Consider the following 137,974-nt stretch of genomic DNA (forward strand, 5'->3'; position numbering starts at 1 on the left):
AGACGTGGGGGCCATAGTACCTGTGGGAACTGTTAGTGAGGGCTTGGGAGAGAGTGTCACTCAGCAGTCACAGGCTCAAACATGTAAGATGCTCCTGGAGGCCCCCAGAAATGCAGAGGACCAGGACTGGAGTTTCCATACATGGGAACCAGGCTTGCTTGGTGGGGTGATAGGAAGGCTAAGGGGCAGCATACAGAGTGGGTGGGACAGCTGGAACCAGGGCTGGACAGGAGCAGGAGCCAGGCCAGCTGGAGTAGGTAGCTTCAACAGGGCACTGGGCTGTCTGTTCTCTCCTTAAACCCACAGGATTCAAAAAAAAGAAAGAAAGAAAACCCACAAGATTCACAGCTCAGGAGGGCTGCTCCGATTGGCCATGTCTGCCTGGCCCTTGCTCCTCCAGGCCATGGCAGGCTAGGCCCAGGATCAAAGGTGCCACTAAGACCCATGGGGCATGGTGATTTCCCAAGTGAAAGGGGAGTTCCATGACTTGAAGCAGGAGGAATTGACACTGGGGCACCTGTACTTCATTATGTCCACTTTACAGATGGCACTGAGAGGGGGAGACATTTACCAAAGTTTGCTGTCTTATTTGGTTTCCCAGAAACAGACTCTGAGACAAGGATTTGTGTACAAGTGTTAATAGTTAACTGAGTGCTGCAGTAGGTTATTTGGGTGCAAGTTTGTGGGAAGCACTCTGAGGGAGTGGGGAAGGGAGAAACACCCATAAACAGAGTGTTAATGAGCACGCTACTGCGGGGGCTCAGTCCCCTGGGGACCTTCCAGAGACTTGGAGGCACACTCTTTGAGAGGTCCCACTGAGCAGCAAGGAGGCTGGGACACTGACACCCCCACTCTCATCCTGGGGGGTTACTTCCTCAACACCTCAGGCCTGCCCTACCCAGAGGCAGAGATATGTCTGGAATAATCAAATGACCTCAGAGACCGAGACCTGGGGGTGTCATGTGACCTTAGGATAGGCCTTGGCTGTGGACAGGGCACCCACTGGCAGTGTCTGTACAGTTCCATTCCTGGAAAGGGGCGGACCAGAGGATGCAAGCGACAGCAATCAGCCTTACTCCGTTATCATGCCCTACTTCCCGCCTCATATTGAAGTATTTTAGACAGATCATGTGGTTGCTGGAGGGGGGGCCAGTTGGCACTTCCTCTCTGCAGGGCAGTTTAGCAATGGGCCACTTTAGATGTGAGGAACAGATGTCCCCCCACAAGACTCAAACCACAGCAGTGAACGGAAACCAAATTTCAGTGTCAAAGCTGTCAGAGGGCCTGCGAAGCTGCTGAGCGCCTGGGCTCCCTCTTCTCTTTTAATTTGCAGCATCATTTGGTCAGTTAGTCCTGCCCCAGCCTTCCAGAGCCACAGGAGCACCCACTCCAAGCTGCGGTCCAGGGTCCAGAGCATGACTCAGGAGGGAAGATGCCTTCCTGTGAGGGAGGAAACCTCTCCCCAAGCTCTGCCTCCAACGAGTGTCCCTGAGGCCAGATCTGGGTCTGTTCTGATCAAGGTGGTGGTGTTGGCTTGTGGTTGGTAGCACCTCCTTACACCCTGGCCACAACCTCGAGGGGCTCTGGACCTGGAGGAGAGACCCTAGACCGGGCCTGTGGCAGCCAATGCACCAGTGTCCCCAGCCCAGGGTCAGAGTCACCTCGAGACTTCTCCATGGCGCAGGTGGACTGGGGAACCCTTCCCAGCACACACCCAGCCAGAGTCTAGACCCCTCAGTCCCCAGTGTCCTTACCCTTGGGAGGAAAGCCAGGGAGGAAAGGCCTAGGGCAAGGGCCCCAGCCACTGTGCAGGAGGGCCTGCTGCAGGCCTGGACAGGTGTTGGGAGCCTAGCACGTGTCCTTGCTTGCATTTCCCAGTGCTTGAGGCGGTAACCAGGGTCTGGGATCCAGGGAGCTGTCCATCCTGGTTTCCTCTACCCCTGGAGCATCCCTAGTCCTAGCAGCCTCTATGCTGAGGAAACAGCAGCTGCCACGAAATCTCTGAGCAACTTGGTGTTTATATTGTTAAATTAATTTTAAATACTCAGGTAATACATGAATATATTTTTCGTATGCAAATGAAATTATTTCAGTAAAGCCAAGACTCCTTGACCACTTGCCCCTTGCTGAATTTCAGGCCCCAGGTAACACTGTTTGGATTTGCTGACTCTCCTTGCAGATCTTCCCTATGCATTTACAGACACGTGCATCCACCTGTAGCATATGCAAGCATCTCTGTGTGTATGTTATAAATAGCATAATCTGTCCCTATTTTTCTGCAGTTTGATTTTTTCAACATCAACCGTCTTGTTGAGTGGAGTATATGTTAGTGCATGCTTCTCTGCCATTCATCTAATGGCTGCTGTACTCCCCAGTATGGCCGACTGGCTGGTGGAGTGTTTCGCCTACTGATGGATATTTGGGGTCTGGGTAAGATTCTGCAGTTCCCTTCCTTGGGTTAGATGGCTTCTCCTCCATTATTGTAGGGCATCTCCAAGCCCCTTTGGCTTCTTCTTCTCTACCTGCTCCTTCACTGCCTTGCCTCAGCTTTTATCTCTGTGCCAGCGAGCCCACATCTCCACCTCCAGTGGGAACCTTATCTGGCCACCTCTACTGGACTGCCTCTGGGCATAGCTGCCAACACACTACCTCTACGTTTCATAAGGGACAGTGGCCAATAAACAATTGTCGAGCCAGACACTGTTGGTCATGCCGTGTCCTTCTAGAAGAAATTTTTAAGGGCCGCCTTAGGGGGGCATGTTTACACACCGAAGGTTTCCTCGATCGCCACTGTGGAGGGCAGCCAATGCCAGGGCCAGCTGTGATACATGACCCAGCCTGCACCTCAAGGAGGAGCCTTGCAGAAGGCAAGAAACCTGGGTCACATCCTACCCTGCCTCTTCCCAGCTCTGGGCCCCCTTGCCAGTCAGGACCATATCTGAGCCTTGAGGGGGAGATAAAGATTCCAGTTAAATGACACTGCAAGGCAGCCCAGACAAATTGGGAAGGAGGGGACACTGTAGAGGATGACTGATATGGCTCATGAAGTAAATCAAAGGCAAGAAAAGCAAAAGGGTCAGGAGCACTATAGATTAAAAGAAATTAAGAATTATAACATCCAAATATCCTGTATGGTCTTTCTGTGAGATCTTTTCTTCCCAAAGGAAAAGAGACTTTATTTCTGAGGCAACAGGGAAATATGATCATGGATCGGGCGTTAAATGACACCAAAGACTTCTTGATTACTTAGTGTCATAATGGTATTTATGTAGGAAAATGTCCTTATGAGGTACATAGGGGATTTTAGGATTTTAGTTATTTTCTGTAAGTTGTCTAATTACCAGTGGCCTCTTTATTCGTCCATAGTGTAAGAATATTATAAGAAGCAATTTTTATTTCTAAAAATGGAAGAATAAAGCTGTTTGCAAAAAATTTGAAAAATTAAATAAGAATCAAAGTCAAAGTAGTGAAACCAAGTATATTCATTTACTGATAGTGAGAGTGTACAAGCATATGGGAAGATAATTTGGCAATAAGCAGCAAGAGCCGTAAAAATGTTTGTTCATATCCTCTAGCCCAAGAATCTCACTGCTGGGAATTTACTCTGATGAAATAATCCGAAAGAGGAGGAACCTCTCACAGCAAGGCGTGGCTGTTTGACTTCCATACTTTGGCTTGATAGTGTTGGAAAGCAAAGTGCTAAGAGCTGTGTCGCAACTTGGAGGCCTGAGCAATGCACTGTGATTACAACCACGCGAAGGCACGTGTGCCTGGGGTCCACGCCAGCAGAGAGCCAGAAGAGTGAGAATGCTGCCACGTCTGGGGAAGGGGCAGCCCTGCTGGGAAGCAGGCGCTGGAGGTTTTTCCAAGCTGGTACCACGCTGTCTTGGCCACAAATATAACTTCCTTGGAAATGGATTGTGAGCCTGGAGTGACTTGTGATTATTCACTTGTTGAGAATCCAGCACAGCGACTTTCAATAGGGCAAAGCTGGGCTTTCAGGGGGTACTGGGAAGCCCTGTCCTTGCCCCATTTCTCCCAAGAGCCCCTCTCCGCCAGTCTTGGGACTCTGTGCTTACACACGGACAGGCCTTCCCCACTAGGGTGAGACTGTCAGACCCTCTCCTGAAATCTTGGGTGGAGAAGGAGGGGAGGAAGGAGGGCCCATAGAGGGGAGAGGGAACAGAATAAAGTAGACTTACTGGTTTAGGTCCTTGGCACAAGTTATCCTGGTACCACAAAACCTTGGAATGAGGCACTGCATAAAATCTCTCTTCACCATTTCTTCACCATAGTCCACGGTAGATATTATTATCCCCATGTCAGATGGGAAACAGATGAGGAAACTGAAGCTCCAAGAGATTGGTAATTTCACTAAGTTTACTGGTTTCATGTGTAAAGCTGAGATGCTAACCCAGATCTGTGTCTTTGGGGTCAGGCTCTGGGGAGCAGGCACTGAAGATAAACAGACATGAAGAACCAGCCCTCACCAGGTTGTCTCTCTCTACGGTGTCCTCTGGGACTTCTAGAACAGGAAACTGAGGCCAAACCCTTACAGGCTTGCACAGGTGACTGCACTTCCAGTTTCCTCGATTCTTACCCCATAATCTGATTTCAAACCCTACTGTCAGGGTTCTGGGCCCTCATGTCCCATTTAAGTATGGCTTTAAGGCTTACAGAGCTTTCTGTGATCACGCTTGTCATCTCTGAGGGTCTCAGAGAGGAGACTTAAGAGATGGGTCATGTACAGGGTCTTCCACAAGGAAGTGGGGGAACAAGGACTTGAGCCCTGACTACTGATCATGGAAGGGACGCATCATAAGATAGATTCGTATTTTACTTTTTTAAAAATGTTGGTAAAATACACAAAAATTTACCATTTAAGCCATTTTAAAGCATACATTTCAGTAGCAGTAAGTACATTTATAAGGTTCACTCATCATTACTATCTAGTTCCAGAACTTTTTCATCATCTCAAATGAAAACCCCGCACCCATTAACAGTCACTTCCCATTCTTCCCTGGCCCCAGCCACTGGAAACCATTAATCACTTTCACCTGACAACCACTAATCTGCTTTCTATCTCTATGGATTTGCCTATTGTGGATTTTTCATAAAAATGGAATACAATATGTTATCCTTTGTATCTGGCTTCTTGCAGTTAGCATAATGTTTTTTAGGTTCATCCAAGTTGTAGCAAATGTCAGCAATTCATTCTTTTTTTAGATGAATAATATTCCATTGTATTCATAAACTGCCTTTTGTTTATCCATTCATCTGTTGGCAGACGTTAGGTTATTTACCCATTTGGGCCATATTGAATAATGCTGCTATAAACATTAGTGTACAAGTATTTATCTGAGTACCTGTTTTCAACTTTTTTGGGTATATACATAGGAGTGGAATTGCTGGGCCATATTACTGTATGACGTTTAACTTTTTGAAGAACCACCAAACTGTTTTCCACAGTGACTGCATCATTTTCCAATTTCTCCACATACTCGCCAGCACTTGTTATTTTCTGTTGTTATTATTATTATTATTGCCATCCTAGTGGGTGTGAAGTGCATCTCATTGTGGTTTTGATTTGCATTTTCCTAATGATTAGGGATGTTGAGCATATTTTCATGTGTTTCTTGGCCATTTGTATATCTTCTTCTTCTTTGGAGAAATGTCTATTCAAGAACTTTGTTCATTTTTTTTTTTTTTGCGGTACACGGGCCTCTCACCATTGTGGCCTCTCCCGTTGCGGAGCACAGACTCCGGACGTACAGGCTCAGCGGCCATGGCTCATGGGCCCAGCCGCTCCACGGCACGTGGGATCTTCCCGGACCGGGGCACGAACCTGTATCCCCAGCATCAGCAGGCAGACTCTCAACCACTGCGCCAACAGGGAAGCCCCTTTGTTCATCTGTTAAATTGGATTGTTTGTCCTTTTTGTTGAGCTATAAGAGTGCTTTATATATTCTGGATATTAGACCTTTATCAGATATATGAATTGTAATATTTTCTTCTGTTCTGTGGGTTGTCTTTTCACTCTCTTTTTAAAAAATTAATGTCTAAATTGAGGTTTAATTGAAAATTAAGAATTTTCTATACTTAAGATGATTAATTTAGGTACAATTTGATGATTTGATATACACTGGGAAATAATCACCACATTCAAGCTAACATATCCATCTCTTCAGATAGTTAGCATTGTGTGTATGTGTGTGTGTCTGTGTGTGTGTCTGTGTCTGTGTGTGGTGAGAACACTTAAGATCTACCCTCTTAGCAAATTTTAAGTATACAATCAAGTGTTGTTAATATGGTCACATTGTTATACTTTAGAACTTTAGTACTTATTCATCATAACTAACGTTTTGTACTCCTTGACCAACCATCTCCCCATTTCCTCATCCCCCCATCTCCTGACAACTACCATTTTATTCTCTGCTTCTATGAGTTCAACTATTTTAGATTCTACATGTAAGTGAGATCATGCAGTATTTGTCTTTGTATCTGGATTATTGCACTTAGAGTAATATCCTCCAGGTTCATTCATGTTTCCATGTTGTCACAAATCACAAGATTTCCTTCTTTTTTAAGGCATGAATAATATTCCATGTGAGACATATATATATATATATATATATATATATGTATCTGCATGTGTGCATATATATATATATATATATATATATATATATATATATCACATTTTCTTTATCCATTCACTTGTTGATGGACATTTAGGTTGTTTCCATAACTTGGCTTCTGTGAATAATACTGAAATGGACATGGCAGTGCAGATATCTCTTTGAAATTCTGATTTCATTTCTTTTGCATATATACCCAAAAGTGAAAGATTGCTGGATCATAAGGTAGTTCTATTTTTAATTTTTTGAGGGACTTCGTAATGTTTTCTATTAAGGCCATACCAACTTACGTTCCCACCAAAAGTGCACAGGGGTTCCCTTTTCTCCACATCCTCATCAACACTCGTTATCTTTCATCTCTCTGATAATAGCCATTCAACAGATATAAGGTGATACCTCACTGTGGTTTTGATTTGCATTTCTCTAATGACTAGTGAAGCGCAACATCTTTTCATATACCTGTTGGCCATTTTTATGTCTTATTTTGAGAAGTGTCTATTCACATCCTTTGTCCATCTTTCAACTGAGTTATTTGGTTTTTTGCTATTGAGTTGTTCATGTTCCTTTTTTATTTTGGGTATTAACCCCTTATTAGAAATATGATTTGCAAATATTTTCTCCCATTCCATGGATTGCTTTTTCATTCTGTTGATTGTTTCCTTTGCTGGGCAGAAGCTTTCTGGTTTGATGAAATCACACTTTCTTTTTGGTTTGGTTGCCTGTGTTTTTGGTGTCATTTTCCAAAAAGTCATTGCCTAGACCAATGTCAAGAAGCTTTTCCTCTATGTTTTCTTCTAGTAGTTTTATGGTTTCGGGTCTTACGTTTAAGTTTTTAATCCATTTCGGCTTGACTTTTTGTGTATGGTGTGATATAACTATCCAACTTCATTATTCTGCATGTGGATATCCAGTTTTCCCAACACTACTTATTTAAGAAATTATCATTTTCCTATTTTGCATTCTTGGTACCCTAGTCAAAGATCAATTGACTGTAGATGTTTAGACTTATTTCTGGGCTCTCTATTCTTTTCGTGGTCTATATGTCTGTTTTTAATGCCAGCATCATACTGTTTTGATTATTGTAGCTTTATCACATATTTTGAAATGGGGAATTGTGATGCCTCCAGCTTTGTTCTTCTTGCTCAAGATAGCTTTGGCTATTCAGGGTCTTTTGTGGTTCCATATGAATTTTAGGATTTTTTTTCTATTTCTGTAAAGAATGCCATTAGGATTTTGATAGGGATTGCATTGAATCTCTAGATTGCTTTCGGTAGTATTACAATCTTAACAATATTAAGTCTTCTAACCCATGAACACAAGTTGTCTTTCCATTTATTTATGTCTTCTTTAACTTCTTTCAGCAATGTTTAGTAGTTTTCAGTGTGCAAGTCTTAAACCTCCTTGATTAAATTTATTCATAAATATTTTATTCTTTTTGATGCTATTGTAAACAAAATTATTTTTCTTAATTTCCTTCTCAGATTGTTGAGGCTAGTATACAGACATGCCACTAGTCTTTGTATGTTTTTGTTTTGGGGTGTTTTGTATCCTGCAACTTTACTGAGGTTTTTTTTTTCTTTAGTCCTAGCAGGGTTTTTTTTTTTTCTTGATTCTTCAGGATTTTCTACACTTAAGATCGTGTTATCTGTGAATAGAGAGAGTTTTACTTCTTTTCCAACTGCATATCTTTTTTTCTTTTCCTTGCCTCATTTCTCTTGCTAGAACTTCTAGTATAATGTTGACTAAGGCAGCAAAAACAAGTATCTTGGTCTTGTTCCAGATCTTTGGGATCAGTTCTCCATTGAATATGTTGTTAGCTGTTGGGCCTCCATGTATCGCTTTTATCCATTTGAGAAAGTTCCTTTCTCTTCCTAGTCTTTTGTATTACTGTATGGTCAGCATTTTTTGTCATGAAAAGGTGTTACATTTTATCAAACACCTTTTCTGCATCAATAGAGATGGTCATTTTATCCTTCATCCTATTAATATGGTGTATTGTATTGATTTTCATACAGAACCATTCCTGGGACAAATCCTGCTTGATCATGGTGTAAAACCCTCTTAATAGCTGCTGAATTTGGTTTACTAGTACTTTGTTGAGGATTTTTGCATCTGTTTTTATGAGAAATATAGGTGTGTACTTTTCTTTTCTTGTTATATCTTTATCTGGCTTTGGTATCAGTGTAATGCTGCCCTTATATAATGAGTTCTAAGTGTTCCCCTCTCTTCTATTTTTTGGGAAGAGTTTGAGAAGTGGTGTTAATTCTTCTCTAAATGATCAGTGGAATTTACCAGTGAAGACACCTGGTCCTGAACTTTTCTTTGCTGGGTGGTTTTTAAGTATTAATTCAATCTCTTTACTTGTTATAGGTCTATTCAGATTTTTAATTTCTTCTTTAGTCAGTTCTTTGTGTTTCTAGGAATTTGTCCATTTCATCTAATTTGTTGGCATACGTAGTATTCATGGTACGTAGTATTCTTCTATAATCTCTTAAATTTCTGTAATGTTGGTAGTAATGTTCTCAATTTTATTTCTGATTTTAATAATCAGCGTCTTTGTTTTTCTTAGCTAATTTAGCTACAGGTTTGACAATTTTGTTAAACTTTTCAAAGAACCAACTTTTGGTTTTGTTGATTTTCTATGTTGTTTTTGTATCTTCTGTTTCATTTCACTTCACCCTAATCTTTATTATTTCCTTCCTTCCACTATCTATAGTTTTACTTTGTTTCTTTTCTCACTTCCTAAGGTTGATTTGAGACCTTCTTTTTCTAATGTAGGTTTTTTGTCAGCTGTAAATTTCCCTCTGAGCAGTGCTTTTACTGCATCTCATAAGTTTTGGTATTTTGTGTTTTCATTTTTATTTATCTCAAAGTATTTTCTAATCTCCTTGGTAATGTCTTCTTTAACTTATCGCTTAAGAGCATATTGTTTAATTTCCACATATTTGTGAATTTTCCTTCTGTTATAGATTTCTAGTTTCATTTCATGTGGTCAAATAAAGTACTTTGTATGACCTTAATCATTTGAAATTATTTGAGACTTATTCTGTGGCTTAATATATGATCTGTCCTAAAGAATGTTCCATGTACACTTGAGAATACTGTATTCTGCTGTCATTATATGGACTGTTACATATATTTTCTCTTTGGTCTAGTTGGTTAACACTATTGTTTAAGTACAGTTGACCCTTGAACAATACAGGGGTTAGGGCACCAACCTTCCACACAGTTGAAAATCCACATATAATTTTACAGCCATCCCTTTGTATCTGCAGTTCCACATCGTGGATTCAACCAACTGCTGATCATGTAGTACTGCAGTATGCATTTAGTGAAAAAAAATCCACATATAAGTGGACCCATGCAGTTCAAACTGAGGTTGTTCAAGGGTTAACTGTATTCTATTTATTTATTGATCTTCTGTCTCATGTTTCTATCATTATTGAAAGAGGTATATTGAGGTCTCCAACTATTATTGTAGAACTATCTATTTTCCCTTCAATTCTGTCAATTTTTGTTTGGTATATTTGGGGGCTTTATTGTTAGATGCATATGTGTTTATAACTGTTATATCTTTTTATTTTTACAATTTTTATTGGAGTATAGTTGATCCACAATGCTGTGTTAGTTTCAGGTGTAGAGCAAAGTGAATCAGTTATACATATACATATATCCACTCTTTTTTTTTTTTTTTTTTTTTTTCTTTTTTCTTTTTGTGGTATGCGGGCCTCTCACTGTTGTGGCCTCTCCCGTTGCGGAGCACAGGCTCCGGATGCGCAGGCACAGCGGCCACGGCTCACGGGCCCAGCCGCTCCGCGGCATATGGGATCCTCCCAGACCGGGGCACGAACCCGTATCCCCTGCATCGGCAGGCGGACTCTCAACCACTGCGCCACCAGGGAGGCCCTATCCACTCTTTTTTTTAGATCCTTTTCCCATATAGGCCATTACAGAGTATTGAGTAGAGTTCCCTGTGCTATACTATAGGTTCTTATTAGTTACCTATTTTATATATAGTAGTGTATATATGTCAATGTCAATCTCCCAATTTATCCGCCCACCCTTATCCTCTAGTAACCATAAGTTTGTTTTCTACATCTGTGACTACTTCTGTTTTGTAACTAAGTTCATTTTTACCCTCTTTTTAGATTCCTAATACAAGTGATATCATATGATATTTGTCTTTCTGTGTCTTACTTAACTAAGTATGACGATTTCTAGGTCCAACCATATTGCTGCAAATGGCATTATTTTGTTCTATTTTGTGGTTGAGTAATATTCCATTGTACCCACCTTCTTTACCCATTTTTCTGTTGATGGACATTTAGGTTGTTTCCATGTTCTGGTTATTGTAAATAGTGATGCAGTGAACATTGGGGTACATGTATCTCTTTGAATTATGGTTTTCCCTGGGAATATACTTACGGGTGGTATTGCTGGGTCATATGGTAGTCCTATTTTTAGTTTTTTAAGGAACCTCCATACTGTTCTCCATAGTGGCTGTACCAATTTACATTCCCACCAACAGTGTAGGAGGGTTCCCTTTTCTCCACACCCTCTCCAGCATTTCTTGTTTGTAGGATTTTTGATGATGGCCATATTGACCAGTGTGAGGTGAGACCTCATTGAAGTTTTGATTTGCATTTCTCTAATAATTAGAGATGTTGAGCATCTTGTCATGTGCTTTTTGGCAACGTATGTCTTCTTTGGCGACATGTTTATTTAGAGCTTCTGTTCATTTTTTGATTGAGTTTTTTTTTACAACTTTATTGGACTATAATTACTTCACAATGGTGTATTAGTTTCTGCTTTATAACAAAGTGAATCAGTTATACATATACATCTGTTCCCATATCCCTTCCCTGTTGCAGCTCCCTCCCTCCCACCCTCCCTATCCCACCCCTCCGGCGGTCACAAAGCACCGAGGTGATCTCCCTGTGCTGTGCAGCTGCTTCCCACTAGCTATCTACCTTAAGTTTGGTAGTGTATATATGTCCATGCCTCTCTCTCACTTTGTCACAGCTTACCCTTACCCCTCCCCATATCCTCAAGTCCATTATCAAGTAGGTCTGTGTCTTTATTCCTGTTTTACCCCAGGTTCTGCATGACATTTTTTTTTCTTAAATTCCATATATATGTGTTAGCATACGGTATTTGTCTTTCTCTTTCTGACTTACTTTACTCTGTATGACAGACTCTAGGTATATCCACCTCATTACAGATAGCTCAATTTCGTTTCTTTTTATGGCTGAGTAATATTCCATTGTATATATGTGTCACATCTTCTTTACCCATTCATGTGTCGATGGACACTTAGGTTATTTCCATCTCCCGGCTATTGTAAATAGAGCTGCAATGAACAATTTGGTACATGCCTCTTTTTGAATTATGGTTTTCTCAGGGTATATGCCCAGTAGAGGGATTGCTGGGTCATATGGTAGTTCTATTTGTAGTTTTTTAAGGAACCTCCATACTGCTCTCCATAGTGGCTATATCAATTCACATTCCCACCAACAGTGCAAGAGTGTTCCCTTTTCTCCACACCCTCTCTAGCATTTATTTTTTGTAGAATTTTTCATGATGGCCATTCTGATTGGTGTGAGATGATATCTCATTGTAGTTTTGATTTGCATTTCTCTAATGATTAATGATGTTGAGCATTCTTTCATGTGTTTGCTGGCAGTCTGTATATCTTCTTTGGAGAAGTGTCTATTTAGGTCTTCTGCCCATTTTTGGATTGGGTTGGTTTTTTTTGTTTGTTTGTTTTGTTTTTTTGTGGTATGTGGACCTCGCACTGTTGTGGCCTCTCCTGTTGCGGAGCACAGGCTCCGGACGTGCAGGCTCAGCGGCCATGGCTCACGGGCCCAGCCGCTCCACGGCATGTGGGATCCTCCCCGGACTGGGGCACGAACCCGTATCCCCTGCATCGGCAGGCGGACTCTCAACCAATGCGCCACCAGGGAAGCCCTGTTTGTTTTTTTGTTATTGAGCTGCATGAGCTGCTTATAAATTTTAGGAGATTAATCCTTTGTCAGTTGCTTCATTTGCAAATGAAGGTTGTCTTTTGGTCTTGTTTGTGGTTTCTGAGGGTTGTCTTTTGGTCTTCTTTATGGTTTCCTTTGCTGTGCAAAAGCTTTGAAGTTTCATTAGGTCCCATTTGTGTATTTTTGTTTTTATTTCCATTTCTCTAGGAGGTGGGTAAAAAGGATCTGCTGTGACTTACGTCATAGAGTGTTCTGTCTGTTTTCCTGTAAGAGTTTGATAGTGTCTAGCCTTACATTGAGGTCTTTAATCCATTTTGAGCTTATTTTTGTGTATGGTGTTAGGGAGTGATCTAATCTCATACTTTTACATGTCCCTGTCCAGTTTTCCCAGTACCACTTATTGAACAGGCTGTCCTTTCTCCACTGTACATTCCTGCCTCCTTTATCAAAGATAAGGTGACCATATGTGCATGGGTTTATCTCTGGGCTTCCTATCTTGTTCCATTGATCTATCTTCCTGTTTTTGTGCCAGTACCACACTGTCTTGATTACTGTAGCTTTGTAGTATAGTCTGAAGTCAGGGAGCCTGATTCCTCCAGCTCCATTTTTCGTTCTCAAGATTGCTTTGGCTATTTGGGGTCTTTTGTGTTTCCATACAAATTGTGAAATTTTTTGTTCTAGTTCTGTGAAAAATGCCAGTGGTAGTTTGATAGGGATTGCATTGAATCTGTAGATTGCTTTGGGTAGTAGAGTCATTTTCACAATGTTGATTCTTCCAATCCAAGAACATGGTACATCTCTCCATCTATTTGTATCATCTTTAATTTCTTTCATCAGTGTCTTATACTTTTCTGCATACAGGTCTTCTGTCTCCTTAGGTAGGTTTATTCCTGGATATTTTATTCTTTTTGTTGCAGTGGTAAATGGGAGTGTTTTATAGATTTCACTTTCAGATTTTTCATCATTAGTGTATAGGAATGCCAGAGATTTCTGTGCATTAATGTTGTATCCTGCTACTTTACCAAATTCATTGATTAGCTCTAGTAGTTTTCTGATAGCATCTTTAGGATTCTCTATGTATAGTATCATGTCATCTGCAAACAGTGACAGCTTTACTTCTTCTTTTCTGATTTGGATTCCTTTTATTTCCTTTTCTTCTCTGATTGCTGTGGCTAAAACTTCCAAAACTATGTTGAATAAGAGTGGTGAGAGTGGGCAACCTTGTCTTGTTCCTGATCTTAGTGGAAATGCTTTCAGTTTTTCACCATTGAGGACAATGTTGGCTGTGGGTTTGTCATATATGGCCTTTATTATGTTGAGGAAAGTTCCCCCTATGCCTACTTTCTGCAGGGTTTTTATCATAAATGGGTGTTGAATTTTGTTGAAAGCTTTCTCTGCATCTATTGAGATGATCATATGGTTTTTCTCCTTCAATTTATTAATATGGTGTATCACGTTGATTGATTTGCATATATTGAAGAATCCTTGCATTCCTGGAATAAACCCCACTTGATCATGGTGTATGATCCTTTTAATGTACTGTTGGATTCTGTTTGCTAGTATCTTGTTGAGGATTTTTGCATCTATGTTCATCAGTGATATTGGCCTGTAGTTTTTTTCTTTGTGACATCCTTGTCTGGCTTTGGTATCAAGGTGATGGTGGCCTCGTAGAATGAGTTTGGGAGTGTTCCTCCCTCTGCTATATTTTGGAAGAGTTTGAGAAGGATAGGTGTTAGCTCTTCTCTAAATGTTTGATAGAATTTGCCTGTGAAGCCATCTGGTCCTGGGCTTTTGTTTGTTGGAAGATTTTTAATCACAGTTTCAATTTCAGTGCTTGTGATTGGTCTGTTCATATTTTCTATTTCTTCCTGATTCAGCCTTGGCAGGTTGTGCATTTCTAAGAATTTGTCCATTTCTTCCAGGTTGTCCATTTTATTGGCATAGAGTTGCTTGTAGTAATCTCTCATGATCTTTTGTATGTCTGCAGTGTCAGTTGTTACTTCTCCTTTTTCTTTTCTAATTCTATTGATTTGAGTCTTCTCCCTTTTTTTCTTGATGAGTCTGGCTAATGGTTTATCAATTTTGTTTATCTTCTCAAAGAACCAGCTTTTAGTTTTATTGATCTTTGCTATCATTTCATTTCTTTTTCATTTATTTCTGATCTGATTTTTATGATTTCTTTCCTTCTGCTAACTTTGGGGTTTTTTTGTTCTTCTTTCTCTAACTGCTTTAGGTGCAAGGTCAGGTTGTTTATTCGAGATGTTTCCTCTTTCTTAAGGTGGGATTGTATTGCTATAAACTTCCCTCTTAGAAGTGCTTTTGCTGCATCCCATAGGTTTTCGGCCATCGTGTCTCCATTGTCATTTGTTTCTACGTATTTCTTGATTTCCTCTTTGATTTCTTCAGTGATCACTTCGTTATTAAGTAGTGTATTGTTTAGCCTCCATGTGTTTGTAGTTTTTACAGATCTTTTCCTGTAATTGATATCTAGTCTCATAGCATTGTGGTCGGAAAAGATACTTGATACAATTTCTATTTCCTTAAATTTACCAAGGCTTGATTTGTGACCCAAGATATGATTATCCTGGAGAATGTTCCATGAGCACTTGAGAAAAATGTGTATTCTGTTGTTTTTGGATGGAATGTCCTATAAATATCAATTAAGTCCATCTTGTTTAATGTATCATTTAAAGCTTGTGTTTCCTTATTTATTTTCATTTTGGATGATCTGTCCATTGGTGAAAGTGGGGTGTTAAAGTCCCCTATTATGAATGTATTACTGTTGATTTCCCCTTTTATGGCTGTTAGTATTTGCCTTATGTATTGAGGTGCTCCTATGTTGGGTGCATAAATATTTACAATTGTTATATCTTCTTCTTGGAATGATCCCTTGATCATTATGTAGTGTCCTTCTTTGTCTCTTCTAATAGTCTTTATTTTAAAGTCTATATTGTCTGATATGAGAATTGAAACTCCAGCTTTCTTTTGGTTTCCATTTGCATGGAATATCTTTTTCCATCCCCTTACTTTCAGTCTGTATGTGTCTCTGGGTCTGAAGTGGGTCTCTTGTAGACAGCATATATATGGGTCTTGTTTTTGTATCCATTCAGCCAATCTGTGTCTTTTGGTGGGAGCATTTAGTCCATTTACATTTAAGGTAATTATCGATATGTATGTTCCTATTCCCATTTCCTTAATTGTTTTGGGTTCGTTATTGTAGGTCTTTTCCTTGTGTTGTGTTTCTTGCCTAGAGAAGTTCGTTTAGCATTTGTTGTAAAGCTGGTTTGGTGGTGCTGAACTCTCTCAGCTTTTGCTTGTCTGTAAAGGTTTTAATTTCTCCATCAAATCTGAATGACATTCTTGCTGGGTAGAGTAATCTTCGTTGCAGGCTTTTCTCCTTCATCACTTTAAATATGTCCTGCCAGTCCCTTCTGGCTTGCAGAGTTTCTGCTGAAAGATCAGCTGTTAACCTTATGGGGATTCCCTTGTGTGTTATTTGTTGTTTTTCCTTTGCTGCTTTTAATATGTTTTCTTTGTAGTTAATTTTTGACAGTTTGATTAATATGTGCCTTGGCGTATTTCTCCTTGGATTTATTCTATATGGGACTCTCTGTGCCTCCTGGACTTGATTAACTATTTCCTTTCCCATATTAGGGAATTTTTCAAGTATAATCTCTTCAAATATTTTCTCAATCCCTTTCTTTTTCTCTTCTTCTTCTGGAACCCCTATAATTTGAATGTTGGTGCGTTTAATGTTGTCCCAGAGGTCTCCGAGACTGTCCTCAGTTCTTTTCATTCTTTTTTCTTTATTCTGCTCTGCAGTAGTCATTTCCACTATTTTATCTTCCACGTTAGTTATCCATTCTTCTGCCTCAGTTATTCTGCTATTGATCCTATCTAGAGTATTTTTCATTTCATTTATTGTGTTGTTCATCATTGCTTGTTTTATCTTTAGTTCTTCTAGCTCCTTGTTAAATGTTTCCTGCATTTTGTCTATTCTATTTCCAAGATTTTGGATCATCTTTACTATCATTATTCTGAATTCTTTTTCAGGTAGACTGCTTATTTCCTCTTCATTTGTTAGGTCTGGTGGGTTTTTATCTTGCTCCTTCACCTGCTGTATGTTTTTCTCTCTTCTCATTTTGCTTATCTTACTGTGTTTGGGGTCTCCTTTTTGCAGGCTGCAGGTTCGTGGTTCCCGTTGTTTTTGGTGTCTGTCCCCAGTGGCTAAGTTTGGTTCAGTGGGTTGTGTAGGCTTCCTGGTGGAGGGGACTAGTGCCTGTGTTCTGGTGGATGAGCCTGGATCTTGTCTTTCTGGTGGGCAGGTCCACCTCTGGTGGTTTGTTTTAGGGTGTCTGTGGACTTATTATGATTTTAGGCAGCCTCTCTGCTAATGGGTGGGGTTGTGTTCCTGTCTTGCTAGTTGTTTGCCATAGGGTGTCCTTCACTGTAGCTTGCTGGTCGTTGAGTGAAGCTGGGTGTTGTTGTTGAGATGGAGATCTCTGGGAGATTTTCGCCATTTGATATTATGTGGAGCTGGGAGGTCTCTTGTGGACCAGTGTCCTGAAGTTGGCTCTCCCACCTCAGTGGCACAGCACTGATTCCTGGGTGCAGCACCAAGAGCCTTTCATCCACACAGCTCCTCAATTTGGGATGATTCGTTGTCTATTCATGTATTCCACAGATGCAGTGTACATCAAGTTGATTGTGGAGTTTTAATCCGCTGCTTCTGAGGCTGCTGGGAGAGATTTCCCTTTCTCTTCTTTGTTCTCACAGCTCCCGGGTCTCAGCTTTGGATGTGGCCCCGCCTCTGCGTGTAGGTCGCTGGAGGGCGTCTGATCTTCGCTCAGACAGGATGGAGTTAAAGGAGCAGCCGGTTAGGGGACTCTGGCTCACTCAGGCCGAGGGGAGGGAGGGGCACGGAGTGCGGGGCGAGCGTGCGGCGGCAGAGGCCGGCGTGACGTCGCACCAGCCCGAGGCGCGCCGTGCGCTCTCCTGGGGAAGCCGTCCCTGGCTCCCGGGACCCCCGCAGTGGCGGGCTGCACAGGCTCCCCGGAGAGGGGGCATGGACAGTGACCTGCGCTCGCACACAGGCCTCTTGGCGGTGGCAGCAGCAGCCCCAGCGTCCCACGCCCGTCTCCGGGGTCCGAGCCTTTAGCCGTGGCTCGCGCCCGTCTTTGGGGCTCCTTTAAGCAGCGCTCTTAATCCCCTCTCCTCGCGCACAGGAAACAAAGAGGGAAGAAAAAGTCTCTTGCCTCTTCGGCAGCTCCAGACTTTTTCCCGGACTCCCTCCCGGCCAGCCGTGGCGCACTAACCCCCTTCAGGCTGTGTTCACGCCGCCAACCCCAGCCCTCTCCCTGCGCTCTGACCGAAGCCGGAGCCTCAGCTCCCAGCCCCGCCCGCCCCGGCGGCGATCAGACAAGCCTCTCGGGCTGGTGAGTGCCGGTCGGCCCCGATCCTCTGTGCGGAAATCTCTGCGCTTTGCCCTACCCAGGTACGTGGGAGTTTCTTGCCTTTTGGGAGGTCTGAGGTCTTCTGCCAGCGTTCAGTAGGCGTTCTGTAGGAGGTGTTCCACGTGTAGATGTATTTCTGGTGTATCTGTGGGGAGGAAGGTGATCTCCGCGTCTTACTCTTCCGCTATCTTCCCCGGAAGTCCGAGTTGTTTGTTTTTTTGATATTGAGCTGCATGAGTTGTTTGCATATTTTGGTGATTAATCCCTTGCAAATATTTTCTCCCATTCTGAGGATTGTCTTTTTGTTTTGCTTACATTCCTATCATTATTGAAAATAGTGTATTGAAATCTCCAACTATTATTGTATTGTATTTTTATTTATACAGTATATCTGAGAGCTTTATTGTTAGGTGCATAGGTGTTTATAATTGTTATATATTTTTGGATAGATTTAAACTTTTAGCAGTATATAATGCCATTCTTTGTCTCCTGTAAAATTTTTTTACTTAAAGTCTATTTTTTCTGATATTAGTAGAGTCACTTCAGTTTTCCTTTGGTTATTATTTGCATGGAATATCTCTTTCTGTTCTTTCACTTTCAATTTTTGTGTGTGTCTTTGGACCTAAAGTGAGTCTTTTGTTGCCAGCATATAGATAGATCACTTTTTAAAAAAATCCATTCTGCTACCTCTACCTTTTAATTTGAGTTTAATTCATTTACATTTAAAGTAATAACGATAAGGAAGAACTTAATGTTGCCATTTTTCTGTTTATTTCCTTATGTCATAACTTTTTTGTTTCTCAGTTCCTCCAATACTGCCTTCTCTTGTGTTTAATTGATGTTTTGTAGTGTACTATTGATTCCCTTTTTATTCCTTTTCTGTACACTTTGTAGTTAATTTTCTTAGTGGCTGCTTTGGGGATTACAATTAACATGTTAAAGTTATAACAACCTAGTTTGAATTAATACCAACTTCTCTTCAACTGAATACAGAAACTCTGTTCCTGTATATGTCCATCCCTCCCCTTTTATTATTTATTTATTGTCACAAATTGCATCTCTATACATGTGTGCTCACTTACATAGGTTTATAACCATTGTTTTATGTATTTGTATTTTGAATCATATAGGGGAAAAAGAGGAGTTGCAAACAAAAAGTACAAATATACTACCTTTTATATTTACCTATGTAGTTACCTTTACCAGTGTTTTTTATTTCTTCATATGACTTTGACTTACTGCTTATGTCTTTTCATTTCAGCTAGAAGAATTCCATTTAGCATTTCTTGTAGGGCAGTTCTACTACCAATGGACTCCCTCAGCTTTCATTTATCTAGGAATGTTTTAATTTTTCTTTCATTTTTAAACTATATTTTTCTAGATAAAAAATTCTTGGTTGACAGTTTTTTTTTCTTTCAGCATTTTAAATATGTCAACCTTCGGGTCTCCATGGTTTCTAATGGGAAATAACCTATTAATCTTATTGAGGTTCCATTATATGTGACAAGTCACTTCTGTCTTGCTGCTTTCAAGAGTCTCTCTTTGTCTTTGTTTTTCAACATTTTCATTATGTGTGTCAGTGTGGATCTCTGAGTTTATCCCACCTGGAATTTGTTGAGTTTCACAGATGTGTAGATTTACGTATTTTTATTAAATTTGGTAAGTTTCTATCCATTATTTTCTCAAATATTCTTTTTGCTCCTTGCTCTCTCTTCTTCTGAGACTTCTATGATGCATATGTTGGTATGCTTTATGGTATCCCATAGTTCTCTTAGCATCTGTTAATTTTTCTTCATTCTGTTTTTTTTCTAATTGTAAGACATTTAGTTTACTTGAACTATTTTTAAGTTCTCATATTATTCTTCTGTTAGCTCAGATTTGCTTTGGTCCCCACTAGTGAATTTTTCATTTTAGGTTTTGCGCTTTTCATCTCTAAGTCCATTTGGGCTGCCATAACAGAATATCATAGACTGGATGGCTTTTAAACAAAAAAAATTAGGAGGAATTCCCTGGCAGTCCAGTGGGTAGGACTCCGTACTTCCACTGCAGGGGGTACGGGTTCGATCTCTGGTGGGGGAACTAAGATCCCACAAGCCACGCAGCACAGCCAAAAACAAATGAACAAACAAAATTTACTTCTCACAGTTCTGGAGGGTGGAAGTCTGAGAGCAAGGTGTCAGCAGATTTGGTGTCTGATGAGAGCCCACTTTTTGTTTTACAGACTACCATCTTTTCACTATACCCTCACATGGTGGAAGGGGCAAGCAAGCTCTCCAAGGTCTCTTATATAAAGGCAGTAATCCCATTCATGAGGGCACTCCTTTTCCTCAAAAGTTCCACCTCACATTGGAGATTAGGTTTCAACATGAATTTTGGGGGGACAAAAACATTCAGTCTAAAGCAATCTCTAAAATTTCTATTTGGTTCCTTTTTATATTTTCTATTTCTTTATCAATATTCTCTATTTGTTGAGACATCCTTCTCCTGGTTTCCATTCACTCTTTGTCCATAGTTTCCTTCTTTTTTTTTTTTCCTTTGAGTCTAGTTATGACAGTTAAATTAGTATTTTTCTAGTAATTCCAATATGTATGCTTACTCAGGGACACTTTCTGTTAATTTTTTTTCTTGTGAATAGGCCATAGTTTTTGGTTTTTTGAATGACTCATTTTTTTTGTTGTTGTTAAAAAAAAAGTGGGCATTTTAAATACTATGCTGTGGTAATCTGGAAATCAGATTCTACCTCTTCATCAGGATTTTTTGTTGTTGCTTGCTGTGAGTTTCAGCTGCTTGTTTGTTTAGTGACTTTTTAAAACTACTTTTGTAAAGGCTGTATTCTTTGTTATGTGTGGCCTCTCAAGTCTCTGTTTCTTTAGGTTAGGCATCAGCTAGTGGTTCAGTAGAAATTTTTTCAGATGCCTTGAGCTGAGAGAGAGAGAGAGAGAGAGAGAGAGAGAGAGAGAGAGAGAAAGAGACAGAGAGAAGAAAAAGGAACAAAATACTGTTCAGGTCTTTTCAGATTGTCTCTGTGTTGAGGCACCCTGTCAATGCTTAGCAAGGTCATTTACAACTTCACTTTGGCCTTCACTTCATGCTTTTGTGGAGCCTAAGGTCATCAAGAGGTAAAAGCTTAGGGTCTTCTCAGGAATTTTCTAAGCACAAATCTTTCCTTGGGTATGCACAAGGATTTTTAGGTCCCTCATTATATGTGGGAGCTTTTCAAAGCCCTTATTCTTCAGAGCATCTCATCCTCTAGCTTTTCTTCCCAGGTTTCTGGCATGTCTATTGTTTGCCCCAATTGTTATTTTCCTCCTCAGGTGGTAGCAACTTTGTTCATTTGTCTTTCAATGTTTTTGATGAATATCCTCAGTGCAGCCACTTCTCCACCCAGAGGGAGTTTGAAGTTGGCAAAACAAAGGCAAGCCCCTTGCATTGGTCCTTCAGGGAACCTCATACATATGTCAAAACAGGCAAACACACATCCTTGGGAACAGGGTTCACTCTGTTCCTGGGTATTACACTGGGAATGTGGACTGCTGTTTTCAACTACTGCCACTCCAAGGAGGGAATTGGGAAAGGGTATGTTAAACTGCCACAAAGCTCTCCCATCATTTTTCAGTGGCCTTTCTTCTGGTTAGGCTTTTTCTTGGTTGCTGTAAATATTTGACAATTTTCTAGAGTTCTGATAAGGTTGCTTCTAGAAATTTTTGCCAAGTTCTTTCAGTGTTTTGGGGGAAAAGTAGGCCCCCAGAATTTCCTACTCTACCATTTTCTGTAATGCCACCCATATCTTACTTTTTAAGAAACTGCCAAACTTATTTCCATTATTACACCATTTGACATTCCTACCAACAGTTTTGAGAGTTCTAGTGTGTCCATATCTCAGCCAACACTTGGTATGGTCAGTCTTTTTCATTCTAGCCATTTGTTCAGATTGTCTCCTATTCACCTGTTGGCAAGGGATGGAGCCCCACCTTAAATAGCATGAGATGGCCAAACACATGACACCTAACACTGGACAGACGAGATAGACAACAGTTTATTAGTCACATATACTCATAGCCCAGGGGAAGAGGACGTCATATGCCATGGAGGGCCACATGGAGCCTGCACTCATGAGCAGAGTGAACCAGCAGGGGCTGTGGGACACAGGATTTGTAGTGACAAGAGGGTGGACTGACCCTTTGTTCCTGTGGGAGGCTGTGATTGGCTTGTTTGAATAACTTCATGGGCCAAGAGATGGAACCGCTTAGGCTGTGGACTGGGTGGGGTGTAGCTGGTCTAGCTGATAGAGGACCTAGCTGGGTGGGGAGGTTTTCCCTCTGGATGGGGGCATGTCTGACAAGAGCAGGGAATTCACAGTTAGGCCTTTTGGGCCCCATGAGGCTCAAAGATGTCAAGTCCTTATAATACACCATTCAGTTAGGTGAGTGTTGGCATCACATCATAACTTTTTTATAAATAAAAATCATATATATTTAAGGTATACAATATGATGTTTTGATATACAAATCATAGTGAAGTGATTACTACAGTTAAGCTAATTAACATATTCTTCTCCTCACATGGTTACCCGTGTGTGTGTGTGTGTGTGTGTGTGTGTGTGTGTGTGTGTGGTGAGAGCACCTGAAATCTACTCTCTTAGCAATTTTTCAGTATTCAATACAGTATGATTAACTATAACGTGCATACTTGATTTATTCATCTTACTTAACTGTAACTTTGTACTCTTTGACCAACATCTCATTTCCCCCACCACCACCCTGCTTCTGGTAACTACTGTTCTCTCTGCTTCTATGTATTCAACATTTTAAGATGCCACATGTCAGTGATGTCATGCAATATTTGTCTTCCTGTGTCTGCCTTATTTCACTTAGCATAATGTCCTCCAGGTTCATCCACATTGTCACAAATGGCAGGATCTCATATTCCTTAGACATTAAAAATATCATAAGATGTTATGTAAAACTTTACGACAATAAATTTGAAAATCTAGACACAATAGATTCCTGAAAAAAGCACAACTGAAAATAAGTTGTGCTAAGCACAACTTAGCAAAATGGAAAGAAGAATAAATAGAAAATATGAAGAGTTTAAATATTAAAGTGATTTAATCTATAATTTAAGACCTTCCTACAAAACATTGCAGGCGTAGTTGGCTTTGCTGGTGAATTGTCCCACACATTTAAGGAAGAAATTGCAATCATCTCACTTAACTCTTCCAGAGAAAAAGAGGGAACACTTTCATAAGAAAAGGTTACAGCAGGTCTGGACCCTTTCTTCAGAGAAGTAAGCCTGCCTGGGAAAATGGCCTCGGTTGCCTTCCTCAGAGCATTGTTTCCTTGAAAGCATATGGAGTATAGATACAGATAGAATGCTGCTGTGCACCAAGAATTGATGACGGGCCCTGATTACTGCGGATCTTCAGTCTGTGTGACTGTGTCCGGATCAGGAGACCTGTGAATTGGCATGGAGGCCAGGGGCCCAAGTGAGTGGAGGGAAACCAAGGCAGTGGCTTCTCTGTGTTGAAGTGTGATATACATTTGTATCGTGTCAAGTTGGCCAAACTAAAACTGTTTCCCAGAATTTCCATCCCTGCATAGTTCCAGGTTATCATGGGTCTTGTCTTGTTCTTCATGCACCGGCCACAGCTTGGAAGCCCTGGGGCGGTACCCATGGGCAGCTGGAACACTCTGCTTTTGGCAGAGATGGAGGTAGGCTGCAAGGACTAACAGGAGGGAGGAGAACCTGGGGCCCTGAGCCAAGGCCCTGCCCTGCACTCAAGATAAGAATCGACGGAGCTAAGGGGAGAGGGTGACAAACCGGCCACCCCATCCAGCTGTTGTGCAAGAAGAAAGGAATGTCTCTGGTCAAATTTCAGGGCTAATGGGAACTGTTTTCTGGTCCTGGCTCAGGCCCAGCAGGCCCCCTCCTCACTGGCCCAGAAGATCTGAAGTATGGAAGGTAGAGAAGCACTTCTCATTGTCAGGGAGAAGACATTCTCACCCCGGTTTACAGGCAAGAAAACTGGAACTCAAGGAGTAGGTAAAGCAGCCGAAGGGCCAGGCAGGTGGGAGCAGGCTGGAAGCAGCCCAGGGTTGCTATCTGCTGACACTGGGCTGTGGAAGGAGGAGCTGGATGGGCTCATGCTGGGAAAGGGCAAACCTCTGCGGCAGTTGTAATTACTGACCTGGAGAACGGGAGGTCTGAGAGTCGGGAAGGCCGACAGGAGTCAGGGGCACAGAAGCCAAGGTGAGCTTGGGCCAGCAGGGTCAGAGCTGTGCTGTGGACTGACCCAAAGGGCAGGGTCAGGTCAGGAGTCAGGGCATCAGGAGTGGCCCAGGAGTATTACCTGGATCCCACTCAGAGGCCTCTGGGGCTTCCTGGGCCCGACGTGGTAACCCAGTGTTTGAGGCCCTCTGTGTCCACATCCCTGAACCCCTCCAGTCATTCCCACGATTCTGCCTTTATAGGTCAGTCTTTTCTCTCTCCATAAGCACAGTTCCGTCTCCGCTCACAATTGACTCCGCCTGAAATAGTCTGTACTTACAAAGGACAGCTTACTAAAACCCTGAGCTCCTGTTCCCTCCTTCCAGCTTTATCTCAGGAAGGCCTTCCAGGAATCATTTCCTGACCACTCCTACCACAGGAACCTGGAATTTCTCTGGATCCTGGAACATGTCAGTGAATCACTCAACACTGGCAGAAAAACTAGTGTATGCTGGGCACTCATGGAGAAGAGAGCACCCACCATCCTCACTTCTTGGAGCTGACAGTCGTGGGGGAGACAGGCAAGCAGGGGAAGGAGCAAATACACCATGGCAACTTTGACATGGTGATGAAGGGAATGATCGGTGTGCTGAGAATGGAGATGAGAGCTGGGGCCTCTCTGAGGTGGGGAGGTGGGGAAGGAGCCTGCTACAGAAATCTGCTGGTATTCCTGAGTGGGCCTGAGATGCAGCAGGAAGGCAGGAGGCTGGTGATGCTTGTGGCGGGGGGAGAGGTCCAGGCAGAGTGGGACAGGTTGCATGTGCTGAGGACCTGGTAGCAGGTTTGGGCTTTGTTCTTAGATCAATAGGAAGCCACGGGTAGACTCCTGGGAAATGTGTAGGAACCATTTGCATTTGGAAACTTACTCTGGCTGCTGTGGGTGGGAAGAATGGGAGACGTAAGACTGGATCCTGGGACATACCTGAGGCCATGGCAGTCGTCTGGTGAAGATGACGTTCTTGGACCAGGGTGGTGGCAGTGGGAATAAGAAGTAAATGGATTTGGGGAAATCCTTCAGTGCTCCCCACCCTTCCAGAGGGATTTCATCTGCACTCGGGACTTAGCCATCGCAGGTCTGCTCCCAGTTCCCACACCTTGCACCTCTTGCCAGATCCGGACCTACCCCCAGCATCCTCCCAGACACTGCACCCAGGCATCCTCACACACCCCCAAATCCCATAGGGCCAAATGAAACTTACATAATCTTCCCCCACTCCCAAACCCCTGCTCACTGCTGGCTCCTGCTTCTCCTCTTGCATCCTCTATCAGGGTGATGTCACAAAAGCCAGAAAAGTAGTCAGCACTCTAGACCAGGGCTTTCAGACTTTAAGGCACACATAAATCACCTAAATACAGGTTCTGATTCAGCAGTTCTGGGAGGCCCCAAATTCTGCATTTCTGACAAACCCCCACTGCTGTTGGTCCTTGGAGCCCAGTTGGAAGAGGGTGGCTTTTGGTCTTCCCTCTCCCTCATCTCCCCCTCCACATCCTGAATACTTCCTGAATCTGACCCCTCTCCCCTTCTCCTACAACACCTGCGTTCAGGTCCCATGGTCTTTAACCTGGATTGTTTCAGCACCTCCTGACCAGTCTTCCTTTGGTTCATGTTGCTAAGTGGTGTTCCTAGGAGAAATCAAATGTTCCATGAGAAGTATTACTTATCCAGGCGCCTTGGCCACAGTTGCCAACAGGGTTATGACCAAGGGCAGGCTGCTATCCAAGATGTTCCTTACCACTCATGCTGTACAAAGCTGGAGGATGTGCACAGAGCGGAGTCCTAGAGGGACTATCAAGATCAAAGCCAGGAAATGGACTCTAATGGGGTCATCCCATCAACCCTCTGACAGTGGGCCTGAAGGTCCTGGGCCAAAGCAAGAGAGAGGCTTTTTTGTTTTTTCTGTTTTTTGGTTTTTTTCAGTGTGGAAATTTTATTTATTTCCCTCCCAAGTAGCCAGAATATACATACCCTCTTAGCTCTGAGAAACGTGGTAATGAAAATACCAACAGGATCGATCGTACATAAAAAAAAAGAAAGAAAAGCACATACTGTACAGGAAACATCCCTAAGTCCACCTTAACCTAGTAGTGCAAGTTAATGGTATGTTTCTGGCATTGTCACCTTTCACTTGATTTATAATAATTTTACAGGACATATTTAAAGCAAAGATTTTTATTTTATTTTTTAACCCTAACAGATTTTTTTTAAAAAGAGGTTATATTAAATGACAATACATTCTGGGTTTTTTCTTTTTTTATTAATTTTTATTGGCGTATAGTTTCTTTACAATGTTGTGTTAGTTTCTGCTGTGCAGCAAAGTGAATCAGTTATACATATACATATATCCACTCTTTTTAAAATTCCCTTCCCATTTAGGTCACCACAGAGCACTGAGTAGAGTTCCCTGTGCTATACAGTAGGTTATCATTAGTTATCCATTTTGTATATAGTAGTGTATATATGTCAATCCCAATCTCCCTATTCATCCCCACCCCTTCCCCCCCGGTAACCATAAATTTGTTTTCTACATCTGTGACTCTATTTCTGCTTTGCAAATAAGTTCATCTGTACCATTTTTCTAGATTCCAAATATAAGCAATATTATACAATATTTATCTTTCTCTTTCTGACTTACTTCACTCCATATGACAATCTCTAGGTCCATCCACATCGCTACAAATGGCATTATTTCTTTCCTTTTTTTTTTTTTCGGTACGTGGGCCTGTCACCGCTGTGGCCTCTCCCGCTGCAGAGCACAGGCTCCAGATGCACAGGCTCAGCGGCCATGGCTCACGGGCCCAGTCGCTCCACGGCACGTGGGATTCTCCTGGACTGTGACACGAACACATGTCCCCTGCATCGGCAGGTGGACTCTCAACTTCTGCGCCACCAGGGAAGCCCTATTTCTTTCCTTTTTATGGCTGAGTAATATTCCATTGTATATATGTACCACATCTTCTTTATCCATTCCTCTGTAAATGACAATACATTTTGAATCGGGGAAAGAAAAAAATTAAAAACTGCAAACTTCTATCAGTTTACTCAAAATAAAAATACACATAGAATTAGGGAAATATAGGTTGACTATTTCCACTATGTAAATTTTGAAAGGCTTGCAAATTATTTTTCAAGTTTTTTTTTTTTTACATCTTTATCGGAGTATAATTGCTTTACAATGGTGTGTTAGATTCTGCTTTATAACAAAGTGAATCAGCTCTACATATACATATATCCCCATCTCTCCTCCCTCTTGCATCTCCCTCCCACCCTCCCTAATTTTTCAAGTTTTTAAAGTACATCTTAATCTCTCAATAAAGTATACCTATATTCGCTGGGTGCTAGTTTCTAGGAGGGAAACCACCCCATGTGCTCAATCAGTGGGTTTCAGATTTTTGTAGTGTGGACTAAAATCACTTGTTAAAATACAGATGCCCCAGCCCCCAAAAAGATTCTGATTCTGTCTCCCTTGGGGAGTTAGTATTTTAAAAGAAAAAAATAACAAAACAAAAGCAATTCAGGAGATGCAGATGCCCACCCAACTTTGGTGCTGGCTGCCCTTCTTCACTGATGCCAGTGGCCCCACCTGGCGGTCTTAGGGTGAGTTACATGCGCTCCTAAAGGGAGGTTACCGGTGAGTCCCGTTCTTGGACATGGGATAGGCTCGTTACACACAGTATCTCTTCTAATTTTCCCCAAAACTCCTTACAGAGATATCCTCATCCTGTTTCACTGATGGGGAAACTGAGACTCAGAGAGTAGAGGTGACTAGCCTTATTGTGATGATCCTTTTGCACTATCTACAAATATCATTATATTGTACACCTGAAACTAATATAATGTTATTTGTTAATTATACCTCAATAAAAGAAAAGGGAGAAAAAAGAAAGGGAGTGTTGACAGTTAAAGGTTTCCACAGAGGAATCGGGAGTGCGTGAATTGGGCTGCAGCAGAACCTCCTGGGACCCTCAAGCCCACCCAACCTAGGGGGAGTTGGGGAGCTTAGCTGTCTGTGGGGCCCAATAGTACCAGGCTGGCCAAGGCCGGGGCACCTGCCCTCTCCCAGGACAAAGTCAGCTCTGTGGAGGCAGCTGCCAGCCAGCAAGCCCTGTGCACAATATACTGGTTGTTTCTTCTCTGTACATGCAAACGGAAGAACAGGAACCACCTGGCACTTGAGGAAAAACTAATTAGAATCCTCATATTGCATTTTTTATCCTCACCTAAAAGATGTCCACAACTTGCTTTTTTCTCTCGATGTGGTTTTTCAGATTTACTCATTGTAAATAAATCAAGTAATTAAGTTTTTCAAAATGCCTTTGTATGCATGTTTCACAATTTATTGAATGACATTTAGGTTGATTTGGTTTTGCTTCGTTTTGGTTTCTGCAATTACAAATAATGCTTAATAGCCCTGTGACTTTGGAAAGTTACTTTGAACCTCTCTGGTCTTCTGTTTACAGAAGCTAGGCTTATAGATACTTACCTGTAAAATGTGGGTAGCAGTAGGTTTGTGATTAGGATCAAATGAATTCATAAATGTAAATAATGTGTCTCAATCAAGGGCAATTTTGTACCCAGGGAAAATTTGGCAATGTCTGGAGACATTTTTGGTTATCACAACTTGGGGAAGGAGGCTGCAGCTGTTACTGGAATCTGGTAGGTAGAGGCCAAGGATGCTGCTAAACATCCTACATTGCACAAGATAGCTCCCATGCACAAAGAATTATCCAGCGCAAAATGTCAGTATCACCAAAGTTGAGAAACCCTGGAATAGTGCATGGTGCAAAATAAGCACTCGGTGAATATTAGTTATTTTTCAAGAGTGGCAGTGAAAATTCTTTTTCTTATTTTCTATATACGAGCATGAGACTCTCTCACAGAAACAATCACTGCCTACAAAAATACTCACGGAACACTTACCAAAATTGTTTTACTCAGCCATAAGGAGCACCTCAGTAAAATTTAAAACGTAGCAATTGGGCAGAGTACTTTCTTAGCAAGAAGCAATAATTGAGAATATAATTACAAAAAGAGAGCTTCTTCTTGCCCCACCCTTATTCTCCCATACCTACTAGAATTCCAAAGCCACCAGAATTTTAAAATTTAGCAAGTAACTATTTTTTAAAAGGAGTAACATAGAGTGAAATATTAATTTATAAAGTAATATTAATAATAATATTATATATTAAAAGATATAGAGTACAACCAAAGGAAAACACAGGAAAAAAACCCACCACAATCTTTTGAAATTTTATAAAATACAGAAAATTTAAAACAAATGAGGTAAGCATTCACTCTAGAAAGAAAATAAATAATAAAATAAATACCAAGAGTAAGAGGAGGAAATTAATAAAAATTAAAAAAGAAATCAATGAAATAAGAAAAAAAATAGCCTCAATAAATAACTATTTTTTGAATGTCAGTAAAATAGACAAAACTCTGACAAATGCATCTTTAAGGGGGAAAAAGCTGGAAACAGAAATGAACAATATTGGGAAAGAATATGACCTTAGATTTATAGGAGATTAGAATTGTAAGAATTCTGTTTGGATAGAGTACTGTCTGTATGTATTTGATTTCACTACTGTGAAAACCACAATAAAGGGATGAAAAGAGGTAAATAAATCCACAAAACAAAAATGGGGAGAATTGAGAGGGGAAAACATCAATAAAAATTTGGAAGCTAGAAAGCAGATATTTGAATCATAATTGACTTAGACTCCAGATAATCAAAACAATAAGCCAGGAGTGAGGAAAGCTGAGAAACTTGATTAAAACCACAAACTGGATTAAAACCCTGTACCACAACATGGACCATGTGATCCACCAGCAGCTGCAGATCAGCAAAGTCCCTGGTTACACCAGCTCTCACTCCACAACCAGTGCACAGTTGATGGTGATATCTGCTTACAGCAGCAGCAAAGTCTTGGTGTGTCCTGGATCACACTCTACAACCAGGGACTAGTGGGCCCTGCAATGGCACCACCAGGAAAAAAGCTATGTCTCCCTGCCCTTCACCTGGTGGCCTAAGGTGACCCAGGCCCAGTATCTTCTGCTGTGGACACCCAGAAATAGCAGGTAAACCCAGTAAGTGCCTCCTGCCCCCACAGACGGCACCAGCCAGTGCTGAACAGGAGCCCAGCAGTACCAGAAGAACAAAGCTGACCAGAATGCATGGAAGGGCTCAGAAAACTAAACTGTCATTGGAACTAAAGTCTACAAAAGTAGACAGAACCCACAGACTAACCTGGTGACTACCTGATAACATGGAAGATTGAATGGGACTGAGAGTTCCCTCACATATAAATCCAAATGGAAGGGTGCTATAGAAAATCACTTGTCATACGAAGATGCAGGAAAACCACTATCCAAATGAGAAAAGATAATCAAGTGAGGCCAATACTGAGATGAATCAGATGTTGGAATTATCTGACAAGGATTTGAAAGCAGCTGGCATAAAAAAATGCTTCAACAATCAATCACAAATTGTCTGGAAACACATGAAAAAATAGAAAGTTTCAGCAAAGAAAAAAGTTATAAAAAAAGAATCAAATGAAAATTGTAGAACTGAAAAATGTAACATCCAATATTTAAAAACTCACTGAATAGACAACAACAGTAGAGTTGAGATGACAGAAGATAGAATTAGTGAACTTGAAGACAATCTGAACAACAGAGAATAGACTGAAAAAATAATGAACAGAGACTCAGGGACCTGTGGGTCTATATTAAAGGATCCATATAATCAGGGTCCCAGAGGAGAGGAGGAAGATGTGGGACCAAAAAGGCATTCAAAGAAACAATGGCTGAAAATTTCCCAAACTTTGTGAAAGACATAAACCTCCAGATTCAAGAATCAGAGAGAATCCCAAATATGAGAAACCCAAAGAAATCCACACCAAGACACATCATAATTATACTTCTGAAAACTAAAAACAGAGGAAAAAGTCTTGAAAACAGCTAAAGTGAAATAATGTGCTACCTACAAAGGAATAGCAATTCAAATGACAGTGGATTTCTCCTCTGAAACCATGGGGGCCAGAAGGAAGTGGCACAAAATTTTTCAAGTGCTGAATGAAAAACTGTCAGCTCTGAAGCATAAATTTGGTGATACTGTCCTTCAGAAAGTAGGAGGAAATAAAGACATTCTCATATAAAGAACATCTAACAGAATTTATTGCCAGCAGACCTATCCTTAAAGAATGGCTAAAAAGAGCTCTCCAGAAAGAAAGGAAATGATGACAGAAGAGAGCCCTCAGAAAGGAAAGAAGAACAATAAAGAACAATAAAATTAGTAAACAGAAGTAAGCACAATAGATTATCCTTCACCTCATGAGCTTCCTTTATTATATTTTATGGATGAAGCAAAAGTTATAGCACCACCGGGTGCTATAACTTTTAGTATATCAACAGTTGCTTTAAATGTAAATAGTCTAAATACACCAATTAAAAGATAGAGATTTGGGGAAAAAGATATTTGGAAGAGTGGATTAAAAAATAATAATGTTGTTTATATGAAATTCACTTCAAACATGATGACAGAGGTAGGTTCAAAGAAAAAGAATGGAAAAAATAGTATCTCCAAGCCCAGACATTCTCTCATTGGAGTATTTTACTAAACATTCAAAGAATTAATAACTGATTTTAATCTATTTCAGAAAATAGGAGATGAAAGACACTTCCCAGCTAATTTTATGAGCCTGTATTATTCTGATCCCAAAATCAGAAAAGATAGCACAACAAAGAAAACTACAGACCAATATCTCTCATGAATTTAGATGCAAAAGTCCTCAAGAAAAATTTAACAAATTAAATACAAGAACATATAAAAAGATGATACACCACAACCAAGTGGGATTTTTTTTCCAGTTATAAAGGTTGGTTAAATATTCAAAAATCAAGGATGAAGGTCATATGATTATTCCAATTTATGCAGAAAGAACATTTGACTAAATTCAACTACCTAACCATTCATGATAAAAATTCTCTGGAATAAAAGGGGACTTAACCTCACAAAGAGCATCTACAAAACCAATAGCTAACATCATACTTAATGGCATGACCTTTCCTCTAAGACTGAGAAAACAAGGCAACGATGTCTGCTTTCACCACTCTTACTCAACATAATACTGGAATTTCTAAACACTGTGACAAGGCAAGAAAAGGCAAAAAAAAAAAAAAGTCATACAGATTGGAAAGAAAAATAAAACTGTCTCTACTTGCAGACAACATGATTGTCTATGTTGAAAATTCCAAGGAATGTATAAAAATCATCTAGAACTAATAAGTGAGTTCAGTAAGATGGCAGGATACAAAGTCACCATGCAAAAGTATTTCTATATACTGATGACACACAAGTGGAAGCCAAAGTTTAAAATACCATTTAGAATTGCTCCAAAGAAATGAAATACTTAGGTATAAATCTAATGAAACATGCACAAGATCAATATGGTAAAATTTATAAAATGCTGATGAAGGAAATCTGTGAAGACCTAAATAATTGAAGATATATACCTTGTTCAACATTTGAAAGATTCAACACAGCAAAGATGCTATTCTCCCCAAATTGATCTACAGATTTACCACAATCTCTATCAAGATCTCAACCAACTTTATTTTTATAGTTACAGAAAGACTTATTCAAAATTTTAGATGGAAAAGGAAAGGCCCTACAATAGCCAAAACAAATTTTAAAAAGAAAAGAAGTAGGAGTAATCATTCTTTGAGATGTTAAGTTTTTACTATTAGCTACAGTAATAAAAACAGTATGATATTGGCAGAGGGATAGTCATATAGATTAATGGAACAGATAGAAAATGAAGAAATAGACCTACACAAATATGTTCATTTATTTATTTATTTATTTATTTATTTTTTTGCGGTACGTGGGCCTCTCACCGTTGCGGCCTCTCCCGTTGCGGAGCACAGGCTCCGGACGCGCAGGCTCAGCGGCCATGGCTCACGGGCCCAGCCGCTCCGCGGCATGTGGGATCCTCCCGGACTGGGGCACGAACCCGTGTCCCCTGCACCGGCAGGCAGACTCTCAACCACTGTGCCACCAGGGAAGCCCCCTGTTCATTTATTTTTAAACAAAGGAACAAAGCATTTCAAAAAGAGAGAGATAAGCCTTTCAGTAAATGGTGCTGGAGCAAGTAGGTACCCACAGCAAAAACAAAAAACCTTGAACTAATCCTCCAATTTTATACAAATTTTAACTCAAAATGGACCATGGACCACGAAAAATGTAAACCTTCTAGGAAAAAAATAGGAGAAAATATTCAAGACCTAGATTAGGCAAAGAGTTCTTAACTGAAAGCATGATTCATAAAAGGAAAATTTGATTAATTGGACCTCATAAAATTTAAAACTTTTGTTGAGCAATTGACCCTATTAATGAATATGAAAAGACACATTACAGACGGAGAGAAAATATTTGCAAATCACATATTTGACAAAGGACTTGTATCTAGAATATACAAAGAACTCCTCAAACCCAACATTAAAACGACAAATAATCCAATTTTTAAAATAGGCAAAAGAAATGTGTAGACATTTTATCAAAGATAAAGATATATGAGATATACAGTTGGAAAATAAGCGCATGAAAAGATGTTCAACATCTTAGAAAAATGCCAAATAGAACTATAATGAGACTTCATTACATACCATTCAGAATGACAAAAATAAAAATAGTAATAACACAAATGATGGTGAGGATGTGGAGAAACTGGATCCATCATACATTACTGGTGGGAATGTAAAATAATACAGTGTAATATCATTTTTTAAAATGCTGTCTTGACCCAGTTTTGAGGCCCTGGCTAGAGGTTGGTCAGTTCTCCTTCTTGAGCAGCCAATTAAGCCCATACTCCCAACTATTGAGTTTGCTGGGCTCTCATTCATACTCCTAGACACTATACACCTGCCCTAATCACCCCAAGGCCAGGTACCAGACAACCAAGGACAGACCCTATGCCCCAGGGCTGACTGAAATTACTCAAATTATCCAGTGCTAAACCTGCTTACCTTGCCTGAGCCATTCCTTCCTGCAGGAAGCACAATAAATATGCTTGCCCACAATTCCCCCATCCCTCCGCCTCTTAACTGACCCTGGTGCTTCCTTGTGTGGCCCTGTGTGAAGTGCTCTGGTCTCTCCTATTGAACTCTGATTAACCATTTTGTCTCTCTTGACCTGTGTCTGGCCTCACCATATCCCACTCAAGGCAATATGATTAAAACATACAGGCACTCTGGAAAATAGTTTGGCAGTTTCTATTAAACTAAAAATGGAATTACCATATGAACAGCAATTACTCTCTTGGGCTTTTAGCATAGAGAAATGAAAACTTGTTTTTATGCAGAACCTTCCACATGAATGTTCTAGCAGCTTTATTCATAATGGCGCCAAAATAGAAATGACCCTAATGTCTTTCAACTGATGAATGTTTAAAGAAACGATGGCACGTCCATACCATGGAATGCTATTCGGCAATAAAAAGGACGGAACTCTTGATACATGCAACATCTCAGATGAACATAATGGCAATTATGCTGCACTAAGCTCAAGAGGATACATACTGCATAATTGTATTTATATAACATTTGTAAAAGAACATAATTATAGAGATTAGTGGCTAACCAGGCCAGGGCTGGCTGGGGAGGGGAGGATGTGACTATAAAGGGGAGCACAATGGAGACTCGAAGTGATGGTAGTTAAGTATCTTGATTACAGTGTTGGTTCCATGAAGCTACACATGTGACAAAGTTGCATACAGCTACACATGCACACGCACGCATGCACACACACGCGCATGAGTGCATGTATTAACTGGTGAAATCTGAATAAACTCAATGGTTTGTGCCTAATGTCAGTTTTCTGGGTTTGATATTGTTCTGTAGTTTTGCAGGATGTAAATATCAGGGGTGGTAGGGTGAAGTGTTCATGGGACCCCCTGCACATTTCTTTGCAACTTCATGTGAATCTATAATTATTTCAAAATGAAACGTTTTTTTAAGGGGAAGGGGACTCCTGTGAAGGAAAACAAACAAAACAAAACTTCAGAATCTTCAAAGGTCTCAGAAATTGGCATCAGCTACAGCTGCACCTGAAATTTATACTTTTTTTAAGTGTAGGGGAGGCTAAAATCAAGAGGGACGGGAGAAAGCACTTTGAGAGGAAATTAGACCTCAGATTCTCTCCTTCCCTCTGCTTAGCCAGGTGTCTGCCCCTCTCTACTCGGAGGGTTTGTTTTTTGTTGAGAGTAAAGCAGAGGGCTTTCTAGATATTTATTCCTACTCAACTCTAAGAATGCTGGCAAGTAAAGGGAGGGTGGGAAATTTCATCTTTGTGCTGGAAAAAGAGTCATCCTGCAGTCCTGGTACAACTTCTCTCTTTGGCCTCCTATATATCCATGTGCACCCTTCTTTCCATACACAGAACACTCTCCCCAAGGCGGCAACACAGAAGCCGGTGTAGCTCAGAGTAGCCAGCAGGTCCCAGTGTGGCTTCTTGTGGTCTAGTAACCTGGGAACTAAAAGACTACTGCCTCCAACACACAGAACACATAACTGTCCGTAGGAATAGGACAACTGTAGCAAACAAACAAACACAATCTAATTCAGAAAGTGGGAGGATGGTAGACATACAGCAGTCACTGGTTCTTGCCCACTTGGTTTTCTAGGAACACCACAGTCTCCCTTCTCTGGAAGTAGTGTTATTGATCAGCCCACCTAGCAGTCTTTTGTCCACTGGCTTCTAAAGCTTTGTCCCTGCCTTCTAGCAGTTATATTTTCTTTCATGGTCACATTAGACTTGGGAATTAAAGCATCTGCTTCCTGCTGGTGCATGTGTGGGAGATTGGGCACTTCTTTTGGGGTTAAAAAATTATAGAATTGTAGGTGGTCTCTTTGACATTTCCCTAAAAAACCTAGTAGGCTTCCAGTCTACTCTCATCCTATTAGTTCCACGTGACAGTACCCATAGCCAAAGGTCTGCCTGGACATAGTTTTTAAATTTTAAGACTTGCATCATCTGCCTTTGTGGTCTGCTCATTACCCAATTTCACAGCTTAATGAATCTGAGGCTATTTTTAAATTAATCAACTTAGTTTGTAAAGCAACACTCTCAATCTACTTTATGCCAGTAAGCTTTTGGTTTCTGCATGGCAGGGCATCAGTCTTATCTCCTGCCAAATATTACCATGATTTTGGAGGAATTCAACCTAGAACTGGTGTGGTGTCTGCTCCACGAAATGTTCAGAAACCAGGCTTCTTTCAGCTCCCTTTCTTATTCTGATATCATGGGCCTCATTCTCGTGGTCCAAGACAGCAGCTCCACATTCTAGGCAGCAGGAAAGAAGAAGGACTAAGGGAAAGGTTGCAGCAATGGATGGGGCCTTATTTGGGAACAGGAAGAATAGGTGCCATTTGTTGGAAGAAGCATAAATGGGGATATTAGGTAGTCACAGGGGTGGATGGTGGCAGAGATATTTATCTGCTCAAAAAAATTCATTTTTTTCCTTCTATTGTTGCTGAGAAGCAGCAGCTCAGATGGAACTGAGTAAGTTATTTCCAAGCTTGTGAAAACCTTTCCCAAGTCGTCTTCACATTTGGTGGGGATATGTGACTAGTTCTTGCCAATGGAGTGTGAGGAGAAGTGCTGTGAGTGACTTGAGGTTGAGCTAGTTAAGAAGCACTTGTGCTTTCTCTGCATCTCTCCTCTCTTTACCAGTGGATACAGAGGGCTCCAAACCAAGGGCAGGAGTTCTTGACATTTTTTATGATATGAGCCTCTTGGCAGACACCCGGTTCATAATAATGTTTTTTAAAAGGATAAAATAAGGAGGGGAGGGATAAATTGGGAGTTTGGGATTGACATATACACACATATATTATATATAAAAGATAACTAGTAAGAACCTACTGTATAGCACTATTCAGTGCTCTGTGACGACCTAGATGGGAATGGAGTCTAGAAGAGAGTGGGTATATGTATATGCATAACTGAATCACTTTTCTGTGCAGCAAAAACTAACACAACATTGTAAATCAACTATACCCCAATAAAAAATTAATTTAAAAAAGCATAAAATAAAATACTGGGTTGGCCCAAATTTTCCTTTGGTTTTTAAGTAAAAATAAAAGATGCATTTTTCATTTTCACCAAGAATCTTATTGAACAATATATTCACCATTTTGTTCCACTACCTTCTGCCAGTTTTCAGGCAACTTCATAATTCCATCTTCCCAAAACTTTTTATCTTTTTAAGCAAAGCACTGTTCCAGGTGCCTTTTACAGTCTTCCAGGGCATTGAAATTTTTTCCATTAAGAGAATTTTGTAAAGACTGAAGTCAATGGAAATCTGAAGGTGCAATGTCTAGTGAATACGGCCGATGAATCAGAACTTCCCAGCCAAGCTGTAACAGTTTCTGCCCAGTCATCAGAGAAACATGCGGTCTTTTGTTATCCTAATGCAAGACTACGGGTTTTCTGTTGACTAATTCCAGCGCTTTTTGTCGAGTGCTGTTTTCAGTTGGTCTAATTGGGAGCAGTACTTGTTGGAATTTAATCGTTTGGTTTTCCGGAAGGAGCTCATAATAGAGGACTCCTTTCTAATCCCAGCACATATAAAACATCACCTCCTTTGAACGAAGACTGGCCTTTGGTGTGGTTGGTGGTTGTTCATTTTGCTTGCCCCATGATCTCTTCCATTCCATATTATTGTACAGTATCCACTTTTCATCAGCCATCACAATTTGTTTCAAAAATGGAAAGTTTTCATTACGTTTAAGTAGAGAATCATACACAGAAATACAGTCAAGAAGGTTTTTTTCACTTAACTTATGTGGAACCCAAACATCAAAGTGATGAACATAACCAAGCTGGTGCAAATGATTTTCAGTGCTTGATTTGGATATTTTGAGTATGTCGGCTATCTCCCAGGTGGTAAAACGTTGACTGTTCTCAATTAATGTCTCAATTTGATCGTTATCAACTTCAACAGATCTACCCGACTGTGGTGCATCGTCCAGTGAGAAATCTGCAGCACGAAACTTCGCAAACCACTTTTGACACGTTCGACCAGTCACAGCACCTTCTCCATACACCGCACAAATCTTTTTTTGCGTTTCAGTTACATTTATACCTTTCTTGAAATAATAAGGCATAATATGACAAAATGTTGCTTTTTTCTTCCATCTTCAATATTAAAATGGCTACACAAAATTTCAGCAATTTTGAGAAGCTTTTTTTAAATGCATTCTGATATGACAACTGTCACATACAATCTAACAAAATTGTTTCAAATGAAGTTAAAGACAACTAAGAGCTACCAGAGCTACCTTAAGGAAAAAAAAAAACAGATGAACTTTTAGCCAACCCAATACATAGGATTACAAAAGAAACCAGTTATACTGAAATACAGTTAACAAAATATTTTAAGTATTATGACATAATAGTATTTATACATTTAAATAGCATGTTAAATGCATGTTCTACTGGTGGATCTAATATCTACCTCATTTTCAAAGTCGTAGATGAGTGAAAATGATATTTCTAGATATACCTAACATTTTCTTTTAGGATGATGAAACTGTTTTAGAAATAGAGAGAGGTATGGTTGCACAACATTGTGAATGTAGTAAATATTACTGAATTGTGCACTTTAAAATGGTTAATTTTAAGTTACGTAGATTTTACCTCAATTAAAAAAAGAAAAAATGAAATTTGGGGAAAGGATCTCTATTGTACAACTGTGAGAGGATATGAAAATCTCAGGCTGAGGTTTGTCATTGGTTATAGTCACATCCTACTGTGGTTTGTTATTTAGACTCAAAATGGCAGGAAAAGCTAAACTTGACCCATCTGGGTTTGCTGCAGCCCTCTCTGACTTCTATCCACAGATCTCTTGGGGGTACATGGACCTCAGAATAAGAACCCCTGTCCTAGGCGATGACAGAGCCGTAAGAGGAAAGGCTTTAGGCCCCTGAGTCACTACTAGGAAGAAAAATCACTTGCTGAATGGTTACATGAGCAAGAAATTTTGTATCTGTTTATTAGAGAAGCTAGTATTTTCCTGAGCCAATACACTCCTATTTCTGCTTAAATTACTTCAAGTCAGGTTTCCAACACCCCATATCCCATAATAAGCAGCAAAGTAACAAAATGTTTTTTGCCCAGGGCAGTATCAATGATTAATCTGCCTGTAGGCCTTAAATCAAACTACCCTAAAGGCTGCCCTACATTTGGACTTTCAGTGATGGGAGTCAGTAAATATCCTTATTCGGTAAGCGTGTTTGAGAAGGTTTTGGTTTGTTTATTTTATTTTATTTTGTTATTTAAGGCCAAAGCCTTGTAAACAATTCAAATCTTTGAGGAGTGTGGCTGGAGTCGGGCCAGGGATGAGACCTCCACTTTCTTATTCATGCCTTTCTGTAATTTAGTCTTTTTTTTTTTTAAACCATGACCACAAATTATTTTTATCACAATGAATAAGGTGGTTTAATCTTAGGGAAAAAAACTATATATGGGCAAACTTCAGAGATATTGTGGGTTCAGTTCCAAACCACTGCACTAAAGCAAATATCAAGTTAAAGTGAGTCACACAAATTTTTTGGTTTCCCAGTGCATATAAAAGTTATGTTTACACTGTAGTGTATTTAGTGTGCAATAGCATTATGTCTAAAAAAATGTACATACCTTAATTAAGAAATACCTTACTGTTGGGACTTCCCTGGCTGTCCAGCGGTTAAGACTTCACCTTCCAATGAAGAGGGTGCGGGTTCAGTCCCTGGTCGGGGAGCTAAGATCCCACATGCCTCGCGGCCAAAAAACCAAAACATAAAACAGAAGCAATATTGTAACAAATTCAATAAAGACTTAAAAAAACAAACAAAAAAAGAAATGTCTTACTACTAAAAATTGCTAACCATCTGAGCCTTCAGCAATTCATAATCATTTTTTTAAAAAATAATTTATTTATTTTTTATTTTTGGCTGCGTTGGGTCTTTGTTGTGGTGTGTGGGCTTCTCATTGCAGTGGTTTCGCTTGCTGTGGAGCACGGGCTCTAGGCGCACGGGCTTCAGTAGTTGTGGCTTGCGGGCTCTAGAGTGCAGGCTCAGTAGTTGTGGCACACGGGCTCAGTTGCTCCGAGGCCTGTGGGATCTTCCCGGACCAGGGCTGAAACCCGTGTCCCCTGCATTGGCAGGTGGATTCTCAACCACTGCGCCACCAAGGAAAGCCCAAGTCATAATCTTCTTGTTGGTGGAGGGTCTTGTCTTGATGTTTGTGGCTGCTGACTGATCAGGGTGGTGATTGCTGAAGCCTAGGATGGCTGTAGCAATTTCTTAAAATAAGACAATAATGAAGTTTGCCATATTGATTGACTTCCTTTCATGACCCATTTCTCTGTAGCATGCAATGCCATGTGATAGTGTTTTACCCAAAGAAAAGCTTCTCTCAAAATTGGAGTCAATCCTCTCAAATACTCTTGCTGCCTTATCAACTAAGTTTATGTAATATTCTAAATCCTTTGTTGTCATTTCAAGAATCTTCACCAGGTGTAGATTCCATCTTAAGAAACCAGTTTCTTTGCTCATCCATAAGAAGCAACTCCTTATCCATTAAGTTTTATAATGAGATTGCAGCAATTCAGTCACATCTTCAGGCTCTACTTCTAATTCAAGTTCTTTTGCTATTTCCATAACATCTGCAGTTACTTCCTCCACTAAAGTCTTGAACCCCCTTAAAGTTTTCCATGAGTGTTGGAATCAACTTTGTTCAAACTCCCATTAAAACTGATACGTTGACCTCTTCTCATGAGTCATGAATGGCATCTAGAATGCTGAAACTTTTCCAGAAGGTTTTTGATTGACTTTGCCTTGATCAGACGAATCACTCTCTATGGCAGTTATAGCTTTACAAAATCTGTTTCTTAAATAAGAAGACTAGAAAGTCAAAATTACTTCTTGATCCATGGGCTTCAGAATAGATGTTGTGTTAGCAGGCAAGAAAACATTAATGTTGTACATCTCCATCAGAGCTCTTGGGTGACCAGGTGCTCATTGTCAATGAGCAGCAGTATTTTGAAAGGAATCTTTTTTTCTGAGCAGTAGGTCTCAACAGTAGTTTTTTTCGGTAAACTGTGATTCAAACAGATGTGCTGTCATCCAGGCTTTGTTGTTCCATTTATATAGCACAGGCAGAGTAGATTGAGCATAATTCTTAAGGACCCTAGGATTTTTGGAATGGTAAATGAGCATTGACTTCAAGTCACCAGCTACATTAACCCCTAATGAGAGAGTCTGCCTGTCTTTTGAAGCTTTGAAGCCAGACATTGACTTCTCCTCTCTAACTATGAATGTCCTAGATGACACCTTCTTCCAATATAATGCTGTTTTGTCTACATTGAAAATCTGTTTAGTGTAGCCACCTTCATTCTTATTTTAGCTAAATCTTCTGGACAACTTGCTGCAGCTCCTACATCAGCACTGTTGCTTCACCTTGTACTTTTATGTTAAGGAGATGGCTTCTTTCCTTAAACCTTGTAAATCATCCTCTGCTAGCTTCAAAACTTTTCTTCTGCAGCTTCCTCACCTCTTTCAGTCTCCATAGAATTGAAGAGAGTTAGGACCTTGCTCTGGATTAGGCTTTGGCTTAAGGGAATGTTGTAGCTGGTTTGATCTTCTATCCAGACCATTAAAATGTTCTTCATATCAGCAATAGGGCTGTTTCACTTTCTGGTCATTCATCAGTTCACTGAAGTAGCACATTTAATTTCCTTTAAGAACTTTTCCTTTGCATTCACAGCTTGGCTGTTTGGCATAAGATGTCTAGCCTTCAGCCTATCTCAGCTTTTGACATGCCTTCTTCACTAGGCTTAATCATCTCTAGCTTTCGATTTAACGTGAGAGATGTGTGACACTTCCTTTCATTTGAACACTTAGAGGCCTTGTAGGGTTATTAACTGGCCTAATTTCCATATTTTTGTGTCTCAGGGATTAGGGAGGACTGAAGAGAGGTATAAAGACAGAGGAAAGGCTGGTCAGTGGAGCAGTCAAAATGCACACAACACTTATTAAATTTGTTGTCTTACGTGGGCCCAGTTCATGGTGCTTCAAAACAATTACAAGAGTAACATCAAAGATCATTGATCACACGGGGCTTCCCTGGTGGTGCAGTGGTTGAGAATCTGCCTGCTAATGCAGGGGACGCGGGTTCGAGCCCTGGTCTGGGAGGATCCCACATGCCGCAGAGCGACTGGGCCCGTGAGCCACAGCTACTGAGCCTGCGCGTCTGGAGCTTGTACTCCGCAACAAGAGAGGCTGCCATAGTGAGAGGCCTGCGCACCGCGATGAAGAGTGGCCCCTGCTTGCCACAACTAGAGAAAGCTCTCTCACAGAAACGAAGGCGCAACACAGCAAAAATAAATAAATAAATTAATAAAAACTCCTATCCCCAACATCTTCTTAAAAAAAAAAAAAGATCATTGATCACAGATCACCATAACAAATATAGTAACAATGAAAAAGTTTGAAATATTGTGAGAATTTTCAAGCATGACATAGAGACATGAAGTGAGCAAATGCTGATGGAAACTGATGCCAATAGACTTGCTTAATGCAGGGTTCCCACAAACTTTCAATTTGTAAAAAATGCACTCTCTGTGAAGTACAATAAAATGAGGTATGCATTTGCAGCTGGAGCTGTTAGAATCTAAGCCTGTAGATGCTAGTGGCCATCTTTCCTGCCTGGTTGCACAGCCCTTGTGAAGCCAGTGGGGAGGAAAGCTGAGTGGAGGGTGGAAGAGTGAGATTGGATTGATTCTTGTTGATATTTTAAGATGTCTGAACTTTTCAGTTATGTGATACCTGAATACATAAATGACCTCTTTCTGCATCAAGCCTATTTGAGTTTGGGTTTTATAACTTACACAGGCAAGTCTTGCCTAATATGAGGGGCACTTTGATCTGGATCTGGAAAGGCATTTGGTGGGGTTCTCTTCAGATATTCAGAAAGAAGAGGATGTGCACAGGCAGGGCCACCATTGGTTCCTTCTCTGTGGTAGCTAGTCTACTGAGATGGCCCCAAATAAGTCTCTCCTTCCCTTTATGTGCATGCAGCTCCTGCACTGCTTATGCCCTCTTCTCTTAAATCTGGACTGGGCTTGTGACTGTTTTGACCAATAGAATACAGAGAAAGTGACATTCTTCAAAGGGTCTTCCACTTCCTCTCTCTTGGAGCCCTGGGTTGCCATGAAAGATGTTCAGGATAACCTGCTAGAGAGAAGCCACAAAGAAAAGTGGGAGGATAAAACACTACAAAGGGAGGGCTTGTTGGGGACATGGAGGTGCCAGAATCCAACCCCAGCCACCATCTCAGTAGAGGCTTGAGAAACCCCAAGTGAGACCTGGAGCACTAGAATAATGAGATGTAATAAACTACCACGGTTCTATGCAAGTTTTTTTGTTATGCAACTGGACTTCCCTGCCCCCATACACATGGTACCAATCACAAAAGGTAGCTCCTTCTGGGCAGATGAATTACAAAAATTCACCCCTCTCTCCAGGCTGGAGCACAGGTTGCCAAGGCACAGCATTCACATGGCGGGCAGAGAGCGCCAGTGGCTCCTCCCTCAGTCTGGTGACACTTTGTAGAGCACAGGGACTGCACAACCCCAGTATTCAGAAGCCTGGGGTTGGAGGCTGTGGAGGGATGCCCACATGCAGCCAGTCAGTCTGCACTTGTTCTTGGCAACCCCCTACCCCTCCTGGGCTTTCCTGTTGCCCTGCTGTTGTCTAGTGTCCTCTGACACTAGAGGACTGGACCGTTGATGCTGAAAACTCAGACTTCGTGCACTGGTGCTGAATTGAATCTTGGAGTTTTGGGTGAAGAGGAAAAGAATAGCTTTATTGCTTTGCCAGGCAAAGGGGGGACGCAGCAGGGTTGTGCCCCTGAAAAACTGTGTGTCCCAACCTGGAAGGATTTGGTGAGGAGTTTTATAGCAATGGTTCAAGGGCAGGGTTGCTGATAAGATTAGGGTGTGTGCAGGGCATTCACTCCTTTAATCTGGTCTCTGGTAATCTCTTGATGAGCTTCTCTGGTTCCTTTAATCTGGCCTCAAGTGGTCTTCTCTGGAATGAAGAACGCTGACATCTTCTATTTGTTGGGGGTTTTAGTTCTGTAAAGAGCTCAAAGATACTGTTAATGTGTATCCCTTGAGGTAGTACCAGGACCCTGGCCCAAGGCTGCACTATTATTTCTTGGCTGCTCCTGCCTTGTCTCTGCAACCCCTCCCTTCCCTGACTAGCAACCGTTTGAAAAGCTTCCGTGCCCAGGAGTCCGTAATGGTCTCAATCTTTTCCTTGCCCTTCTAGCTCTCCTCTGCCCCAACAGCAGCCAACCATTTCCCATATCCTCTAGCCCAGTATAGCAAGAAAGGGTGTCTCATTTTGTTGCTACTGTTAGTTCCTGGAACCCGTTTCCCTCTCATTTCTTCAGAGTTGATTTTCCAGGAAAGAGCCAGGAGCCCATACCAGTTTGCCATGTAGGTGAGTGGACAGCTATTCCTTTTTCCTCAGGCCATGTCTGTCCTCATGCACTTCGAATGGGTTTTAACAGTCTGTTGAGTGTTTCTCTTGTCCCTAGGCTGTAAGCTTACTCAGGGCAGGCCGGGGCCTGATTCATCTCTTTGCCTTGGTCCCAGCACAGGGCCTTGACCACCAGTCAACTAATGTGCACTCATGCAAGCATCATTAATTCTTTCTCTGCTCATTTTCAATCTCCACCTGAATAGAACATCTTGCTCTTTGAACACATCTGCGGACAGTTACTCCGGGCTAGGATCCCACCGGAATTGTCCCTGAATTTACTGGACTGAATGACCATTAATGGACCGAAACGTGCCATTAATTAGATTTTTCTTCATATCTGAGGCAGGATGAATCAAGCCACTGTTCACGACTCAATGTCTTGTCTTTAGGCAGCTCAGGGTACTGGCTAAGGGTCAAAAGTCTGAGAGCTTGTCCCTGTTTCCATGTAATTGATAGGCGAAACGAAAGGGAGGAAGATCGAGGAAATAGAGGGAAGAGAGGAACAAAAATGAACAGCCTGAGACAAAAAAAAAGAGAAAGAAGGAAAAAAAAAGAGCTAGTTGAAAAGCGTAGGAGCGTTAAGAAGATGAGAAAGTAGAAGCGACAAGGCAGGAAACGAGCGAGGAGAGCGGGAAGAGGAGAGGGATGTCTGACCCTGGAGCGCGCCCGGCCGGCTCACTGCTCCCCATCGTGGGGGTGGGGGAAGAGAGGGACGAGCAGAGAGAGACCTCCCCGGATGCTGAATGGTCGCGCCCGGCGGCGGCGGCCAATGGGCGGCCGGGATGTTGGAGCGGCAGCGTCGGTCGCGGCGCTCGCAGGCTTGGGGTGGAGGGGGGAGGGGGAAGGGGTAGAGGGGGAGGGGGAAGGGGGAAGGGGTGGGACGGCGGCCGCCGCCATGATGCTTGTTTGCTTTCAATGAAAACGAGGGGGGCGCAGAGGAGGAGGAGGCGGCGGCGTCGGTGGCGGCGGCGTCGGCTGCGCGAAGGGGAAGGCAGCGGTGGGTGCAGCGAGGAGGGTGAGGCCGGAGGCCGAGAGGCCGGGAGGCCGTAGTGGCGGCCCGTCGAGGCGGCTGAAGCGGGCGGCTGACGCGGTGGATCTCGGAGGGAGAACAAAGAGCGGCGGCTGAGGCGGCAGAGGAGCGGCGACGGCGGCGCTGCAGCAGCGGGCGGGATTGGTATGGTGGTTCCACAGGTCAGACTCCGCTGCACTCACAGGGAGGAGGCGGCGGCAGCGGCGGAGGAAGGCGGCGCACCCCAAGAGGTGAGCGAGACCGGCTCGAGGCCCGGCTGGGCGCTGCTCCCCACACTGGCTGCCCACGGGCCCCACTCGGTCGTGTCCCCGGGACCGTAGCGCGGGGGACTCGAGCAAGAGCACCTTGAGTTTTGCGTGCAGCGGGCCCGGAGACTGGAGGAGATGGTGGCTGTTGGGGGTCCCTAGACGCGCGGCTGTCGCCATCCAGTTGGTCCCCAGACCGCGCCCCCGCGCCGAGTCCGGGGCTGGGGGGTGTTGTTTGACGGCGGGGGTGGGGCCGCGCAGGGGGCGCCAGGGTTGGGGGATGCCCTGGCTGTCGACCCTGGCTCTGGTCACCGAAGGAGGGGAGTTGGTGTCCGGGACTCTTGGCTGGGATGGGTGGCAACTTTGGAGAAGTGGCGGTGTGGGATTGCGCGGAGTGGAGTGTGGAACTTCGCAGTTACCGCAAAGCGGGAAACCAACTGTTTACCTCCTCCCCCAAATGTATTTAAAATTAAGTTTAACACAAATTTTTTGGGGGGTGGGGGGATGGGAATGACATGGTTAAAGAAGCCCTTAGCACCAGATGAAGAGATTTATATTGCTGAGGACTCAGAGATAGTTCTAATTACTTGAAGTTTTGTGTAATAACCTGAATCGTATCTCTTTTCTTTTTTCTAAACACCAATGATTATTTTCTTTGGAAAAATTTTTTGACTCTTTTTCTCCTACAGCTTCCCCTAAGAGCCTGCTAATGAACACCTGTAACCTCTTCTTGAACTGTTACTGCGGATGACAGCATTGTGAATGGTCATCTTGCTTGTCCTTTTTGGATTTGTTATTGTGTTAAGCTGACGTTTAAATAATCTCCTTGAACATGCGTTCCCATACTTACCTGTTTTCCAGGTGGATTGCCCCGTTAGTGGTAGTGTGGAATCTTGCCTCTTTGTGTCTGGGGATTTTAATTTTGGAGAGGAAGAGAGTGAATATGAACAAGTGAAAAATAAAATGGCATATAATAGCACTTTGTGTTTTTCACAGTGCACTAGAATTTATCATCCCAAAACAGTTTTGTAGGTTTTAGGAGCTGTGTCCATTGATCAAAAGGTTTTGAAGACTTGTTTTGTAATCAGAGCAATTATCGCAGTCTTTAGAATGTGATGACTTTTAGAATAAAAATTGCTTAATATTTTTAGACCAGTGATCTAGTCCAGTCAACTTGCTTTAAACAAAATATTTGAATAGCTGCTGTTGAGGAAACAGGCCTAGAAAGGTTAAAGTGACTTGCCCAAAATATTACAGTTAAGAGGGAAAGGACCAGGTTTTGTGTAAATGTGAGAGCACATGAGAGTGAGGTACTTGATGGAGATTAGTTTTTTTGGGAGGGCGGAGTGCGTTTTAATGGCTGGAAGTTATTTGAGGTAGTTGGGTCTGGTCAGTTCTCAGTAGGTGAATAAGATACTTAATGAAATGGTCAAAAAACAAGGATGTGACAAAAGACAACGTTTCCTGTGAGACTCAGAAGATTTTGCATAGTTTCAGAAGTGTCTTGATCATTGGTAACGTAGATGAGGAAGCTCTTTTGAATGCCTGTTTGATTCGTAGGTATTTTCAGGTTTCTTAAACCTTGGTGGCAGAGTAAAACTTTTCAGACTCTTGAACAGATATGAGTTGGTTACAGAACTTGGTCCTGGCTACAGATAAAGGCATTTGCTTCTGTACTTATGGTTTATAAATAATGCATTTATTTTGGTTAATGTGTAGGCATTCCACCACGTTCATATTAGCCTTTTTTATATTTAAAGCATAAACCTTTTTCATATCATAGTGAAACAGAAAGGGATAATGTACGTAAGGCATACTGGAATAAATGGTCAAGGCTGCTCACAGCTGTAGCCTTTGGGCCAGGAGAGGTGAGGGCCGTCTTCAGCACACTTGTAACTTTCCCATATGGAAGGTATACTGGTTGGGAAACTGCTTTTAAAGTGTTTATTTGCATGTAAGATGGGGACTAATTTAGACTGCCTTAATCTTACCCTTCTCTGGGCTTTACCTCTCCCTCATCCATTTTTATTTTCTTGATAAGTTATGTGCAAGGAATAGTATATGCTGGACATAGTGTTGGACCCTGGGAATTAAAAAGTGAATAACACTCATTTGCTGTCTTCTTGTTGCTGTAGTCTTAGTAGGTGCACAGAGTGCTGTGGGGAGAACAGGAGAGAACGATGAAATTTGTAGAATGTGTGGGAGCAGTTTACAGAAATTAGCACGGAATAGGTGTTTATCAAACTGGAGAGATGGGGTCATTTCAGACAAAAGGAACTGTGGATGCACTGAGGTGCCAAGTGTTGGGGTAAGGCCAATATCGATGTGTTACTGAAACAAGGATAGTGACTGAAGATGAGCCTGCAAAGGTGTGTCCATCCTAGATTTTGAAGAACCATACTTACTAAGCTAAAAGTGAGGTTTATATCTTTATCCTATAGGAAAGGAGAGAGCCAAAATATTTTTCATAGGGGAACAAGGTGATTTAGAGATCATTTGGGCATCAGTGCAGAGAATTAAGTGGAGCCATACGTATAAAAAAGTCACATTTGAGATACTGTGGAGTTAGTGACTCTGAATCTATTTTAAACTTGGATATAAGGTCTTTTGTGTCTTATCCATTTTATAGTGGGCTTGAGGGCTCGGTTCAATTGCTCTATAATACAGGGTAATTTAAAATCAAAATGTTTTGGAAAAAAGTTAAGAGCAATAAAAAAATGAAACCCATATAATTGTATGTGTGAAAGTTCAGTCATTCAGAACTTGTCTTCTGAGTTAGGCTTAGGCAGACTGTAGAGCTTAAGCTGGAAAAGTCAACTCTGCTCACCAGAAGTGAGAACCACCAAGCTTAACGGTTATGGCTCTCCTGATGGTCTGTAAGGATATGGACTGTAAACATTTTGTGAAATTGGGGAGAGGGCAGAGTTTTCTCTCCTGTATGTTATTGGAATTGAAATATTGAAAATTTCTTAAAACCTAAGAACTCCTCATACAGCTGTTAATTTATATAGTCAGTTCTGCTGTAAAGCAACATATAAGTTCCTAAAAATTACCATGATATGGAAAATTGTGCAGTAAAAACTACAGGCCTTTTGGGAAAAGTGGAACTAAGGCATAACACTCAAAACTCTGTCAGTGACTTATTTTAATAAAAAGGAACCTGGTAAAAATGGTAGCATAGTTTTACACATGTTAAATGGTTATGGTATACATAAATACTACAATAAATGTGTCACTTTACCTTGAAAAAGACCTGGTCTGCTTGTGTTAATGGGCATCAGAAAGGTTGCTGCTTGTGAGTTACTGTACAGTGGTGGAAGGAGGGTTACCTGAAATCGAATGGAATGTTATAATAACACCAGAGGTGGGTGGGTGTGGCTCAGCTCATGTGCACACACACAGAGTGAACTGATGTAGCTGGTAGGTGTTTTAAGGTGTGTGTATTTTGTGTATTTCTATGCAGCTCAGTTCAGCTGGGGGCAGGTTTCTACCTTCATCTAGTTTTTTTCACAGACAAAATCACACATAAGCAAATGGGAATTTTGTGTTAAGCTCAAATTTTCTAATATATCGGTTATGTTGGAACAGATTATTTTCAGAATAAGTGATACAGCAGAACTGATTATACTTGAATACAGCATTTTAAAATAGGGCTACAACTCAGTTCCAAAAATACTGGAAACACCCATGTGTCAGGCACCATAATAGACTTGCTCCTCTAATAGGGCTTATGCTCTTATTCTAAATGGGTTTATAATGGTATGGAGATAAAAACAAATGAACCAATAAAGTGCTCATCAGGTTATATAGTAATGAGGAATACACAAAGCATTTGGGGCATGCTAAAGAAGGAGTAACTAATTCTGCTTGGGAAACTTGAGGGAGTCATCTCAGAGGTCTTTGGGCTGAGCTTTGAAGGTTGAATAGAGGTTTGTTAGACTGAGTAGGACCTTTTAGTGAGAAGAAAGAACATGTGCAAAGTCAAGTTACATACAGCTTGGGCTGTGAAACATAGGATGCAAAGATGAAAGGGACAGGAGGAGTGGCCAGAAACAGTCTGTGAATAGTCTTAGGCTTTTTCTTAAAGTGTTGAGACTTTCGTCTGTATATAATAGGGATTCATTGAAGGTTTAGGTGTATAGGGGTGGGGAAATTCTGTGTGACATACTTTTTCAGGAGACATAGTAAAAATGTGAAGGCTGGATGAAGGGGGCGGGGCCAAGAAACTGGGGTCAGAGAGTTCATTTAAGCCCTTGTGAGAGAAATATTCTAGAGTTGCTAAAGGCTTCTTGATGATTTATAAGGTCAGCATTTCATGAATAATTTTCTTTCTTAGTTTTTAGGGGAAAAAAAGACTAGTGGGTCAAAACTGATTGCTACTATATTAGAACTTCCCAAAATGATTGTATACATGAATTAGCAGCTAGAATAAATGTTGACTGCCTCAAAAGGCCAAAATTCCAACCAGATAGGGGTAGCTAGAATACTGTGATTGTAAGAGTGGGAGGAGCAAATAGATTATGGAAACTGGAAAAAGATAAGAAAGAAATGAAAATATTTCTGTTGGCAGCCATCATTGCTGAAGGTGTAAACTAGACGGTTGTTGCTTGTCTCATACTAAGAGAACAGACTTAATATCTATGGCTCCCTCTCCTTTCCTTTTTGATCTCGGTGATGTTTCATCACACAAATCATGGTTTGACTTAATATTAGTGGGCCCTCAGCTTTTCTGGCTAGATCATAAATCTAAATTGTCCTAATATGTTCTTTTGTTCTATACTTTATATTTGACTTAAAATATAGAAATTAAAAATTTTAAGCTAAGAAGTGTTTGTGTTTTAAATTGAAATTTGTGGATGACCTATACTTAGTGTATCTTTATAGTTCTATTTTGAGTTAATTTATTGAGTTGAATGACATTGCTAGTATTTGACCATTTTCGACCTTCAAAATTGGTAGTTTCCTGTGGTGTTGTAGTACACTCAGGCCTCTCTCTGACTGTATTTTATATTCACTTGTGTTATTAGGCAGAGGCACATGATTAGAATTGCATTTTAACAGCAGTCTAGTAAACTCTCAGAGGCTGTTGGTTATTGGCTGGGCACTGCGGATGCAGATGGGTATGCCGGTCTTCTTTTAGAGCTTAGACTAACTACTACATCTGCTGTTTGACTCTGTTTTGGAGGAATATTTTATCATAATTTTAAAATCTTTTTTCGCAGAGGTCTTACTGATTGGAAATTTTAGTTAAACCACTATGGACTTAAATGTATTCTTATTCTACTTGAGAAAAGGATTTAAGGAATTGAGATTTTGTGAGGCAGGAGGAGGTGGCTACAGAAACCTTAAGTTCTTAGAAATATTACTAAGATTATTTGCCTTTTTCATTCTCTTCCTCTTATGGGTATACAGTGGAGTTTTCCAGAGACTGACAAAATGATATGCAATATCTGATCAGTTGAATTCAGAGCAGATAGGTGAATCCAGCTGTCTTCTAGCATGTCAGACCTTAAAGATTTGCAAAAATGTAAGACAGTGTCACTCTTCTCACAAAATTTTACTTTGTTTTTGAAAGTAGTTACTTTTCATTAAATTGTTAACGTGATAGGTTTATTATATTTAATGCGTTAATACATATTTTAAAATTCCTTATTTCTAATTTCTAGTATGGTAAATATTGATAGATATAACCCACACAATTGAAGGGTCTTTGAGGTACTTGAGTATAAGGGTCCTGAGATGATAACATTTTGAGGTCTGCTGTGTTAAGTATTAGGCAGAGTTTGGGAGTAGAGAATACAGGTGAAGAGTAGTTTGGAAAGATGATACATCTGAGAAGGAAACTCAGGGGCTCATGGTCTTAGCAACATAATATTTGGAGAATGAACACAAGACCTTGGTTTCATCAGTGACAGAATTCTAGACTTGTGTGAGGCATTGGTGTTATAGAGTACAGCTTTGCAGCTAGATTGTCGCAGGTTCAAATCCTAGCTCTACTACTTACTAAGTGTGTGCAACCTAGGGCAAGTTATTTAAACTCAGAGTCTCAGTTTCCTCATCTAAAATAAAATGAGGATGGTGTCTACTTCATGGATTGCTATGAGAATTAAATCGAGGTAATTAGCAGTAAATTATTGCATAGTGGTTGAAAGCATAGACTTTTGGATCAGACTTGGGTTAAAATCACAGTTGTGCCAGTAGGATCTCTGTGATCTCAGGTAAATGACTCATTTTCTGGACCGTTCTTTATGTATGGAGAATAATACAATAGTATTTACTCATAAGAGTCCTGAGGGTTAAATGAGATAATGCATGTGAAGGGCCTGCCAGTTGCTGAGTGCTCAAAACGTGTTAGCTGTTATGTGCCTAGTTTAGAGTGTGGCAGATAGGCACTCCAACACAGTTTTGCCATTACCCCCACCTGTCTGAGGTTTGCTCTTATTTTGCCATAGCATGTCACTAAGATTCTGTTTATACAGTTTTACATTTAAGTTTGTCCCTTTGCTTCATATCCCAGCCTATCCTAGAATGAATATTCTCAGCCTTTGGTCACTTAGGTCCTTTCTGTCTGGTTTCTCTAGATTTTGCCTTCAAGATTAGAGGCCTATGTTAGTTTTTCTTACTCCTGGTAACATGGGCACTGCTTCTGTTAGCATACTTGTCCCTTACACAGTGTTTGCTTCTTTTACTGTCCCAGCTTATCCCCTTGAATTCTTATAAGTATTCACCAAACACTATTTGCCAGGCTCTGAAAATATAAAAATATTTAAAATGTAAGTGCAAAGACCCTGTATTAGAGTAGGTGAATGAGACATGTCAAAAAAAATTAAGGTGGGATTAAAGAATATAACATTAGAAATATTTTCAAGGTTCAGAATAGCTCAAAGCAGGGAATGATAAACTCCTGTGTCTGTGAGGGGTAGGGAAGAAGTCCTAAATTAGAGTGATGTTTGTAAAAAGGGTTGTAGTGTGATTACATCGTCGTAAGATTTTTTTTTTTTTTTTTTTTTTTCGGTACGCGGGCCTCTCACTGCTGTGGCCTCTCCCGTTGCGGAGCACAGGCTCCGGACGCACAGGCACAGCAGCCATGGCTCACGGGCCCAGCCGCTCCGTGGCATGTGGGATCCTCCCGGACCGGGGCACAAACCCATGTCCCCTGCATCGGCAGGCGGACTCTCAACCACTGCGCCACCAGGGAGGCCCCGTCGTAAGATTTTTGTTTGCACTCCCCAGTAGATTAAGATCCAAGATCATGTATGTATTTCCTATTTATTCTTTATTCCCAGAACCTGGCAGAGTGCTTGGCACATAGAGGCAGAAGGTGCTTAGTAAGTATTTGTTGAATGAATGATTCTGTAAAGAAAGCTCCCTTAAGGAAGCATGGTTCGGATGTATTGAATTCCTTTTTTTGGATTTTTCTTTGAAAACCTGATTTTGAGTCATGAAGGAAAGAATGTTTAGGCCAGTTTATTAGTACAACGTGCTAGGTCTTACACAAGACACTGGGAGATACAAACTGGGGTGATAGATGCTGTAGTAAATGTATGGTGTGCAGAGGAAAGAGTTGTGAACTTGTGCCTTTGTCGGGAAGGGCTTACAGGGACTCTGACATCTAACCTGAGTTGCCGTGAAGGGGGTGAGTAGGAGTTTAGGGTGAAGGTTCCCTTTGGTGAAGGGATTAGCATGTGTTATTGAAAGACTGTGCCTTAGAAGTAGGTTTACTTTGATTAATTTAGGACTTTCTAGGGTGACTTGCGTGTCAGTGGCTGAAGATGAGTGAGAAAATAGTTGCCTAAATCCAGATTGTAAAGGACTTTGAAGTTAGGGCTTTAGCTATGTAGGCAGAAAAGGCCATCTTAGATTTTTAAGCAGGAGAGTGACATGAGCAGGCATCTATCAGGAAGGTATAGAGAAGGTTGTTTAAAAGTTGTAGCTGAGAAATGAGGGTGTAAATTAACTTCAGTAGCTGTGAAAATGGAGAAGACAGGTTTAGAAGTCCTGAAGAGGTAAAAATCAGTGGGATTTAGTGAAAAATTGGATAAGACGTAGTGAAAATTTGGATAGGAAGAAGTAACTTGGCACCAAGGCTAGTGGCACTGCCTTTTCATGTATTCCATAGCTTGTGGCTCTGTGAGGCTCCTGGTCATCAAATAAAAGGATTTTTCTGCACATGAGTTTATTTCCTCCTTCTCCCCTCCCTTCTTTTCCTCTGCGCTTTTCCTTTTTTTCTCCTTTGTGTATGTGAAAGAAGTAAAGCACCAAGAATGGAGGAGAAAATGTAACAAGCAAGGAAAGGAAAAGAGGAATTTAGCATTTTATCTTGTCAGTTAAGATTGGCTATAACTCAGCCTCATTTCCCTTGGAAAAAAATCTGGCCAATACAGTTTGAAATAAATTATTTAACTTCAGAGTGCCTTTTAACAAGAAATGCATTTTTGTACATTGCCAAAATAACATGATCTCCTAATAATTCATTAATATTTCAAAATATGAACCAGGTATTAAATGTTTCTCGAACAGTCCGCAGAATGTCCTTTGTTGCAGATTTGTGGATCCTGTATAGGGACCATTCATTGCATCTCATTCTATATATCCCTTAATTCTCTTTAAGTCTAGAACAGTCCTGACACCAGCTTGTTAAAGGTAGCAGACCATTTACCCTGCAGAAAGTCCTGCCTTCCAATTGCTTCTTTGGTGTCATCTGGCTAGTTCCTCTAGTTCTTAATCAAGGTAAACACTGTTGGTGTGTATTTCCTATTCCGTCAGATCCGAAGACCCACAGTATCTGGTTCTACCCCCATTAACGTTGGGAAGATTGATGAAGGGGGTAACAGTTTATTCCTCTTTTGAACATTTTCTACCTTATAATCAAAAAACAATCTGGGTGGTGGTGTTACCTTAGCATTATGCCAGTGCCAATGATTCATCTAATGATTTTAACCCAGTTTATAAATCCTTGTTTTAAAAAGGCTCATTAGGAATTATGAAATGATGTTGTTTTTGTTTTTTATTAATTCTTTCATTCTTCATTTATTCTTTTGTAAAATAGGACACGTTTTCACCTGGGGCTATTTGATGACTCTATTAACAGTACCCACTGAAAGGATAAAGACTTACATCTTTCTCTTTAGTACCAATTTTCTTAGTTTAAAAGCGGCCTCAAATGGTGGCTGACTTGCACTCATGGTCTCTCCCCCGCCCTGCGCCCCCCTGCGTCTTCCCTCTTACCTCCCTCCCGTGTGTATTTTTTAAGCCATTTCATGAAATGTTTAATAATGAAAGCATACCTTTCTACGCTGGTAAATAATGTCCTGTATTTCTTTAAGGTAAATAATTATTCTAAGATACTGAAAAACCGTTTCTCTGAGGTCTAGATCAGGGACAGATTTTATGCTGCCAGGATCAGTAGTGATGTTTGGCACTGGATTGGAGGAATTAGAGATTGACTAGTCAGGGGCTGTATACCTGCTGACTCTGGCCTAGCTATTTTTTAAAAGTCTTTTAATTCTACTTGACAGTTTTCAAGCCTGTTTTGGAAATGTTTTATTCTTTTTAGATAGTAATCTGCAGTGACATACTGTATTTTTTTTTTTTTTGCGGTACGCAGGCCTCTCACTGTCGTGGCCTCTCCTGTTGCGGAGCACAGGCTCCGGACGCGCAGGCTCAGCGGCCATGGCTCACGGGCCCAGCCGCTCCGCGGCACGTGGGATCTTCCCGGACCGGGGCACGAACCCGTGTCCCCTGCATCGGCAGGCGGACTCTCAACCACTGCGCCACCAGGGAAGCCCCATACTGTGTTTTTTAGAGAGTAAGATCTGCTTGTTGATTTCAAGCCTTGGGAAAAATCCTAAATTGTTTGTATTCTTATATCCTTTTCTCTACCTAGTTTCCAATACTACGTTCGGTTGGACTCTAAGAAAAATGGGTGGGGTTGCTCACTGGGCAGATAGGCTCCTCAGAAGGGCTTGATTGTCCAATTTGCTGCCGTTTCTTTTATTCTGTCATATTCTTTTTTCCCCTGACTTACTAATCTGCACTGTCAGGGATTTGGAAAATAAAGAAGATCTCCTCACTGCTTTCAAGTAATGAGCTGTCTCTTAAATTTTTAAGGCAACACATTGTATGTCATGAAAACCAAGAAAGGGAGTGGTTGGCCGCTTAGGCAGAAATCATGACTCTTTGATGGAATGACCCCAGGTCTAGGGCTTGGATTTCAGATTTCGGTTCAGTAATACTTATATTTATTCTCTGAAGCGTGATCAAACTCTGGGCATTGATTCACACTAAATAAGCTCACATGAGAGTGGTAAATCAGACTTCTGAACTTTCACTAAGAAGTCAAATGATTAATAATTAAGAGTAACTCAAAATACTAACCTCAGCTGGAGAGAGCAGCTTACCATTATTAAATTCTATTTGGAAAAGCCAGTGAAGATCACACGGTCGTAAGTAAAATCTAGTCAGAATAGTGGCATTTGGGTGATCTTAAGGAATCTTAAGGGATGTTGTCATCAAGCTCTGGTAACCTTACACAGCATTTTGTTATCACTGGTATATTCATATGATTCAGAATGGGCACTTGCTTCACCAAATTGTCCTCTAGATGGAACAGGAACAGTTCTTGACTGCATAGCTTTCTCTGTTAGGTATTTTTTGTATTAGTCTAAAAACTTCAGGCACTGTATTTCTGTTTTGGAGAAATTAACGTGTAGGAGAAAAGTTTTATTAACAATATTTGACAAAACAAAAAAATGTGCTGTTTCTTGTGCAGATGATTAGTCTCACCGTTTATATTTTTACTTTCTTCAAAAAGCTTTTTAGGATTACTTATCTCCTGTGTTTTGACTACATGGTCAAAACCATTTCTATGTTTGAAAGATAGCTCTACTCATCATTAGAGGAGCAGCATAGCATAATGAAAGTTGCTTTAACTTTTTTCCTTTTTTTTTTTACTGTAGAAAATATACATAACATAAAATTTACCATCTTAACCATTTTTAAGTGTAACATTCAGTGGTATTAAATACATTCATAATGTTGTGTAGCCTTCGCCATCATCCATCTCCATAACTCTTTTCTTCTTGTAAAACTAAAACCTCGAACACGTTCAACAGTAAGTCCATTTGACGTAAGTGATTGCTGACTGGCTTACTTTAAATTCACATGATGGTAGGTTTTTCTCCAGCTTTGTTTAGCTGTGTAGGTATCCAGAGCAGGTAGAGACTTGGTTAAAGCAGATGATGGCTCATCCAGACACATAAGGTGAAGTGAGACTGGGGCAAGGAGTTTGGGAGAATATGCAAGGAAGTGAGATTTCATTTCACCTGAATATTTCAGAATGTTTCTATAAGAATAAGAATTTTAAAAATAACCACAAGCAAAATGAACAGTAGTCCCAATATCAACTTAGGTTTAGTTCTTCTTCAAATTTGTCCAATTCTCAAAAATGTTTTTTACACTTGATTTGGTCAGTTCAGACCCAAACAAGTCTGTACATTGCATTTGATTGTTGTGCCTCTTAAGTCATTTAATATCAACTTCCTCTTACTCCCCCTTTTTCATGTCATTCATTTGTTGAAGAAACTGGGTCTTCTGTCATGTTGAACTTTCCATGGTCTGTGTCTGGCTGGCTGTATTCTTGTGGCATTAATTTAAAATAAAGAAAAAATTTTTTAATCATGGTAAAATTATAACAAAATTTACTATCTTAATAATCATTTTAAGTGTACAGTTCGGTAGTGTTAAGTATATTCACATTGTTGTGTCTCGTGTTATTTTTAACATGTTCTTCTGTCTCCCTTACTTAGTGTAAACTGGTACTAGATCTAGAGAGGCTGATTTGATTCAGGTTCAATTTTACTTTTAATTTTTTGGATGAAGGGGCAAGGGCATACATAGTGTTGGCATGTAAGTCTAGTTGTCCTAATACTGAGATTGATCCTTGGGTTGAGGTCTTGCAGCCTGATCTATTTAAAATTTTTTCATTGGACTTTTTTTACCTAATGCTTTTATTAACCATTGATGGTCATCCATTTTTTCATTAGAGCTTGTGAAATAGTGTTTTTTCTAATTATCTAACTCTTTTTACATTTATTAGCTAGAATTCTGTTAAGAACATTTCCTCATCTAGTTTCTGCCAGAAATGCAGGGTAAATGCTTGATTCTTTCCCTTTATTTTCCAATTTTCAGGTGACTGCATTTTTTTTTTCCTGTTAAAGTTTTGGATTCATGCAGTTTGAAATGTAGTCTTTCTTTTGATGTTCAGATTGTCATATCTGTGGCCAGTGGGACCTCTTCAAGCTGGCTCCTGTGTCCTTCACAGCCACAGCATCTTTCTTAGTGTCCAGGCTCGTTTGTATTTTTCCGATCTCAGACCTGAAATCCTCCATTTCTCCAAGGAGCTCCTAGTTCCTTTTAGTGGGAAATTGTGTTTAGAGATATAATATGGGTGTCTACTTTAAAAAAAGATGTTATTTTCAGTTATTTGATTCTTCTGGGTATTGACTGGTTTCTTTTCTTAATTCAACAGGCATGCCCAAAGAAAAATATGAGCCCCCTGACCCTCGGAGGATGTACACAATTATGTCCTCTGAGGAAGCAGCAAATGGAAAGAAATCACACTGGGTGGAGCTTGAAATAAGTGGTAAGACACGCAAGCAAAAATTTATGGTATGGAAGTTAAGATATGGTAGAAAATTGTTTTCTAATGCTAATACACAAGGAAAGCAATGTTGTGTTTTACCAGTGCTCGTTTATCTTAGAAGCTGGAAGGTTCAGTAGGAAGAACATGGTTTGCGTCAAAGTTCAAAACCCATTCATTGCTTATTCTCTCACTATCAGTGTCCTTTTATAAAATGGGGATAATAATATCAAGGATGGAATGAAAATAACACATGTGAAATATGCCTAGTGTACAAAAGTTTGTTCTGGTACTTAATTCTCTAATAAAGTAGGATAGAGCTTTTACATTATCAAATTACAGGTTTCCAGTGAGGTGGGAAATGCCGGTTCTAGTATAGGTTCTGGGATAGATTTGTTTCTCCTTATTTTCTTCATTTGCTTTTCAGTCTTAGTCTCTGGGGACAGCCTTATTCAGAAACAAAATCTTAAAAGCGACTGGATCAGCTCTCAAAGTTCCCTTCTACCTTTAATGCAGTCTTCAAAAGTGGCAAAGGGACATTATTACTTCTCAAGGCAACCAGTGCTAAAGAAAGTTTGTGTTCATGTTGGCCTCCCCATACTTTCCTTCTAGTTTGTCTTGGTTTTTGCCTTCTGAAATAATACAGAGCAAGTTTTCTCTTCTTTCACCTGACTGCCCTTGATTTTTCTTTTTTAATTTAATGCAGCAGACATACTGAGTATATGCTATGTGTAAAACATTTTGCCAGGTGCTATACTAGGCATATGGAAAATATATAGATAAAAAAACATATTCTCTTTCATTCTGAAGCTTATGGCATATTAGGGAGTGAGGAGAAGGGAATATACCAGTGTAAATAACTAATAGACAAAATATAAGTGCCAAGTCTAAGCAGAAGCATGCTATACAGAAAGCAAAAAGGAAGTAATGATGATAGTATTTCTCCCTTGTCAGCTCAAGAGTTCTGATTAATCTATTGAGTAAACCTAAACACCCTCCTCTGCAGCCATAGTAGAGGTCGGTGCCACATGGGTCTCTCCTTTTCTCCCTCTTCGATTTTTGGAGAGCTGGTATGGTGTGATGGAGAGTGAAATTTCTCTCTTCTTTTGCCTCTCCTGTCAAATTTGATTTTCTGTGTCAGGGGAGCCTTTGAAGCACAGGCAGTCACCACTCCAACTTCCCCTTTGAATTTCTGCCGCATTGGTATTTAACTATATATATATATTTTTCAGTCTGTATTAGCAGTTTTTGAATTACAAGTCCTTTGCTTCTAGAAAGTTTAGGCAATCTAGAAAGTGCTCACTTGGGTCAGTGAGATTGTATATCTGAGGTTAAGGGGATTCTTCGCTCTCTCCTCCCTCTACCTCATGTTGGGAACTCCTTGGCAATTTTGAGTCACTGTTCCTCTGCTTACTCTAAACTTTGGGAAGAAATCTGTGTACAAGATAGGAAGGAAGAGGAGAGATTCTTCTAAAGTAACATTCTTAACAAAGTCTTATCTTTACCAAGTATCATGGAGGATAAACTTGATTGAAAAGGTCTGTGGAACAAGACCTTATGATTAACAAAGCCACTATCAGGAAGGTCACTTTATTGTCTTAGTCAGTCCCTAATACATAAACTCCTGTGTGTAGAAATTTTCAAGGCTGAATTCATTTCATGCTAAGACAGTTATTTCATGAATATGCTCTAGCATCAGTTCCTTAAGATCCTGTGATATAAAGTTCCAGGGATCTGAGGTCATTGAATCCTGGACCTGCCGTAATCTAATATATTCTTCTGGTTCTAGGGAGATGGGTGGTTAGATCCTTGTGCCATTTGGAGATAACCAGATAAGCCAAATGACTATTAATCATTTACTTTTTAAAGAAAGCCTTGTTTATTGTAAAATGAAACAGGTAAAGAAAACCGGGAATTCCCTGGCCGTCCAGTGGTTAGGACTCTGAGCTCTAACTGCCGAGGGCCCGGGTTCAGTCCCTGGTTGGGGAATGAAGATTCCCCCCTGCAAGAGCTGCGTGCTGCAGTCAAAAAAAAAAAAAAAAAATCCTCAAGAAAACCACACAGGTATATTAGTGAATTATTATAAGGCCAGAAGCCTGATAATATGCAGGTCAAGAATTAGAAGTTTTTCACTTATCCCAGAACCCCTTCCACACCACAGCCAATCACAAGCCCTTCCCTGCTCCCCAAAAGTAACTGTTACCCTGACTTTTATAGTAATCACTTCTTTTGTTTCCTTATAGTTTTAACACCAAGTTATGTACACCTAAGCATTTTAGTTTAGTCCCCCCCTTTTTTATTTGATGCCTTAATTTACATGTTCCCCCTCCATCCTTTTCTTTACAATTTATCTGTTGAACCTGAGCAGTTTGACCTGTTGTTACCCCACAGTCTATATTTTGCTGCATGCATGTCAACATGTTTCCCATCCATATGGGCAGCAGGATGCAGAGGCTTGATCAGACTCAGAATTTAAGACCCTTGACAGGACTGAAGGTTGTGTTGTGTATGTGGTATTGTCCTTTTACTTCAGGAGGCAGATGAGGTAGAAAGGCCTTCTTTCCTACTGGTGTTCAGTGCAGTGCCTAGAGCCATTAATTCTTTGAGGGTTGCAAAATAGTGATATTCTGTCTTTTTTTTAATTAGGTGAGCTGCATCTGTAAAGAGATAATTTCCTTCATTTTTTTAAAATTTAATTTTTATTTTATATTGCAGTATAGTTGATTTACTCCCTCATTTACTAATTGATTACTCAAGGTACAATTTGTATAGGAAAGGCAGAAAAGAATGCTTATTTCTTTCCTTTTATTTACTAGTTTTCACGATAAACTATTGTCCTTTGAGGGTGACCAATTAGATTTTTAAAGTATCATTATTAACTAGTATATTTTGGTTTCAAACATATGCCATGAGTTGTCATGATTACTCTTACTTTGTTGCTTAAAATTGTCCTGTTGTTGGCAAATGGGAGAGATTCTTTAAATGACTTCTGGGTTCTTTTGACATAACCTTAGTTGTCTTTGGTAGTTTCCTTGCTATCTGCAAAGATTAAATGGCAAGATCTTCTTGCCTTATGTTGTATTTCTTGCCTCAAACATGAAGTATGTCATTTTTTCCCAAGGAAGAATTGGTTGTTTTACTTGGAAATGCTATTTCAAGACCATAATATCTATTGCTAGGAGTGCTCATTGCTACTGGGTTGGTCGTTTGTAGGTCTTTTCACTGGACTGTGCTAGGAAATTTGACATGTATGTATGTGGTTATATACATTTATGATGAAAGATGTGCTAAAAATATATATACGTACTTTTATGATAAAATATCTTTAAAGCTATAAAATATATTTGTATATTTAAAATTAAAATATCTTAAGAAAAGATACTATTTTTGACTCAGATTCAGAATAACAGGAGTTTTAATTAACCTTTTTTATAATCACATCTATATCTTCTTTCATACTGAGAGTCCTAGTTCTCAGGGTCATGGGATGCTGGAGTTTGAGTATCCCATAATTACTTAATTGCTTTATCCCATATTACACAATAATCTTACAATAACAGAACTAAAAATACCGCCAGTAATATGAGTTTTACCCCCCCCCGTTTAAATAGCTGTACTCAATCTACATTGTCATAGTATGTAGCCATTACATACTATCAGCTTTCCCATTTAACTTGCATAAACCCTCCCATTTAGAATTAGTTTTGCAAGTAACTATATATTCAGTACCTCCTACCAGTTCATTTGTTTCCTAATCATTTTGGTTTTCTGGAAGCTTGTTCTGTAGATGTTTCCTTAGAAAGGGCTCATGGGAACAATATTCTGAGTTTCTTGCAAGTTGATAACAACTTGCAAAAAACTCATTTGAGAGTTTGTCTTTGAGAGTCAGTTTGGTTTAATGAAATTCCTTGGGATTAAGGAAATGTGAATTCTTTCCTTAAGTGTCTTAAATATGTTACTCCAGTTTTGCTGTAGGCTTGGTGACAGTCAGTTGTTTTTTCATTGTTAGTTATTTGCCCAAAGGATTTTTTCCCCTTAAAATCAGTAATTTTACTTGAATATATTTTGGTATAGGTTGTTTTGCCTTGATATTCTCAGGTATAATATGCTCTTTCAATGTGTAGTCTGAATTTTTTCTCTTTTAATTTCAGGAAAGTTTCCTTGGATTATAATTTTAGTATTTGTTCTGATCCCTTGCTTTAATTTTTCTTTCAGAGAGATTTATTCTCTGAATTTGAGTATTTGCATATGTGTCTCAGAATCACTTTTAAAAATAAAGTACAGTAAGTTCAGTCCCTTACTGTTGTACCGTTCTTTTACAAGTACAGACAGACAGTCGTGTAACCGCCATCACAATTACAATATAGGATGGTTTCATTCCCCCCAGAAAACTTCCCCCTGCTCCATTGTAGGCAGACCCTCCCCCCACTTTCAGCCCCTGGCAACTGCTGATTTTTAATTTTTTTTTTACTAGACTTTTTTAGAGCAGTTTTCGGTTCACAGGCACCTTTGACATAAAGTACAGTGTATGACCCCTCCACTGTCAACATCCCCCACCAGAGTGGTGCATCTGTTACAATCCATGAACCTACATTGACACGTCATTATCACCCAAAGTTCATAGTTTACATTAGGGTTCGCTCTTGGTGTTGTACATTTTGGGGTTTAGACAAATGTATAATGACACGTATCTACCATTGTCATATCATACAGAGTAGTTTCACTGCCCTGAAAATCCTCTGTGCTCTGCCTGTTCTTTCCTACTTTGCTCCCCCTGAACCCCTGGCAACCACTGATCTTTTTACTGTCTCCATAGTTTTGCCTTTTCCAGAATGCCACATCCTTGGAATCAAACAGTATGTAGACTTTTTAGATTGGGTTCTTTGACTTAGTAATGTGCGTTTAAGTTCCTCCATGTCTTTTCATGGCTTGATAGGTCATTTCTTTTTAGTGCTAAGTAATATTCCATTGTCTAGATGTATTGCAGTTTATCCATTCACCTACTGAAGGATACCTTGTTTACTTCCAAGTTTCAGCAGTTATGAATAAAGCTGCTATAAATGTCCACATGCAGGTTTTTGTGTGGATGTAAGTTTTCAACTCCTGGGTAAATGCCAAGGAGCATGATTGCTGGATCATAGGGTGAGAATGTGTTTAATTTTGTAAAAAAAAAAAACCCTGCCAAACTGTCTTCCAAAATGGCTATATCGTTTTGCATTTCCACTAGCAATGAATGAGAGTTCCTATTGCTGTACATCCTCTCCAGCATTTGACATTGTTATTGTTCTGGATTTTGCCCATTCTAATGGGTATGTGTAGTGGTATCTCATGTTATTTTAATTTTTATTTCCCTGATGACATATGATTAAGAGCATCTTTTCATATGCTTATTTACTGTGTACATATCTTCTTTGGTGAAGTGTCTGTTCAGGGCTTTTGCCCACTTTTTAATTGGGTTGTTTGTTTTCTTGTTTTAAGAGTTCTTTGTATAAATTAGATAACAGCTCCTTATCAGGTATGTCTTTGCAAGTGTTTTCTCCCAGCCTGTGGCTTGTCTTCTCATTCTCTTAACAGTGTCTTTCATAGAGCAGAAGTTATTAATTTTAATAAAGTCCAGTTTATTAATTATTTCTTTCACAGACTGTGCTTTTGGTGGTGTTTGTAAAGTCATTGCAAACTCAAATCATGTAGATTTTCTCTTGTGTTATCTTCTAGGAGTTTTATGGTTTTGTGTTTTATGTTTAGTTATATGATCTATTTTGAGTTAATTTTTATGAAGAGTGTAAGGTTAGATTATTTTTTTTTTGGCTTGTGGATGTCTGTTTGTTCCAGCACCATTTGTTGAAATGAGTTTTCTCCATGGTATTGCCTTTGCTCTTTTGTCAAAGATCAGTTGATTGTATTTATGTGGGTCTATTTCTGGGCTCTGTTTCATGGATCTATTTATGTGTTCTTTTGCCAATACCACAGTCTTGATTACTGTAACTTTATGGTAAGTCTTGAAGTCCGATAGTATCCAAATTCTGTTCTCTCCTTCAATTTTGTGTTGACTATTCTGTATCTTTTTCCTTCCTATATAAACTTTAGAATTAGTTTGTCAGTATCCACAAAATAATTTGCTGGGCGTTTAGTTGACATGGCATTGAATCTATAGATAAATTGAGAAGAGCTGACATTTGGACAAAGTTTAGTCTTCCTGTTCAGGAACATGGAATATCTTTACATTTATTTAGTTCTTTGATAGCTTTCATCAGAGTTTTATAGTTTTCCTCATATTGAGCATGTGCATATTTTGTTAGATTTATAACTAAATATTTCATTTTGGGAGGTGCTAACGGTATTGTGTTTTTAATGTCAAATTCCATTTGTTTATCTCTGGTATATAAGAAAGTGATTGGTTTTTTAATCCTTTTTTATTTTTTCCTTTGTGATTAATTTTTTTTTCTCTTTTCTAAAAGTGTTCTCTTGTGTGGTTATGCATTATTAAGTTCTTTGTACTTTAGTTTTCCTTTACTGAGTTTTTCTAAACCTGATTTATGTTCTTTGATTGCTTTATCATTTCTTAATACCTTTCAGCTCATTTTGAAATTGTAGGTGATAGTTTTTGGGATGTGTTTGTGTTACGTTTTTGTTGTCTATAGGGAGTTATTCTAGTCCTTACACTCTTTTTTCTACTATCTTTTAAAAATATATAACTACTTTTATGGGATTTGACCTTAAAACTTTTCTGTTGTTCATTTTCATTTAAATTTAGTTTTTCTGAACTTCTAGTTGTGATTCAGGATATTTTTTCTAACTTCCGAGCTCCCTCTTCTGTGTTTTGTTTGTTTGTTTGCAGAGTGGTCACAATGTGGGAAATTGTTTTCTGAAACTTTCTGGTTCTGTTCCCTTCTCTCATTTTTTTTTATGGTACGCGGGCCTCTCACTGTTGTGGCCTCTCCCGTTGCGGAGCACAGGCTCCGGACGTGCAGGCTCAGCGGCCATGGCTCACGGGCCCAGCCGCTCCGTGGCATGTGGGATCTTCCCGGACCGGGGCACGAACCCGCGTCCCCTGCATCGGCAGGCGGACTCTCAACCACTGCGCCACCAGGGAAGCCCTCCTTCTCTCATTTTTATCTGGACCTTTTTTCCCCTTCATCTCTTTTTATACCTGTCCTGTTTAATTTCATTTCCATTTTTGGAGCTTTGTTTTTCTCAGTGTGGGGCCTTGGCTGGTCAGTTTGGAGAATCTCTGGGGCCCAGACTACTTTCAGACTTACTGTGGACACTTTGCACTTGTTACTGAATTGCACTAATTTCCTCCCAGTTGTGATAATGTGGCTGGGTGGGCGGGTGGGTGGGAGTATTCTCTTCAGATCTCCAGAGCTTTCTATCTGTTTAGTCTCTCCTTTCTGGCCCTCTGCCCTGTGAACTATAGCCACCTTGGCATCTTTGGACTCCCAGCTTTATCTCCTCAACTTACATAATATTGCCAGACTCCACCTGGTTTCTGTCTCCCTGCATTACTTTCTGGAAACTGTAGCAGTAAACTGGAACAGTCTTAAGGGCTCACCTTGTTTGTTCCCCATCTATCAACGATCACTGTCCTGTGCTGCCTGGTGTCCAGTGTCTGAAACTCAATTTTGCATATATTTGTCCAGTTTTTTCGTTGTTTTAGGTGGGAGGGTAAATCCAGTCCATATTACTCTATCTGGCTGAAAATGTAAGTCTATCAATTAAAAAAAAAATTGTGTTTGGTAACTCCAGTATCTGAACCTCCTGGGGGTTCTGTTTTGTTGTTTCTCTTTTTCTTCTGTTTTTCACTCCCTTGGTCTGGTAGTTTTTATTAAATACTAGCAATTATATATGAATTGGTAGAATAATTTGATGGTCTGGATGGTATTCTCTTTCTTAGGAGTGAATTTGCTTCTGTGTTTGTCAGGCAGTTGTGATAGGAATGGGTGGGTGACCTTAATCTAATCAGGGATTCATTCATCTCATTTAAGCCTGGTGTTCAGTGGTTGTAAAAGTTGACTTACTGCAGGGTCACCCCTATTCCATTTATGGATGCCAACTGGAATCTTGATGGTTAACAGAGTCTAATTCCTTGGTGGTTCTTCAGTTCTCATTTTGTCTTCCCAAATGTGTAAGAGGACTTAAAGTTGTGCTCAACAACTCAGCCTTTCAGCCCCAGCTTTCACTTCATCTACTTGCTTCTTCTGCTTGTGATTCAACATATTCTTCCAGAAGTAACGTGGTGGGATGTGTCTTGCTCGTTACTGCTTGTGATTTAACATATTCTTCCAGAAGTAATGTGGTGGGATGTGTCTCGCTCATTACTTCTGTTTGCTTCCCTTTCCTCCAGGTTCTTTGTCTCTCACATCTTTGCTGCCTCTGTAGTCTTCCATTGCTTTTGAGCTCATTTGGGGGGGGGGTTCTTCTATTTTTACCTAGTTTTTCTTTCCCCCAGTGGGATGATTGGTCAACAATAAATTACCCTCTTGTTATAGGAAACTGAAATCCAGATGTGCACAGATTTGAAAATTCTGCTTAAAGAATCTGCAGATACCAAACAACTCTCAGGTTCCTCATTTGGTGGTGGTCTTACTGCTTTTTCGTTGTATGGGGACAACACTGGTTACCTGGTTTTGAGATACATCTATATCCCAGAAAAACTACTTGTTCCAGGCTCTTGAAGTAGCAGTGTAGGGCAAGGAGAATGTACTAACCAGAGCCACATCCAGGAACCTTCCAGGAAATAGGGGCTTGGGTCTGGACTCCTTGGTCATTAAATGATCTTTGAATCCGGTGCCCTGGCTGTAGGCTGCATATTAGTCTTTTCTACTTTGTGACATTTTCCAACATTTTGAAAGCTTGAGTTTATCATGAAAGTCATCTGTATCCACACTTACTGTTTTTCCATAGGAGAGTGATAGACCATGTCTCTCAAATTCTGGATCAAATATTTCTGATTTTTTTTTTTTTTTTTTTTTTTTTTTTTTTTTGCTGTACGCGGGCCTCTCACTGCTGTGGCCTCTCCCGTTGCGGAGCACAGGCTCCGGACACACAGGCTCCGCGGCCATGGCTCGCGGGCCCAGCCGCTCCGCGGCATGTGGGATCTTCCAGGATAGGGGCACGAACCCGTGTCCCCTGCATCGGCAGGCGGACTCTCAACCACTGCGCCACCAGGGAAGCCCTATTTCTGATTTTTAAAAAAATTTGAATATTATATTTGGCTCTGTTTTGGTAATGTGAGAAGTGTAGCTCCAGAGTCAGGTAGCTTTAGTTATGTTATCAGCTTGTGCATCTGCTCACCCCCTGGACAACCCTGGTGTCTGCTATATGGAAGTTCATAGTGGGGGTGGGTAAACAGGGGAGGAGGGAAACCCAGGTAGAGGCAACAGATACTGAATGGTGGCTCTGAGGCCATCATGAACTCATTGGAATCACTTACATGTCACTCATTTATTCATTTATTCTGAAACTTCTGATGGGACATGAGATTTCAGGAATCCAGCAGGCTACAGGAGGAAATTCCCACAATAAGGTAATTATCAAACCATGATAAATAACAGGGGAGAAAGCTTGAACCATTTATCGTCTTTAAGATTGTCTTAACCAGGGGGAATCATGGAAAGCATCCTTAGAATAGCTGACTCCTGAGTTAATGATATTAGTCAGGGGAAAACAGAGTTAACCACATCTCAGGAAGAGGAGACATGTGAGAATATAAAAAAGTATATAGTGGAAGTCTCTCATCCCCCTGTTACACCTCCTAGCATGCACAGGCATGTGGCCATTCACATACAGCTTTATTAATTTCTTTTGCATCCCTTTGGAGTCCTGTGCATATACAAAATAGATTCTTATTCCATATCTTATTTTTAATTCAAAAGGTCGTATATTATACACATATTTCTGCACTGTGCTCTTTGTTTTAATGTAACATGTTTTAGAGCGATTTCTAAATAAGTATATAGATAGCTTTCCTATATGTTTTTAGCTCCATAATATTCTATCACATGTGTACTGTAATTTATTTCAGTGGTACAGTACTGATGGTCAGTCTGTGACAAACAGTGTTGTAGTGGATAACCTTGTAGGTTATTTTGTATTTCTGCTGATACATTTGTAGGTCAAATGGTATATGCGTTTGTAATTTTGACAGAAGTAATGTAATGACTCGTTGGGAAGAAATGTAAAATGATGATCTCTTCCTGTTTTATTATAGGGAGTCAAGTTTAAAAGTGAAGCATGCAGTTAAAACTATAAAGACTCTAACCTTTAATGTTTTTTAGAACTTCTCTTAACCTTAGAGGGATTTTAGAAAATCTATTGTAGCAAAAAGAAAAAAAAGTTTGAAGGTCTATAGATCCATTAGTTTTTCATTTTTTCTTTTATTAAATCAAATTAAAGAAGCATGTATAGTTCAGTCCATTTTGATTCCTATTTATTTTTTATATTAACAATATGAATGTGATATAATGGTAGTTATGCTGGGTGATAGAATTTTTTTTAATGGTGCTGTATTATTTAATAAGCATGTTCATCTAAAAAATGTTATGTTTTTGAGAAAAGTGTAAGGAGATTAACTAGTTTAGATGTTAGTGACTCAGCTTTGCAAAAACCATCTTCTTTTCTTAAGGGCAGTTATTAAGTGGTGGAGCTACTTAGTGGTAGAGCTCAGAACTGTAAAATGTAAGTCCCCTGACTTTGAATGCATCACTCTTTTCTATATCACACTGTGGTGGTCGTTTTATTTTGAACTAACATTCTCCCCTTTCTCTCACTTTTTGTCTTCTTCCTAAGATTTGGCCTTAGTCTTTCCATTCTCAGGTTCTAGGCTTATTACCTTCAGGTATAATCTTCTTTTACTTAAATTAGATCTGTTTAATTTGAACAGGCTGCATCTCTGTGTTGCTCTGAGGACATGAATTCCTTGTCACCACAGTTCAACGATGTGTATGTACCTTTGCAATTGTGTTTTCCTTTATGGATCGAAACTTCCATTTATTAACTCATACGATTAACACTTGGTGCATTAAGTTCATTTCCTCCCATGTCAACACTGCTATTTTCTTTTTTTTTTGCGGTACGCGGGCCTCTCACTGCTGTGGCCTCTCCCGTTGCGGAGCGCAGGCTCAGCGGCCATGGCTCACGGGCCCAGCCGCTCCGTGGCACGTGGGATCCTCCCGAACCGGGTCACGAACCCGTGTCCCCCGCATCGGCAGGCGGACTCGCAACTACTGCGCCACCAGGGAAGCCCAACACTGCTATTTTTAAACTAAGCATTATTGCTGAATTTAATCTGCCAAATGTTTTCCTTAGCACCCTTTGTGTAATTTAATCTAGTTTCTTTCCAAATCTTACAACAGAGTCTTCCTTTTGTGAGGTTGCAGTTTCCCTTGCTAGGAGCCTGAAATCCTAGTCTTGAACTTCATCAGGAGTTGTGACTGGAGAAAAATTCAAATTACCACCTTTTCCAATTATAGTTGATTCTCATTACTCGCTGTAGTTATGTTCTGTATAACTACCTGAGTTAGCAAATACTGAAACATTACTCCCAGAGGAAATAAAGAGTTATTAGGTTCCTATGAACCTCTGGTGGTAACATTTTTGTCAGCTGATCAGTACTTAAGCTGTTTTGTGTGTTTCTATTTAAAGACACCTTGTTTAATGTATATTGTCACTCATTAAAATTAAACTCATGGCCAGCAGCCCTGTAACTTGTGCCTGAAGGAAGCTTTATCTGAGGCACATTACACAGCCTTGCATTCAGCACTACACTTGAGGGCCATTTTATACATCAGAATCACTTAGAAAGCACAAAAATGCAAAAACTGTGGCACTAAACAGTGAAAAAGATACTTGTTTACATTGTGAGAGCTGCAACAAGAAGAAAGAATGTTGCCTTGTTGGACCTCAGCTGGAAACTTGAGCAACTCCAATTTTTATTACTCTGTGCATATTTGTGAATGACTGTGAAATCATTGTAAGAATTGATTTGGGAATTACACATACATTTGAGGGAGTGGGCAAATTGCAAATACGGAATCCAGGAGTAATGAAGATCAACTGTGATTCTTATTTCTTCTACAATGTCAGAGTTTTAGAGATTTAGTCAAGATTTCGGGTTTTTTTCTGAATCTGCAAATGTGGAGGTAGTGATCTCTCTGTAGGTAACCGTGATTACACCTAATCTCTTTAGTGTTTGCTAATCACCCCTCTCATTTCAGGGAGCACTAATTAGATTCTTTGTGTCTCCTGATATTTAGCAATAAAGGATTCTGGGCACTTTAGAATGAAATTACTTATCAAAACAGGGCTCTTGGGCTTCCCTGGTGGCGCAGTGGTTGAGAGTCTGCCTGCCGATGCAGGGGACACGGGTTCGTGCCCTGGTCCAGGAAGATTCCACGTGCCGCGGAGCGGCTGGGCCCGTGAGCCATGGCCGCTGAGCCTGCGCGTCCAGAGCCTGTGCTCCGCAACGGGAGAGGCCACAACAGTGAGTGGCCCGCGTACCGCAAAAAACAAAACAAAACAAAACAAGGCTCTTAACCTAGACCAGAATAATCCCAGCTTTTCTCAAGTCACTAAACTGCTTAAAATTGAATGCAAATTTTTGAGTGCTCCATGAATATGTTCAATTTATTGAGTAAATAGATGTCATCAGAACCTCAAAAGTTGTCTTCCTTGTTCATTGCCCTCTACCAGAAAATTAGGAACCTTAATTTCTTGGATTACCTAGTTCTACCAGTAGAGATTTATTACAGTATGTTACAGTCTTTTGCTTCTATAACCTTTGATCTTTTAAACCAAAATTTTTTCAAAAATGGAGTACTATAATATAATGCTTTGAAATTTGCTTTTTTCCTACTTTCTTTTTTTTAAAGAAACATCTTTCCGTATCAATGTATATAGCTCTACTGCATCCTCTTTAATGGCTGCAGAACTGCATTGTATATGTGATCCAAAATTTAAGTATGCCCTATTAATGATCATTTATGTTATTTCAAATTTTTCCCTACTACTAAGAGTATATATCTTGGCATACTTGAATAGCATTGTCATAAGGTAAACCTCTAATTGTGGAATTGTGGTGGGGCAAAGAATATTCAGATTTAAAATTTTAGTAGCTATTACTACAGGATTAAAATATGGTTTAAAATATGGTTGTATTTTTTCCATAATGCATGAGTGCATCTGTTTCCCCCTTAGCCTTGTCATTACTGGGTATTAATCTTCTTATTTTGCTATTTGCGTAGGTAGAAGTGTTTTATTTAAATTTGCATCTCTTTCATTACTGAAATGAACTTTTTAAAATTACTGATCCTTTGTTTTTTGTTGATTGATTTATTTGTTCTTATCTGTTGTTCATTTTCCTTTTGCTGATTGCTTTATTTTTTGTTTTATGTTTTATTGTTTAAAAATTTATTTCATTTATTTATTTTTGGCTGCGTTGGGTCTTTGTTGCTTCGTGCTGCTTTCTCTAGCTGTGACGAGCAAGGGCTACTCTTCGTTGTGGTGCGCAGGCTTCTCATTTGTGGTGGCTTCTCTTGTTGCAGAGCACGGGCTCTAGGCGCATGGGCTCAGTAGTTGTGGCTCGCAGGCTCTAGAGCACAGGCTCAGTAGTTGTGGCGCACAGGCTTAGTTGCTCCACAGCATGTGGGATCTTCCCAGACCAGGGGTCAAACCCATGTCCCCTGCATTGGCAGATGGATTCTTAACCACTGTGCTACCAGGGAAGCCCATATTTTTGTTTTATTCTTTATTATGGAGCTCACATAAAAAATCCTGAGGGTAGGAACTTTGTCTTATTCTGTCCCCACACCAGCATACTAGTCACTGAAAGTTGGCTGAATTAATGGATGTTATCTCTTTGGCTGCTGAACATGTTGACATCTCCACTATATACAGTTGACCCTTGAAATTACCGGTTTGAACTGCATAGGCCCTCTTATGTGCAGGTATTTTTCAGTAAATGCACACTGCAGTACTACACGATCCAAGGTTGGTTGGATCCGAGGATGCAGAACTGCAGATACAGAGGACTTACTGCAGGTTATGTGTGGAGCCTCCACATTGTTCAAAGGTGAACTGTAGAGGTTTTAAATTTTAATGAATTCAGACCTGACAGTGCTTTCATTGTTGGATTCTAGGATATGAGTTATGCTTAGATATATTCTCTTCCATTTATTTTCTGGGTTTTGGTGTTTATAACTTTATTCCAGAATTTTTCTTTTTGGCGTATGGTAGAGATCTGAGTCTTCCCTTCCCTTTTCTCTCCAACCCCTGTATGATTTATGTATTTATACATGATTCCTTATACTTGACTTTTTTCCCCCTTCCCTTCTTCACAGACTTTCTGGTTTTCTTTTTGGCTACCTTATTGTTTGAGAATTTTATATCCTTCCAACTAAGTTGAAGTATAAAAATACATTTCTCAAGTCCTTCTACCTTTTCTTCTTAGTAGTACCTTGAGTGTAGGGGGCTGAAACAAGTGGTAGGCTCTCAGTAAATAGTTTATTATATTTTAAGTGCTTTATTCATATTGAATATTAGCTGTGTGTTTCAGTTTTATGACCTGAAAATTAAGTAAATCAAATTGAGTTTACAAATAGTCTGTGTCACAGATTCTGCTCTTAATTATTATACAGTAAGGAAAAACACCTTCTTAGATCAAGATAGATTTTATTACACAACTTTATTGAGGTATAGTTGACATGTAATAATTGAGTAATGTGATTATTTTGATCTACGTGTACATCTTTGAAACCATCACCACATTCAGGAATGAACATACCATCATTCCCCTAAATTTGTAATCCATCCTTCCCTGCCACCCTCATTTCTTCATCCCCTCTCCCATACGCAGGCAACCACTGTTCTGATTTCTATAACAATAGATTACTTTACATTTTGTAGAATTTTTATGTAAGTGAAGTCATAAGGTATGTACTCTTTTTTGTCTACTCTACTTATTTTGAGATTTATCCATTTTTGTTGGTCAGTAGTTCATTCTTTTTATTATCGAGTATTATTCCATTATTTGGATATGCCAACATTTGTTTATCATTCACTTGCTGATGAACATATTTGGATGATTTCTAGTATTTGGCTATTACAAATTAAGCTACTGTGAACATTTTATGTGTAAGTCTTTGTGTGGGCGTAGCTTTGTTTCTCTTGGGCAAATACCTAAGAATGGAACTGGTCTTATGATAGGTGTATGTCTCACTTTTAAAAATACTGACAGACTGTTTTGCAAAGAGGTTGTCTCATTTTACATTCCTGTTGCAGGTCTTTGATCCATACCCTCACCAACACTTGGCAAGGCAAGTCTTTTTAATTTCAGCCATTCTTCTGGGTGTGCAGTGGTATCTCATTGTGGTTTTAATTTGAATTTTCCTAATGACTACTCACGTTGAGCATCTTTTCATGTGATTATTTGCCGTCTCTATGTCGTCTTTGGTGAAGTGTCTGTTCACATCATTTACCTGTTTTAGGTTGTTTTCTTTTTATTGAGTTTTGAGAGTTCTTTATATAATTAGTCCTGAAATCAGGTAGTGTTGGTCTTTTAGCTTTGTTCTTTTTCAGAGTTGCTTTGGCTTTTCTAAGTCCTTTGAATTTTCAAATCAACATGCCAGTTTCAAACTTGTTCATATTTTCATTGGGATTGTGTTGACTCTGTAAACCACTTTGGGGAGATCTAACATCTTAACAATACTGAATCTTCTGATCTGTGAAGACTATCTCTCTTCACTTACTTTGGACTTCTTTCATTTCTCTCAGCATTGTTTTGTAGTTCTTAGTACACACGGGTTCTGCACATTTTTTTGGTCAAATTTACCCCTAAATGTTTCATAATTTTGATACATAATACAGTAAATAATTGTAAACGTTATGATTTTTAAATTTCAATTTCTGATTGTTCATTGCTAGCATACAGAAATACGGTATTTTGGTATATCGATCTTTCGTTCTATGACTTTGCTAAACTCACATATTGGTAGCATTTTTATAGATTCCATAGGATTTTTAAATAGATGATTTGGTATTTGCAAATAAAGAGCTTTACTTCTCTCTCTTCAGTTTTTAATTTTTCTTGTCTTCTTGCAATGGCTAGAACTTCTGGTGTAATGTTGAATGGTAGTGGTGAGAGTAGATACTCTTGCTTTGTTTCTGACCTTAGGGAAAGGATTTATCCCTTAACCACTAAACTTTTTGTAGATGCTCTTTATCAAGGTTGAGGAAGCTCTCTATTCTTAGCTTACTGAGAGTTAAAAAAAATTTTTTTAGTGTACAAGAGGATTCATTTTATTTTATTTTTATTAAAAATTTTTTTCAAATTTCTTATACAATCTTTAGAGGTTACACTCCATTTACAGTTATTATAGAATATTGGCTATATTCTCCATGTTCTACAATACATCCTTGTGGCCTGTCTTTCACACAGTAGTTTGTACCTCCCACCCGTATATCGCCCCCGCCCTCCCACCACTGGTAACTACTAGTCTGTTCTCTATATCTATGAGTGTGTACCTCCTTTCTGTTATATTCACTAGTTATATTTTTTAGATTCCACATATAAATGATATCATACAACATTTGTCTTTCTCTTTCTGACTTATTCACTTAGCATAATGCCTTCCAAGTCCATCCATGTTGTTGCAAATGGCAAAATTTCATTCCTTTTTATGGCCGAGTAGTATTTCATTGTATCTCTATACCACGTTTATCCATTCATCTGTTGATGGACACTTAGGTTGCTTCCATGTCTTAGCAATTGCAAATAATGCTGCTATAAACATTGAGAAGCATGTATCTTTTGGAATTAGTGTTTAAAGAGTGGAATTGCTGGGTCGTATGTTAATTCTATTTTTAGTTTTTTCAGAAACGTATACTGTTCTCCACAGTGGCTGCACCAGTTTACATTCCCACCAACAGTGCAGGAGGGTTCCCTTTCCTCCACATCCTCACCAACATTTGTTATTAGTGTTCTTTTTGGTGACAGCCATTCTGACAGGGGTGAGGGGTATCTCATTGTGGTTTTGATTTGCATTTCCCAATGATAAGAGATGTTGAGCATCGTTTCATCTGCCTGTTGGCCATCTACATTTCCTCTTTGGAAAACTAATCAGTTCTGCCCATTTTTTAATTGGGTTGGTTGTTTTTGATATTGAGTTGTATGAGGTTTTTGTATATGTTGGATATTAATCCCTTATAGGTCATATCATTAGCAAATATTTACTCCCATTGAGTAGGTTATCTTTGTGTTTTGTTGATGGTTTCCCTTGCTGTGCAAAAGCTTTTAAGTTTAATTAGGTTGCATTTGTTTATTTTTGCTTTTATTTCCTTTACTTTAGGAGACAGATCCCCAAAAAATATTGCTGCAATTTATGTCAAAGATTGTTCTGCCTATGTTTTCCTATAGGAGTTTTTTAGTATCTGATCTTACATTTAGGTCTTAAATCCATTTTGCGTTTATTTTTGTACATGGTGTTAGAGAACGTTCTAATTTCACTCATTTACATATAGCTGTCCAGTTTGCCCAACACCACTTTTTGAAGAGATTGTCTTTTCTCTGTTGTATAGTCTTACCTCCTTTGTCATAGATTAATTGATCATAAGTGTGTAGGTTTATTTCTGGGCTTTCTGTCCTGTTCCACTGACCTATGTGTCTGTTTTTGTGCCAGTACCATACTGTTTTGAGTACTGTAGCTTGTAGTATAGTCTGAAGTCAGGGGGTATAATTCCTCCCACTCTGTTTTTCTTTCTCAAGATTGTTTTGGCTGTTCAGGGTCTTTTCTGTTTTGATACAAACTTAAAATTTGTTGTTCTAGTTCTGTGAAAAATGCCATTGGTAATTTGATAGGGATTGCATTGAATCTGTAGATTGCCTTGGATAGTACGGTCATTTTAACATTATTGATTCTTCCAATCCAAGAACATGATATATCTTTCCATCTGTGTTTGTCGTCTTTAGTTTCTTTCATCAGGGTCTAATAGTTGTTTGGAGTACAGGTCTTTAGGTAGGTTTATTCCTAGGTATTTTATTCTTTTTGATGTGATGCAAAATGACGTTGTTTCTTTCATTTCTTTCTGGTAGTTTGTTGTTAGTGTATAGAAATGCAACAGATATCTGTATATTAATTTTGTATCCTGCAACTTTACCGAATTCATTGATGAGCTCTAGTAGTTTTCTGGTGGCATCGTTAGAATTTTCTATGTATAGTATCATGTCATCTGCAAGCAGTGACAGTTTTACTTCTTCCTTTCTAATTTGATTCCTTTTATTTCTCTTCTGATTGCTGTGGCTAAGACTTCCAAACTATGTTGAATAAAAGTGGCAAGAGTGGGCATCCTTGTCTTGTTCCTGATCTTAGAGGGAATGCTTTCAGCTTTTCACCATTGAGTGTGATGCTAGCTGTGGGTTTGTCATATATGACCTTTATTGTGTTGAGGTAAGTTCCCTCTGTATCCACAATCTCTGGAGAGTTTTTTTATCATAAATATATGTTGGTTTTTTTCAGAAGTGTTTTCTGTATCTATTGAGATGATCCTATGGTTTTTATTCTTCAGTCTGTTAATGTGGTATGTCCCATTGATTGGTTTGTGGATATTGAAAAATCCTTGCATCCCTGGGATAAATCCCACTTGATCATGGTGTATGATCCTTTTAATGTGTTGTTGGATTCAATTTGCTATTATTATTATTATTATTATTATTATTATTATTTGCGGTACGCAGGCCTCTCACTGTTGTGGCCTCTCCCGTTGCAGAGCACAGGCTCCAGACGCGCAGGCTCAGTGGCCATGGCTCACCGGCCCAGCCGCTCCGTGGCATGTGGGATCTTCCCGGACCGGGGCACGAACCCGTGTCCCCTGCATTGGCAGGCGGACTCTCAACCACTGCACCACCAGGGAAGCCCCAATTTGCTATTATTTTGTTGAGGATTTTTGTATCTGTGTTCATCAGTGATATTGGCCTGTAATTTTCTTTTTTTTTGTTATATCTTTGTCTGATTTTGGTATCAGGGTGATGCTGGCCTGATAGAACGAGATTAGAAATGTTCCTTCCTCTATAATTTTTTGGAATAGTTTTAGAAGGTTAGATGTTAACTCTTCTCTAAAAATTTAGTAGAATTCACCAGTGAAGCCATTTGGTCCTGGACTTTTGTTTCTTGGGAGTTTTAAAATTATTGATTCAAAATCAGTACTGGTAATTGGTCTGTTCATGTTTTCTATTTCTTCCTGGTTCATTCTTGGGAGATTATACCTTTCTTAGAATTTGTCCATTTCTTATAGATTGTCCATTTTATTGGTATATAGTTGTTCATAGTAGTCTCTTATGATCCTTTGTATTTCTGTGGGATCGGTTGTAACTTCTTTTTTCATTTCTGATTTTATTGATTTGGGCCCTCTGCCCTTTTTTCTTGATGAGTCTGGCTAAAGGTTTGTCAATTTTGTTTATCTTTTCAAAGAACCAACTTTTAGTTTTATTGATCTTTATTATTTTTTTAGTCTCCGTTTCATTTATTTCTGCTCTGATCTTCATGATTTCTTTCCTTCTACTAACTTTGGGTTTTGTTTGTTCTTTCTCTGGTTGCTTTAGGTGTAAGTTTAGGTTGTTTATTTGAGATTTTTCTTGTTTCCTGAGGTTAGCTTGTATCACTATAAATTTCCCTCTTAGAACTGCTTTTGCTGTGTCCCATAGGTTTTGGATCATTGTGTTTTCAGTTTCATTTTCATTTTCACTTGTCTCTAGGTATTTTTTATTTCCTCTTTGATTTCTTCAGTGGTACATTGACTGTTTAATAGCATATTGTTTGTGTTTTTTGCATTTTTTCCCTTGTAGTTGATTTCTGGTCTCATAGCATTGTGGTCAGAAAAGATGCTCGATATGATTTCAATATTCTTAAATTTACCAAGGCTTGTTTTGTGGCCTAGCATGTGATCTGTCCTGGAGAATGTTCCATGTGCACTTGACAAGAATGTTTATTCTGCTGCTTTTGGATGGAATGCTGTATATATTTATCAGTTAAGTCTATTTTGTCTAATGTGTCATTTAAGGTCTCTGTTTCCTTATTGATTTTCTCTCTGATGACTTGTCCGTTGATGTAAGTGGGGTGTTAAATCCCCTAGTATTATTGTGTTATTGTTGATTTCTCCTTTTATGTATGTTAATATTTGCCTTATATATTTAAGTGCTTCTATGTTGGGTGCATATATATTTAAAGTTGTTATATCTTCTTCCTGGATTGATCCTTTGGTCATTATGTAGTCTCCTTCTTGGTCTTCTGTAACAATGTTTATTTAAAGTCTCTTTTGTCTGATATAAGTATTGCTACTCTGGCTTTCTTTTGGTTTCCATTTCGGTAGAATTCCTTTTTTCCATTCACTCACTTTGTGTGTGTCTTTAGTTCTGAAGTGAGTGTTTTGTAGGTAGCATATATAGGGTATTGTTTTTGCATCCATTCAGCCACTCTGTGTCTTTTGGTTGGAGCATTTAGTCTATTTACGTTTAAGGTAATTATTGATATGTATATTCTGTTTGCCATTTTGCTAATTGTTTTAGATTTGGTTTTTTAGGTCTTTTTTCCCTTTTCTTCTTTTATTGTGATTTGATGACTGTCTTTAGTGTTATGTTTAAACTCCATTTCCTTTTTTGTGTGTATATCTATTATAGATACCTGGTTTGTGGTTACCATGAGGTTTGTATAGCAGTGTATATGCATTCTAAAAACCCTGCATTTGTACTCTCCTCCCCTTACAATTACTGTTTTTGATATCACATTTTATGTCCTATTTTTTTGCGTATCTCTTAACTGCTTATTGTGGATGTAGTGATTTTACTACTTTTTGGTTTTTAGCCTCCCTACTAGGATTGTGTGTGTGTATGATTTCCTACTTTTACTGTATGCTTGCCTTTACTGGTGAGCTTTTTCATAACTTTCATTCTAGTTGTGGCCTTTTATTTTTCACCTAGAGAAGTTCCCTTAACATTTGTTGTAAAACTGGTTTGTTGTAAAGCTTAGCTTTTGCTTGTCTGTAAAGCTTTTGATTTCTCCAAATCTGAATGCTGGGTAGAATTCTACCCAGCCTTGCTGGGTAGAATATTCTTGGTTGTAGGTTTTTCCCTTTCATTACTTTAAATATATTGTGCCACTCCCCTCTGGCCTGTAGAGTTTCTGCAGGTATGAGAGATTTTTAAAAATCAGGAAAGGATGCTGATTTTGTCAAATGCTCTTCCTGCATTTATTTAGATGATTTTCTTTTCTGAGAAAACATTTTTTACATTATATTTTTTGAATGTTCAACAAACCTAGCATTTTCTGGCACAAATCTTACTTGGTCATTATCCTTTTAATATATTGTTGGATCTGTTTTGTCAGTTTACATTTATGTTTTGTAGTTTTCTTGTACTAATTTTGTCTGGTTTTGGTGTCAGGATGATGATGACCTTATAGAATGAGTTGGGAAGTGTCCTCTTCAGTTTTCTGGATGAATTTGTGTAGAATTGATATTAATTCTTCCTTAAATGTCTGGTAGTATTCGCCAATGAACTCTTCTGGTTCTAGAATATTCTTTGTGGGAAGGTTTTTTTATCAGATACATTCATAATGTTGTGCATCCATCACTGCCATCCATCTCCATAGCTCTTTTCATCTTGCAATTTGCCATCACTCTTGAAAGTTTTTTTCTGGGTTGCTAGGTCGATAGGACTTTTTTCCTTCCGTGCATTAATGTGGAAATTTTTCTGCCTCTGTGTGTGGTGTCTGTTTGCCTCTCTTTTGGTGACAGCTGTAATTGGTAACAGTATAATTCACACAATTCACCCACTTAAGGTGCAAATTCAGTAGTTTTTATATATTTACAGAGTTGTGCACCCATTACCACAGTCAATTTGAGAACATTTTCACTGTCCCCAAAAGCAACCCTCAACACATTAGCAGTCATTCCCCATTTCCTCTTAACCATGGTGTTCAACTTTAGAAATTCAATTTGAGTGTGCTATCTTGTATCACTAGTTACTATGTTTAGCCTTCTAGCTTCTGACCATATGGAATATAATTAAAGTAACTTCTAATGTTTGTCTACTAATTTTGTCATCATTGTCTTTTCTGGACTGGTCTTAATTGACTGACTTTTCATTATGGATGATATTTTCCTGTTTCTTTGCATACCTAGTAATTTTTAATTGGGTGCCAGATCTTGTGAATTTTACCTTATTGAGTGATGTGTGAACCTGGGTGATGTGTGAACCTAGGGGTTGTTACCTTTACTCCTTTTGGGTGTTTTTTTCCTCTGGCTCAGGCAATTTCTCACATGCATATGGTGATCAGTACTCAGTTGACAACTTGAGGGGAACCTCAAATCTCCAGACCTTTCTCTTCATCTGTCTCCTCTCTGGTACTCTGCCTTTGTAAATTCTAGTCATCCTGGCTTCCCTGGACATTCGCTTTGTGTCCTGAACTTGTGGGAGATCAGTGTTCTTTCCCTGGAATCCCCTCCCTGTGCTGCTGCTGGCCTGTCTTGTTTGTTTTTCATCCTTCAGGGATCACTCTCCTGTGCTGATTGGTGTCTGATCTCTGATATTTGTTGATTCATGTATATTGTCTGGTTTTATAATTGTTCAGGTGGGATAGTAATTTTGGTCCCTGTTATTCCATTTTGATTAGAAGTTTCTAGACTGCTTTTTCAGCCAATAGAAAATCAGTTTTCAAAGACTTATATTTTCATTACATCCACTTGTTTCATTCTCTCTCAGACTATAACCTGCACTATTAAAGATATTATGGGGAAAATCTTAGGTGAATTTAGAAACAATTGTCATCTTACCAAGAACTGCCAAAGTACAGATTTAATATTGCATTGAAAGAAATTATTCTGTTTCTAGTCACTACTCTTGACTCTTGAATCCTACATCTGTTACTGTTTGATTTATATAGTTATGACTTAATATCTGAAATGCTTCTGGGCAGGTATTTTTCCTTTTAATTATACAGTACAGATTTGTCTAATTACATGATTATTGATGAAATTATTACCTTGGTACTCTTGGTTTTAAAAGTTTGCTAAGCTGAGAATATCTCACGTACCTTCTGTTCTTAGGCAAAATTCTTGTTTTCTGGAGTACAGATATGAATAGCCTCTGAGATACTAGATTTGATTTTCTTTTTTTTGCATAAGTCCAAATCATTCATGTTGAAATATTGGACTTATCATTACTATAAATTATTCATGCTTTTTCTTGTCATAGCTGAGGCTAATTTAAAGGATAAAGTCTTAACTATTGTATTCTTAAAAATAACAATGGAATCTAAATATTGATATATTGCCTTAAATGGGTTTTTTTTTTTTTTAGTCTGCCAAGTGGAGAGTTTATAACTTAATCATAGCAGTGAATTGTTCTAGAATCGGTAAGGTTTCTACTATTGACCCCTTTCTCACAATTTTTTGTGTGATAAATTATTATTCAATATGGGACTTCCCTGGTGACGCAGTGGTTAAGAATCTACCTGCAAATGCAGGGGATACGGGTTAAGCCCTGGTCCAGGAAGATCCCACATGCCGCGGAGCAACTAAGCCTGTGCACCACAACTACTGAGCCTGTGCTCTAGAGCCCACAAGCCACAACTACTGAAGCCCCCTCTCCACAAATACTGAAGCCTGCACACCTAGAGCCCGTGCTCTGCAACAAGAGAAGCCACCACAATGAGAAGCCCGCACAGCACAATGAAGAGTAGCCCCCACTCGCCACAACTAGAGAAAGCCCATGTGCAGCAACGAAGACCCAACACAGCCAAAAATAAATAAATAAATTTATTTAAAAAAAATTATTACTCAGTAAAATATCTAAAATGTTACTTAATCCAGGGATCAAACTAGAGAACACTATATAATTCTTTTTTTTAACATCTTTATTGGAGTATAATTGCTTTACAATGGTGTGTTAGTTTCTGCTGTTTAACAAAGTGAATCAGCTATACATATACATATATCCCCATATCTCCTCCCTCTTGCGTCTCCCTCCCATCCTCCTTATCCCACCCCTCTAGGTGGATGCAAAGCACCAAGCTGATCTCCCTGTGCTATGCAGCTTCTTCCCACTAGCTATCTATTTTACATTTGGTATAGAACACTATATAATTCTTACCCCATTTTTTTCTTCTTTTACAGGAAAAGTAAGAAGCTTAAGCTCATCTTTGTGGTCACTAACTCACTTGACAGCTTTGTATCTAAGTGACAATTCCCTGTCCCGCATTCCTTCAGACATTGCCAAGCTTCACAATCTGGTGTATCTGGACCTGTCCTCTAATAAAATCCGGAGTTTACCGGCAGAACTCGGAAACATGGTATCACTCAGGTATACAGATTCAACTTAGTACATAGCTATATCCCCCCTAAAAAAATATATTATTATATTGTTAGGAAACACCACTTTGTTGGGAAAGGACATTGTCAATTTAATGGTATTTGAACACAGTTAAACATGACTGTGTTCTTCAGGTAAAGTTTTCTGGGAAAATTGAATGTCAGCTAATAAATAAGTCATTTAGATCCATTGCCTAAAATTTATTTTATTGCTGTTTTGTGTAATATACTTTATTTTTGAAACAAAATTTTTGGACAAAGCGGGGCAAACAAATAGAAGGCACTTGTGTTATCCCATATATGTACTCACCTGTGACAGACAGTTGAGATGCTTTTCCCCCACTAAATTCTGGGGCCCTATACCATCCTTAATATGGGATCCAGGAAGCCATTGACAATTAATGATCCCATTTTGGCCATCCCAGGGCTTGTATGCATGATAGTAACAAAGCCAGGACTTGAAAGAAGCTAGAATTAGTGATTGAATATGGGGGCCTATAGTGTGGACTATAGGAGGTGGATACTATGTGGAGTCACACAGAGTTCAGGTTAGAAACCTGACTCAGTCGTTTACAAGTTGTGTGATTTTGGGCAAGCTTCTTACAACCTTATGGAGTGTTTCTGCATCCGTGAAGTTGCTATGATAATGACCCAACTAAGGCTGAGATTAGAAATATTTGAGATAATGACTAAGAAACTACTAGCAACATTGCTTGGTACATATTGTATTAGTAAATGGTAATTGCTGTAACCTCTGTTTTATAAGATAGATGAGATCTACCCAGGTTGAATATAAAGCCAATTTCCAGCTATTATGTTAATCCCAATAGAAAATCTTGCTCCATTTCATATTACCTCCCCCCCTTTTTAAAAAAAATTCCACTGGCTTTTCTGCTGCCTTCTATCATTTGCTGCATAGTAAAAAGGAATAAGGACCTTGTGAGAGTTTCTTTACCTCTATTGCTTCCATTCCAGCCCTTTGACATTTTTTAGGCTTAATTATTGAGTATATACCATGACTATTTTTAATCCCCTGAACCAAATTTACTTAAAGGACCTCCTTTCCTGTGTGATATATTTGGAAATAAACAGGAACCAAGTATTCAGAGTGAGTTTTTCTTATTCAGTTTATGGCCTCACCAGCCTCTGGTTTACTCAGTGGTAACCAAGCTTCATTTAAATTCCAAGAACCAAGTCAGTAGTTCTCATTCACATGTAAAAATTGACAAATAAAACTTATCATAGGACATTGCCAATATCTTAATATTGGGTCTTTCTTTTTTTCCTACTGAAGATTCCTTTCATAGTTATATTTTCTATACAAAACAAATCATTAAAATAATCAGTAGTTATTAATATAGCTGCCATTATTTCTAAAGTGAAACTTTAGTATTATTAATCATAAACATTGGTCAGCTACCATAAACTCTTGATTTGGTACTATGATCATTTAAATTTTCTTTTAACAATTCACATGTTAGGCTGTTTTATCATTTCCACTTTCTTAAACATGTGTATTAGACCTCCATGTATGCTAGACCAGTTCTGCTCTCAGGGTGGTATCTGGACTGTGCCATTTTCAAACGTGTCACCAGCCTGCAGTGAGATACACAGCAAGTGTCTTTTGAATCCAATACCCTTAAAAAAATTGGGGCTTATATTTTGTTGGTCTTTTTTTTTCTCATCACATTTTTATAGTAATTGATTTTTTTCCTTTGTTTTACAAATGTATTGGTTTGTGGCAGTTTGGGGTTTTCTGTTGTGTCTTTTTTCTTGTTTGTTTTTTTAACCACATATGATTTAAGAAGCACTATACTAGACATTGGCATATAATACTAAATTTTGTATTCTTAGGAACTTATATCTTATATTCCTAGAAATTATATTGTTGATTTTAGCTGTTAGCTAAAGGTTAATATATCTTCTGACTTCCTGGAATTTTTACATCAACAGGGAACTCCATTTAAATAACAACCTGTTACGAGTTCTACCTTTTGAGCTGGGAAAACTGTTTCAGTTGCAGACTTTAGGCCTGAAAGGTATGACTTCCCATACTTGTGCTTCTTGTGGTTTGTATGTATGTCTTTGAGTCTAAAGAAGCCATAAAAGGGAATCCTTTTGCCAGGGATTTGCAGGTTCACTCTTCCCCAGAGTTCATCATTTTGTTAGATACAGTCCAATGGTTTTCTTTCCTTTTCACCTGTAGATTGTCTGCTAGTCTTCTTCTTCTTTTTTGCTCCTAGCCCAGCCTTGCTTTTCTAGCCTTTCTTTTAGTCACCTGCATGTTTTGGTGATACATTCCTGACGTCAGACTTTATTTCATCATGCTGTAAAACAGCTTTTTTGTTTGTTTGTTTTATGTTCAAATCTCAAAAAATGGAGATTCTCACAAAATGCAGAAAGCAAGTAGAAAATTTTGATCTGTTTGGATCCTCTAATAAAGACCAGTATTTAAGCATTTCTTTAAAAATCAAAAATAAAATTGATTTATAAGGACTTTACTAATATTTTAGAACTCGGGGACATAATTAACCTAGTAAGAACTATTGGGAAATATTTTTTTAAACCAGCAAGGTTAAAAGTCCCATTTTAATAATATGTCAAAACCTATAAAATTTTTTTTATCACATTGTGGTTCTTCACCAGTCTTGTAGATGTATCCAGCTTACTCTATAATTGATTCCTTAAAAAAGATCACAGGGGGACTTCCCTGGCAGTCCAGTGGTTATGACTCTGCCCTTCGCTGCAGGGGCCATGGGTTTGATCCCTGGTGGGGGAACTAAGGTCCTACATGCTATGTGGTGTGGCCCCCCCAAAAAATCACATGATGAAGTCTTCAAGAAGTGTACTTCTATATCTTAAAAATATAGTTATAAAGTGAGGTTTTATTTCTATAAATCCATTTCATATTATAAAGGTAATGGTATTGTTCACAAAAACAAATGGAAAAATGCAAATAATACATTTACAAATATATGTAAAACCATGTTCAACAAACATCAGCTTTATAAATCATTCTTTGGAAAGTTTTTGTCTGTGTGGGCTACACTGGCTGAGACCTCTTAAAATGGAAGTGAGGGAAATGTGGGCTGCAAATGCTTTTTCTGTTGTATCTCCCTATGATAAGTCTAATTTATTCTTATTTTCCTATTTTTAAATTTGAAAAACAAAAATATAAAACGTAGCAAAGTGTAATTCATATACAGACTACCAGAATTAACAATTAATATTTTGTCACTTTTATGTCCGTTTTTTAATGCAAAAGAAATAGAACATTACACAACATCAAGGCCCTCTTTGTTCCTCTTCTAGTCTCTTTCTTGTCCCAGAGGCAGCTACTGTTGTATGTCCTTCTGGTTCAAGGTTTTGTAATCTTACAGTATATATTTTACAAACCTTAATCTGTATTCATTTCTCTAAGGATTTACAAACTTTATTTGAAGTTAGGGTCGTTGCTTACAAATTTTCACACTGATTTAAGTAAACGCTGGGGCCAGGTAGGGAAGTCTTTATGGCACATTTGTTTTTGATTAGTCCTTGTTCTTCCACTTCAGAAAGATCCTTTACTGTTTGACCTTTATGCCTTTATGTTTCTTTCTTGGAAGTATAGTTTCACCGAGATAACTCATTTATCTCAGCTATTCTGTTGGACATTGTTACACGTCTGTCTGCAATAGCAGTCTTTTCACTTGATTTCACCTTTTTAAGACAAATCCTATTTTATTTTCCTGACTTTGCAACTTACACTTTAATGCTGTGCTAGCTACTTCTTAAAACAGTTGCATTTTCCTTGCTCTCTGAAAACTTCTTTAATGATTTCTCATGGCACCTGTTAATTATTTGGAAGAGACAATGTATTGCTTAGTTCAAAAATCATGCCTATTTGCTATATTATCCATTCGTACAGAGCCGAAGTATTTCTGCCTCACGAATCAGTTCATATCATTTTCTTTAAAGTTGATTGCATAGGGCTAGCATGCGTCACTTTTTTTTTTTTTTTTACATTTTTCCATGTTCTTCAAAATTGTTCTACTGTGAAAGATAGGACTAGAACCTTAAATAGTGTATTCATTTTTTTTATTTTGAGATAAGAGATTTATGTGAACCTGTAAGAAATAATGCAGGGAACAATCCATTTGCCTTTTACCAATTTCCCCCCAGTGACAACATTTTTCAAAACTATAGTACATAGACTTGCCTGGTGGCACAGTGGTTAAGAATCCGCCTGCCAATGCAGGACACACAGGTTCAAGCCCTGGTTCAGGAAGATCCCACATGCTGAGGAGCGACTAAACCTGTGCGCCACAACTACTGAGCCTGCGCTCTAGAGCCTGCGAGCCACAACTACTGAGCCCACGAGCCGCAACTACTGAGCCCACGAGCCGCAACTACTGAGCCCACGCACCTAGAGCCTGTGCTCCGCAACAAGAGAAGCAACCGCAATGAAAAGCCCGCGCAACACAACAAAGAGTAGCCCCCGCTCGCTGCAACTAGAGAAAGCCCGTGCGCAGTAACGAAGACCCACTGCAGCCAGAAAACACAAAACAAAAACAAAACAAAACAAATACTGTAGTACAGCATCACAACCAGGATATTGACATTGATACAGTCAAGGTACAGAACAGTTCGATCACCAAAGGATCCCTCATGTTGCCCTTTGATAGGCACACTTGCTTTCCTCTTGCCCCAGTTGACTCCTTAACTTCTGACAACCACTGATATGTTATCTATTTCTATAATTTTGTTATTTCAAAAATAATATAGAAATAGAATCATGCTGTGTGTAACCTTTTGAGATTGAGTTCCCCTCCCCCCACCCAAGGTTAATTCTTTGGAGATTCACCCAGGTTGTTGGGTGTTTGCTCCTTTATATTGATTAGTAGTATTCCTTGGTATGGATGTATCACAGGTTGTTTAACCATTGACCTATTTAAGGACATCTGGGTGGTTCCAGTATTTTGCTGTTACAGATGAAGCTGCTGTTAACATTCTGTGTGCAGGTTATTGTGTGAATGTAAGTCTTCATTTCTCTAAGATAAATGCCCAGGAGTGCAGTAGCTGGGTCATAGGTTAGTTTCTTGGTCAGTTTTTTTAAGAAACTGCCAGGTTGTTTTCCAGAGTGCTGTACTATTTTACATTTTCACCAGTAATAAATGAGTGATCCAGTTTCTTTGCATCCTTATGTACTGTCACTGTTTGGTTTTTTTTTTAACATCTTTATTGGAGTATAATTGCTTTACAATGGTGTGTTAGTTTCTGCTGTATAACAAAGGGAATCAATTATACATATACATATATCCCCATATCTCCTCCTTCTTGCGCCTCCCTCCCATCCTCCCACCCCTCTAGGTGGACACAAAGCACCGAGCTGATCTCCCTGTGCTATGTGGCTGCTTCCCACTAGCTATCTGTTTTACATTTGGTAATGTATATATGTCCATGCCACTCTCTCCCTTTGTCCCAGCTTACCTTTCCCCCTCCTGGTGTACTCAAGTCCATTTTCTACATCTGTGTCTTTATTCTTGTCCTGCCCCTAGGTTCTTCAGAACCATTTTTTCTTTTTTTAGATTCCATATATATGTGTTAGCATACGGTATTTATTTTTCTCTTTCTGACTTACTTCACTCTGTGTGACGGTCTCTAGGTCCATCCACCTCACCACAAATAACTCAGTTTTGTTTCTTTTTATGGCTGAGTAATATTCCATTGTATATATGTGCCACATTTTTATCCATTCATCTGTTGATGGACACTTAGGTTGCTTCCATGTCCTGGCTATTGTAAAGAGACATGCAATGAACATTGTGGTACATGACTCTTTGAATTATGGTTTTCTCAGGGTATATGCCTGGTAGTGGGATTGCTGGGTCGTATGGTAGTTCTATTTTTAGTTTTGTAAGGAACCTCCATACTGTTCTCCATAGTGGCTGTATCAATTTACATTCCTACCAACAGTGCAAGAGGGTTCCCTTTTCTCCACACCCTCTCCAGCATTTACTATTTGTAGACTTTTTTTTTTTTTTTTTTTTTTTTTTGGCAGTACGCGGGCCTCTCACTGTTGTGGCCTCTCCCGTTGCGGAGCACAGGCTCCGGACACACAGGCTCAGCGGCCATGGCTCACGGGCCCAGCCGCTCCGCGGCATGTGGCACCTTCCCGGACCAGGGCACGAACCCATGTCCCCTGCATCGGCAGGCGGACTATCAACCACTGTGCCACCAGGGAAGCCCTGTTTGTAGACTTTTTGATGATGGCCATTCTGACAGGTGTGAGGTGATACCTCACTGTAGTTTTGATTTGCATTTCTCTAATGATTAGTGATGTTGAACATCCTTTCATGTATTTGTTGGCAATCTGTATATCTTCTTTGGAGAAATATCTATTTAGGTCTTCTGCCCATTTTTGGATTGGGTTGTTGGTTTTTTTGATATTGAGCTGCATGAGCTGTTTGTATGTTTTAGAGATTAATCCTTTGTCAGTTGCTTCATTTGCAAATACTTTCTCCCATTCTGAGGGTTGTCTTTTCGTCTTGTTTATGGTTTCCTTTGCTGTGCAAAAGCTGTTAAGTTTCATTAGGTTCCATTTGCTTATTTTTGTTTTTATTTCCATTTCTCTAGGAGGTGGGCCAAAAAGGATCTTGCTGTGATTTATGTCATAGAGTGTTCTGCCTATGTTTTCCTCTAAGAGTTTTATAGTGTCTGGCCTTACATTTAGGTCTTTAATCCATTTTGAGTTTATTTTTGTGTATGGTGTTAGGGTGTGTTCTAATTTCATTCTTTTACAAGTAGCTGTCCATTTTTCCCAGCACCACTTATTGAAGAGGCTCCCTTTTCTCCATTGTATATTCTTGCCTCCTTTATCAAAGATAAGGTGACCATATGTGCATGGGTTTCTATCCGGTTCCACTGATCGAAATTTCTATTTTGGTGCCAGTACCATACTGTCTTGATTACTGTAGCTTTGTTAGTATAGTCTGAAGTCAGGGAGCCTGATTCCTCCACCCGTTTTTCGTTCTCAAGATTGCTTTGGCTATTCATGGTCTTTTGTGTTTCCATACAAATTTTGAAATTTTTTGTTCTGGTTCTGTGAAAAATGCCATTGGTCATTTGATAGGCATTGCATTGAATCTGTAGATTGCTTTGGGTAGTATAGTCATTTTCACAATGTTGATTCTTCCAATCCAATAACATGGTATATCTCTCCATCTGCTTGTATCGTCTTTAATTTGTTTCATCAGTGTCTTACAGTTTTCTGCGTACAGGTCTTTTGCCTCCTTAGGTAGGTTTATTCCTAGGTATTTTATTCTTTTTGTTGCAATGGTAAATGGGAGTGTTTCCTTAATTTCTCTTTCAGATTTTTCATCATTAGTGTATAGGAATGCAAGAGATTTCTGTGCATTAATTTTGTATCCTGCTTCTTTATCAGATTCATTGCTTAGCTCTAGTAGTTGTCTGGTAGCATCTTTAGGATTCTGTATGTATAGTATCATGTCATCTGCAAACAGTGACAATTTTACTTCCTCTTTTCCGATTTGGATTCCTTTTATTTCTTTTTCTTCTCTGATTGCTGTGGCTAAAATTTCCAAAACTATGTTGAATAAGAGTGGTGAGAGTGGGCAACCTTGTTTTGTTCCTGATCTTAGAGGATAATGGTTTCAGTTTTTCACCATTGAGAACGATGTTGGCTGTGGGTTTGTCATATATGGCCTTTATTACGTTGAAGTAAGTTCCCTCTATGCTTACTTTCTGGACTGTTTTTATCATAAATGAGTATTGAATTTTGTCGAAAGCTTTTTCTGCATCTATTGAGATGATCATGTGGTTTTTCTCGTTCAGTTTGTTAATATGGTTTATCACATTGATTGATCTGTGTATATTGAAGAATCCTTGCATTCCTGGAATAAACCCCACTTGATCATGGTGTATGATCCTTTTAATGTGCTGTTGGATTCTGTTTGCTAGTATTTTGTTGAGGATTTTTGCATCTATATTCATACGTGATATTGGACTGTAGTTTTCTTTTTTTGTGACATCTTTATCTGGTTTTGGTATCAGGGTGATAGTGGCCTCGTAGAATGAGTTTGGGGTTGTTCCTCCCTCTGCTATATTTTGGAAGAGTTTGAGAAGTATAGGTGTTAGCTCTTCTCTAAATGTTTGATAGAATTTGCCTGTGAAGCCATCTGGCCCTGGGCTTTTGTTTGTTGGAAGGTTTTTAATCACAGTTTCAATTTCAGTGCTTGTGATTGTTCTGTTTATATTTTCAGTTTCCTAGTCCAGTGTCAGAAGGTTGTGCTTTTCTAAGAATTTGTCCATTTCTTCCAGGTTTTCCATTTTATTGGCATAGAGTTGCTTGTAGTAATCTCTCATGATCCTTTGTATTTCTGCAGTGTCAGTTGTTACTTCTCCGTTTTCATTTCTAAGTCTGTTGATTTGAGTCTTCCTTTTTTTCTTTATGAGTCTGGCTAAAGGTTTATCAATTTTGTTTATCGTCTCAAAGAACCAGCTTTTAGTTTTATTGATCTTTGCTATTGTTTCCTTCATTTCTTTTTCATTTATTTCTGATCTGATCTTTATGATTTCTTTCCTTCTGCTAACTTTGGGTTTTTTTTGTTCTTCTCTCTAATGCTTTAGGTGTAGGGTTAGTTTGTTTATTTGAGATGTTTGTTGTTTCTTGAGGTGGGATTGTATTGCTGTAAGCTTCCCTCTTAGAACTGCTTTTGCTGCATCCCATAGGTTTTGGGTCGTCGTGTTTTCATTGTCATTTGTTTCTAGGTATTTGTTGATTTCCTCTTTGATTTCTTCAGTGATCTCTTGGTAATTTAGTAGTGTATTGTTTAGCCTCATGTGTTTGTAGTTTTTACAGATTTTTTTCCTGTAATTGATATCTAGTCTCATAGCATTGTAGTCGGAACAGATACTTGATACTATTTCAATTTTCTTAAATTTACCAAGGCTTGATTTTGTCACTATTTTTATTTTAGCCTTTCTGATAGCTGTATAGTGATACCTCATTGTAGTTGTAATTTGCATTTCCCCAACAGTTAAAGGTGCTGAATATCTTTGCGTGTGCTTATTTGTCATCTGTATGGCATCGTATGTGAAATATCTCTTATTCCTTTGCCCATGCACTAATTGGATTGTTTACTTTTTTACTGTTGAAATTTGGGAGTCCTTTATATATTTTCGATACTATGGTTTTGTCAAATATGCAATTTGCAGATATTTTCTCCCAGTATATAGCTTGTCTTTTCATCCACTTATTAGGGTGGGAGGGTGGGTGGGTGATTTCCCCCAACACCAACAAGCAATTCTAGGACACTGGCTGGGTGTCCTACAATTCAACTCAGTTTTGACACTACTTACCCAGAGATAGCATCAGTTTCCATAGGTAAAGGGCTCAGTCCTACAAGACTGCCCCTTTCCCCTTTCCTTCCAACTTCAGATGCCGGTCACAACCCAGGTTGTCATTTGTGCTTGTGCTTCTGACCAACCAGCTACAGATTGGAGGTTCCCATCACTCCCTCATTGGGTTTGATTAACTTGCTAGAGTGGCTCACAGAACTCAGGTAACCCATTTACTCACTAGATTACCTGTTTATTGTGAAAGGATATAACTCAGGAATAGCCAAATTGGAGAAATGCATAGGCCAAGTTATGGGGAAAGGACACAGAGCTTCCATGCCATCTTCCAGGCACACCACTCTCCCTGAATCTCCACATGTTCACCAACCCAGAGGTCTCTGAGCCCCATCCTTTCAGGTTTTTGTAGAGGCTCCATTACGAAGGCATAATTGATGAGATCATTGGCCTTTGATGGTGATTGGTTTAACCTACAGCCTCTCTCCCCTTAGCAGGGTGGGACTGAAAGTTCCAACTCTAATCACATAGTGGGTTCTGTTGGCAACCAGCCCCGTCTTTCAGATAAGGCCAAAAGTCACCTCATTAACATAACGAGTCATCTTAGGAAATATCACTTAGGAAATATCAGAGATTTTAGGATATGTGTGCCAGGAACAGTGGATGAAAAGCAAATATATATTTCTTAATATAAATCACAATACCACACAGGGCCTTTTATGTAGGAAAAGTTTTTAATTTTGATAAAATCCAGTTTTTCAGTTTTTCCTTTTATGGCTCTTACTTTTGATGTCAGGTCTAAGAACTCTTTGAAATAGCCCTAGATCCCAAAGATTTTCTCCAGTGTTTTGTACTAAAGGATTTATGGTTTTGTTTTACATTTAAGTCTGTAATCCATTTTGAGTGAAAAGACAGGATTAATTCAAGGTTTGTTTTTTGCTTGTGTATGTCCAATTGCTCCAGCAAGATTTGTTGAAAAGTCTGTCCTCCATTGAATTGCTTTTTCACTGGACAATTGGACATATCTGTGTGGATTCTCTATTCTTTTCATTGATCTGTGTGTCTGTGCCAATATCACGTAGTTTTTGGAACTTGAAATAGGGTAATAATTTTTGAAATAGATAGACTGATTCCTCCTCTATAGTCTACTTCCTCAGAATGGTTTTAGCTATTCTAATTCTTTGGCCTTTCCATATACATTTTAGAATAATCTTATCTATAGTTACAAACAATATTACTGGGGTTTTGATAACCTGTATATCAAATTGGGGAGAACTGACGTCTTTAGTATGTAGAGTCTTCGAATCAATGAACGTGTTATGTCTCTCCATCTATTTAGATCTTGATTTTTTCATCACTGTTGTGTAGTTTTTTGTATAAAAGTCCTGTAAATGTTTTGTTAGATTTATACTTGATAAGGTATTTTAAATTTTGCTGTCCATGTTTTCATTCCCGGTATACAGAAATATAATGGATTTTTGTATTTTTATTTTGTATCCTTCTACTTTGTTGAACCCAGTTCTAGTTCTAGGAGTTGGTTTTTCTATTTTTTGTAGGTTTTTTGGTAATTAAAAAAATTTTTTTATATATAGAAAATTAGTCACTTGCAAATAGGGAGAAGTTTATTTCTTTCCAATATGTATGCTTTTCTTTCCTTTTTCTTGCCTTATGGCAGTGACCAGAACTTGCAGCACTATGTTGATTAAGAGTTGTGAGAGCAGACATCCCCCCTTTTCCCCGACCTTAGAAAGTATTCTGTCCTCATTATTGAGTATAATGTTAGCATGGGTATTTTGTAGATGCCCTATCAATTTGAGGATTTTTCCTTCTATCCTTCTTTTTCTGAGAGTTTTAAATCATGAACAGGTATTTAATTTTGTCAAATATTTGTTCTCCATCAGTTGATATGATGTGATATATAATTTTTCTTCTTTAGCCTGGTAATTAATTTTTTAATATTGAACCAGGCTTGCATTCCTGGAATAAAATCCGCTTGATCATGGTGTATAATTTGTTTATTGCTGATAAGTGTATGCTAATATTTTAATGATTTTTGACTGTATTCATGAGAGATATTTGTCATTTTGTTTTTTGTTTGTTTTATACTCACTTTGCCTTGTTTTGGTATCAAGGTGATATTAGCTTTATGAAATGGATTTGAAAGCGTTCCCTCGTCTTCTGTTTTCCAGAAAAGATTCTGTAGAATTAGAGTTAATCCTTTTTTAAATGTTTAGTAGAATTTTCTAGTGCAACAGTCTGGGTTGGAGATTTCTTTTCTGGTAGTTTTAAAATTATGAATTCATTTCCTTTACTAGGTGTAGTGCTACTAAATTATCTACTGGGTGAGTTGTGATGGTTTGTGTTTTTCAGGGAAGTGGCCCATATCATCTGTGTTGTTAAATTTATGTATGTAGAGTTGTTTATAGTATTCCCTTATCCTTCTGATTTCTGTAGGGTCTGTAGTCATACCCTTATCCCCTTTCGTTGTTGATATTGGTAATTTTTGTCTCTCTTTTTCTTTATCAGTCTTGGTTAAAGGTTCGTCAGTTTTATTGATCTTGTCAAAGAAACAGCTTTAAAATTTTTTTCCTCAATTTTTCTGTTTTCAGTTTCACTGATTTCTGCTCTTTAGTATTTCTGTGCTGCTTTTTCTTTGGATTTATTTGACTCTTTTTCTCTTGGTTCTTAGGGTAGAAGCTTAGATTATTGAATTGGGACTTTTTTCTTCTGATGTATGCATTTAATGCTGTAACTTTCCCTCTTGACCCTGCTTTAGCTGTGTCCAGCAACAAATTTTATTTTCACTAGCTCAGTGCATTTTGAAATTTCCCTTCAGACTTCCTCTTTGACCCATGGATCATTCAGAATTTTCCAAGTGTTTGCACATTTTCCTATTGTCTTTCAGTTATTGATTTTTAGTGTCATTCCATTGTGGTTGAAGAGTACATTCTACATAATTTCAGTTCTTTTAAATTTGTGGACGTTTGGTTTTATGGCCCAGGATATGATCTAGCCTAGTATTTGTCCCTTGGGCATTGGACAAGAGTTTTGTATTCTGCTGTTATTTTGTAGATGATGTATAAATAGCAGTTAGATCCAATATATTTGTCTAATGTCTATTAGATTGATGGTTTGTGGACTTTTGTCTGGTTCTTTCAATTTTTGAGAGAGGGGTTGTTGACGTCTTCAACTGTAATTGTAGATTTCTCTATTGTCCTTTCAGTTCTATCAGTTTTTGGATGGAACTGTTTTTGCTTAAAATATTTTGCAGTTTTGTTGTTTGATAGATACACATTTAGAATTGCTAATTCTTCTCGGGGGATTGGCCCTTTATCATTACATAAGGCCACTTGCAGTGTGGTGATTTTCTCTGAAATCTACTTGATCTGATATTAATATAGTCACTCCTGCTTTCCTCTGACTAATGTTTGCATGATTTTTTTTCCATCCTTTTCCTTTCAACCTGCTTATATTGTTATATTTGAAGTGAGTTTCTTGTTGATAGCATATAGCTGGGTCATGTTTTTAAATCCTCTCTGCCAATTTTCTGTCTTTTAATTGGTCTATTTAGACCATTTACATTTACTATAATTATTGATTTATTGGGGCTTACATCTGCCACTTTATTTTTTGTTTCTGTTTGTTCTCCTTGCTTTTGTTTTTCTGTTTTCTTTTTCTTGCTTTCCTATGGGTTACTTGAGCATCTTTTTACATTTCCATTTTAATTTGTCTGTGATGTGTTTGAATTATCTTTTTCAGTGGTTGCTCTAGGTATTTCAGTATATAAACTTAATTTATCATAGTCTTCTGGTGTTAACTGCTTTACCAGTTTGAGTGACATATAAAAACCATAGCTCTTTTTAGGACCTTTTATTTGCCTGCTCCCCCAATTAACTGCCAAACATGATTTAGAAAACTTGAGAAGGAAAGCCTATTATATTTGCCCCCCCTTTTATTAAACCATAATCTTTTTTTTTTTCCTTCCTGATATTCCAGGGTTCCTTCTATTATCATTTCCTTTGCACTTAGAGAACTTTCATTAATGGTTCTCTTAGGGGAGGGTCTGCTGGCAACAGAGTCTCTTAGTTCTCTGTCATCTGAAAATGTCTTTGTTTCTCCTTCATTCCCAAAGGATATTTTCACTGGATATAGGATTCTGGGTTGACAGTTCTTTTCTTTCAGCGCTTGAAAAATACCATGCCACTTTCTACTGGTTTGTGATGAGAAATTTGTGGTTATTCATATTGTTTTTCCCCGACAGATAAGGTTGTTTTTCTCTGGCTGCCTTCAAGATTTTTTTCTTTGTCTTTAGTTTTCAGCAGTTTAATTACGATGTTGCTTGGGTTTGTCCTGTTTGAATTTTTTGAATCTATAGGTTTAGGTTTCTTGCCAGATTGGGGGAGCTTTCACCATTTCTTTAGTACTTCTTCAGCCCTGTGCTCTTCTGCTTCCATTGCTCTGAGGACATGAACGTTAAGTCTTTTGTTGTAGTTCCACTGGTCCCTGAGGCTCTCTGTTCATTTATATGTTTCAATCTGTTTCCTTTCTGTTGTTCAGATTGCATAATTCTAGTGTTATATCTTCCAGTTCACTGATTCTTTCCTTTGACCCTCCATTCTGCTATTGAACCCATCCAACTGAGTTTTTTTTATTTCATTTACCCTATTTTACAGTTTTAATATTTCCATTTGGTTTTTTACATTTCATTTGTTTACCAAAACTTTTTTTGTTTACTGAGTCTTCTTGTTTTTTTGTCTTTTTACTTCAGGCATGTTTGTAATTTTTCATTGAAGCATTTTTATCATGCCTTCTCTGTTTTGCTCAGATCATTCTAATGTTTCTCTCATCTCAGTGTTGGAATCTGTTATCTTTTTCATTCAGTTTGAAATTTTCCTGGTTCTTGGTATGATTAGTTATTTTCACTTGAAGCTGGATATATTCACATTATGGTATAAGACTCTGGATCTTATTTAAACCTTTTTGCTGGCTTTCTCTAACACTGCTGTGGCAGGGAAAATGGAGAACACCATCTCCTTACTGCCAGGGGAGGTAGGAGTTAAGATTCCACTTAGCCTTTGTTGACACCCGAGGGTCAGCTGGGTACAGGTGGCAGTTTTGGCTCCTTATGTGGTCTCCATAGTCACTGCATTGGGGTGACCTCATTACCAGTGGGAGCTGGTAAAAGTCTTGACTCTCCTCAGCCTCCTCTGACGTCATCCCCAGAAGGGAGGTGGAAGAACACCTCATTACTGCGGGTTGGGGTGGAAGTCCAGGCTTCCCTTCTTGGTCTCTGCTGACACCGCAGGGAGGAGGAGGAGGTGCTTGTTACTGCCTGGAGGGGATATAAGTCCCAGCTACCTTCTTGGCCTTCTCTGACCCTACCCTGCGAGGGGTGTTGGGGTACCTCCTTACTTCCTCATAAGGGTGTAAGTCTAAGCTCCCTGCTTGGTCTTTGCTGGCCTGAGTAGAGAGGATGCCATGTATGTTTCTTTGGTGTTTAGCTGTAGTAGAGCTGTTACTATCTAAAAGTTTCGTTTTGTTAGGCTGCCCTTTCCTGGCCCTTTGGCTTTTGTTGGAATTTTTTTTTCTGTACCCATAGGTGTTTCTCTGTTGCTGGCTTCTTAGCTCTGTGTCTGGGATATATGAGACAAATAGTAAACCCAAGGAATTCACCACTGTGTTGTTCCTCAGGTCCTGAGGTCTCTGAACATTCTGCCTTCTTACCACATTTCAGAGTCTTACATTTCTTTACACATAATTAATGGGATTTTAGTTGTATTCAGCAGGAGAAATAGGGAAAAGTATGTTTACTTCATCTTTCCAGAAACGACTTCTCTCATTCACTTTTGTTCCTTAGTTCTGAGACTCAATATCATGATTTAATTCCAGAATTGTACTTGCTAAGTTCACCCTCTGTGTATTATTTTTCCAGGCAATGAAGAGTAGATTAAATTTAAAGGAATTCCAAAGAACAAGCAGATGTTGGGGGAAATATACCATTTGGCTTCATGCATTTATTAGAGAGTCAAAAATGAGATATTTGGGTTTGGGGATGGTTTTTAATTTTATAGAAAGATCTTAGACGGGAGGATCACATAGTTATAAGTACTCAGCATTGCCTTTAAATATTTTTTGCACTAGAAAGTAGTAAAAATAACAGCAGTAATGTAGGTCTAGTTAGAATGGGATGCTTACCTGGTACTGAGAAGTTTTTTTGTTGACTTCATTTTCTCAAGATATCCTTAACAGGGTCCTGGTAACTTTCAGGTTATAGCTACCTGTCTCATAGGATTGTGACTAAATGAAAATTTCAGGACTCTGGTAGCTGTAAAGAACTGTACACATATGGGGAATGATACTATTGTTACTTGTCTTCCTACAAATATATACTTTGCACTTATAGGAGCATGTTTTTACCTTTACAGTTCTTAAAATCCTAACTTAGGATTCTTCCCATCCGTGTAATCCAGCTTTTAATGAAGGATACTCCACTACCTCACAGGTCAGGGCATTTCATCTTAAATAATTCTAACGTTTAACAAACACTTCTATTCTGAGCTTGGTCCTCATTCTGCCTTTTGAGTCTACTCTTTCACAAGAGAAAAGGAAGAAAACGCTTTTTTCTCTGTGCGGTGATCATTCTTATAGTCCATAACTTTTTGTTTTTTTTTTTTAAATTTGGAATGGCTAAGATCTCTCATCATTTTACCTATCTTCCATCTATAGAACTTATTAGTCTTTCTTAAAATGGAGCATGGATAGGAACTTTGCTTTTGAAACAGTGTCCTGTGCTGTTACTTGTACATAAGAAGTCCTGAGAGAATTTGAGACTATTAACAATACATGTAAACCATTGCATTTGCTTTCATTTTTGGCCCTGTTGAAACAGTGATTGAATTGACTGTTGGATCACTGCCCTGGGGTTTTCCCCTTCATTAGTGGCTTAATCTTAAACCAAGTCTGTCCCATCCTGTTACTTTATTCATTAGAATTCAAAAAAATCTAAGTGTTAGACTGCATTTGTCATTAGGATGTTTTCTTATTAACTTTGTAGTCTTCTTAAATTTTGATTCTGTGATTCATGATATTGGCTCTCACCTTTCCTTTGCCTAGTCCTTCTTCCAGCTCTTCCCCAATCCAGTTTTACTCTCTTTTGATCATTATGAAAGTGTTGATGAGGCAGGGTCAGATGCAGAGATATACTATTAGATATCTCCTAGATTGACATCAGTCCATTAATAATCATTTTTTGGATACTTCTATAGAATGTGGTATGAATCATTTTTATTGTTCACATCAAAAGCTGAAAAAAATAATATTCTAGTTTGGTATGTTGAGTTAATATATAGTTTTTTATATACCGTTAATATATGTGGTTTATATAGTTAATATAGTTAATATACATTGTTATAGATGATCTGATAATTTTGGTATATTTTTGGTCTATTTTTCAGTTTTGAAATATTTTAGTATTTGTCTTGGTTTCATTTTACCTATTTAAAAAACATTTCCAGGAAATCCACTTACCCAGGATATATTGAACCTCTATCTGGAACCAGATGGAACAAGAAGGCTACTGAACTATTTGCTTGATAATTTGGCAGGTACTGCAAAAAGAAGTAAGTGGTCATTTGATGAAACCATTTTTTTTAGAACGACATGTAAGAATATTGTTTAATTTTGTGTTTTATTTTCAACTAGTTTCAACAGAACAACCACCTCCAAGATCTTGGATTATGTTACAAGAACCAGACAGAACACGGCCAACTGGTTGGTAGCCTAATTTTTTAAATCTTATTTTTACTTTTTCTTGTAAACCTAATAGTATTGTTGGTATGCTTTAGATTTTGGGCAGTGTTACAGTAGAATGCTTAAGGTTGATTTGGTTTCGGAGATAGTAACGAAGACTTGTTTACCTGGCCTCTATACTGTGCTATGGAAAGTTTGGTATAAAGCAGTACTTCTCAACCAGAGGCGATTTTATGCCCCAGAAGACATTTGGCAATGCCTGGAGATATTTTTTGATTGTTAACAACTGGTAGAAGTGCTCTTGGCATCTTGTGGCTGGAGATCAGAGGTGCTGCTGTTGAGGAACTCTGCTCTAAAGTATTGATCAATTTCAGTTATAATAAATACACCAAAATCTTTCTATACTGTAAGTTTCCAAACCGTACTGTGTTCCAGATGTATTTGATAATACAAAAGTTTAAGATAACCAAAACACCTATTTGAAAGAGAAATCGAACTAATGACCTCTAATTTCCTTTTAAAACTGTATGAAAATAGTTTGAGCACTTCTGTGATGTGTGCAACAGGATTTGGTCTATTCTTTCACATGAATTAATAGTAGTTGCTCTGTAGAAGAAAAGTAGAGATGCCTGTTAAGCAAACTACCTGTCAGATTTCCACATTCTACATTAACAATTGTTGAAGTGGTGGAGGGAACATAGAAATGAGGGAGCCCTGGTCTTAGAGGCTGAAGGACTTAAGATTGTATTCTGTTAGTTTTTGAACCTTCCTGTGTGTACCTCTGTAGCAGGAAACACATTATTTATTTATATTATAATTTGTTCACATATCTGTCCTTCATTTATTTTCTAACATTATTTATGCCATGTCTGGCATATAGTAGCTTTTCAGTGAATATATATTGAATGAATAAAGTCAAACTTAGCATTTAAGTGAAAATTATTGAAATTAATTATGTTTTTTTTTTTCTGCCACGTGTGTGAATAAGTAAAGTTATCTTTCCTACAGCCTTGTTTTCTGTCATGTGCTATAATGTTCTTTGTGATAAATATGCGACCCGGCAGTTATATGGCTACTGTCCATCATGGGCACTAAATTGGGACTACAGGAAAAAGGCCATTATTCAAGAAATCTTGAGTTGCAATGCTGATGTCATAAGTCTTCAGGTAAGTTATCAGAAGAGCACTTGTTTAAATTGCAGAAATGCCCCCACATTGATCAAGCAAGGAACAGCTTGGGAACGGATTACACTGACACATTTGAAGTCCTAGCTTTAGCAGTTCTTAAAATATGGACTTTTTCTGTATTTAGTGAATTCTGGGAGCATTCACTGCCTGCTGTGCTTTGTAGCAGTGTGCTGCCAAATTAAGCAGATGGGTTAAGCTGGGTTTTAAGTGTTTGCTATGACAGCTAAATGTTTACTTTTTCCTCCCTGATGCCCCTGTACACTATTTTTTAATTGGGTGGCAATGTTACTGAAATTGTGGCACTATCAAGGTATAATTTTGCTTTACTACCAGTGGTAATTGAATAGTTAGGTCAAAGTGGAAAGGGCATTGAAACTTCTCAGTCCAACTCTCATAATAACTTACATGACCTTGGGCAAGTCACTCCTTGTGGTGTGAAATTTGATCTGTGGAGTTCCTGTTACCTCTCTGATTTTTGTTCTCTGCTAATTCTAAAATATAAGGAAATATATATGCATAGGGGTGTATGTCCTTCTATTCTTTACTCCTAAACAACAAAGAATTGACCTTATCAACTGGTACCTGTAAAATGACAAGTAGGTGTTCTGATTGGTTTCAGATAAATTACATGGAAAAAATGTAATTCTTCATTCTGCAGATCAGTCCTTTGAAATTCTTTTAAGTTCTTAAACTGTACATATAAAGGTAATGCATAGGACTGATTTTTGTCTTAGGAAATAACTCTGCTATTTACAATTTTTCAGGAGGTTGAAACAGAACAGTATTACAGTTTTTTTCTGGTAGAACTGAAAGAACGTGGCTATAATGGATTCTTTAGTCCTAAATCTAGAGCTAGGACAATGTCAGAACAAGAAAGAAAACATGTTGATGGCTGTGCAATATTCTTTAAGACAGAAAAGTAAGTCATCTTCTTTCTTTCTTTTCTTTTTTTTTTTTGTCTGAGCCACATGGCACGCAGGATCTTAGTTCCCAGACCAGGCATCGAACCTTGCCTCCTGCAGTGGAAGTGCAGAGTCCTAACTACTGGACCGCCAGGGAATTCCCAGTCATCTTATTTCTTAAAAAGAAAACTTTCTCTGTTTGCAGGATGGGGCCAAGGGAATGGAAATTTGTTGGCAAATAAGAGAATGAGGCGTTACGTTATTACTCAAGAAAACAGTACTGTTGACTTAGAGGGGTTTGTTTTGATTCATCAGAAATAGTGTTTTGGAGGACATGTTGAAAGTGCTGCTGTTTCTTCAGGTGTTTGCTAGGGTTTAACTCCAGTTGTTACTTGAAACACCTTGTAATTGCATTCCCTCTGGGATGGTGGAGAGATTCTTAAGCGTGTACTTAGGAAGAGAATTATTTTAAAATTATAAGATGGAATTTTCCAATGTGAAACCTAAACAGAAGATGACTACATTTTCTTAAGTTGTAAAAGTTTATCAAAGTGTTATTTGTATCCGTAACAGACTGAGAACAACTTAAATGGACATGGGAAGCTTGGTGTTAAGTGGGGAGGATTTTCCATAATGTAATTTACATGCCATCATATCTGTTAAGGAAGTTTGGGAAAATTGCATTTTCCACAAAGCTAATGTCTTGGTATTCTCAATTTTATATTTGTGTGTGTGTTTTTGTTTTTGTTTTAGATTTACTTTGGTTCAGAAACACACTGTTGAATTTAATCAGCTAGCAATGGCAAATTCAGAAGGGTCTGAAGCTATGTTGAACAGAGTCATGACAAAAGATAACATTGGAGTTGCTGTACTGCTAGAACTGAGAAAGGAATTGATTGAAATGTCATGTGAGTGACCTTTCCACTTCCTATGAAATTGACCTCCAAAATTTAATAGAAAACAGAAAATTTTTTACATATTAATAGTCTTGTCTAACACCTGAAGAAACTCAGAATTTAAATCTTAGATTCTAAAACCTTATATCCATTTACCTCTACCGCAAAGCTCAAGATGAGGAAGCATTGCCCAGAAAAGTATTTCAAATCTTAAAAGGCATAAAGCCAAAGGAAAAAAACAGCTTTCTTTTCTCCTCAAGAATTTTTCACATAAAATGCTGAAGGAAATATTAGTTAAAATGACTGCTCAGAGAGAAGAACTCCATACGCTTATATAATTTCTTGGCAACAAGGATATTCTGTATGCTTACTGCTCTTCCTGACCTTTTTAGTCATTATTTTAAAGGTCTTGAGTTTTGGAGAAACGGACCACTTATTTCAAATTAAATGTATGTTTAGAGTGACCATCATGCTAAGAACTGAAACTTCTGTCACCTGAGGAACAGTTGGAAATGGGGATATTTAATCTGAGGGATAGAAAAGATGAAAGATGGAACTTAGTGACTATCTTAAATATATCTTAAGAAAAAGGGTGTCAATTTAATTTTATGATGCTCAATTTAGGACATCTAGAAGACCAGAATTTTTAAGGAGATGGAACTATTTAAAAATCCCAAATAGAATGGGCTGTCTCTGTTCAAGTAGTGAATACCCTATGCTGGAAGTACTCAACCGAGAGGTTAGGTGTCTATTTCTCAGGTTTGTTGTAGGGTAGATTCAGTCATCAGGTGGGAGATTGTTAACTAAATTTTAGGCTTCTTTATTATTCCCAAGATTCTGAGATATTACTTGCTTTCAGACCCTGTGAGCATATATGGGGTTATGGACAGGTTTTGTTTGTTTGTTTTCTTTTTATCTAATATAGCTGGAAAGCCACATCTTGGAACAGAAAAACAACTTATTCTCGTGGCTAATGCTCATATGCACTGGGACCCTGAATACTCTGATGTGAAGTTGGTTCAAACAATGATGTTCCTCTCAGAAGTGAAGAACATCATTGATAAAGCCTCGAGAAGCCTCCAGTCCAGTGCATTGGGAGAATTTGGAACTATTCCACTGGTGTTGTGTGCAGATCTTAATTCTTTGCCGGACTCTGGTAAAAACCAAACCAAACCAAACAATGCTATTTTATATAGAATACTTACTGACTTAAAATGTTTTTGTAGTGTGTTGTTTCTGATAATTCCAAATTTAGTCAAAATGAAAATTCAATTTATAGTGGCAGCTATGAATCAGGTTAAAAAAATATGTTGTGGAGTAGGGGAACCTTTTGAAAATGAAATGGTATTATGAAAAACCTCAGGAGGAAGGATGTTAATCATCTTCATTAAACACGTAGGTGATAATTTGAAGTAACTTATTAAAGAACATATAATTGTATTTCATTATCCCCAGGTTATATGTAATGCACACTCTGAAAAGGTTATTAAGACAGACTCTTTGGGATTCCAGCATGTGGTAATAAAATCCAGTTTAAATTTGACCATATATTAAAGGATCTCCAGTTTTGGTGGGCTTGATTAGAAAAATACACCTCAGGTGGAAATTGAGATTTTTTTATTTACACAGATCATGCAAGTGATTTTAACAAACAAAGATCAAGAATCTTGATTTTTAATCACAAAGTAGAAGAATACAGAAAGCCTTATTCTTAAATATACTTTTCCATAGATAGTACAGTGAGTAAAAACCATAGTCCTTGTAATATCAAACTAAGTATTTCTTTTTATCTTTTAGCTCCTTGTTTATACTTTCTCACATACACAAGAATACTTTTCCATGGACTTACATGCATGCAAGAATGTGCACATTCACACGCTCGGAGTGTTTAAATTCAGTAGCACATCACTGCTCTCACAATAGATGAGAGAATAGATAATAAGTTAGAAACTATGTTAAAATTAGTTTTTAGGGCTTCCCTGGTGGCGCAGTGGTTGAGAGTCTGCCTGCTGATGCAGGGGACACGGGTTCGTGCCCCGGTCCGGGAAGATCCCACATGCCGCGGAGCGGCTTGGCCCGTGAGCCATGGCCGCTGAGCCTGTGCGTCCGGAGCCTGTGCTCCGCAACGGGAGAGGCTACAACAGTGAGAGGCCCGTGTACCGCAAAAGAAAAAAACTCGTTTTCAGGGGAAATAAAGGTGTCTAAGATCCATAATTCTTCTTTCAAAGCCATCTGGGGATTACCGGCAGTTTCTCTACATGCTTTGCATCCTCTTTTTTTTTTTTTTTTTGCGGTACGCGGGCCTCTCACTGTTGTGGCCTCTCCCGTTGCGGGGCACAGGCTCCGGACGCGCAGGCTCAGTGGCCATGGCTCACGGGCCCAGCCGCTCCACGGCATGTGGGATCTTCCCGGACGGGGGCACGAACCTGTGTCCCCTGCATCGGCAGGCGGACTCTCAACCACTGCGCCACCAGGGAAGCCCCTGCATCCTCTTTTTAGCTACAAAGTATCTGAGGGACCAAGAGAGACTCTTGTCAAATAATGCAGATCTTAGGACCTATATCCATGTTTGCAAAAGATAGTATTTTAATAGCAAACACATGGGAAAATGTCCAGTCTTGTTAACTAATTAAATGAAAGTTAAATATTTGCAGAACCCATCTTATGCTTCGCATATTGGAAAAATAGTGTCCAGGGATGATGAAGTTTGCTCTGTAACTCTTTCAGAGTAGGCTGTGTGTGTGTGTATACATTTTTCATTTTCACCAAGAACTTTATTGAACGGCGTATTCACCGTTTTGTTCTACTACCTTCTGCCATTTTTCAGGCAACTTCATAATTCCATCTTCCCAAAACTTTTTATCTTTTTGAGCAAAGAACTGTTCCAGGTGCCTTTTACAGTCTTCCAGGGAATTGAAATTTTTTCCATTAAGAGAATTTTGTAAAGATTGAAATCAATGGAAATCCGAAGGTGCAATGCCTAGTGAATATGGCCGATGAATCAGAACTTCCCAGCCAAGCTGAAACAGTTTTTGCCTGGTCATCAGAGAAACATGCGGGTCTTGCATTATCCTGATGGAAGATTATGCGTTTTCTGTTGACTAATTCCAGACGCTTTTTGTCGAGTGCTGCTTTCAGTTGGTCTAATTGGGAGCAGTACTTGTTGGGATTTAATCATTTGGTTTTCCGGAAGGAGCTTATAATAGAGGACTCCCTTCCAATCCCACCATATATACAATATCATCTTCTTTGAATGAAGACCGGCCTTTGGTGTGCTTGGTGATGGTTCATTTTGCTTGCCCCACGATCTTTTCCATTCCACATGGTTGTACAGTATCCACTTTTCATTAGCCATCACAATTTGTTTTAAAAACGGAACATTTTCATTATATTTCGGTAGAGAATCGCACGGGGGAATTGGTCAAGAAGGTTTTTTTCACTTATGTGGAACCCAAAAATCAAAGCAATTAACATAACCAAGCTGGTGCAGATGATTTTCAACGCTTGATTTGGATATTTTGAGTATATCGGCTATCTCCCTCGTGATACAGCGTTGATTGTTCTCAATTAATGTCTCTATTTGATCGCTATCAACTTCAACTGATCTACCTGACTGTGGAGCATTATCCACTGAGAAATCTGCAGCACGAAACTTTGCAAACCACTTTTGACACGTACAGTCAGTCACAGCACCTTCTCCATACAGTGCACAAATCTTTTTTTTTGCGTTTCAGTTGCATTTTTAACTTTGTTGAAATAATAAGGCATAATATGCTGAAAATGTTGCTTTTTTTCTTCCATCTTCAGTATTGAAATGGCTACACAAAAATTCACCATTTGTGAGAAGTTTTTTTTTCAATGCACGCTGATATAACTGCTGTCGCATACAATCTAACAGAATTGTTTCGAATGAAGTTAAGTGCTACTGGAGCCATCTTGCGGAAAACACTGAAAGAACTTTTTGGCCAACCCAATGTATATTTAGGCACAATTAATCCTAATCTTGGTATTTTATACTAAGCATAGCAGAAACCTACATACTAAGATGTTGATTATAGTATTCATTTTTTAAGGTAGAAATAACATGAATTTAAAAAAATAAGGAACTAGCTTAACAAATACTATACATCAGCCCAGTTGTATTATGCAATCATTAAAAAAAATAATTGAGAAGACATATGAGCATAAGTTCATGTGATACAGTATAGAATATTCAGTATACTGTGATTAGAACCATGTAAAAATGGGCTTATACAAGTTTTGGCAAATGTGAAAAACAATGAAACATTTTAGAAAGTGGGAATACCTGTGATTTAAAACTTGACTACTGAATTATGTTTTTAGTTATGTATTGTACACTGTGTATTATACTTGACAGTGCAAAAAGTACATTTATTTTCATTATAGGTGTTGTGGAATATTTGAGCACTGGTGGAGTAGAAACAAATCATAAAGACTTTAAGGAACTGAGATATAATGAAAGTCTTACAAACTTCAGCTGTAACGGGAAAAATGGGACAACCAATGGAAGGATCACTCATGGTTTCAAGTTAAAGAGTGCCTATGAGAGTGGCCTGATGCCTTACACCAATTACACGTTTGATTTTAAGGTGAGTTTTGAGATAATAAACTTTTAAAGCCTTCACTGCTTTCAAGTGTCTTATAACTTTATGATGGCTTTAAACGTTAATGCCCAGAATGGAATTACGCCCTCTCAAACTAGTTGACAGCACCATTCTTTTATTACTCTTAGTGTAGAATTCCATGTGATTAGGGTCCCATCCCTACTTTATAGATACCTATTAGAATCATTTCCAAGGTAAGAAATAAGATGAAATAATGATAATAAATCCTGAGTTAACTGTCACCTTTTTTGGGGCAATTAGTTTTTTTTATAGGCTCATTACTAACAGCTGGATATGCAGGGCCATCGCATTTAATTTGCTGTCAGTTGAGATGAGGTGTTCCATCTCTATTTCAGTTTAACTGAAACTGTAATACTTGAGAACCAAAATGTCTTTTATTATTAGCCATTTTTAAATTTCTAATATATATATTATTTATATGCCTTGTTACACAATTAATGGATTACAATATGGAGCCTTTTCCTTAGTAATTCTCCTCATTTTTATTATCTGTGGTTGTTTAGGACTTGTGTTCAACTGTCCTTTTTAGCTACCTTTTGCATTTATGCTCTCTAAAATCCTAATTTTCCATTTCTAACCTGCTGAGAAAATAATCATTCAGGTTAGATTGTCTATTAGAATAGTGTAAATACTTGTGGTAACTGGTCCTTAATTTTAGAGTGGAGGTTGTTTAGACTCCTTTGAGAAACTGTTGCAAACTGACAATTTTTTTTTTTATTTGGCTTTGGAGGATCCACAGTACTGTAGATAATGATTTAACCCTGGGAACAGATGAGTGTGTAGAGTTGAAGAGAGACTGGAGTAGACTGGGGAAAACTGACATGTAAATGACAGTAACCAGAGAGGTGGAAAACCAGGACAGTATAGGGACTTAAATGCCAAGGAAAGAAAGCCTTTCTAGGGAAAGAGGTGTGTGTGTTAAGCTTCAGAAAGATACTGATAAGAGTTGTTTCACTGGAGAGCTAGTCAGAGAAACTAGAATATGATGAGTTGGAGAATAACTGAGCAATGAGGTAGGAAAAACCAACTTCTAGATTCTTATTTCAAGCAGGTTGATTGAAGAAGAGGTGAGGGTGATAACTAAAAGGTGGGAGAGATTAGGGATTTTTTTTTTCCTCTTGTTCCTGTTCCTGATAGAAAGTTAGGAAGAAGACTCTTGAACATGCTTAAATGCTCTTGGCCAGGAGCATGTAAAGGAGAGTCTGAAGTTATAGGGAGGAAGTTACAGGGAGGAAAGGAACAAACCAAGAGTAACCTAGCTGTGTGCCAGATGCTGTGCCTCGGTACTGTTGAGGGTGTTGAGAGCAGAGACAGTCTGGCCCTCGTGGAATCATGATCTGGTGGGAGAGATAGGTCTCAACCACACAAATGAGTATATGGTTACACCTTGGGGAGTGCGTTAGCAAGGGAAAAGAATCAGAGGTGATAGGAGCTATTAAGTGGGTGAGGGCAGGATTTAGGAAGGCCTTGGGAAAGTGATTAAACTTGGCACTTGAAGGTTGAGAAGGAGTTAGCCAGTTGACAAGTAGAAGAAAGTGTTCCAGACATGTGTGGAGGCCCTGGGGCAGGACAGAGCTTGGCGCCTACAAGGAATGTACCCCACTTCACACCGCACCTCCCTACTCCCCAAAGAGGGCTAGTGTGACAATGGAGTAGTGAGCAAGGAAAAGTGTCACAAATTAAGTTAGGAAAGAGAAGCAGAGGTCCTATCATGAGGGATCCTTTAGGTCTTGTTAAAGATTTTGAACAGATCCAGATAGGAGGAAGAATGATTATCATGCCTAAACTTTCTTCATTCTCACATTTGGGGATGCCATTTGGTTTATGTAGTATTGCATTTTCCTACAGGCTTGTAAGTTTTTTGTTTGACTCTAAGGATATGTCTTGAAAGTTCTCAGTATTCAAGTGTTATCTTATATGGGGCCTTGTCTTTTTTTTCTTTTTGCCTTCTGTTTTTCAGGGTATAATTGACTACATCTTCTATTCTAAACCTCAGCTGAACACTTTAGGCATCCTGGGACCTCTGGACCACCATTGGCTAGTTGAGAACAATATCAGCGGCTGCCCACACCCACTCATCCCCTCTGACCACTTCTCACTTTTTGCACAACTGGAGCTCTTACTGCCTTTCCTGCCCCAAGTTAACGGCATTCACCTTCCTGGCAGGAGGTAGTCAAGTACCTTCAGAGGATGACCTCAGTTTCACTCGTAAACTCGTAAAAAATCTGAATATAGGGGAGTGAGGTATGGCCACTAGGGATTTTTTTTTTCTTAATGATGATTTGAGTTTTCAATCTGATTATTTGATAAGGATATAGTATGAAAGCCAGGTGCTAGCAAACAGACAAATTCTGAGCCCGATATGCTTTATATACTGTTAGACAGGGACTGGTGTGTTTGCACCTATCTTTAATTTGTTACAAGTAATTTTCCTGTTTCTTCTATCCAATATAATATTTTCATGCCTTGAAATAGGAAAATGTTTGAACAGCATATTCTCTTTGCACAGAAATCTGTAGCACTACTTTTTTGAGGCCAGTAATAACATCCAGAGATCATTCTTCCATACTTTACTCCCTCCTTTTTCAGACTTGTTTGTAAAATATAGAATTTAAATTTAGCCTTTATGATTGTATATGATCCACAGAAGACCTGATTTATGAAATTTTGTACTAAAAAAATCAGATTTGGAAATGATTGTATTGTAATCTAAGGCTAAGTTTTTTTTACCTGTTTCATGTGTTATAAAGGCCAGCTTGTAAAAGAAGTTGCAACAGACTTTCTCTGCTGATGATTTGCACTGTTAGGGTTTTGTTAGCCCTTTTGTACTACTTTGTTTTTAAATTGAGAACATTGCTCTTTAAATCTAAATCTGTTTAAAGTTTAGGACATTTTCTTGGACCAGAGGCAACTTACCCATGAATTCCTGGGTTTTTACAAAAAGCTATCTACCAGGACAGATAAGCTGAGCAGTGAATGATCTGTAGGCATTATGGACTGAATGTAATGGTTGATATATGTACATTCTGATATTTTTAAATCCTCAGCTTTTTTAAGTTACAAAATTACAGCTGCTTAGGGACAGCTTCTTAACTCCTTTTTGAGACACTTCCTGTCCTCTCCACCGTGCCTGCCTGAATTTGTTCTCACCAAGCACTGCCTGTGCATGCAGAGAAAATCTGTGCATCCTCTTTTATATTTTTAAATACTGTTTAACATTTGTCAGAGTTTTATGAAAATGCTTTTGTATGGGCTGTGGCTTTTTTTCCATTGTGAAGCATTGAATATCACATTTTGGAACATGTTCATAGGGTGGGTCCCTGGGTCTTTACTCACCAGACCCAAGCACTGCTTCTTGGTGTCATTGCACAGTGCTGTTCGTCACCCAGAGTACTACTATCATGTGAATTCTTTTTGTTTTCTATGTATTCCTTAGTTTCCATGTTTTTTAGAAATCATGCCTTTAAAAAAAAAAAGTAATTTTCCGTTTATGAAGCAGTATAAAATAAATGAGATGTATTTTCAAAACAGGTCCCTAAGACAATACTTCAGATCATTTTAAAAGTGACTAAGTCATTTTAACATGTCAACCAAGATAAAAGTTATATTATACCTTGTATTTTGCCCATAGTGCTGTTAGTAGAGATTAAAGCCAGCTTTAACTTTGCAAAGTTAACTCCTATATGTTCTGTTCTCATTCATTCATTCTCTCAAAAAAATCAAATGAATTCACAGGGAACTTGGTCTAACTGCTTTTGTTTCAACTGCAGGCAGGGGAGCAAAAGGGCACCATGTATGTGAGCATTAAGAAAAGAAATTGTTGAATGTTAATAACAGTTTTTATACAGAGAGTGAGTCATTTTGGATAATGACTTAAAATTTTATGAAAAATGTTTAGCACTTAAATGTGCTTATTCTGTTTTTAAGAGAAAATAAAATCACATACTGTTTAAGTAAATGATTCTTTTTTTTTTTTTTTTTCTTCTTTAAAAAAAAGAAAAAATTCTCCAAAAGGTTTTGATCTTGAATCTTTGTCTGGGACCTGGTTTTTCCTTTGAAGGTTTTTTTTTGTTTTGTTTTGTTTTGTTTTGTTTAACATTTTGTTGTGATGGTATTTTATTTTTTGCTTTTTGTTTTAAGTTGTGCTGGCACCGAACACATCCAGTTTATAGTCAGTATATTGGAAAGCTGGTATTACTGATATAGAACCAATGCATAACTTTTATGGGGTTTCTTTTTGGGTTTTTTGTTTTGTTTGTAAAGTGTGAATAAAAGGTATGTTTACTCATTTATCCTAAACACTGTGTTGGTAATGTGCATCATGACAATTTCCAGCAAGGGCAAGCTGGAGCTGGTTGGACTGATGAGATGAAGGAAACTGCTTTTCCTATGATCTGCATTATGTAATAACAGGTCCAGAGAGCTTTATGGAAGGGGAAGGGGAGAAGCACTGTTTATGGAGGATATATTCTTTTCATAGATGCTGGAACTAGAGTGCACTTGTTAGATGCTAAAGGTTTGAGCTTTACACAAAGTGTTTTCATCTGTGTTTGTTATTGTCTACAAAATATTTGAATTTGGGGGCAGCATAGTAAGATATAATGGCCTGTTACATCTTGAAAATATTTGTTCTTGCCTCTTCTAGGCAGACTGCATTCTGTGGCAGACTACCTTCTGTGGGTCAGTTTGAACAGCTTCTCCACCTTATTAGATTAGATAAATTGAACCAAGAGTGCAGATTTACAACTGTAACCTTTAAAGGAGAGAAAAATATTTTAAGTCTATAGGGAATAAATGGTCACACCAAAATAGACTGTTAAGCAAGATTTTGTGTTTTAAATATTTTCTGTGTCCTGAGTAATTTCCAATAATCCGTACTCCCTAAAATGCAATAAAAACTAGTATGTTTTCACAGTATAGGTTTTCTTCAAAAATTCTGTAACAAATATATTTAATGTGGTGTTGCCATAATGTAATTTCAGTATTCTTACTGGATAAATCCATTTTATGAATGTTTTACAGAAAATTTGGGGTATATATTCTGTTTTTAATGATCAGAAATTTGGAGGCGCTCAGTTCCTTGTAAATCTCTTGAAGTACAGTTTACTGTATTACTGATAATTATTTATGCTTTAAGAATTTAAACAATGTTCATCAAAATTAATTTATGGCATAATTTAAACTAAAGTTGTAGAAATAAATTGTTGATTACAACTATAATAGTCCTAGAAGATAGGCAGGGAACATCTCCAAGAAATGTGCTTTTATTTTTACTTGATTTGGTGACAGCCAGGAAAACTTATTTTGAGTTAGCACTTTGAAACCTAAGGACATTATTAAATTGGGTGGAATGCACTTCTAAATGTTGAAATTAAAATTTCAAAGCTCTTAAAAGATTTCCGGTTTTCAATAATAAATTCCAATTTTAGTATTCCATTTTTTTACTATTCAAACTTATGGAATTAGTTTCCATAGTGACTTTTAAGGTTTTGGGGTCATGCTATATAAGTATAAAAGCCAACCTAAGTAAAACAGTTATAGCAATTTGCTCTTTTAATGAACCAATAAGAATAGCCGTACAAATGCTGCAGATAATTCAAAGAAAACCTTTAGCAAGTGTTTCTCCCCTACTTGTAAACAGTATTTTGAGATGTTCACTTTGCTCTTCTTTTTGGTTACATAAATTTTAGTAACCAGTATGTTGAAGTAGTGTTTAAAATAGAATATCTAGTCTTTATTTACAGTACATTAAATTGTGTAATGCACTGGACTAAGTTTTGTTTACCATTCATGTAACAAAACCCAGCACATTATCTGCACTAAGCTCAAAGAATGTCCCATTTGCCTAGGCAGCTCTTTGATAAGGGTAATGGGAAACTGAATATGACCTATGGACTGGTGGTAACAAGGGCTTTTACTCTTCTTTTCAGTGGAACCTTCTTGGTCAAATTGTAACTAGCTAGTATTATATTTATATACAGGGTCTCTTTTCTTTACCGATGTATTTTCCTACTCATAGTCAACCAATAAATTCAATTATCTGTTTCAAATATTTTTAAAGTGTAATTTGTATAGCTGTAGTATTGAGGTTTGAGAAAATATGTGTTAATCAGCAGACCACCTATTTAAAATTCTGAGTCATCTGGGACAGGGTTATAACTCACCCTTTGAAAGGGAAGAGTGAACAGGGACAGTGCCATGATATAGGAAGATGGTGTAAACTTAAGGATCTCCTTATTGGCTGTGGTATTCTGTATAACACTCATATCTTTGCCAAAGTTCAATTTTATATTTAGGCAACTGATGATCCTTTTGTATTTAGGATTTTTGTTGTTGTTACCATATACCTCATAATATAAGAAATGGGCTCATGTGTCTTTCATCCTTTGGAAGGAGGCTGACATATTTTGAATAAATGCTTTTAATACAGTAGCAAACATTGTATTGGTGGGGTTATATTAATTCATTAAATGTTTTAATTGTTACATGTATAGTTTGTTGTATATATAAACTTTAAAATTGTCTGACTTCCCAACTCTTCAGAGCATTGAGTCTGTTTTTAGAAACTACTTCTTTAACAACTAAATGTAAATTTTTATATAGATGCTGGGAAAAAAATCCTTTAAAATCACAACACAATTAGATCAAATGAATGTTTGCTCAGATGTCCAGTTTTTAAAGTAGGCATTTTCTACCTGATCCTTAATATATAATTTTATCTCTCTAAGAGAAGTCTTGTTCTTCCTTATGATTGCCAAAAAAATGTTGTAGAAGTTAATGAAATATGCCCATATTTATAAATTCTAGTTAATGTTCTGTAGAGGAACAAGTATCTAAGGAAACATGAACTGAAATGTATATGCAATAAAGTTTTTAGGTTTTAGGTAAAAATGTTACATATATTGAGAATTCCCTTCTTTAAGTGTTATTTATGTATTCAAATTTAAATTGAGTTTAAAATAAGCTTTCATAAATACTTTAAAGGCAATTTTAATATACAGGTTATATATTATAAGAATCCTATAGAAGATAGTTTTTACTAGAATTTTACAAGAATTTTAGGCTATTTCTGTAAGTTAATAATTTGCTCCAAATAATGAAAAATGTTCTAAATAGATTGTTCCTCAAATGAGTCTAACCAGCTAGTCTATAGCTAGGAATTGAGAAGACTGCTGGATTACCAGGTGACTTGAAGACCAGTTTCTACAGTTACTTTAGCAACATTGACAGTTTAAATCAAATGAGTAGGGATATGTCCATTTTCTCATTTTCTTTGAACTGCACACTTCAGTTCACTCTAATCTACTCAAAAGCTATTAAATTATTTTGGGCCCGTTGTAAGAAACTTTGTTCGCTATACCAATGTGACTGGAGGTGGTGGTCTCAAGAGCTCCTACTGCCATATACTTTTCAGGCTTACTAGCAAAGTGAATTTAAGCTGTGGGGTCCCAGAGAGCCAACTCAGCACGACTGCTTCATTAATTTATTAATGGCCTTTTAAAATATTAATTTTTTAATTATTATTATTTTTTGCGGAACGCGGGTCTCCCCCGCCGCAGAGCACAGGCTCCGGACGCACAGGCCCAGCGGCCACGGCCCACGGGCCCAGCGCTCCACGGCATGCGGGATCCCCCTGGACCGGGGCACGAACCCGCGTCCCCCGCATCGGCAGGCGGACCCCCAACCACTGCGCCACCAGGGAAGCCCTATAATGGCTTTTGACTGCCAACCCTATAGCCCTGGTGATTTCAGTATCCCCCCTTCATGGCAGTCCTGCTAGTGCTATTTTTTTCCAAGCTTTGTGTAATTCTTGAAAGCCTGATCCATGAAAGACATTGAAAAGGGACGCTGGTGTGATCAAATTCCGGGAGAAGAAAGCTGCAAAATGCAGGACTTGCTTTCCTTTTAATATTCATACTGATGCAGGTGGCTGCTTCTCAGGGCAATGATGTAGGTGTGAGGGGTATGTGCTCACATTCTGAGCTTTATATAGGGAGTTACCATCTCCCCTCCCCATTAACATGATGCTTGCTAGTGGTGACTTTGAACAGACCTGATGAGTGGGAGGACTATATGTAATTAGTGCATTGCGATGAATCAGAGTTGTCCTTAATCTACTTTTCCTAGTCACCATACTGATCAATACTTATTTAGAATTTCTTCTTGTCAGACACTATGTTTAGATTGGAAATAGAGATTTATCAGACGTTCTCTGACTTCAGGTTGTTCATTGGTCATTATAATCTAGTGTTATAATGTGCTGAAGATACACCAGGTATGGAGGGAGCAAATCTCTGTCTACATGGGTCTATAAAGCCTTCCAGGTGACTGTAGAACTGGTTTTGAAGGACTAAGAACTTGCTTACTGGATGAATAATAGGAGCTGTGTTAAATGCCTTTGTGAAATGTGTATAGCTATGAATGGAATGGATTTTGAACATCATGAGGGTCTTTCAGTGGGGAGTGCACTAAGGGAGTGTCTGGAACACAGTGGGCACCTTTGAACTTTGAACCATGTACTAAAGTATGAACTTCATCCTGTAGGTGGTGGTAAAGAACCACACAGGGTTTTAAATGGGAGTAGCATTACCCAATTTGTGTTTAAAAAGGTCATTCTAGCAGTGTTGTGGAGGGTGGATTAAGACAATGACTATTAGCTGGTTTCTGATGTGGTCCAGTTGACAGATGATAAGCTGAGGACAGCTTGCAGAGCAGTAAGAGTAGAAAGGAAGGGAAACTTGACACATTCAGGAAATAGAATCAATAAAAACCTTGATTCCTGCCTCATTCATGGGAGAAAAGACAGGTAAGTGAGTTTTGCTCATTCATTATTTCCATTAGGCAAATCCTGACTCAACATCTGTTATGTCTTTATCACCAAAGCCCTTGTTTTTCCTTTACTGACCTCACAAAAACATTTAGTCAAACAAATTTGTTTCTCAAACTGCGTTTTACTTCATTTCCCATTATAATTTATTCAGATTTTAGTCTGCAAGAGAGATCCAATGTGCCCCTACTAGACAGTTAAGTAATTCTGGAAAATAATAAAAGATAGCACTTGATGCTAATTTGATTATTTCAGCCTGTTTCCTTTAGGCTTTTTTTTTTTTTTTTAGGCTTTTTTGTATACTTGAAAATGCCTTATGTGTAAAAAGACTGTCAGAGATCACTAGGTAAGATTATTCATTAGAAGATGCTTCTATAGAGAAGTACATAAATGGAAGGAATCCAGCAATTCTAAACCCACTTAAGTTTCCCCTCATTCAATGAATTAGACTGTGTTGTTCAATATGGTACCCTCTAACCACATGGCTTTTGAGCACTTGAAATATGGCTAGTGTGAATGGAACTGTAAAATGGTTTTTGTTAAATGAAACTTTTGATAGGACCATATCCCTTTATCTGTTGCATTGTGTAAGATAAGGGATCAGTGTACTGCTTGTTTGTATTAGGCATAAACGCATCACCAGTTGACGTCAAAGAATTGGTTCCATTCTAACAATGATTTACTAACCAAAGTAATGTGTTCATTTGATATTCAAACAGCATGAGTTACTGTGCCTATGTAAGTCACAATTAGTAATTAAATTGAGATACCTATATTCATTTTAATACAATTGAATTATGTTTTCTAGTTCAAAAGTATGAACAAATTATTAAATTTAAAATCAGTTCTACTGATACAGAACTGAGCTAGTACCACAACTGGAAAAGACTGGAAGATAATATCATGAATTTTATGATGAATGATTATTGCAATATGCTGCACCAATGCAGAAGAAAAACTTTGTGTAAAAAATAATAATAAAGTGAACAATATTAAGATACATTTTCTTCAAATGCATATTGAGTTTAATGTTTCAACAGTCAAAAAAGAATCGATGAAATTAATCACCTGAAATCAATTAAAAGTCCAACAAAGTTTTTAAACAGTTTATAACAGGATAAGAGCTTATATACTTGGCCAGCTATAAAAGAGCTTGTATTCGTGCACAGAAAAAGATTTTTCCATTGGATTTGTGGTTTCTATTATGGAAATTTTGTTAGAAAATTACGAGGAAAAGACAGTGTTTTACAAAAATGAAATATCTTCAGTTAAGCCAGCAATTACCTATAGAATATAAGACCTTTCTAATAGTACTAAAGATTAGTTGATTCAAAATTGAAAAACTGAAACTATGTTATCTTTAGATGAGCTGTGATGTAAAAGACACTGCCCAGTTAATACTTTGTATGCTTTGTATTAAAGGAGTTCCAATTTTACAAAAAAATATGAATTCTCAGCCTAAAAAAAAAAATCACTTGTGGCATGTTTTTGCATCTTTGACATCTGCAGAAGAATTTTGCTAGATACAAAGAAAAAACTATCACTACAGAAAGTGCTTCTGCTATGTTAGGTCAAAAATCTGGATCTCTTGGAATTTTTTAATGAGCCTGGATTTCTCTTACTGTTTTGTTTCACCGAATGATGCTTATTGCAAATAAGTTTTCTGAAACAGACTCTTTGAAAAGTGTCACCATTGTTAAAATTGATCAGTATATAGATTCAAATCCAGGAACCATAACCAGTTTGTGATAAAAGACAACAATCTTGTCTTCCTTACTAATGCTCATTGGTTGAATTATTAAGACGTTTTAACAATGATTTACATTCCTATTCCAGTTTCAGATTTTCTTGCAACAAAAGGAATGCCAAGTACTCAGTAATCAAGAACAAAACATGTCAGTGTAATACACACTTTCTTGCTGATACCACACTGTATATGAGTAAACCAAAATTAAAACTCCCAAGGAAAGGAAAAGCTTGTCACCTTCACAGGTAGGTACAAAAGTTTAGTTGAAATTGAAGCATCATGATACGGATCAAGAAATGCTGATTTTGCATAGTTTCTGACATAAATTTTCATTGGAATTAGCATTTTGTAAATTTGCTGCAAAAGCTACCAGGAAAATTTGAAAAACACTTAGTTGATATTGAATAAGCTTAGAGTTGCTTTTGAAATTATGCAAATACCCCTCCCTTTGAATTTGATTTAATCTAGAGTTGACACAAGAATTAGTACTTGAGCAGAAAAGTTCTTTACTTGGAGAGAAATTGATAACTTTTTGCTAAAATGTTAAATAGGTTCATATAAAAACATTTTTGTTGATAGGGATCCAAAAAAATGTTTTAATGATTTTTTGAGTAGTTGATTCAGTTATGGGAAAAGTATATTTGGAGCAATTCGGATATTTGAGTCTACTTTTTCAGCTGTGAACTCAATTATGAAATTGCAAAAATTATGAAAGAATGTTACACTAGAAAATAGTCAATGCAAAAAGTAAATAAAGAATAAAGGAACAGAAAAGACATGAGACACAAACAAGTTAAATGGTAGGCATAGGTCCAATAATAACATTAAATGTGAATGGATTAATCCAGTCAAAAAGTAAGGGATCAGACTGGATAAAAATAAACATGATCCAACTATATGCTGTGTACAGGAGACACTTTAATTTTAAAGATACAAATAGTGAAAGTAAAAGAATGGAAAAGGATGCAAATAAACTATCAGAAAGTTGGAGTGGCTATACTAATAGATAAAATAGACTTGAAAACAAAATATGTTATTAGAAGGGCACAGTCTGAAATGATGAGCAACACCAATGATAAGGAACCCCAAGCTATATGAAACAAAAACTGACTGGAAGGGAATGACGGACAATTCAACAATGACAGTTGGACACTAATACCCTGCTCTCAGTGGATAGAACAACTGGGCAGATCAACAAAATAAGAGACTTTAACAACACTAAGGCAACTAGACCTAACGTGTAGAGCACGTAAAAACATCAGAATACACATTCTTCTCAAGTGCACGTGGGACGTTATTCAATATTCCACAGGCTACATCATAAAACAAGCTTCAAAATTTAAAAGAACTAAAATCATACAGAGTATATTCTCCAATCATAATGAAGTTAGATGTAAAGTTGAGAACTTTGGAAATATGTGGAAATTAAACAATACACTCCTAAAACCAATGGGTCTAAAAACTCAAAAGAGAAATTAGAAAATACTTTGAAATAAATGAAAAGACATACCAAACCTGGTGGGATGCAGCAAAAACTGCTTAAAGGGAAATTTATAGCTATAAATACATAGATTTATTAAAACAAAAACAGAAAACCTAACCTTCCAATTTAAGACACTGGAAAACAAAGAGCAAAGTAAACCCAAAGCAAGTAGAAGAAAGAAAATAACGAAATGGAGAAAAGGAACACAATTGAGAAAGGAGCAAAACAAAAGTTAGTTCTTTGGAAAGATCAAAATTGATCAAGGAACACTCAAATTACTAAAATCAGGAATTAAAGGGGGACATTACTACTAACTTTACAGAAGGGTTATGGAATACTATGCTAATGAATTAAATAACATAGACAAATACCTAGAAAGACACATAATACCAAAACCGACTCAAGAAGAAATAGAAAAAATTTAATAAACTTAAAACAAGTAAAGAGGTTGAATTAGTAATGAAAAAAAAAAAAACCTATGGGGGCTTCCCTGGTGGCGCAGTGGTTGAGAGTCCGCCTGCCGATGCAGGGGACACGGGTTCGTGCCCCGGTCTGGGAAGATCCCACATGCCGTGGAGTGGCTGGGCCTGTGAGCCATGGCTGCTGAGCCTGCGCGTCCAGAGCCTGTTCTCCGCAACTGGAGAGGCCACAACAGTGAGAGGCCCGTGTACCGAAAAAACAAACAAACAAACAAAAAAACAACTATGGAAAGAAAAGCCCCGGCCCAGATGGCTTCACTGGCGGAGTTCTAAGAAGAATATCAATTCTTCACAAACTTCCAAAAACCTGAAGAAGGAACACTTATTAACTCATTCTATGAGGTCAATATTACCCTAATATCAAAACCAGGCAAAGCTATCACAAGGAAAGAAAACCACACACAAACATCACTTATGAATATAGATGCAAAATTCTTTAAAAAACTAGCAAAATAATCCAGCAAAATATTAAAAGATCAGACACTATGACCAAATGGGACTTATCCCAGGAATGCAAGCTTGGCTTAATATCCCCAATTAATGTAATACACTATATCAGTAGTTTAAAGGACAAAATGACAGGATTATCACATTAGACATGGAAAAGGTATTTGACAAAATTCTACACTGCTTCATTTAAAAATAACAAAAACCCACTTGCCAAACTAGGAATGGAAGAGAACTTCCTCAACCTGATAAAGGCATTTACAAAGAACCCACAGCTAACATCCTACTTAATGGTGAAGGATTGAAGACTTTCCCCCTAAGATCAGGAAGAAAAAAAATATGTCCACTCTTACCACTTCTATTCAACATTCTCCTAGACGTTCTAGCCAGGGAAATTAGGCAAGAAAATGAAATAAAAGGCATTTTTTATTGTTTGTAAAACCATATGGCATTTGTTGTTCTTTGGAAAGATCAGCAAAATTGATGGGCCTTTAACCATACTGTACAGAAAAAAAGCCACTCAATTTACTAAAATCAGAAATGAAAAGGATGCATTACTACCACCCCTACAGAATAAAAAGGATTATTATGGAATACCAAGAACAATTGTATGCTGATGAATCAGATAACAGTGAAATTGGAGAGGAAAAAGTAAAACTATATTTGGAGATGACATATCTTGTACATAAAAAATCGTAGAAGCTGTTACAGTTAACAGGTAAGTTCAGCAAGATTACAGGATAATAAGATCAGTATACAAAAATCAATTGTATTTCTACTCACTAGCCATGAACAATTCCAAATTAAGAAAACAATTTCATTTACAATAGCATTAAGCAATAAAATACTTAGGAATAAATTTAACAAAAGAAATGCAAGACTTGTACACTGAAAACTATAAAACATTGAAAAAAGACCTAAGTAAATGGAAAGACATTTCATTTTTATGGATTGAAAAACTTGATACTGTTAGGATGGCAATAGTCCCAAAATTGATCTACAGAGTCAATGCAGTCCCTCACAAAATCCCATTGGCTTTTTGTTTGTTTCAGAAATTTACAAACTTATCTTAAAAATTCATACAGAAACCTAAGGGACCCCAACAGCTAATCTTGAAAAAGAACGAATTTGGAAGGCTCAAACGTCCTGATTTCAAAACTTATTACAAAGCTACAGTAATCAACACAGTGTGGTACTGGCATAAGGAAAGCATATAGATCAATGGAATTAAATTGAGAGCCTAGAAATAAACTCTTACATTGTTCAATTGATTTTGAACAAAGGTGCCAAGACACCTCAATAGGGAAAATAATTGTCTCCAGCAAATGGTGCTAGACCACTGAATATGTACAAGTAAAAGAAAAGTTGAACCTCTACCACACACCATATACAGTTAACTCAAAATGAATAAAAAAATCTAAATGTGAAAGCTAAAACTACAAAAACCGTTGGGAAGAGACATAGGTAAATATCTTCATGACCTTAGATTAGGCAATAATTAACTTAGATAAGACATCTTTTAAAGCACAAGCGACCAAGGATAAAAATAGATTACCTGGATTTTATCAAAATTAAAAACTTTGGGGCTTCCCTGGTGGCACAGAGGTTAAGAATCCGTCTACCAATGCAGGGAACACAGGTTTGAGCCCTGGTCTGGGAAGATTCCACATGCTGCGGAGCAACTAAGCCTGTGCACCACAACTACTGAGCCTGTGCTCTAGAGCCCACGAGCCACAACTATTGAGCATGCCCGCCACAAGTACTGAAGCCCACGTGCCTAGAGCCTGAGCTCCACAACAAGAGAAGCCACCACAATGAGAAGCCTGCGCACCACAACAAAGAGTAGCCCCTGCTCGCCACAACTAGAGAAAGCCCGCGAGCAGCAATGAAGACCCAATGCAGCCAAAAATAAATAAAATAAATAAATTTTTAAAAATTAAAAACTTTTGTGCTTCAAAGGAAAAAAAAAAGACAACCCAATATTTGCAAATCATGTATGAAACTAGTCTCCAGAATATATAAAGAACTCTTACAACTCAACAGTGAAATGACAACCCAATCTAAAAATGGTTAAAGGATTTGAATAAATATTTCCCCAATGAAGAGTGACTTCTAAGGGGTATAGTTTCTTTTGGGGCTGATATAAATGTCCTGAGATTAGGTAGTGGTGATGATTGCACTACTGAATATTCTAAAACCTCTGAATTCACTTTAAAGGGGTGAATTCTATGGTATATGAATTATCTCAAAAATAATACATGAATGAAATCATTTTGTATGATTTCTTCTGCAACTTGAATTCTTTGGTCACTATGTTTTTGAGATTAATTCATGCTAATGCATGCAGTTGTAATAGCTGTAGTTAATTTGTTTTCCTTGTCGTCTGATATTGTATTGTGTGAATATTCCAAAACATATTTATTCATTCTTTGCAATTGTCTTTGAGTTGTTTCTAATTTTCTTCCACATTCCCCCAACCCTTACAAATCATTCTGCTCTGAACATTGTGGTACGTGCTGGAGTACAAGAGCTTCTCTGGAGTAAAAACTTGAGGGTTGGAATTGTTAGGTGATAGAGCATGCACGTTTGACATACTAGGTATGCTTAACTCTGTTCAAAGTGTTTGTTCCCATTTACTCTCCCACGAGCACTTTGTGAGTTTTTTCCATTGTTCCACAACTTAGCCTATGCTTGTTTTTGTCTGATTTTTAATTTTTGGCAGTCTTGTGGATATAATATTTCATTGTGGTTTCAATTATATTTCAGATTCCTCTTATGATTTTATGTGTATTTTTGGCACAATCCCAATAGTGTTTGGTAGCATCCTTCTATTCTGTATGGAAAGATGTTTCAGGTTCATCTTTCACATTTCCTGCTTCAGGCCTGGAACCAGGCATTCCTCCAAAGATTCTTGGTTCCTTTAGTTGGAAATGTTATCTAGAGGCCACAATTCTCATTAGTCATGTTATAGGATTAGTCAGTTTCTTGGTCCTTTTAGGAGACAGAGATAAGAGGAGTTTTTTCCCCCACTAAGGATAAAATACATCAGGATAATTATACTTCCAGTTCAAATTATACTTCCAGTTCAAATCTTAAGCTGTAAGGTTTTTACTCTAATCATCTCATATCAACATCTTCTTTCAACTTTGCCAGAAATCTCAGGTTTCAATGACACTAACATAATTACTCATTTGACTTAGAATATGCAAAGAATGACCTCAGTATGGCAATGACACCAACCAGAAAACTTCACTGTTTTTACAGTTCTTCTTGTCCTTGGGGTACAGGATGCAGAGTTCCAAATTACTACGTTTTTGTGTTACTTGAAATAGTTCCTCTCTGCTGATTATACCATCACTGACAACAAAATTAGGTTTATATGTTTCTTTAAAAAATTTTTTTTATTGAAGTATAGTTGATTTACAATATTATAAATATTAGTTTCAGGTGTACAGAAATAGTGATGCAATATTTTTATAGATTATAAAAGTTAAAGTTTTAAAGTTATTACAGAATGCAGGGGCAGAGTCAAGATGGTGGAGTAAGAGGATGTGGAGTTCGCATCTCCTCACAAGTAGAGCACCTACTAGGAGCTGGTGGGGGACCTCGAACATCCTAGGGGATGGGAGGAATCCGTGCATGACCAGGTGGGATGAGGGGAAGAAAAGTGGAGGTGGGACAGGACCAGCACCCCTGAGGTGGCGCTGGGGGAGAGGAGAAGTTCCCATGATTGGAAGGGCCCACTCATGGTGGGGTATCAGCGGGGATGGAGAGGGACTTTTGGGGGACTGGGGGATCTGAGAGGATGCAGCCAGCATCTCCCCTGCCCACTCGGGCCCTGGTGAGCCTGATGGAGATCAGGGCCTGAACACCACCCCTCCCCCCGCCGCACTAAGGCCACTTCCAGCCACATGAGTCCCAGGTCTGAGCCCCACTCCCACAAGGCCTCTTCCAGCTGGAGCCCTGCCCCCTGGGCCCCCTCCAGCTGCGTGGGTCCCAGGCCTGAGTCCCGCACCAGCTGGGGCCTCTTCCAGCCACATGGGTCCTGGTGGACCTGAGTACCAGCCCCCACAAAGCTGCTGTTAGCTGTACAGGTCCCAAGAGCCCACACACCACCCCGACAAACCCTCTTCTGGCAGAGTGGTCCTGGGCCTGAGCCTCACCCCCACCAAAGCCTCCTCTGGCTTTGTGGGAACTGGCAGCCCGAGTGATGCCCCTGACAGGGTCTCTGGCCATGTGGGTCCCGGCGGGCTGAAGGCTGTCCCCCTCGCAGTCCTAGTCTGGTTTCACCAGCCCCTGCAGGTATGCCTGTGGAGGCCTGTGTCTCAGCTGTCCTGTGCAGACACATGTGCTCCAGTCCAACTTCAGGAATAGATGCTGGTGAGAGAAACACATGCAGAGGTGGAGCTGACACAGTGGTTGCAGAAACCCACCTAGAGGTCTTGGAGGCCTACTGAGGAGGCAGGTGTTGGTTGGCTGTAGCTCACTGTGGGGGCAAGGACACTTATACAGGAGGCACCAGGGAGTTTAAATTTTTTTTATCTTTTATTATTTTATTTTATTTTTATTTTTTTATTCTTATCTTTTAATTTATTTTTTATTTTAAAATTTTCTTTCTTTTCTTTTTTTTTGCTGTTGTGGCTCTGTTTTGTTTTGTTGTTGTTCCAATTTTATTGTTATTTTTCTTAATATATTTTTTATTTTTCTAATTTTATTTCATTTTTTATTCTTTGTTATTGTTCTGCTCCTTTCTGTTTGTTGCTTTTTTTTTTTCTTTTCTTTCTGCCTGAGTATCTGTGGTGGGATTGTAGGGTCCAAGCCACTGGACTAACAGAGAACTTCAGGTCCCAGGGAATATTAATCAATGTGAGGTCTCCTGGAGGTCCTCATCTCGACATCAAGAACCAACTCCACTCAATGGCCTGCAAACTCCAGTGCTGGACGCATCAGGCCAAACAACAAGCAAGACAGGAACACAGCCCCACCCATCAGCAGACAGGCCACCTAAACTCATACTAAGCTCACTGACACCTGAAATCACACCACCTGATGTGGCCCTGCCCATCAGCGGGAAAAGACTCAGCTCCACCCACCAGAGCATGGGCACAAGTCCCTCACATCAGGAAGCCTACACAGACCCCTGAACCAACCTCACTCATGAGGGGGCAGACAACAGAAGCAAGAGGAACCATGACTCAGCAGCCTGCAGAAAGGAGAACATAGAGTAGGTTAGACAAAATGAGACAACAGAGAAATACGTTGCAGATGAAGGAGCAAGGTAAAATCCCACAAGGTCAAATAAATGAAGAGGAAATAGGCAATCTACCCAAAAAAGAATTCAGAGTAATGATAGTAAAGATGATCCAAGATCTCGGAAATAGCATGGAGGCACTGCTCAAGAAGATACAAGAAATGTTTAACAAGGACCTCGAAGAACTAAAGAACAAACAAACAGTGATGAACAACACAATAACTGAAATGAAAAATACACTAGAAGGAAACAATAGCAGAATAACTGAGACAGAAGAAACAATAAGTGAGCTGGAAGATATAATGGTGGATAAAACTGTGGAGCAAAATAAAGAAAAAAGAATAAAAAGAAATGAGGACAGTCTCAGCTCTGGGACAATGTGAAACACACCAACATTTGAATTATAGGGGTCCCAGAAGAAGAAGAGAAAGGGAATGGGCCTGAGAAAATATTTGAAGAGATTATAGTCAAAAATTTCCCTAACATGGGAAAGGAAATAGTCAATCAAGTCCAGGAAGCACAGACAGTCCCATACAGGATAAACCCAAGGAGAAACATGCTGAGACACATGTTAATCAAACTAACAAAAATTAAATACAAAGAAAAAATATTAAAAGCTGCAAGGGAAAAGGCACAAATAACATACAAAGGAATCCCCATAAGGTTATCAGCTGACTTTTCAGCAGAAACTCTGCAAGCCAGAAGGGAGTGGCAGGACATATTTAAAGCGATGAAGGGGAAAAAGCTACAACCAAGATTACTCTACCCAGCAAGGATCTCATTCCTATTCGATGGAGAAATCAAAAGCATTACAGACAAGCAAAAGCTAAGAGAATTCAACACCACAAAACCAGCTTTAAAACAAATGCTAAAGGAAATTCTCTAGGTGGGAAACACAAGAGACGAAAAAGACCTATAAAAACAAGCCCAAAACAATTAAGAAAATGGTACTAGGAACATACATATTGATAGTTACCTTAAATGTAAGTGGATTAAATGCCCCAACCAAAAGACACAGACTAGCTGGATAGACACAAAACCAAGACTCGTATATATTCTGTCCACTTCAGATTTAGGAACACATACAGACTGAAAGTGAGGGGATGGAAAAAGATTTTCCATGCAAATGGGAATCAAAAGAAAGTTGGACTAGCAATACTCATATCAGATAAGACAGACTTTAAAATAACCATTACAAGAGACAAGAAAGGATGCTACATAATGATCAAGGGATCAGTCCAAGAAAAACATAACAATTGTAAATATTTATGCACCCAACAGAGGAGAGCCTCAATACATAAGGCAAATGCTGACAGCCATAAAAGGGGAAATCAACAGTAACACAATAATAGTGGGAGACTTTAACACTCCACTTTACACCAATGGATAGATCATTCAGACAGAAAATTAATAAGGAAACACAAACCTTAAAAGACACATTAGACCAGATGGACTTAATTGATATTTATAGGACGTTCCATCTAAAAGCATTAGAATACACTTTCTTCTCAAGTGGACATGAAACATTCTCTAGGATAGATTACATCCTGGGTCACAATCAAGCCTTAGTAAATTTAAGAAAATTGAAATCATGTCAAACATCTTTTCTGACAACAACAAACACTATGAGATTAGAAATCAATTACAGGAAAAAAAACTGTAAAAAACATAAACACATGGAGGCTAAACAATATGCTACTAAATAACCAAGAGATCACTGAAGAAATCAAAGAGGAAATCAAAAAAATACATAGAAACAAATGACAACAAAAACACAACAACCCAAAACATATGGGGTGCAGCAAAAGCAGTTCTAAGAGGGAAGTTTATAGCAATTTAATCCTACCTCAAGAAACAAGAAAGATCTCAAATAAACAACCTAACCTTACACTTAAAGCAACTAGAGAAAGAAGAACAAACAAAACCCAAAGTTAGTAGAAGGAAAGAACACATAAAAATCAAAGCAATAAATAAATGAAATAGAAATGAAGAAAACAATTGCAAAAAATCAATGAAAATAAAAGCTGGTTCTTTGCGAAGATAAACAAAATTGATAAACCTTTAGCCAGACACATCAAGAAAAAAGGGGAGAGGATTCAAATCAATAAAATTTGAAATGAAAAAGGAGAAATTATAAAGGACACTTCAGAAATACAAAGGATCATAAGAAATTACTACAAGCAATTACATGCCAATAAAATGGACAACCTGGAAGAAATGGACAAATTCTTAGAAAGGTATAACCTTCCAAGACTGAACCAGGAAGAAATACAAAATATGAGCAAACATCACAAGTAGTGAAATTGAAACTGCCATTGAAAATCTTCCAACGAAAGAAAGTCCAAGACCAGATGGCTTCACAGGCGAATTCTATCAAACATTTAGAGAAGGGCTAACAACCATCCTTCTTAAACTCTTCCAAAAAATTGCAGCTGAAGGAAAACTCCCAAGCTCATTCTATGAGGCCACAATTACCCTGATACAAAAACCAGACAGATACTACAAAAAAAGAAAATTACAGACCAGTATCACTGATGAACATAGATGGGAAAATCCTCAATAAAATACTAGCAAACAAAATCCAACAACACATTAAAGGAATCATACACCATGATCAAGTGAGATTTATCCCAGGGATGCAAGAATTTTTAAATACACACAAATCAATCAATATGATAAGCCATATTAACAAATTAAAGAATAAAAACCATTATGATCATCTCGATAGATGTAGAAAAAGCTTTTAACAAAATCCAACAACCATCTATGTTAAAAACTCTCCAGAAAGTGGTCAATGAGGGAAACTAGGTCAACATAAGAAAGACCATATATGACAAACCCACAACAAACATCATTTGCAATGGTGAAAATCTGAAAGCATTTCCTCTAAGATCAGGAACAAGACAAGGATATCCACTCTCTCCCCTTTTATTCAAGATAGTTTTGGAAGTCCTAGCTATGGCAATCAGAGGAGAAAAAGAAATAAAAACTGGAAAAGAAGAAGTTAAACTGTCACTGTTTGCAGATGACATGACATTATACATAGAAAATCCTAAAGATGCTACCAGAAAACTACTAGAACTCATCAATGAATTTGGTAAAATTTCAGGATACAGAATTGATGCACAGAAATCTCTTGCATTCCTATACACTAAAAACAAAAGATCAGAAAGAGAAATTAAGGAAACACTCCCATTTACTATTGCAACAGAAAGATTAATATACCTAGGAATAAACCTACCTAAGGAGGCAAAAGACCTGTACTCGGAAAACTATAAGACACTAATGAAAGAAATCAAAGATGACACAAACAGATGGAGAGATAGACCATGTTCTTGGATTGGAAGAATCAATATTGTGAAAATGACTATACTACCCAAAGCAATCTACAGATTCAATACAATCCCTATCAAATTACCAATGGCACTTTCCACAGAATGAGAACAAAAAATTTTACAATTTGTATGGAAACACAAAAGACCACGAATAGCCAAAGCAATCTTGAGATAGAAAAATGGAGCTGGAGGAATCAGGCTCCCTGACTTCAGACTATACTATAAAGCAACAGTATTCCAAGACAGCATGGTACTGGCAGGAAAACAGAAATACAGATCAATGGAACAAGATAGGAAGTCCAGAGATAAAACACACGCACCTATGGTCACCTAATCTATGAAAAAGGAGGCAAGAATATATAGTGGAGAAAATGCAGTCTCTTTGATAAGCGGTGCTGGGAAAACTGAACAGCTACATATAAAAGAATGAAATTAGAACACTCCCCAACACCATTCACAAAGATAAACTCAAAATGGATTAAAGACCTAAATGTAAGACCGGACACTATAAAACTCTTAGAGGAAAACATAGGAAGAACACTGACATAAATCACAGCAAGACCTTTTTTGACCCACCTCCTAGAGTAATGGAAATAAAAATAAAAATAAACAAATGGGACCTAATGAAACTTAAAAGCATTTGCACAGCAAAGGAAACTATAAACAAGATGAAAAGACAACCCTTAGAATGGGAGAAAATATTTGCAAATGAATCAGCGGACAAAGGATTAATCTCCAAAATACATAAACATTTCATTCAGCTCAATATTCACTCAGCTCAAAACATTTCATTCAGCCCAATCAAAAAATGGGCAGAAGACCTAAATAGACATTTCTTCAAAGAAGACATACAGATGGCCATGAAGCACATGAAAAGCTGCTCAACATCACTAATTACTAGGGAAATGCAAATCAAAACTACAATGAGGTATCACCTCACACCAGTTGGAATGGGTATCATCAGAAAATCCACAAACAACAAATGCTGGAGAGGTTGTGGAGAAAAGGGAACCCTCTTGCACTGTTGGTGGGAATGTAAATTGATACAGCCACTATGGAGCACATTATGGAGGTTCCTTAAAAACCTAAAAATAGGGGCTTCCCTGGTGGCGCAGTTGTTGAGAGTCTGCCTGCCAATGCAGGGGACACGGGTTCGTGCCCCGGTCCGGGAAGATCCCACATGCCACAGAGTGGCTGCGCCCGTGAGCCATGGTTGCTGAGCCTGCGCTTCCGGAGCCTGTGCTCTGCAATAGGAGAGGCCACAACAGTGAGAGGCCTGTGTACCACAAAAAACCCCACCAAAACAAACAAACAAACAAACAAAGAAAACCTAAAAATAGAATTACCATATGACCCAGCAATCCCACTACTGAGCATATACCCAGAGAAAACTGTAATTCAAAAAACACATGCACCCCAATGTTCATTGCAGCACTACTTACAATAGCCAGATCACAGAATAACCTAAAGGCCCATCGACAGATGAATGGATAAAGATGTTGTACATATATAAAATGGAATATTACTCAGCCTTAAAAAGGAACAAAACTGGGTCATTTTTAGATATGTGGATGGACCTAGAGTCTGTCATACGTAGTGAAGTAAGTCAGAAAGAGAAAAACAAATATCGTATATTAATGCATGTATGTGGAATCTAGAAAAATGGTACAGATGGACCTGTTTGCAGGGCAGGAATAGAGACGCAGATGTAGAGAATGGACTTGTGGACACAGTGGTGAAGAGGAGGGTGGGATGAATTGGAAGATTAGGCTTGACATAAATACACTACCATGTGTAAAATAGATAGCTAGTGGGAACCTGCTATGAAGCACAGGTAGCTCAGCTCGGTGCTCTGTGACAACCTAGATGGGTGGGATCGGGGTGGAGTGGGGTGGGATGGAGGCCCAAGAGGGAGGGGATATATGTATACGTATAGCTGATTCACTTCACTGTACAGCAGAGACTAATGCAATCTTGTACACAATTATACTCCAATAAAAATAAATTAATTAATTAAAAAAATAATGAGCCTAACAGGGAAAAAGGCTCCTCGTTAATTTTCAAATCAGTTTAACACAGATGCTTGCCTGATCCCTGTCAGCTTTCATTATTGGCTCTATGCCACCTACCACATGTCAATTATAATTCTCTCTCTCTCTCTCTCTCTCTCTCTCTCTCACACACACACACACACACACACACACACACACATAATCTGAGGGCATGGTGTACCTCCTGAGGTGTAGGGACCAACCCAGCCTTAGCCCCAGGCTGAGGCCCCGCTTCCTTCACTATTGCTCACAGCAGGGAGAGGAACTGGAATTAGCATAAAGGTGAGAAGACATCAACCCCAAAGCTGCTCTTATCCATGTTTATTGAGAGAATAGGGGAAGGGTACAAATGCTCAGGGCTGGGCAGCAGGTCCCCAGCCTGTAGGCGGCAGCATCTTGTCCCCAGGCTGGGATAGTCCAGCCTCAGCTCAGCCAGAGCACGGTCAGGGCACCCTGAAAAGGAGAAGCCAAGCTTGAGTGTGCTCCCCCTCCAGCCACTGCCACTGGGAGAGTGAGGCGAGGCCACAGACGCCTGAAGGACCTCAGGCAGGAGGGTACTGCTGCAACTCTGGGGAGGGTTCCCAGGTGGGTCATGACACATACTTTGTGCTGGGACAGGCATGGGCGGCATCCCTGTGACAGGTACGTCCAGTACCTTACTCCTCCTGACCTCCACAGCCCCCGCTGCCGTTCAGATATGACCATCATCCTGATTCCTGCCCAGGAACAGCTAGCTTCTCCTGGGAGTGGGAAATGAGGTTTCCTTGACATAGGACCCAGATGCCTCCTGTAGGATTTTGAGGAGTGAAGTACTTCCAGTCTGCTGGAGGATGGCTGGAGGGGGCTGCTGGCACGAGGAGGGTGCCCACATTACCAGCAGAGCCTTCAGGGCCCCCATGGCCTCCGGGTCCAGCTCAGCCACACACTTTCTGGAGCCCTCCACGAGATGCTCCACTGGGTTTCCCAGCCTGGCCAGGATGAACTTCAGAGGGTTGAAGTCTTTGAGAAAGGGGTTGGCCACAGCCCCAGCCCTGGCCTCCATGGCAGGGGCGAGGGCAGCCGAAGGTGGAGCCACAGGCTTGGCTATGAAGTTCACGAAGAAAGCAGCAGCTGCAAACACAAGTAGAGATTGAGAAATGGAATATTTCCTGCCATATCATTAAACAAAAGATGTCATAGTCATCAGCAAATGCGGCCACCAGGAGGAATGTGAGCTGGTGAGCCCCGAGGAAAATCAGGAAGGAAAGAATACCTGCCGCCTAGCAGCCATCAGACTGCAGCCACTCCCTGCTGTGAGCGCTGAGGAAACTCAGGGTGTGAAAATACAGGATACTGGCCCCAGAGAGCTGAGGCACATATCAAAGGAATGATTTCAGTGAGCCCAGACCCTTGCATCTTCCCATATATAGAAAAGCACTCAATTCCTCAACTTGGGATATCTGGTTTTCTTTAATTGACAATAAATTTTGATGGTCAGACCACCTGCCCTTTGTTGCAAAACTTCTATATAACCAGGTTTCCCCCCTCGCCTCCTCGGAGCAGTTTTCTCAGGGTTACGTGAGATGCTGCCCCCAGGGCTTAAGTCCTAAACATTTCCGCTGAATGAAGCATAGCTCTCAACTTTTAGGTTGTGAATAATTTTTTAAGTCCACAAGATGAACTGCCCCCCGGGACCTGGGGCCCCAAGAAGGCCTGCTGAAGGCGTGTCTCCTATAGGAGGTGCCCAGGGCGCCTTTACAGCCTAACCAGCACCCCTGGCCACCCACTCCCTCCCTTGTTGACAGCTGGCCTGTGCTGCGTCCAGGCAGCCCTGGCCGGTTGGGAGAGGCAGCTGTATAAGCAGAGAGCTGGGGTCCAGCAAGGAGGTGGCTGGACAGAAGGACATAGGAGGTGGCTTAAGAGTGGAGGGAGAGGTGAACTCTGTGCAAGCAAGGGCAGGCTTCCCAGAGGAAGGGACATCTGGGCTGTGCCTTAAAGAATGAAGCAGAGAGCAGACGAATGTTCCCAGACTAGGGCTCGTGCTTGCACGAGCTTAAGGGTGGGAGAGCCTGGTGTTGGTGGGTAAAGAAAAGAAACTGGGGTGGGCAGGGTCATGAGAGGAGGCCTGAGGGCTCAGGTGGGGCAGACCCCAGAGGGCGTGACGACCTTAGGGGTGAGCAGGACTTCCTGCGCAGAGGGATGGGGAGCCCTGGGAGGTGGTAAGCAGAGGAATGTCCTGGTTCCTCCAGGGCACTAGATGGACAAGCATGAGGAGCCTAGTGCCCCAGGTGCAGAGGCAACAGGGTCAGGACCGGCTGGAGTGGAAGAGGGGGACAAGCAGAACCACTGTCAGGGGCCCGTGGCGAGGTGCCATGAACCAAGACCTGAGGGCTCCCCAAAGCGGAGACTGGTTCTGGAGTAAGTGGGGACGATAGCACAAGGCGGGTAAGGAAAATGTGGACACAGCTGAGGGTTTCCTCCCAGTTTCAAACCGAGGAGATTCTGTCTTTCCCCACCTTCCTCTTCCCCATATCAGCATGAATCAGGGGTCTCCCATGAGATTCCTCCAGATTGCACTGCTCTAAGTGGCTGTGCTGACTGCAGTGGCTGTGGCCAAGTTGTGTCCTGTATAATTAAGTCCAGCCCACCTGTTTCACCCTGGGCTAGAGTGGGGCCCTACAATCCATGGACTGAAGGTGTAGCCAGCAGTCATTCCTTAAATGGAATGGTATCACCCTTACGAGTCAGAAGAAAGGCAGCTCAGAGAAAGTCAGTGACCTGCCAGGGGTCCCCAAGCCAGTTCCAGGTGTGTCTGCACACCTGGCTCTCTTCCCATGCCTTCTACTGCCCCTCAGGACTGGAAGGTCCCCCATTGGACCAGCACCGTGTGCTGCCTCCACACACTGGGACTGGGAGCAGCTGCCTGCCAGGTGAGGAATGGGAGCTGGTGGATCAAACCCCAGGGGATGTCCCAGCCCAGATTCCAGATCAAGGCCCAACCTACAGACAGAAATGCTCCTTGCCATCCCAAAGTGAGGACTCTTTGAAGCTGATTCAACAGGTTAAAACCCAAGGGTTTAATAGCAATCCCTTCTGTTACTCCTATCTCTCCAGGCCATAGAGGGAACCATGATACCTATCTGTGCCCAAGGGGGGCCAGGCCTTCCATTCTGGAGAGAGGGAGCAGCCTCCTTCCAGGTGGTCCACACCTGGCTGTCTTGCTGCATGGAAACCAGCTCTGATGGACTTCTGGCAGTAGCCCAGAGCAGCCCAGAGATATCACCCTGGGAGCCATTCTGACCTGCCTAACTGGACCCCGTGTCCCATGGAGGGTGACCGAGGCCTTCAAAGATGCTGCCCCACCACCTTCCAAAGCCCTCAATTCTCTCTCCCCAACCTCTCTGAGCTCCTCCCTCAGCCCGTCCATTATCCCTCCTGCCTCCCACATGTGGCTTATGACAAACTTTGCCACCTATGGCTCCAGCTGGGAAGTAAAGAGCTTCCTATCTGGCTCTGAAGAGTCAGAGGTACACCCACTGCACTGTGGTCCAGGACAGGAACGACTCACTTGCCCTGCAGTGGTGCCCGCAGCCAGTTGCTCCAGCAGATCCTCAGAGGCTGCTCACTGACTTCTTGAACTCCCCAGTTTGGTCTCATACAAGGGATACGTTTTCTTCTTTTAACATCGGGTTGACCCTAATCCTTCTAAAAACAGGCTTTCCACCTCCCCTGTCTGCTCTCTTCACTGAAGCCCTCACTGATTAGCCGAGAAAAACTCTGTCCCCATCCTCCCTGGCTGAAACCCCAAAAGGTCTCTGGGATTCCTGAAAGGGGCATTTGTGGGTGGGTTGAGTTCCCGTTTATTCAGCCACAGATGAATGGATGGGTGGGTGGATGGATGGGTGGGTGGATGGAGCAGTGGGTATCTGGGGGATAGGTAGGTGGGTGAGTCCATGGAGGGGAGGTGTCGGGGTTGGATACCACTGCAGACAGTGTCTTTCCCAGTTGACTTTTAATGTTGCTTTTGAAGGACATGACTTGGTGAGGGCAGGGCTTCCTCCTTAGTATGGTCACTCCTAGGGGCATTTCAATTTTTATCTAATCATCAAGGTGGCAAGTCACAAATGAGAAACTAAGGCCCTAAGGGGCAGTGCCTGGCCCAGGGCCACCCAGCCTCAGGGTGCCACATTCTCCACTCTCAGCTGTGAACAGCTTTCAGAGCACAACCTGGCCCAGGTTCTCTGCCTGGTGGCTCATGGCACCCAGACCTCGCTCAGGAGTCCACAGGGCAGGCCTCCTTCTTGGTGATGCTGCAGTTCCCTCTCTGAACTTGCATGTGGACATCTGGTGGGGTGGGCCCCATGACATGGGCACTGGCCAGCACCTCGGACACTCTCTGTAGCTGATTATCTGGGCTGAGGTGCCCAGCCTCAAGAGTTGACCCGGGCCTCCTAGGGACAAGTGGCCTGGAGGATCCACCATGGGGGTGGGGGAGGCCAGTGTCTGTGCTGGCAGCTGTTTCCTGGGTTCCCCCTACTGACAGTGAACATCAAGGTCAGGGACTCTGTAGCCCAGCTTGACAGGGCTGGAGTCCTGACCTACCCACTCTGGGTGTCCCTCTGTCTTCCCCCAGGACATCAGCACTGCCACCTCATCCAGAAGATCCTGGGTGCTTCCAGTGCTGGCTCTCTCCTCTCTTTTGAACTATTTCTTCTTCCATTTGGACTTTCCCCCACTGAGGAAGCCAGGAAGACCCTTCCTTGGGTGCGGGTCAGGCTCTGTGTCCCCATCCTCTGCTCATCCTCCGGGCTCTTCCCTTGGCACTTAGGTGCCTGGACCCTCCTCCTGGACTGAGAACACCCTGGGCCTCAGGCAATGTGGGTGGAGCAGGTCTTAGGACTGGCTCTTGTAGAAGACCACTTAGGAAAAGGGATTTTTCCACATATCTAACCTGGATAAGGACCCCACTAAGAACAGAACTGCTCTGCCTTTCCGGCGTCTTCCAAAGCTGTCCTCCTCTGCCGCTCACAGCCCACCCTGGTGCAGCCCAGACTCTCCCCACCCAGGCCTCACCCAGCTCCCAGGAGGTCCTGTTCTGCTCCTTCAAGAGGTGTGTTTCTCAGAGCATAAATGTAAGTCAGAGCTCATCACCACTTTCTCGAAACTTCACCTTAAAACAAGAAACCAACTCCTAATTTTGGGCTCCCAGGACCCATAGGATGGGCTCTTGCCAGCCTCTCCTCTTTACCTCCAGCCACCACCCCCCAGGTTCCTCCTTCCTTCTGACCCAAGGCCTTCCACACCAATCTTCCTCCTGTGCAGGGCTCCACCCACATGTCACTACTTACAATGGGAACTGTGGACAGGGACTCTGCCATGTCCCAGGGCCCAGGACAATGCGTGGCTCAGAGCAGGGCCCGACGCCAAGGGGCAGTGGTGACATTAGGACAGAATCAAGGGACACTCAGGTGTTCCCTTGGCCTGATTCCTTCTAAAGGAGGTAACTCATGGCTCTCTGGTAGAAACGAATAGGAGTGTGAGACTGGGGAGGAGGGGAGGTGGGACAAGGGGGTGGGTGGGCACCCTGTGAAGGGTTGGGGCCTGAGAGGAGGAGAGAAGAGAAGGTTCCTGGGATGTGGGAGGGGCTGAGGGACCCTGAGGTGGGAATACACTGTTGCCTGGTAAGATGCTCCTGGATGGTGCCCTCGCTGGCCGAGTTCCTATTCACACCTGGAGTCTCTGGTGCTCTGGGGAGTGAGGGCAGGTGGGGACATTCAGTGCAGCCCTGAGTATCCAGCCCAGGCAGGACCAGAGTAGCCCAGAAGGGCAGTCCCACTTGGAACTGGGCACAGTGGGGGCACTGGTTCCCACAACATGTGGGTGCACTTTGGGCTGGGTGAACAGGCAGGCATCCGGATGGCTGACACCTAGGTTGAGACATTCGCCAAGGGAAGGTGGTTAAATTCAACCAATGATATTGTAAAGTTAAAATGTCCAAACTCTGTGGGGGTCTTTTCTGTATTCACATTTAGAATTATTATAGAGGTAAAAATAACAGCAAACCCACTGCCGCCAAAAGCTGCCTTTGTCGGGAGGGACTCTGCCCATGAAAGTTGAAAATGAGGCCGGGACAGTGGGCGTTGCAGCCGCGGGATATAGGCAACACAGCAGGTGCCCGAGGAGTGAGAGAGGCCTGAACAGGGTAGGCACAGGGCCTGGCCACAAAGTGGCCTCTGGCTCCTGACCTTTGCTGGGCTTCTGTCTGCTCACTTGGGTGAGGTGCCCGCTGTGCTGTGCTGACAGCTGGGTCCATGTGACATGGCCTGATTTCCTTCCTTAGTCCCTGGGACTGCTCCTGGGCCAGCCCTCCTGGGAAGCCTGCTGAGGCTGTGTCCAGAAGGCAAGTGTCACACTCCAATCTAAAACCACCTCTATGCGAGCCA

The 137,974-nt window shown here is 39.4% G+C and overlaps 1 protein-coding gene across 3 annotated transcripts; it reads left to right on the forward strand.

The window, feature by feature from the left end:
• Positions 1 to 45,816: 45,816 nt before the first annotated feature.
• On the forward strand, positions 45,817 to 111,608 carry CNOT6 (CCR4-NOT transcription complex subunit 6). Of its 3 annotated transcripts, none has more exons than XM_081230573.1 (12): positions 45,817 to 46,189; positions 58,734 to 58,847; positions 83,004 to 83,190; positions 85,152 to 85,237; positions 100,067 to 100,171; positions 100,254 to 100,322; positions 101,310 to 101,467; positions 102,253 to 102,407; positions 103,144 to 103,298; positions 104,212 to 104,442; positions 107,694 to 107,896; positions 109,893 to 111,608. In XM_081230573.1, the coding sequence occupies exons 2-12, from the start codon at positions 58,736 to 58,738 to the stop codon at positions 110,103 to 110,105; spliced, it is 1,674 nt and encodes a 557-aa protein (XP_081086699.1). In that variant the 5' UTR covers positions 45,817 to 46,189; positions 58,734 to 58,735; the 3' UTR covers positions 110,106 to 111,608. The 3 variants fall into 3 exon arrangements, with proteins under 3 accessions (XP_081086699.1, XP_081086700.1, XP_081086701.1); XM_081230574.1 differs by having other exon boundaries at positions 100,067 to 100,156; XM_081230575.1 differs by lacking the exons at positions 83,004 to 83,190; positions 85,152 to 85,237.
• The last annotated feature ends 26,366 nt before the right edge of the window (positions 111,609 to 137,974 follow it).

The sequence above is a fragment of the Mesoplodon bidens genome (assembly GCF_964165515.1).
Source record: "Mesoplodon bidens genome assembly, chromosome: 4".
Lineage (NCBI taxonomy): Eukaryota > Metazoa > Chordata > Mammalia > Artiodactyla > Ziphiidae > Mesoplodon > Mesoplodon bidens.

Coding starts and splice junctions, on each gene's coding strand:
- CNOT6 (XM_081230573.1), top strand. CDS start 58,736: ATGCCCAAAGAAAAATATGAGCCCCCTGACCCTCGGAGGATGTACACA. Junction 100,172..100,253: donor GGCAGGTACTGCAAAAAGAA/GTAAGTGGTCAT, acceptor ATTTTCAACTAG/TTTCAACAGAACAACCACCT. Junction 101,468..102,252: donor CTGATGTCATAAGTCTTCAG/GTAAGTTATCAG, acceptor ACAATTTTTCAG/GAGGTTGAAACAGAACAGTA.